The following is a 144,179-nucleotide window of genomic DNA, read 5'->3' on the forward strand; positions in this document are numbered from 1 at the left end:
AATCCTTTCAAGTTTCACATCTTTCCAATAGGAAGGAGACCAGAATTGCATGCAATATTCCAACAGTGGCCTAACAATGTCCTGTACAGCCGCAACATGACCTCCCAACTCCCTGTACACAATACTCTGACCAATAAAGGAAAGCATACCAAACGCTTTCTTCACTATCCTATCTACCTGCGACTCCACTTTCAAGGAGCTATGAACCTGCACTCCAAGGTCTCTTTGTTCAGCAACACTCCCTAGGACCTTACCATTAAGTGTATAAGTCCTGCTAAGATTTGCTTTCCTAAAATGCAGCACCTTGCATTTATCTGAATTGAACTCCATCTCCACTTCTCAGCCCATTGGCCCAGGTCCTGTTGTAATCTGAGGTAACCCTCTTCGCTGTCCACTACACCTCCAATTTTGGTGTCATCTGCAAACTTACTAACTGTACCTCTTATGCTCGCATCCAAATAATTTATGTAAATGACAAAAAATAGAGGGCCAGCACCAATCCTTGTGGCACTCCACGGGTCACAGGCCTCCAGTCTGAAAAACAACCCTTCACCACCACCCTCTGTCTTCTACCTTTGAGCCAGTTCTGTGTCCAAATGGCTAGTTCTCCCTGTATTCCATGAGATCTAACCTTGCTAATCTGTCTCCCATGGGGAACCTTGTCAAACGCCTTACTGAAGTCCATATAGATCACATCTACTGCTCTGCCCTCATCAATCATCTTTGTTACTTCATCAAAAAACTCACTCAAGTTTGTGAGACATGACTTCCCATGCACAAAGCCATGTTGACTACCCCGAATCAGTCCTTGCCTTTACAAATACATGTACATCCTGTCCCTCAGGATTCCCTCCAACAACGTGCCACCACCGAGGTCAGGCTCACTGGTCTATAGTTCCCTGGCTTGTCCTTACCACCCTTCTTAAACAGTGGCACCACATTTGCTAACTTCCAGTCTTCCGGCACCTCACCTGTGACTATCGATGATACAAATATCTCAGCAAGAGGCCCAGCAATCACTTCTCTAGCTTCCCAGAGTTCTCGGGTATACCTGATCAGGTCCTGGGGATTTATCCACCTTTAACCATTTCAAGACATCCAGCACTTCCTCCTATGTAATCTGGAAATTTTGCAAGATGTCACCATCTATTTCCCTACAGTCTATATCTTCCATATCCTTTTCCACAGTAAATACTGATGCAAAATATTCATTTAGTATCTCCCCCATTTTCTGTCGCTCCACGCAAAGGCCATCTCGCTGATTCTTGAGGGGCCCTATTCTCTCTCTAGTTACCCTTTTGTCCTTAATATATTTGTAAACCCCCTTTGGATTCTCCTTAATTCTATTTGCCAAAACTATCTCATGTCCCTGTTTTGCCCTCCTGATTTCCCGCTTAAGTATACTCCTACTTTCTTTATACTCTTCTAAGGATTCACTCGATCTATCCTGACTGTACCTGACTTATGCTTCCTTCTTTTTCTTAACCAAACCCTCAATTTCTTTAGTCATCCAGCATTCCCTATACCTACCAGCCTTCCCTTTCACCCTGACAGGAATATACTTTCTCTGGATTCTTGTTATCTCATTTCTGAAGGCTTTCCATTTTCCAGCCGTCCCTTTACCTGCAAACATCTGCCTCCAATCAGCTTTCGAATGTTCTTGCCTAATACTGTCAAAATTGGCCTTTCTTCAATTTAGAACTTCAACTTTTAGATCTGGTCTATCCTTTTCCATCACTATTTTAAAACGAATAGAATTATGGTCACTGGCCCCAAAGTGCTCCCCCACTGACATCTCAGTCACCTGCCCTACCTTATTTCCCAACAGTAAGTCAAGTTTTGCACCTTCTCTCGTAGGTACATCCACATACTGATTCAGAAAATTATCTTGTACACATTTAAGAAATTCCTCTCCATCTAAACCTTTAACACTATGGCAGTCCCAGTTGATATTTGGAAAGTTAAAATCCCCTACCATAACTACCCTATTATTCTTTCAGATAGCTGAGATCTCCTTACAAGTTTGTTTCTCAATTTCCCTCTGACTATTGGGGGGTTTATAATACAATCCCAATAAGGTGATCATCCCTTTCTTATTTCTCAGTTCCACCCAAATAACTTCCCTGGATGTATTTCCGGGAATATCCTCCCTTAGCACAGCTGTAATGCTATCCCTTATTAAAAATTACCACTCCCCCTCCTCTTTTGCCTCCCTTTCAATCCTTCCTGTAGCATTTGTATCCTGGAACATTCAGCTGCCAGTCCTGCCCATCCCTGAGCCATGTTTCCGTAATTGCTATGATATCCCAGTCCCATGTTCCTAACCATGCCCTGAGTTCATCTGCCTTCCCTGTTAGGCCCCTTGCATTGAAATAATGCAGTTTAATTTATTAGTCCTACCTTGTCCCTGCCTGTTTGATTCACTTCTGTTCTCAGCTGTACCCTTCTCAGATTGATCTCTTTCCTCACTGTCTCCCATCCCCCCCCTCCCCCCTTACTAGTTTAAATCCTCCCAAGCAGTTCTAGCAAATTTCCCTGCTAGTATATTAGTCCCCTTCCAATTTAGGTGCAATCCGTCCTTCTTGTACAGGTTACTTCTATCCAAAAAGAGATTCCAATGATCCAAAAATGTACACCAGCTCCTCAGCCATGCATTCATCTATCCTCCTACAGAGTCTCAACCTTTTCCCTTCCAATATTGTTGGTTCCAATGTGCAATGACCTCCTGCTGGCCCCTCTCCCCCGTGAGAACATTCTGCACCCTCTCGGAGACATCCTTGATCCTGGCACCAGGGAAACAACACACCATTCTGCTTTTTCTCTGCTGGTCACAGAAACGTCTGTCTGTACCTCGGACTACAGAATCCCCTAACACAATTGATCTCTTGGAAGCCAACGTACCCCTCGTTGCATGAGAGCCAGTCTCAAAACCAGAAACTTGGCTGTTTGTGCTACGCTCCCCTGAGAATCCATCATCCCCTACATTTTCCAAAACAGCATACCTGTTTGAAATGGGTATATCCACACAAGACTCCTGCTCTAGCTGCCTACCTCTCTTACCCTTCCTGGAGTTAACCCATCTATGTGACTGTATCTGAGACTTTCCCCCTTTCTATGACTGCCATCCATCACATACTGTTGCTGTTGCAAATTCCTCATCGCTTCTATTTGTCTTTCCAACCGATCCGCTCAATCTGATAAGATTTGCATCCAACAGCATTTATGGCAGATATAATCCGCAGTAACCCTTAAACTCTCTTTAAACTCCCACATCTGACAAAAAGTACATATCACTGCAAAGGCCATTTTTGCTCCTTCATAATCTACAGGCCCAGAAAATAACACCGTCTTATTCCTCTACAAACACTGCCCCAGGTTAAATTAATAGCTCTGGCTTATATTTTAAGTTTAATCAAGAGACTTATCTCCAAAAACATAAATCAAGAAAGAATCCACTGTACCCACTACTGCAGCCTTTCTATTGGACAGACTTAAAACAATTACCTTATCTGATTTTGTGCTGTGAACTTCTCCCAACAGTTCCTCCAAGATTAGTTGTGAATTTCACTCTTGTTAATTTTCCCAGATGCACTCAGATGTCCAGCAATACACGAATTCAAACAGCAAAGGCGGTAACTGTGCAGGTTTTCTGTCTCCTGCACTGTCCTCACCATGTGCTTCCTTTGTCTGCCCTTCTCCCTGTTAAACTGCTGTTGTTTTGACTTTTTTTTCCAAAGTTCCAAAACAATGCAACAGCATATAAAACAGTAATTGCTGCTCCTGGAATTCGAGGAAATCACCTCCAACACCCAAAATACCTCAAAAAAAAGGAGCAGCTCTTACAGCCAGAAATTTTACCCGTCCTCCATCTTGGATTACCAAGAATCCTATGTCTTCAAGTTTTAACAATGAGAAATTGCATATGGTCAGATAATTGATATATTCAGTATTACCGATTGAGACATCAGCCAGAATATCTGTAGCACTGTAGAACTTGAATAGTGCCTTGGAGATCTTTTGTGCGCAGTCAAGAGTGCAGGTTTGTCGGCTTGGCGTATGTGCTCACATCTCTGAAGTGAGTTTGAACTCTAAATCTATTGAATTGAGTAAGGACAGGCACAACTGAATTAAGATTGACATATGAATGCATAATCGAAATATATGTTTAACAAGTCACTAAATGTTTATTTGGTATTATATACCCTTTTAGCTGCTTAAAAAACAAGTTTTCTTTACATTGTTCTACTCAGGCTTGAATTTGTGTTTGTTTTAGTGACAAGCATTTTAAATCCAGTTTTGATTTTTGAACTGCAAGATAATCAGGAAGGGAATCGAGTTATTGGAAAAAGCAGGGAAGTGGAGTTGAGGATTATTACATCTCATTAAATGGTGGAGCAGACTTGATGGGCTGAATGATATGCTTCTGCTTCTATGCCTTATGGTCTTCTGAATGAAAATAGTTTTCATGCTGTTTTCAGATACAAATCTGTTGATTTATTTCAGGTGATATAAATCCAGTTTTGATAATGTTTAACAGCATGGTATGAAATTGAGCTGAAACTTTTAATTTGTAAACCAAGCAATTCCATTAAGAATGACAACAGTGCTAACTAGGTTTCAAATGATTTCACAAGTTCATTATAGTTTTTACTAATAGCAGCATTAGCACCATAAATGAAGGGAATTATGCACAAAACTTTTGATTCTCATTCTGTAGCACATGCAGTGAACTATCTGTTTTCAATTTGGTGTGTCGTGTGCAAAAAGTAGTAGTGCTGCAGCTGATTTGTTGAACAGAGAAAAGAGTGCAAAGTAGTTGTTAGCCAATGTTTAAGTGGGCGTGTGCAGATCTCAGTATTTGTTTAACCACTGAGAACTCAACCAGACTTCTGTTTACCTGGGTTTCAGTGTCATTCAACCTTGTCAAAAAGCATAGTGGTACTGAATATTTTATGTGCCAGGATATTTTTTGTTTTCCTGGACTAACTTACTATGACCTGATTTGAAAGAGAAACCTCATGGAATGAAGCTCAAGATAAAATGGATGCATACAAAGCAGAATCAGATCTGAATGGTGATGGTGTTTTATCTCTGTTTTCTGGAAAATCAAGTCACTCACTTGTCAGTGTGTGTGCTCCATGGACTGTCAGTAACAATACAAAGCATGAGAGCAATATGAACTTCCTTCAGTGCGAAGAAAGCAAAGTTTCACAGAAATGTAACTCTAGCAAGAAGGAAACAAAGGCAGATCAGGTTAGTACAAGAGAGAATTTCAGTTGGAATATTCACTTAATTAGAATTCACCCACATCAAAAAGTTCAGAAATTATAAATATCAGGGCAGTTCATCAATGTGATCTGAACTCAATATGCCTGAAATCATCTTCTGTCCAGCTCGATCTTTATACAGAAATAAAGAACAGAACAGTTCCATTTCCAATGAATGACAAGATTCTGCAATGGTAATGTGTTTCAGTTGATGGTACCCTAAAGAGTTGAAGCTTTAGTAGTAACATTGGATCTCCTAAACTTTATTGTAAAAAGAATCAGTAGGATTATTGTAGTAGTCTGTCAAATATGCTCAATACTAGGTAGATTCTTAAAATTTACTTTATTTCAAATGTGTTTTTATCAACCACATTTAAAACGTTTTAAGTCATCCTTTCAGTAAAGCAAAATATTCTGTGATAAATTTGCTGTTACTTATTAATATCATTGTTTCCTTTCCAAGGGGATGAAGTGGTCAAAGGTTCACTGATACCAACGTTAGTTAGTGAAGGTCAGAACAGTTGAGAATATAAATAACAATTCCCTCAGTTACTCTGTTGGGGTGAATGTTTGTGCCACTGCCCTCAAACCCAAATTAAAATGGTTAGTGGGAATGTTAGAGAACGGTGTCAGTTTGAAGGTCAGTATTCAGATATTGTTCCCTGCACTGGCCATTTTGCAGAAGGTGGATTCAAGATCTGGGAAGGCCATTTTTCCCCAGAGTGGCAGGCAAGCAATTAAACTAATCAAGAACCTTTCAAAAATTAGGTGATGGAGACTGATTTGAATTTTCCAGTCAGACTTCAATTCCTTAAGGAGATGGGCATTGGAGTTTTAGAGGCAGACAACCAGCAGGCTAAGGTGACACTTCCTGGCTGGACATGTTCTGGAAGACATGTTCTGTGAAAACAGCATCACAGAAAGATAGTGACATGATGTCAAGGAGGGAAACTAGAAGATAGCAAAATATGTAGAAAGGTTAATCCTGACATAAGATAGAAAGGGAATAAAATCTACTCAGTAGTTGAGCTAAATTATTTAATGTGACATTGAGTGAAGAGGATGAACAATTCATTCCTATGCCAGCTTTGCTCAGGGACAGAAGCCCACAGTGTGCCAGTCCATCTGGTTCAATCTGAGACTAATTAATACATTTATTAATTACTAATCTTGGAATTCCCTTCTTATGGCACTGTGTAGGTACATCTGCACCCCAGGATCACAGCAGTCCAAAAATGCTGATCACCACCTCCTTCTCAAGGATAATTAGAAATGGGAACAATATGCTGGCCTAGCCAGCAACATCCACATTCTCTGAATTAAAGTTTTAAAAAAGCATTCAGCCAGTCTCAGCCAAGTTTAAGCCTGGCTGATATCAATACCTTTTCCTCCAACTCCTGCAGCCTGAGTGAACACTGCCTTACCTGATTGTAGCACTGACTACTTGTTCAACAGGCCGCTTGTATATTTCCATCAAATTAATTCCACCAACTCAGAGCCAGGCTTTTCTCAGGTGGGGGAGTGGGTTCCTGGCATCGATAATGGTGGTGCCAAAGTGTATTAGCTACGGGCTGGTCCTGGCCATCATCATTGGGAGTTGGCATATTCACTTCATTACGTCACTTCTGTGAGATTGAGGTTGATTCCAGAAGATTGTGGTGCTGGAAAAGCACCACACTTTTCAATTCTGGTCTCCAGCATCTGCAGTCCTCACTTTCTCCTGATTCCAGAAGATGTCCAACTATTCTAGGAAGATTGACAACGCCCAGGCAGGCCCTTGGTCCTCTCTGTATGGTTAATACACATCAAAGACCAACCTGTAGCTGGTTTCTCCCCAATATTTTTGTATTTTATTTTTATTGTACTGGCTGAAAAGGCATCTATTTGTTGAGGAGCCCTCCTGGTTACTTACCTCATGGCTGGATGTTTTTCTGACCCTTCAGGCATTGGCAGCCCACTACTGCCCTCAACTGGGCAGGGAATCCATCTCCATGCTAACTAAGCACTCACCCATGGAGGCAGATTTTTGACCCAAAACAAACTCAGCCTTCAGGACTGAAAATTCAAGTATATGTTTTTGTGAACTCTTAATGTTGTCAGAAATGTAAAAAACATTCTCTTCCTTTAAGCACTAAATTATGACAGCAGCTTGTTAGGACCCATTATTTGGTAATTGGTGTTGAATACGTCAAAACCTAAATAGCATTGCTTCTTTGAAAGGATTACAGTGAAAATGTGATCAAAAGAAGACCTTTTAAAATTAAATCATAACAAGAATCATGTTCGCTTCATAATTGTTTTCATCTTCATTTGATTTCAAAGTAATGCTTGCTGATTCACAATTAGTGGTTGGCTTGCAACTGGATGCAGACTGAATTAAACTACATTATTCAACGTTTAAGCTAATGACAGCAATAAGTGAACTTGTGTTTCCCAAATTCCACTGTTTTTGTTTTGGTTTTGCACTCAATCTTTTACCTACAAACAAATTTTGCTACAGATTAAAATTACTTAAATAAATATGATCAGAACACATGAACATAAAAAAAGGAGTGCAGTAGGCCATTTGACCTTTCAAGCAGATTCCCCTATCCAACAAAATTGTGGCTGATTTCCTGTTTAAATCCCACACCATCCTTTACCTCTTAATTACTTTAGTATCAAAAAATCTGTCGATGTATGTCTTGAATATCCACAGTTTATTGGATTATAAAATTCCAAAGACCTTACAAGCCAATAAGTGAAAAAATTTCTCCCCATCTTAGTTTTAAATGGTTTTATTACAGTAATAGATTAAATTTGCAAATTATCAATAAATTAAACACAACCTTACAAAAAATTAAACTTTTTATTTGTGTGAGACCCTTTTATCTGTTTTCCCTTCTTCTGTACTTTTTACTTCTACATGGAATTTGCAAAATGGATATAGAATGTTTGACCCACTTCTTCCATTTTGACTATCCTCTCGAATTAATGGTCATAATCTCTAGTATGCACTCCTCTCCCACATCCCTTTCTCTCAAACACCAACCTAACCTTTCTAACATATTTTCTTCAAATGCTGACATGCTGATTTTCGAACAATGTATTTTTAGTTAATGTATTCCAAATTTCAGTACTTTGTTTGTTGAGAAAAGTCTATCAAATCATTTCTGCACACAGCAAACAGACACAGTCTCAGAACAGAACCATGGAGTACACTGACGTCAACATCTAACCATTTTGAAAAACTGGAGCATTACCCCACTTAATAATATTTCTTTTGTTTACCTTTGATTTTTGACTACATTTACTCTAACTTTCATTTTGTGTACATAAGTTCTTTTGGCACCACGTATTTCCAATCATATATCTTTTTATCAATTAATGAATTCTATTCTTTTTTCATTTTATAATGGCTCCAGACCCCAACCCCACTTTTAATGGGTAAGTAGATATCATAACTGAGCTGGATTAAATGCTTACAGGGAATCTAAACTATCCCGTTTCTATCCAAGAGTGATCATAGCCTACTGTAGCAGTCTTACTGTTGATCTGCTGAAATTTGCTAATACAATACCAGTTTAAATCGAAATATAAAATCTTTACCCAAAAATTCACTGAATGAATTTTACTGTTTTTCTAAATGATTACAGTATTATATTCTTCTGTCTTCCAGAATATAATCAAATATATCAACCATCAACAAGTCACACTGACAGCCAAACGTTTTTGAGGTCTGTCAAGGTGTTTACAAGTCAACTGAAAAGATTCAATCTGAGCTGTTTTGATTCATATCATCCCACAATATATTAAAAAATGATGTCAAGACAGGAGGTGAATTTTGAATAAGCTAACACTATGATATGATAATTGCTAAAACAACAAATTTAGATAAATTAAGTTGGAAAGGAAAAATACCAGCATTTAATAGGATACCTCCAAGTATCCTGAAGGCACACAAGGTGGAAATTGCTAAGGCTCCAGAATTTCAGGGCTTTATTGCGTGAGAACTGGAGAGCAGCTCATATAGTATTCAGTTTTGAAGAAAGGTGAGAGAGATCGTCTGGATTATTACAGATGACAATTTGTTCGCTCATGCAGGGAAAAATTTTAGTGCCACTGCTTAAGGATAAAATGACCTTTTATTTAGAAAACAGAAGCATCTAGACCATGTATTTCATGAATGACAGAGGTCAACAGTTTTTGAGGATATATTTCTAGATAAAGAGAAGTACTGTGGTGTCCACATTAAAGATTATTCTGGATGGGTGGTTGAAGACAAAATGTAATTCAGTGTGATTATGATTATTTGCTTGACGAAGGATAAATGCTGACACAAACAGCTTGGGCTAAATGACTCATTTCTGAATTGTGCTTCCATGAGTATTGAATATTTATCACACTCACATGAAAACCAATGAAGTTCCATGCTTTACGAATACCAGCAATTTAAGGATATGTGCAAAATACCACACATGCTCACAAAGACATTATCAGCCATTACATATTTGTGGAACACTATTGTTTTACACATGCAAATCAACAAAATTGTGCAGTTGAAAAATTAGCAAACATGAATCTTTTGTTGGCTCAGCAGCAACATGGTACTTGAAGATTTTAATCAAGAATTCAAGGTGAGTGGTAATTGCTTGTCTAACATAGTTAACAAATACACGTGTTGCCAAACCTTGTCAAAATGTCCTATAATGTAATGTGTGGATAAAGATGTTGCCAGAAACATCCTGTTTTCAGAAACCTCCGCCAGTTTCATTTGAACGTTTTTCCCACTTGGACCTATTGAAGAATTAGTATATTTTCATGGAACAATTTATCTGATTCTGACTCCGTAATTTTAGATAAAAAAGACTTCCCAAAGGAACAGATTTTTAAAACTCAGTTTCAGTATATTTAGTGCTGAAATGGACAAGTCAATAATCACAAGTTGAGTTAATGTTAAAATGCCATTTAGCAGTAAAGGTTAAGAAACACTCTTACGAAATGCAAGGGTGAAGTGATATATGGTGAGAATGAATTAGTTTAGAAACTCCCTTTAGAAATGTTTGAAAGACATTTAAAAAACAGTAGTGTAATTCTCATGCATTAGAAAAGTTTGTATATTCCTAGAATTCCATATTGAACGTATTCCAATAACTGCTAATTTTATTTTTTTCTCTTACAAATAGATGTCATCCATTCAAATGCTATTAAATTTAAATGTGAATACTGCACGCTTTTCAGTATACAATCAAGTTTAAGATCTTGTAATAGCAGTAGGTCATATTGAATAACATAAAATTAAAGTATTAAGTAGCTTTGCATGTTGAGATTTCATATTAGTCTCCTCAGTAATAAGCCTCATTGTTCTTCACACGATAAAATCTCAGGAAGGTGGTACCTCCAGTAGTCCATATTTTAAGCCAACTAGCTGTTCATGCAATCTTCACAGCTCACCCTTAATCTCTGTTGTTTGGTTTTGCTTTTTTCTTTTTGGCCCAGTGTCGATTCTATTTTTTTACTTTGCCACCATCGACCTTTCTTATGTCTCACTGTCATGACTCTATAGCAGCTCTCCATATGTTTAGACTGTAGGTACTTTGCTAAGCATACAGTAACTCAGCTATCCTGAGTAGCTTTAATCAGTATATCATGGTTGTGCTACCTGGGATTCCAGTATGCCCTGGAGCTAGACAAAGCCCAAACATATTTACATGAATATTTGGGAAATGTATACCTAATCAGAAAGAGTCTGCTGCATGTGGGAAGTTGTCTGTTCCCTTTCAATGTCATCCCTTATTTTTATTGTTAGCATGCTCAGAGATGGACTTGGAACAGGTTTTGGTATATAATTCAATAAACAGCGCTGGTTAAATTATATAGAAAGCAGAACAAGTCCTTCTGCAAATTTAAGTATTGAGGTGGAGGCAATGTCTAAATGATGTTATCACTAGACTAATACTCCAGAAAGCCCTCTAAATATTCTGGCGATCCTGATTTGACCCCAAGAATCTAATGATGATCATGAAGCCATTGCCGATTGTTGCTTCACTAATGTCCTGTGTGGAAGGAAATCTTCTGTCCTCATCTGGTCTGGCCTATATGTGACTCCAGAACGAAGGCAATGTGGTTGACTCTCATCTGCTCTCTGAAATGACCTAGTAAGCTACTCAGTTGCATCAATTGCTAGAAAGTCTCAACAAAGGAACCAAACCAGGTGGAACACTTGGCATTGACCTAGGCACCCAAAACAACAATGGCAAAAACAGCCATTTTGACCCTATAAAGTCCTCCTTACTAACATCTGGGGACTAGTGCAAAAATTGGGAGAGCTATCTCACAGACTAGTCAAGCAACCAGCTTATACATTCGTTGTCTGTAATGTATAATTCAATGTCCCAGTCGCCACCATTACCTATCCCTGGATATATCCTGTCCAACCCACCACAGATGGTGGCACAATGGTATACAGTTGGGAAGGAGTTGCCCCAGAGCCCTAAATAGTGACTCCAGACCCTATGATTTCTCATGGCATCAGGTCAAACATGGGCAAGGAAACCTCCTACTGGTTATCAGATACCGTCCTTCCTTGTCTGTTAAACAGTGCTCTTTTGTGTTGAACAATACTTGGAGGAAGCACTGAGGGCAGCAAGGTTGCAAAATGTTCACCATCAAGAGTAGGTTGGCAGAGTACTAGCAAATGAGTAGATCAGGGCCTGAAGGGCGCAGCTGTTAGACTGGTTCTTGGCATGTGTTGAGGGAACCAATAATAAGGAAAGACATAATTGACCTCATCTTTACCAATCTGCCTACTGCATTTGCATCCATCTATGACAGTAATGGTAAGAGTTTATGTGGAAATGAAGACCCAATTTCACATCCAGAATACCATCCATCACGTTGTGTGGCACCATCATTTACTTGTCCTTCATCCTCACTGTCAGCATATATACACCAACATTTTCCTAGCTACAATCAGTTCTGAAGAAGGGTCACTGGACCTGAAATGTTAACTGCTTTTTTGCTCCACTTATGCTGTTAGACTAGCTGAGTTTATCCAGCAATTTTTGTTTGTTTCTGACTTCCAGCGCCCACAGTTCTTTTTGGGGGGTGGGGTTCATGGAATTGAGCTTTTCTCTCCATACATGTGTTCCTCTAGCAACAGTGAAGGAATGATTTTATAGTTCCAACTCAGGATGGTGTGGGGCTTAAGGGAAATTGCAGGTGGCAGAGTTCCCATGCATCTGTTTTAATAACCTTCTAGGTGGTAGAAGTCACATATTTGAAAGGTGATTTCAAAGGAGTCTTGGTATGTTGAAGTGTATCTTGCAGATGGTATACACTGCGACCACCATACATAAGTGGTGGAGGGAGTGAATGTTTAAATTAGTAAACAGATTGCCAAACAAGTGGACTGCTTTGTCCTGGCCAGTATAGAGCTTGAGTGTTGTTGCAGCTGACTTATCCAGACAAGTGGATGAGTGAATGGTATTCCACAATTCAAGAGTTGTAGAGATGCACAGCATAGAAACAGACCCTTCAGTCCAACCTGTCCACGCAGACCTGTTATCCCAACCCAATCTAGTCCCACCTGCCAGCACCCGGCCCATATCCCTCCAAGCCCTTCCTATTCATATACCCATCCAAATGCCTCTTAAATGTTGCAATTGTACCAGCCTCCACCACTTTCTCTGGCAGCTCATTCCATACCCGTATCACCCTCTGCGCGAAAAAGTTGCCCCTTAGGTCTCTTTTATATCTTTCCCCTCTCACCCTAAACCTATGGGCTCTAGTTCTGGACTCCCCCACCCCAGAGAAAAAAAACTTTGTCTATTTACCCTATCCATGTCCCTCCATTTTGTAAACCTCTATAAGGTCACCCCTCAGCCTCCGACACTCCAGGGAAAACAGCCCCATCCTGTTCAGGTGAGTTATTCAGTTCTGGAATTTCCAGCCTCTGACCTGTTCTTTTGACTTTGTGGCTGGTCCAGTTCAGTTTCTGGTCAATGGTAACTGCCAAGATGTTAAGTGGGGGACTCAGCAAAGATAATGCCGTTGGACATTTAGGCAAGATGGTTAGATTCTCTGGTTGGAGATGTTCATTGCTTGACACTTATGTGGCATGAATGAGGGAGCTTACAGATGGTGTAGATATTACCATGTAGCTGATGCTCTTGACCTTGTAGATAGTAATAGTCATGGTTTGGAAGATGCTGTCTCAGAACCCTGGTGAATTTCTGCATTGCATTTTATAAATGATGTACCTTGCTACCATATGTCAGTGGTGGAGGGGGTGAATGTTTGTAAATATGATGCCAAAGAAGCAACTGTTTTCGTTTTGGATGGCATCAAGCTTTTAGTTGTGCTGCATCCATCCAGGCAATGGAGAGTAATCCATCACACTCCTGGCCAGGGGCAGATAGGTGGTGGACAGACCTTATGGAATCAGGAATGTAGTCACTTGCTGCAGGATTCCTAGTCTTTGATCTGCACTTGTAGTCACAATATTTATATGGCTAGTCCATTTTAGGGGTAACCCCCAGGATCATGATAGCAATGGCAATGCTATTAAATGTCACAGGGAGATTGGTTAAATTCTCTATGGTTGAGGATGCTCATTGCCTGGCACTTGTGTAACATGAATGTAAATTTAACATACTAACCCAAATCTGAATATTGTCCAGGTCTAAATATACAAACATGGCTATTCCTCTGAAATGATGAACAGTTTGCTATCATTAATAATTATGGATCAGGGCCTAGAAAGCTGAAGACAGAAGCACCAACAAACAATTAAAGTTGGATACTTAACAGGCCATAATTAGATTGGTACAAATATCTTGGAAGTTTGTGAAGCTGGATGTGATTACTGACATTGGCAGGAATGAGGTCATGTAAAGATAAGAAAACAGCATGAAAATTTTACCAAGATACTAATTAATCAAGACAATGTAGGTCAGTGAGCTTAGGTCAGGAATGACACCAATGCCTGGATGGTGTCAAGTATATGGAGGGTAGAATGTCAGTGCAGAGTTGAGTGATGTGGTGTAGAATTGGACTCATGCACATGTGAAACTATTGTTCATTTCTTTTAAGACAATGTTAGTTTCACTGACCAGATAAATATTTATTGCCTGTACCCAACCGGCCTGAAGATGGTAGTGGTGAGGTGCCTTCTTGAACCATTCCAATTGTTAGGGTGTAGGAACATCCACATTGCTTTTAGCAAGGGAGACCCAGGAACAGTGATGGAATAGCAATGTCGTTCCAAGTCAGGATGGTGTGTAGTTTGGAGGGTAACTTGTAGTGGTGGTGTTCCTATGCATCTATGCACAATGGGTTGTGTTGTGTGTTTTTGATTATGCTGCTAAGGGACATCATGCAGATTAGAAAAAGCTGATGGCCAAGTATAAAGCTTGGGGGGAACACGAGTAATAGTAGCAGAGCAGGAAGAGAAACCTTTGAGTAATATTCTCAGTTAACTAAATAGACGAGAATGGAACTAATTAAAGTGCTGCTGCAGGAGCAACCCAAACTGGACAACAAGCATCAGAGGCTCAACTGAGTCAAAGGCTGCAGGCAGGTTGAGGAAGGACAGTTTCTCTTTTTGTATTCAGAGTTGAGCTTGCACAGGTTTGACGCTCAGATTATCAGTCATAATACATCTGTTAAATTGTCAAGAACCAGATCCAAAAGGTAGGAATGCAGTAGATATCAATGATGACACCCAATTTGGCTCCAATTTACACTTGTGCAGTTTTAATCAGCATTGTTTAGTCACTGCAATGGTTTATGGACATGTTTTCTTCATGATAAGCAACCTTAAGAATGTACCTCATTGCTCATAATCACCAGCCCCTACAATTTTAAACCCAGTGCATCAACAATCACCAATTCCTCCTTCCCTACAATCTTTAACCATCATCCTGACCTTCAGTTCTCCATCTGCTTCTCAGCTGTTGGTCACTGGAAGTGGAAAAACAAGACAGCATGTCGTATTATATGTTTTACATTACAACAAAGACAAGATATACCCCATTGTACATACAAAACAATGCCCTTGTTATATGAATTAACTCTAACCTCAGCAGAACAAATTTAGTAATTTTATCAAATGAGGTTTACAACCAACAGCAATAATGCCACGATTTGTGATTTTCACTAGAAAATGAAAGTGTGGAAACTGTCCTGAAAATGCTGTTGAAAACTTTGAAATCTCAATAAAAATTGCACTTATGACAACCGAACAGAATCACTGAATGCAATACTTAAATATCCTGAAAGTCTTGTAATACTATACGATTCAAATTGAAGCTTTTAAAGTCACCATAAACCAGCTGTCCAGACATTCGATAATGTCATTGCACATGAAGCTTGGAAAAAAACAGCTTAATTGCTTTATGTAAAAAAACATGTAAAACAACAGAAGAATGCATATTGTTAGAGCAATTTTGGAAGCATTTGATAGATCTGAATGACAAATCACTTGGTACACTATAGTTTAGCTTTTGAATGTAAATTAAAGGCACAAACTCCAGGGGATTTGCCATTATTGAGAATGAGTAGATTCTAATCATATGCACAAAATTTAATGAATTAAATACTGATTTTCTCATCTACCTAGCATAACCATTCAAGAACTATTGTATTGCTTGCTTTCAGTAATAAATTAAAAAGCAAACAACTGTGATCTTTTTCATTCCATGATTTGAATATTAGGTATTTGTTGCTTAACTACAGGGAGAGGCTGAATAAGCTGGGGCTGTTTTCCCTGAAGTGTCGGAGGTTGATGGGTGACTTTATAGAGGTTCATATAATCATGAGGGGCATGGATAGGGTAAATAGACAAGGTCTTTTCCCAGGGGGAGTCTGAACTAGAGGACATAGGTTTATGGTGAGAGGGGACAGACTTAAAAGGGACCTAAAGGGCAACTTTTTCATGTAGAGGGTGGTGCATGTATGGAATGAGCTGCCAGAGGAAGTGGTGAAGGCTTTAACAATTACAACATTTAAAAGGCATCTGCATGGTTATATGAATAGGAAGGGTTTACAGGAATATGGGCCATGTGCTGGCAAGAGGGACTAGATTGGTTTAGTATATCTGGTTGGCATGGATGAGTTGGACCGAAGGGTCAATTTCTGTGCTTAACATCTCGATGACTCTATAACTCAAATTTACCTGCAAAGGTGCTTAGGTGTCTCTTTTCACCACTACACTATAGCATTTTGATTGCTTTGTTGGCCACTTCAGACAGAAGTTAAGAGTCAACCATATTAGTGGGAAACTGGAGTCAGATAAATACCACACTGGGTGAGGACAAGTTTCTTTCTCTAAAGGATACTGCGAAACAAATAATGTGACAACTTCATTTCACTTCGAGCAGAATGTTTTTAAAATTTCCAAGTTTTGTGCAGCTCCATTCAGCACTACAATGGTGAACATGTGAGCTCATGTTTTTTCGGTGTTACATTACTGGACCAACAATATAACAACACAATGTTGTGGTTACAGGAATTTAATCAAATCTGACTTATAATAGTCAGTTACCAAGTACTTATTTGTAGAAAATCACAGAGCGATTCATACGGATGCGGATGCAGTGAGTGACATCGGGTCTGAATGCAGCAGGTCTCATAAGGAGTTAAGAGGCCAATACTTTGTGTAACTATTGTCACTTATTACACTATAACTATTATTGCACTGTTATTGCTTGAATTGGACCATGTGAAGTGTGTATAGGAAAAACAAAAAAGTTAATTTATTTTTAAAAATGTCAATATTTCCGGAATAACAGTACAATCACGGCTCTTCTTAAGCTCTCTCGTTGTTTAATGTATCACGATGTGGCAGTAACAACACTGAGGAATTATTACATTGGAAGGAAAGTACAGTGGTAATTAAATAAACCAGAATATATCTATTATTCTACTACTAGTGTTAGTTTTTGAGTAGAAATCTGTTAGCGTTGAATCAGTAGGCCATGGGCCTACTAGGACGTGGGACACAAAAAAGGTCCACATGTCAGTGCAATGCATAGGTATTTAACTTTTTAAAAATGTTACTTGTAGACAAGGAGGAAGAGAAGTGTTATACTGTTCCTGCCAATCACAGATTTTCCACAATTCTCCCTTCAGTGCTGTGGGGGGTCATTTACACGCATCATTGACCTGACTGCAGCACCTATACCAGCAGTGATGTCATTACCATCTGCTATAGGCAGGAGTTAATCTCCTGGGATTGTCTTTCTCCAAAACAAGATGGTTCACCACCCCTTCTTCAATTTGAAAAAAAATTATTTTGAGATTATAAAAATAACCTTGAATCATTTTGTTTTCAGGTGCCTTTGGAGAAATATAATGGCACTCTGGTGTACAGTCCTGCTAACCGAAGCTCTGAATCTTCGCGATATGCTTTCGATAATGTTGGATTTGAAGCCAGCCTGAGTGAACTATTCCCTCTACCAGTTGATATCAGCACCTCACATACCAGCACTACCCATATCAGTATTGCGGGCATGACTTGCCAATCATGTGTACAGTCAATAGAGAGCCAAATTTCCAAAGAGAAAGGTGTTGTTAGCATTAAAGTGTCTCTTGAACATAAGAATGCAATGGTAAAGTACATTCCGACAATAATCAGCTCTCAGCAGATATGTGAGACAATTGATGACATGGGCTTTGAAGCAATTCTCACTAATCAAAATGGACCTTTACTTGAGAGGAAAATTCCCTTACCAGTTGAAGCTATGGTGAAGATGAAAGTGGAAGGCATGACATGTTATTCATGTGTTAGCACAATTGAAGGCAAAATGAGCAAATTGCAAGGTGTAAACCGAATTAAGGTCTCCCTTAACAAACAAGATGCCATTATTGTGTACCAGCCACATGTGATTCAAGCAGAACAGCTCAGAAACCAAATTAATGAGTTGGGTTTTCAAGCCAGAATCAAGGCCAGACCAGCTTCTCTAAAACTTGATATGATCAAATCTACAGATTCACAGGATAAGGAAAGTAAAAACGGGATATCCAATGACAAACTGCCAAGTGTTATCCATAACTTTGCGACTGTAGTTTTTCAGGTAGAAGAAATGCATTGCAAATCTTGTGTTGCAAATATTGAAGGAAATATCAGAGAACTCCCAGGTGTACAGAGCATCAAGGTATCCTTCGAGAAGAAAAATGCTATTGTGACGTATGATTCGATCTTGACTGATCCAGCATCATTAAAATTAGAGATTGAAGCTCTCCCACCAGGAAACTTTAAAGTTTATCTTCCAACTGACTTGGAAATAGAAAACGAAACTTTATTAATTCCAGTTACACACTTACCACATCAACCGAACTGTGATACTGAAAAGCACTTTGAAATCCCTGCCGGCATTACAGTGATTAGTATTGAAGGAATGACATGCCATTCTTGTGTACAGTCTATCGAGAAGACGATCTCTGAACGGAAAGGTGTAAAATTGATCAAAGTATCCTTAGCAAAAAAGAAGGGGACAATCTACTTCGATCCAACACTAACAAATTCTGAGGACTTGAGAGCTGCCATTGAGGAGATGGGATTTTTTGCCTCTGTATCTGGTAGGAGCATAACATTTTTTTTCCTTAACATTTGAACAGTCTTCTCATTGAGTAATAGAAATGTAAATCGGCCCATTGTGATTGCACTGACAAAAAAAAAGCTATCTAGTCTATTACCACCTTCCAACTCTTGTGGTTATTACCGTGTAGGTTACAGCATCTTGAGTGCATATCAAACTGCTTAATTTGAAATGTAATAAGGATTTCATCCTTTCTGACAGTAAATTATAGAGCCCACTATCTTTGAGTAAAAACAATAATCAATTCCCCTCTATCTTTCTACCAGTTACCTTAGATCTGTACTCCTTGGCTACTGATCTCTGCTAACAGAAATAGGTGACTTCTATCCATTGTGCAGTGGGAATAAGTTCTGTCCCCCAGTTTTCTGACCACTGGTGTAGACTCACTGGCCTGTAGTTCCCTGGTTTGCTTTTTGAATAATGGCACAGATAAACTGTTCAAAATTTGTGTGAAGATTTGTAGCTCGGGTGCTCGTTGCTGTGGTTCTGTTCGCCGAGCTGGAAGGTTTTGTTGCAAACGTTTCGTCCCCTGGCTAGGTGACATCATCAGTGCTTGGGAGCCTCCTGCGAAGCACTTCTTTGATGTTTCCTCCGGTGTTTATAGTGGTCTGTCCCTGCCGCTTCCGGTTGTCAGTTTCAGCTGTCCGCTGTAGTGGTTGGTATATTGGGTCCAGGTCGATGTGTTTGTTGATGGAGTTTGTGGATGAATGCCATGCCTCTAGGAATTCCCTGGCTGTTCTCTGTCTGGTTTGCCCTATGATAGTAGTGTTGTCCCAGGCGAATTCATGTTGCTTGTTGTCTGCGTGTGTGGCTACTAAGGATAACTGTCTCCCAATCCTATGGCAGCTTTCCTGCGCCCAGAGAGGATTTGAAAATTAATGTCAAGGCCCCTGCAATATCATCCCTTGCCTGTCTTGGCAGTCAAGGATACATCATGTTGGATTGGGGACTTATCCAAATTTAAGGCAGCTAAAACCAGTCTAACCACCTCTCTCTATGATAATTTATTTAAGTTTATCACAGGATCCACCACCTCCCCGATTTCTATACTTAGATCGTTCTTCTCTATTGTGAATACAGATACAAAGCAATCGTTTAACACGTCACGTCCATCTTTTGGCTCCACACATGTTGCTACTTTTGTCTCTAATGGGCCCTATTCTTTCCTTGGTTATCATCTTGTCTCTAATACATTTAGAAAATACCTTTCACCCACCAGTGTTTTCTCATGCCCCTCTTCACTCTCCTAATTTATTTTTATATGGCCCTTCTTTCCTGAGGCTTCTACCAACAGTTTCCCTTTTCTTCCGTATTGAATACTGAAATGTTAATAGACATTTAAGGTTCCCGGGCTTATTTTCTCCTCCTTATCGCCATTACAGAACATGTTGGCCCTGCGGTCTCAATTAGGAGAAAGTGAGGACTGCAGATGCTGGAATTAAGAGTTGAAAAATCTGATGCTGGAAAAACACAGCAGGCCAGGCAGCATCCGAGGAGCAGGAGAATCGACGTTTTGGGCGTAAGCCCTTCTTCAGGACTGCTGTGTTTTTCCAGCATCACATTTTTCAACCCTGCACTCTCAATTTCCAATTTAAGTAACACCCGTACCTCTTATGTTGCTCCAAGTCCATTTTGGCCAGATCCTGAATTTTTTTTAATTTATAGTTAGCTTTCACCCAATTCGGTCCAATGTTATCCTTTCCATAATAATTTTAAATCTTACTGAATTATTGTCACTTTCACAAAATACTCACCATTGACATTTCTACTTATTGCCCTATTATTTTTATACTTCTGAAATTTGACAGCATATCTGTCCTTCTGTACAAGACTATAACATACAGGAGCAGAATTAGGCCATTCGAACAGAGTCTGCTTCGCCATTCGACAGTAGCTAATATATCCCTGACTTGGGGTCTTTGGTATATTCTTCTTAGGTTCTCAATTGATATGGTCGCAATTGAAAAGTCTTTTAAAGTATCATACTTATTGCAGTAATTAGCGTCATCGACATACAGCATGGAAACAGACCCCTTGGTCCACTTTGGCCAAGTTTCCCCAAACTAAACAATACTATTTGCCTGCATTTGGCCCATATCCCTTTAAACCTTTTCTTTTCAAGTACCTGTCAAAATTTCTTAAATGTTGTAACTGTACCGACATCTACCACTTCTTCTGGCAATTAATTCCACATACCATTATGGACCAAGCCAGGCATCCTCAAGACATTTTAAGAACAAGTGGCCCAGACCCGAACTTTGCTAGTTGTTTTAAGCAGGTGTATAGTGGATATTCCAGGAGAGATGCTGGTGGTCAAACCACGTAGTTTTAAACTAAACAGAATTTATTCACAAGATTACTTAATCAAACACAAACAAAAGAGAACAGAATACAGAATAATTTATCCTATCCGAAAACCCAACAGACTATACCAATTTAATGATGCTGTTCCAAATACTTGCCACAATCCCTGTAAATACCACTTGGCACAAAAGGTAAAATCAAACACAGGGTTTTGCAAGAGGAAAGTCAGAAAGAGTGTACCAGCATGGACCTGCTTCTTTCGGTTCAGCAGCTTTAAAACACAGCTGCTTGCTAACCACCAATGCTTTCCACCACATCTCCTCCACTTCCCGCTCCTCCGCCCTTGAACCCCGCCCCTCCAATCGCCACCAGGACAGAACCCCATTGGTCCTCACCTAAAACCCCACCAACCTCCAGATACATCGTATCATCCCTCGTCATTTCCGCCACCTCCAAACAGACCTCACCACCAAGGATATATTTCCCCCCCCTCCCCTATCAGCGTTCCGGAAAGACCACTCCCTCCCCGACTCCCTCGTCAGGTCCATACCCCCCACCAACCCAACCTCCACTCCCGGCACCTTCCCTTGCAACCGCAAGAAATGCAAAACTTGCACCCATACCTCCCACCTCACTTCCCTCCAAGGCCCCAAGGAATCCTTCCATATCCGTCACAAGTTCACCTGCACCTCCACACACATCATTTACTGCAACCGCTGCACCCGATGTGGCCTCCTCTACATTGGGGAGACAGGACGCCTACTTGCGGAACGTTTCAGAGAACACGTCTGGGACACCCGCATCAACCAACCCAACCGCCCCGAGGCTGAACACTTTAACTCTCCCTCCCACTCCGCCAAGGACATGCAGGTCCTTGGCCGCCTCCATCGCCAGACAATGGCAACACGACGACTGGAAGAAGAGCGCCTCATCTTCCGCCTAGGAACCCTCCAACCACAAGGGATGAATGCAGATTTCTCCAGCTTCCTCATTTCCCCTCCCCCCACCTTATCTCAGTCCCAACCCTCAGACTCAGCACCACCTTCTTGACCTGCAATCTTCTTCCCGACCTCTCCGCCCCACCCCCTCTCCGGCCTATCACCCTCACCTTAACCTCCTTTCGCCTATCGCATTCCCAACACCCCTCTCCCAAGTCCCTCCTCCCTACCTTTTATCTTAGCCTGCTTGGCACACCTTTCTCATTCCTGAAGAAGAGCTTATGCCCAAAACGTCGATTCTCCTGCTCCTAGGATGCTGCCTGACCTGCTGCGCTTTTCCAGCAACACATTTTTCAGCTCTGATCTCCAGCATCTGCAGTCCTCACTTTCTCCTGCTTGCAAACCAGAGAAAGCAAAGCTGGGAGCACTGGTACTCTCCTTTCATTGTACAAGTGTTTTTTTTTAAACTTAAAAGCCTTTTGCCTGAGGCAGTATCTGTTAGCTATAGTGAAACTTGCCCTAAAGCTCTTCAAACTTAAATGTTGCGGAGTCATTGTCTTTTAAACCTTTAAAGGTCACCCCATAACCTCCTACACTCCAAAAAAAAATCCCAGACTATCCAGCGTCTTTATAAGTCAAACCCCCCAGTCCCAGTAACATCCTTGTAAATCTCTTCTGCACCCTTTCTATTTGGAGAATTTATGCTACTATGTCTAGCTCTTTTCAGGATAGCAATAATATCATATCCACATTTGTTAATCAGCACCCTCAACTCATCTTCCTTTGTTGCAAGATTTCCTGTGATAAAATAAATGCTATCAGGTCTTGCTATGTTCCCTTATGCCTTAAATTGACTGGATATGCACTGGCTTCCACACGGTTTCGATTTTTCTTCTACATTTCTGTGCAGCAGCCCTTACTTCACTCCACTCCATATTTCGCTTCCTTGCCAAATTAATTCCCCCACTAAAAGCACCAGCAAACCCTCTGCTGGTGTCATTGCAGTTTAGGTGTAACCTGGCTTGGACAGGTCCTACCATTCCCAGAAATGGAACCAGTGAACCAGGAATCTAAACCCTCCCTCATGGTACAACTCTTCAGCCACAAATTCATTTGCACTGTCTGTCTATTTCTATATTCACTAGCGGGACACCAGTAATACACCAGAGAATATAACTTTTGAGTTCTGCTTGCAACCTGCTACCTAAAGTTTGCTGCAGCATACTAACCCTTTTGTGCCAATATGAAGCACAACCTGACTATTTGCCCACCTCTTCAAAATGCCCTGTAGCCAATCAGTGACACCCTTGGCCTAGCCCCCAGAGAGTCAATTTACCATCCTGGAGTTGCATCTGCAGCTGCAAAAATGCCGCTCTGTACACTTCATTATTGAGTTTCCCACCACTATTGCTCTTTGTCTTTCACCTCCGCTTGTGCAAGCAGACTCTGGCTACAACCCCCAGAGGAACATCACCCTCAACATTTTTCAACACAGAAAAATTGGTTCTGAGTGAGATGTGCTCTTATAGGTTTTCTGGCTGTATGCCTACCTCCCTTCTTCTGACTGGTGGTCACTTATTCCTTCTCAAACTTCACATTCTTAAGCTACAAGGTATCTATGAGTAAATGTGTTCCTGTTCACATCGCCAAAAAGTAACAAAGAACTGTAGATGCTGGAAGTCAGAAACAAAATCAAAAATTGCTGGAAAAATTTTTGAAGAAGAGTCACTGGACCTGAAACGTTAATTCTGCTTTCTTTCCACAGATGCTACCTGACATGTTGAATTTTTACATCAATTTCTAATTTCCAGCATTTGCAGTTTTTTGCACTTCAACATAGCTTTCAGTTTCCAATGCTCAAACTCCAAAGCACAGCACTTAAGTCGATCATGTGAATGGCATTTTCTGCAGATATGGCCATGCTAAATTGCCCGTAGTGGTAGGTGGAGGGGTAAATGTAGGGGAATGGGTCTGGGTGGGTTGCGCTTCGGCGGGTCGGTGTGGACTTGTTGGGTCGAAGGGTGTTGTTTTCACACTGTAAGTAATCTAATCTAATCATATGGGTCATTCAGATTGCCACTAGTGGTCCAAGACCTCCTGCATACCACACAAAGCTGAACTTCTCTGCCATATCTTAAATTTAGAAGTCACACAACACCAGGTTATAGTCCGACAGGTTTACTTTGAAGTCCAAGCTTTCGGAGAACTGCTTCTTCATCAGGTAGCTAGCTGACAAAGGAGCAGCACTCCGAAAGCTTGTACTTCTAAATAAACTTGTTGGACTATAACCTAGTGGTGATGTGAGATTTTTAACTTTGTCCACCCCAGGCCAACACCATCATATCTTAAATTAACTTACTAATTCAAAATTAAAAGGGATCATTGATTACCTGTCCCAGATTTCATTAGGTTAACTCATTTGTGGCAGTTGTCTCAAACTGTTTTCTGTTGATTTGCAGTTTCAGCAGTGCATCCCTGAGGTGAATCAGTTTAACTCAGTTAGCTTGATTGTTGCTTTGCAGAGCAGTGTGATGCCAACAGCGTGAGTTCAATACCCATCACTGGTTTAAGATTACCATGAAGGACTCTCCTTCTCAAGCTCTTTCCTAGCCTGAGGACTGGTGGCCCTCAGGTTAAATCACCATCAGTCACTTCTCTCTAATGAGAAGGCAGCCCCTATGGTCTGGCAAGACTATGGCGACACAAGTGCATCCCTGCTCTTGTATTCTAGCCCTCTTAAAATGAATGCTAACATTGCAATTGCTTATGTTATTCTTAATAGAATCCTGAACTAGGACAACTAGGTTCCTTTGTGCTTCAGATTTCCAACGTCATTCCCCATTGAGAAAATATACCATCTGCTGCTTCTTTGCTCACTCAAACAGCCTGTTCAAGTCCTTCTACAGCATTCTTAGTTCCTGTCTCTTCATTATCTTTGTCATCTGCAAACTCAGCAACAATGCCCTAAATTCTTTCATTTATATCACTATATATAAGGTGAATAGTTGTGTTCCTAACACTGACCCCTGCAGAATTCCACTAGTCATTGGATGTCACCCTGAAAAATGCCCCTTTATCCCTACTCTCTGCCTATTGCCAGCCAGCCAATTCTTTATCCATGCCAGTGCCTTGCCCCTAATAGCACAGATTCTTTTCTTATTTAGCAGCCTCCTGTGTGGCATCTTGTCAAATGCCTTCTGGATATCTAAATAGATCACATCCCGTCTTTCTTTTGTCTAACTTGCTTGTTGCCTCCTCAAATAATTCTTAACAGATTTGTCAGGTATGATGTCCCCTTAACAAAGCCACGCTAATTCAGCGCTATTTAACCATGCACTCCCAAATAATCTCATCTTTAACAGACTGTAAAATCTTACCAAAGACTGAGGTCAAGCTAACCAGCCTATCATTTCTTGTCTTCTGCCTCCCTCCCTTCTTAAAAAAATTGACATTTTTCTGTCCTCCGAGAACCTGCCTGACTGTAGTCATTCCTGATAGATCACCACCAATGCCACTACAATCTCCTCAGCTATCTCAGTCAGAACTCTGAAGTGCAGTCCGTCGGATCTGGGCGATTTATCCACCAACAGACCTTTCAGCTTCGCCAGCACCATCTCCTTAGTGATGACCACTACACTCGCCTCTGCCCCTGAATCCTCTTGAAGTTCTGGTATGTTACAGGCATCTCCTACGGTGAAGAATAATGCAAAGTACCTACTCAGTTCCTTCACTACTACTTTGTTACATATTACAACTTCTTCATCCTCGTTTTCCAAAAGTCCAGCACTTTCTTTCTGTACTTATTTCACGTTTCCGTCATCCGCAGTACTTAGCTTTTATTTATTGCGCATTTTCCCGCTTCGCTTCTGTTCCCCCAAATACATTCACCTCGTACTTTCAAGTGTCTTTTTACCCAGTCCGTGGACAAAACGCCTTCCTTTCTTGCAGTTTCTACCTATGATAATGCGAACAGGACAAATCCATAATAAAAATTGGGAATCGACGATTGCTCCCAAAAGGCGGGATTTTAATTAAATTCGCGCAGGCGCATTCCGTGCTTGCTACAGAACGGTTGCGCAAGTACCTGCTTTTCCTCCCTCGAGAGAGGGGCTAAAGGGCGGGGCGGTGTTTGGATTGGTTAGAGCGGAGGGTGGGCTATTACGCATGTGCAGAAACGCTCGCTCGGGAAACGTCAGTTTGTGCCCGAAACGCGATGACGCGTGCAGGTGTGGGCACGTGGCGACGTGGCACGCGCGTTGTTAACAACTGGTCTTCGAGCAACTCGGAACATTCCAGAGAAAGGGCCTCACCGCATGGCGCAGGGAAAAGGAACCGAGGAAGAGGGACTGGGAAACTCAGGTTCGTACACACCTACAGTGGCGGGCCTTGATGGTGCGGCCCCCCTTCTTCCCTCTTCTCTACCACTCAATGACATCCCACCAACCACCTCACTCACACTCCCCAACCATTCATCATTGACCCCAAACGCTTACAGTCTTCCTCACCCTCTAATCTCCCCATCCCCACTCACTGAAATCCTTGCCTGTATTTTAATCCGTTTCCCACTCTTTCACTCACTGGCTGCCACTGACTGCTCACTGATACCCCCTTCTGCTCCCACTTGCCCTCTACTTACCCCCCCCCCCCCACCCCCACTTAATGATTTACCCCAGTCCTCACATCTGATTCCTAAGCTCATTGTGCCCCTTAACACATCCTACCCCAATCCCCACCCTGACCATTGACTTGCCCCCAGCTGCTTATTTCACCTTCCCATGTCACACTGTCCCCATCTCCCCACCGTCTGATTTCCTCCAATCTCCCCCAGCAACTGATTCCAACTTCCAACTGCTGACAGCCCTTTCATCCTTCTATCCCCTCCCCCATTTCTCACTGATTCTCTCTCCTTTTATTGATTCATCCCTAAGACTTTAGACCTGCTTTCACATTTATGAGTTGTATATAATTACTGTCTGTATCCCATCCCTTCACTCAGTCTGGCGTTTGGCAATTGCCCAGCTATGTCCAGTCCACAAAAAGTCCACAGTACATATCCATTTTATCCACATCCCTGATCAGTCTATTCTCTGCAAAGTGGTAAAAAGGTGTAATCATCAAATTGACCAAGAGGCAGAGCTCCTTTATGTTCAATTTGAGTTCTATCAGGATCTCTTACTCCAGATTTCATTACAGCCTTGGTTCAGACATGGATAAAAGAGTTGAATTCAAAAAGTGAAATGAGAATGGCTGATCTTTACCTCAAAGTAAGACTAAAAATAGCATCAAGAGACCTAGCATAATTGGGAGGGAGGGAGGTTGTACAGTGGTTGGACTTACACCAAATATAAAGGTAAAACAATGCAAATTCTGGAGATCTGAAAAAATGGAAAATTTTGAGGAGAGAATCAATGTTTTAGATTGTTTATCCTTCATCAGAACTAGTTCTGTTAAAATAAGCTAGTTGTGTTTGTTACAGTGAACAATCTCAGGCCTAGGACTATCACTGCACAGCTTCTTCAGGATAGCAGCTGCCCCCCAGCTACACCACAAGCGACCACCTTCCATCATAAGGATGGAGGTGTGAACACTGGAGAGCTTCATTTCAAGGAAAAACAAACATGGTACAGGGAGGATGAGGCAACCATGACTGACTAAGGAACCCAGGGATAGCATGGAAGCGTATAATGTGACAAAGGATAATGGGAAACCAGAGGATTGAAAAGCTTTCAAAGACCAACAGAGGGCAACAAAAAAAGAAATAAGGAGTGAGAAGATTAAATCTGAGGGTAAACTAGCCAGTAATGTGCAGGAAGATTGTAAGAGTTTTTTCGATACGTAAAGGGCAAAAGAGAGCCAAAAGCAGACATTAGGCCAATGAAAAATGATGTTGGAGAGATAGTAATGGGGAACAAAGAAATGGTTGAGGAACTGAACAATTGCTTCACATTAGTCTTCACATTGGAAGACATGAGTAATATCATAAACATCTCAGAGAGTGAGGGGGCAGAGATGAGTATGGTGGCCATCACCAAGGAGAGGATGCTAGAAAAACTGAATGGTCTGAAGGTGCATAAATGATCTGGACCAGATGGACTACATCTCCGAGTTCTAAGGGAGATAGCTGAAGAGAAACTGAAGGCATTAGTGGTGATCTTTCAGGAATTGCTAGAATCAGGGAGGGTCCCAAAGGACTGGGAAATTGCTAACATGACACCCCTGTTAAAAAAGGGAGTAAGGCAAAAGATGGAAAATTACAGACCGATTAGCCTAACTTTGGTCAAGGGTAAGATCCTTGAATCCATTGTGAGGGATGAGATTTCTGAATACTTGGAAGTATATGCTAAAAAAGGGCAAAACCAGCATAGTTTCATCAAAGGCAGGTCATGTCTGACAAATCTGCTAGAATTCTTTGAGGAAGTAATGAGCAGGTTAGACCAAGGAGAGCCAATCGATGTTATCTACCTAGATTTCAAGAAGGCCTTTGACAAGGTGCCACATAGGAGGCTACTGACTAAGATAAGGGCCCATAGTGTCAGGGGGAAGGTGCTAGCATGGATAGAAGCTTGGCTATCTGGCATAAAGCAGAAAGTGGGGACAAAAAGGTCTTTCTCAAGATGGCAGCCGGTGACAAATGGTGCTGCGCAAGCCGCAGTGTTGTGACCACATCTTTTCACTTTATACGTTAATGATCTAGATGAAGGAACTGATGGCATTCTGGCTAAGTTTCTGGCTAAGATACTGTTATGGACTAGGCCAGACCACTCAAAACATCTTTAAGCAGGCAGTCCAGACTGTAACTTTGTAATTCGTTTTGGTAAGTGTACAGTGAAAGTTACCCGGAGTAAGTTAGCTAGGTTCGCAACCAAGTTTTAAAACAGACAAAAATGTATTCACAAAATTATGGAATGAAACACAAAGAACAGAGTATATACTACCCACAGAAGTCTCTAGCCAAACTAGACTTTATTATGCTGTTCTAAAAAGTACGTGCAACTGTCCCAATAAACAAACCCCTTTAACCCAGTAAAATGAAACAGAGGCTTACAGGTCAAAGTTAGAAGGGCAGAAGGAGAGGGAGTCTAGCAGCCTGTTTCCACAAAGCCCACTGTTGAACTGACTCAAACAAGACTTCAGCTTTCCGGATTGACCATTTCCCCTTTCATTATACAGGTCACTTCTAAAACATAAAAGCTTTGGCCTAAAGTCTCATCTGTTTACATATAAACAAAAAGGCCTCCCAATACTGTTTTCATCTCTGTACCAAGTGAGTTGCTTTGGAGCCTGAACTTTTTGTGACCCCTCTCAAAAAAAAAGCCAAGGACACAGTATCCTTGAGAAATGGAACTGCTCTTAGAAAAAAGGACCAGCTTTGTGGACAGTACAAAGATAGGTAGATGGACAGGTAGCATTGAGGAGGCAGGGAGGCTGCAGAAGGATTTGGACAGGTTAGGAAAGTGGGCAAAGAAGTGGCAGATGGAGTACAACGTGGGAAAGTGTGAGGTCATGCATTTTGGTAGGAAGAGTAGAGACATGGACTGTTTTCAAAATGGGGAGAAAATTCAGAAGTCTGAAGTGCAGAGAGACTTGGGAGTTCTAGTCCAGGATTCTCTTAAGGTAAACTTGCAGGCTGAGTCAGTAGTTAGGAAGGCAAATGCAATTATGCCATTTATTTTGAGAGGATCTGAATATAAAAGCAGCATTGTACTTCTGAGGCTCTATAAGGTGCTGGTCAAATCACATTTGGAGTATTGTGTGCAGTTTGGGGTCCCATTTCTCAGGAAGGATGTATTGGCCCTGGCGTGTGTTCAGAGGAGGTTCATGAGAATGGTCCCAGGAATGAAAAGCTTAATATACGAGGAACGTTTGAGGACTCTAGGTTTATATTCGATGGAGTTTAGAAGGATGATGGGGGGATCTAATTGAAACATACAGAATGCTAAATGGCCTGGGCAGAGTAGAAGTTGGGAAGATGCTTCCATTGGTAGGAGAGTTTAGGACCTGAGGGCAGAGCCTTAGAGTAAAAGGAAGACCTTTTTATAATGGAGAAAAGGAGAAACATCTTCATCCAGAGAGTGGTGAATCTACGGGGTTCATTGCCACAACAGACTGTGGCGGCCAGGTCATTGAGTATATTTAAGACCATGTAGTTCCTTTCCTAGGTCTATGCTGTACTCATCTTCTAGAAGGGGTAACATAACTGAGTTTTCTAAGATCTCGCAGGTAGAGTAGTTGTAGGGGAGATACTGAACTTTCAAGAGTGACCCAGTTGCTGAAAGTGAAATTAATGTCAAGTATTCTAATTTCTATGCAAAGTCTTAAATCAGGTACTGCGTCTTCTTGGTAGCTATTCCTAATAAATTTCCTAACTTTAGTTGTATTTTGCATTCCACTTGCTTCGCAGATCCTAAGGCCACAGGTTGTTGCTTTTCAAAAACCTGTCTTATCTCATCCAAATGGGGTGTGTACAGTATGAATACTGCTAAATAAAGACACATATTGCTGAAGCTTTACAGCTTGCATTCAGGACAATGTGCAAGAAGTTGAGGGGAACCAACATTTGTGTTTCATGAGAGCAGAGTTGGCAAGTGTACTGAGATTGACAGAGGCATTGCCATGGAGAATGTACCAATTACTGATTATTGCCAATAACATCCAGAATTTGTTTAAATTCTAAACCAGGCAGGTTGACTTTGATTGGTCAAGGTATTCTTGTGAATAGTCCTGATGGGTGCAAGACAAAAAACTTTGACAAACTGTCTTGGCAATAAATGAATACAAACATTAGGTGGAGGTAAACTTCCTCCTCTAATCAAAACTAAAAAAAGGCTCTGTGTGCCAATTGGTAAGGTGATGGTACTGTTTTTTATTTAGTTTTTCAGTAGTTTTGTTGGGCATTTAGAATAGTGGGAATGGAGGTTAGGGCAGTTGAATGTTCCTCCTGCAGAATGTGGGAGATAAGGGTCATTAGTAGTGTCCCTGCTGACTATATCTGTGGGAAGTGCACCCAACTCCAGCTCCTTGAAAACCATGTTAGGGAGCTGGAGCTGGATGAACTTCGGATCGTTTGGGACGTGGAGGGCGTTATTGAGAGGAGTTACAAGGTGGTAATCACACCTCTGGTAAAAGAAGAAGGTAAATGGGTTACCGTCAGGGGACGGAAACTGAACCGACAGGCAGTGCAGGGACCTCCTGTGGCTGTTCCCCTCAACAAGTAATCTGTTTTGGATACTGTTGGGTGGGATAACTTACCAGGGGTAAGCAAATGGGGCACAGGTCTCTGGCACAGAGTATGTCTGTGTTGCTCAGAAGGGGCAGAGCATTAGTCATTGGGGACTCCGTAATTAGGGGGACAGACAGGAGGTTCTGTGGGAATGAGAGAGACTGACATTTGGTGTGTTGCCTCCCAGGTGCCAGGGTTCGTGCTGTCTCTGATCGTGTTTTTGGGATCTTTGAGAGGGTGGGGGGACAGCCCCAAGTAATGGTCCACATAGGCACCAAAGACGTAGATAGGAAGAGAGATGGGGATTTAAAGCAGAGATTCAGGGAGTTAGGGTGGATGCTTAGAGCTAGAACAGAGTTGTTGTCTCTGGTTTGTTGCCTGTGCCATGTGCTAGCAAAGTGAGGAATAGGGAGAGAGAGGAGTTGAACATGTGGCTACATGGATGATGCAGGAGGGAGGGTTTTGGATTCCTGGATAATTGGGGCTCTTTCTGGGGTAGGTTGGACCACTACAAACAGGATGGTCTTCACCTGAACCAAAGGGGTACCAATATCCTGAGGCGAGTATTTGCTAATGCTCTTTGGGTGGGTTTAAACTAATTCAGCAGGGGGTGGGAACCAAAGTTGTAGTTCGTGTATACGGGAGGATGAGAGGAGTGAAGTCAGAACTAAGATTTCAAAATTGCAAGAAGGTATCGGCAGGCAAGAAGTACGTCCACTTCAGTGCCAAGAGCATCAGGAATAAGGTGGGTGAACTTGCAGCATGGGTTGGTACCTAGGATTTCGATGTTGTGGCCATTTCAGCGACATGGGTAGAGCAGAGGCAGGAATAGTTATTGCAGGTTCCGGGATTTAGATGTTTCAGTAAGACCAAAGAAAATGGTAAAAAAAGGGTGGTGTGGCACTGTTAGTCAAGGACAGTGACTTTCCAAATATTGCCTGGGAATACTATAGTTCAAGTACTTTAGATGGGTCAGTTTTTGTCCAAGGTGTGCAGGAGGACAGGCCAGCAAGGGGCGAGGCCACATTAGATTTGGAACTGGGTAGGTATTAGATTTGGAAGTAGATGAGCACTTTGGTAGTGACCTAAATTCGGTTATGTTTACTGTAGTGATGGAAAGGGTAAGAGTTATAGCTGCGTGAAAGGCTATTATGATGCGATTTGACAAGATTGGGATGCATAGAATGGGGAAGGAAACTGCAGGGAATGGGCACAATTGAAATGAGGAGCTTGTCCTTAAGTGTGTACTGGTCAGGCAGAGAAGAAGTTGTCGAGCGTGGGAGCTGTGATTTACTAAGCAAGTTGAATCTCTTGTCAAAAGGAAGAAGATGTTAGGATGAGATGTGATGGCTCAGTTAGGGTGCTTGAGAGTTACAAGTTAGCCAGGAAAGACCTAAAGAGAGAGTTAAGAAACTGCAGCAGGGGACATCAGAAGTAATTGGTGGATAGGATCGAGGAAAACCCTTAGGCTTTCTATAGCTATATCAGCAATTAAAGAATGACTAGAGTAAGATTAGGGCCAATCAAGCATAGTGGTGGAATGATGTGCGTGGAGTTGGAGGATATGGGGAAACACTAAATGAATACTTTTTGTCAGCATTCACACTAGAAAGAGACAATGTGGTCGAGGAGAATACTGAGGTACAGGCAATGTTAGCAATTCTGTTAGCAATGGGGTTTATCCTAGGATTCTCTGGAAAGCCAGGGAGGAGATTGCAGAGTGTTTGGCTTTGATCTTTGTTGTCATTGTCGACAAGAATAGTGCCAGAAGAATGGAGGATAGCAAATGTTGTTCCCTTATTCAAGAAGGGTAGTAGAGACAACCCTGGAAATTATAGACCAGTGAGTCTTACTTTGGTTGTGGGTAAAATGTTGGAAAGGGTTATAAGAGATATGATTTATAATCATCTAGAGCTAAGTCAATTAGGGATAGTCAACACCATTTTGTGAAGGGTAGGTCATGCCTAACAAACCGTATTGAGTTCTTTGAGAAGGTGACCAAACAGATGGATGAGGGTAAAGCGGTTGATGTGTATATGGATTTCAGTTAGGCGTTTGATAAAGTTCCCCACGGTAGGCTATTGCATAAAATATGGAGGCATGGGATTGAGGTTGATTTAGCGGTTTGCATCAGAAGTTGGTTGGCTGAAAGAAGTCAGAGGGTGGTGGTTAATGGGAAGTATTCATCCTGGAATTCAGTTACTAGTGGGTACTACAAGGATCTGTTTTGGGTTCACTGTTGTTTGTAAATGACGTGGATGAGGGCATAAAAGGATGGGTCAGTGAATTTGTGGATGACACGAAGGTTGGTAGAGTTGTGGATAGTGATTAATGGATAAAGTAGGTTACAAAGAGACATAGGTAAGTTGCAGGGCTGGGCTGAGACGTGGCAAATGAAGTTTAATGCAGAAAAGTGTGAGGTGATTCACTTTGGAATGATAACAGGATTGCAGAGTACTGGGTTAATGGTAAGATGCTTGGTAGTGTAGATGAGCAGAGAGACCTCAGTGTCCAGGTACATAGTTCCTTGAAAGTAGCTACCCAGGTTGATAGGTTTGTTAAGAAGGCATACAGTGCGTTAGTTTTTATTGGTAGAGGAATTGAGTTTCAGAATTATGCTGCAGCTGTACAAAGCTCTGGGTGCGGCCACATTTGGAGTATTGCGTACAGTTCTGGTCACCGCATTAAAGGAAGGATGTGGAAGCTTTGGAAATAGTTTTTATTTAAGATTAGAATTCCCTGCAGTATGGAAACAGGCCGTTTGGCCCAACAAGTCCATACCGACCCTCCGAAGAGTAACTTTTCAGGACCCATTCCCCTACCCTATATTTACCCCTGGCTAATGCACCTAACACTATGGGCAATATAGCATGACCAGTTCACCTGACCTGCATATGTGTGTTCTGTGGGAGGAAACCCAGTCAGACACAGGAAGAATGTGCAAACTCCACACAGACCACCACCCCAGGCGGGAATCAAACCCAGGTCCCTGGTGCTATGAGGCTGCAGTGTTAACCACTGAGCCACCTTGCTGCCCAAGAGGGAAGAGATTTGCTTGGATGCTGCCTGGTATGGAGTGAAGGTTTTATGAGGAAAGGCTGAGGGACTTGTGGTTGCTTTCGTTAGAAAGAAGGTTGAGAGGCAACTTGAGACATATAAGATAATCAGAGGGTTAGATCAGTTGGACAGTGAGAGCCTTTTTCCACAGATAGCGATGGCAAGCACAAGTGGACATAGCTTTAAATTGAGGGGCAATAGATATAGGACAGATGTCAGACGTAGTTTCTTTACTCAAGTAGTAGGGCTGAATGGATGAGAATGGAATAGTGTGTTAGATGGGCTTCAGATTAGTTTCACAGGTCGGCACAACATCGAGGGCTGAAGGGGTTGTACTGTGCTGTAATGTTCTATGTAATTCAGCCCCTCAAGCCTGTCCTATCATAAGACATAGGAGTAGAATGAGGCCATTTGATCATGGTTGATCTGTTCTCAATGCCTTGATCCTACCTTGTAACCCTTGATCCTGTCGCTAATCAAGAACCTATCTATTTCTGTCTTAAATGCACTCCATGACTTGGCATCCCACAGTCCTCTGTGGCAGTGAGTTGTACAGATTAACCACCTTTTGACTGAAGAAATTCCTCTTCATCTCTGTTCGAAAGGGTTGAGGCTCTATCCTGGGTCCTCGTCTCTCCTACTCGTGGAAACATCTTCTCCATATGCACTGTCCAGGTCTGTCTGTATTCTGAGAGTTTCAATAAGATCCTCCCTCATGCTGAATTCCAATGAGTAGACTCAGAGTCCTCAATCCCTTATGATTAGCCCTTCATCCCCAAATCATTCTTGTAAACCTTATCTGGAGCCCATCAAACATTAACACACCCCTTCCTTAGATACAAGATCTAAAATTACTCTCAATATTCCAAATGCAGTCTGACCAGAGTCTTATGCAGTCTCAGCAGTATATCCTTGCTTTTGTATTCTAGCCCTTTTGAAACAAATGCTAACATTGCATTTGCCATTGAACCTGCATGTTAGCCTTAAGGGAATTCTGAACTAGGATTCCCAAGTCTCTTTATGCTTCAGATTTCTGAAGTCTTTTCCCATTTAGAAAATAATTATGCCTATATTCTTCCTTCAATCTGTATAAGCTCCTACTTTCCCACATTGTATTCCATCTCTACTAGCAATTCTTTCTGCAGCCTTCCCACTTCCCCAACACATCTGTTGCTTCATCTATATTTGTGACATCTGCAAACTTAGTAACAATGCTGTCAGTTCTTTCATCGAGATCATTCATGTCTAACATGAATAGTTTTGGTCCCAACACTGACCTCTGTGGAACTCTCCTAATCACTGGTTGCCATTCTGAAAAATACCCCTTTATTCCCCAATCCCTACCTTCTGCCAGTCAGTTAATCCCTTCTCCATGCTAGTGCATTTCCCTAACATCATAGGCTCATCTTCAGCAGCCTCCTGTGTGGCACTTCATCAGAGGCCTTCTGGAAATCCAAATAGATCACATTTGTTGGCTCTCCTTTGTGTAATTTGCTCATTACCTCCTCAAAGAACTCAAACAGATTTGTCAGGCCTGACCTTTTGTCCTATTCAATAAGTTTTTAACTGATGTGGTTGTGACCTCAACTCCACATTCCCACCTATCCCAAAACCATTGACTCTCATGTTAGTTAAGAATCTGTCTGCCTCTGCCATGAAAAATGTTCATTGGCAGTAAAATTGTTTTTGTTAACAAGTGTTGTAGAATAATAACTCCCTCCTAGAAATTATTTAAATGCACTGTTGATCTGGTAAAGGCAAGCTATCCACTATCTTTTTGTTCAAAAATTTTTGAAAGCATCTCCTGGGAGGGAAAGGGGAAATTCAGAAGAGGGGTGTTCAGAATTTTCCTCATGAGAAGTGTTTCTGTTGCTTGGCCCTATAAAGAAAAGTTATTTTGAGTTTTCTGGATGATCTCCTCATCTCTTCTACTGAGGAAAACCTAATTTAGCCTTTGGAAACCATCATTGGTTTATCACTAGGTATCAGTTAAAATACTCCTGGAGTCATCCAGGAGTACTATATCTGGAGGGTATAGTGATGGTATATTGTTATAGGATTCTGATTAGTATTTATGGATGAGGCTTGAGCACGAGACATCAGTTCCTCTATCAAAGTTGTGTCCTTATGAACAGAGATTGGCAGAAATGGAATAAAAATGTGACTATACACTTATTTCTAGACCGTAGTGTCTCTGCCTAGAATTCAAGGGTAAAATTCTATTTAAGATTATTTACTAAATTGCAGTGGCGTTTTCATGTTCCTGAAAGTTTGTATGAATTGTTTCTTGTAAAATGCTTTCAAGGGAGAGAAAAAAAATATTTGACTTGGAGCATTTATTTTCCCCCTATTTATAGATGTTGGTAGCATGAGTGATTCCATTTCAGTCATTTCAAATGCATCCTCAAGGAATTCCACAAATACCATAGAAGACGCACGTCCTGTAAGGAAGAAAAAAGTATTCCCTGCCACTGATCACGTTGTTGAGTTTCTACCTCCCGAACCCAACCCAAAAGACCAAAACAATGAAGCATCATCAGCAACAGGAAAGTGTTTCATACAAGTGACTGGTATGACATGTGCTTCTTGTGTTGCCAATATTGAACGTAACCTTCAAAGAGAAGAAGGTGAGTAATATTTTAATGATTCATACCAATCAGTTTGAAATAGCTATCACAACTTTTGCCGCTGAGGGGAAATGCTAGATTGAAAAAAAGAACACACTGTATGTTACATATTGTACTTTATACTCAGTATGGGGTGTGCTTGGCATCATTGGTTGCACTGTCACTTTGAATCAGTACTTCAGCACTCAAGTTCTGTATCAGCATGCAACTCAGTAATCTTGGGTAATAACTAGGAAGAAGCGTTTCATTGTCAGGTGTGGCATCTTTTGAATGACATATTAAATAGAGGATGTTTGCAGATTTAGGTCTGCACACAATGTCTTTTCATGTTATTCTGAGAAGAGCAGCAGTGTTCTCCAAACAATCTGATTAAAAATTCTCTCTCGAGCAACATCACCAAACTGGTTATCTGGTCCTATGTTTTATTGGTGTTTGCTAGATTTTGGGCAAATTAGCTGCTGCTGCATTTACTTCAAAGCAATTTAGGGTATAGTGATGGTATAGTGGTAGTGTCACTGGATTGGTATTGTCAAATTCAATCCAAAATCCAAGTCCCAGTGTGGCAGATTTGAACTCAGTTAATAAATCTAGAAGTAATAGCTGTTCAAAAGCACCATATTACCACTGTTGATTGTCTGAAACACTCACCTGGTTCACCAGTAGTCTTAAGGGAAGTAAATCTAGGGTAATGAAAATGGAGGATATAGTTCATGATCTTAAACTGTTGATTCCTGAAGGCTGTGATTTGCTGGTGCCTCGAGTTTGCTTTGGATTTTGTTGGAACACTGCAGGCCTAGAACAGAGACATTGGTATGGCAGCAAGGTGGTGTGTTGAAATGGTATATGATTGAAAGGTCAGGGTCTTGTCGACAAAGTGGAGCTGTTCCACAAAGATGTCAACATAATCTGTTTGACCTCGCTAATGTAGAGGAGACTACATTGTGAACGGCAAATTAAATGGACTTGATTGGAAGAAGTACATGTAAATCAGTGTTTCACCTGGAAGTTATGTTTGGCATCTTGGATGGTGGGGTAGGAAGAGATAAAGGTGCAAGTGTTAGATTGTTAGTCATTGCATGGGAAGTTGCCATGTGGCATGTTGGAAGTGATGGAGAAGTAGACATGGGTGTAATGGAATAAAGGGTCCCTACAGAATGCTGACAGAAGGGGAAGGGAAGGTATGTTTAGCTGTGGCATCCTGCTGAGGTCATATAAATATCAGAGGATCATTAATTGAATCTGGAAACTTGTGGGGTGGAAGGCAAGGACAAGAGGAAATCTGTTGTTGTTCTGGGAGATAGGAGGAGTGGTGAGGGTCAAATTGCAGGAAATAGATCAGACATAATTGGGGCATTGTCAACTGTGGTGGGGAAATTTATTTGTTAAGAGAAAACTAAGGCATGTTGAAAGAACCCTTGTGGAAGAGTTGGGTCATTGGAACAGATGACATAGAAAAACTGGGAGAATAGAATGGAGTCCTTGCAGGAAGCAGGATGTGAGAAAATGTTAGGCAAGGTAACTGTGGGAGTCATTGAGTTTGTAATGGATATTGGTGGACTGTCTATTCTGAGATTTGGAAACAGATGTCAAGGAAGGAAAGAGTCTGAGATAGATCAAGTGAAGGTGAGAAAAGGATGGAAACAGAAAGACTGATTTAAGTTTTCCAGTGCTGATCAGGAAGCATTAATGGTGCTGCTGATAATGTCATTGAAATATCAGAGAAAGTGATACGTGATGGGGCCCCAAGTAGAACTGGAACAGGGATTGTTCTACTCTTTGACCCACTATCTGGATTTTTCCATCAATGGTGAAGAAACAGTGCTTGTCAACCACCATGCTGACAATTGCTAGCAAAATCTTCATGGGATTTAGAGTGAAAATTTGCTGTATTCCATTTGTTTAATCCCTGTAGGAAATTTATTATGCCCAAGAGCAAAGCAAGAAGAGCAGTAAAAAGTCAACCAAGACAGAAGAATTCTTGCTGAGATAAATCAGGGTTAAAGTAGAAAATGTGTTAGATTTAAATCATTAAATAGAATAGGGGCTTGCAAACTGGACATGAGCCTAATGGTGCCACAGAGGTCACATTTGGGGTCCTGAGCTCCAGCTTCTCCAGAGGCCATGTGTATTGTGGAGCAGAAGCTGACATGCCTGGAAGCTCTGACAGGACATTTCCACCAAATGTCACTGGATGGAACGTGAGCCCAAAGTGCTATTTTACTTCAGAAAAGACTTTCAGCAACAGTTGTGATGTGAGCTTAGGATGTTTGTACACTGACTTGATGCTGGCAGAGACTGTGTCTGGAATGAAAGACAAACCAGGAGGTTGTGTAGCTGAGCTAAAAGATGAGTACTGTAGTGCTGTTAAGTCTTATGGATATCATTTGCTCCCAGATATTAGCAATAGAGTTTCTTTGTTTCTAATCCATGCAAGTTAGCAGACTGCCTTAGGCTGCTCTGCAGTTACACATAAAAAATGTCAGTGCTTGAAATCATAAAAAAAAATGACTTGGAGGTGCCGGTGTTGGACTGGGGTGGACAAAGTCATAAATCACACAACAACAGGTTATAGTCCAACAAGTTTAATTGGAAGCACTAGCTTTCGGAGCGCCACTCCTTCATCAGGTGGTTATGGAGAATAAGATCATAATCACAGAATTTATAGACAAAGGAGTCCAGTGTCATGGAGATATGATACATTAAACAATTTTAGATTAAATCAAATTGTTGGAAAATCTCGGCAAGTCTGGCAGCATCTGTGGAGAGAAATCAGATTTAACATTTTGGGTCCAGTGACGACTCTTCAGAATGCATAATCTGACTCTGCTGTTATGAATTGACCCTCTTAAACAGAAATTTGGTTCCTAGTTTATTAAGTTTTAGCTCTTCACCAACAAAACAGATGCCTTCAACATTTTCTTAAACTCTTTAAATCACTGAATCCCTCACCAACATTCTGTTGACCAGAATTTCAAGTAGGAACTAGAGTAGGTTGAGATATCTGATCAGCATGGGTGAGTTGGACCGAAGGGTCTGTTTCTATGCTGTAATTATTTATGACTATGACTGTAGTCCAGTTGAGACAATGGCCACAAGAGCAGGTCAGATGTTAAGAATACTGTGATGAGTAACTCATTTCTTGACTGCCTGTCCATATCTACAAGGCACAAGTCAGGAGTATGCTGGAGTATTCCCCACTTGCCCAGATAGATGCAGCTCCAAAGAACTCGAGAAGCTTGATATCATCCATGGCAAAGCAACCTACTTGATTGACACCATCCACAAACGTCCACTCCCTCCTCCAACGATGCTCAGTAGCAATAGTGTATGCCATTCATAAGGAGCACTGTAGAAATTCACCCAAGATCCTGAGACAGTACCTTCCAAAAAGATAACCACTTCCACCTAGAAGGAAAAGGGCAGCAGATACATGGGAACAGCACCACTTGCAAATTCCCCTCCAGGCAACTCACCATCCAGGCTTGGAAATATATCGCCATTCCTTCACTGTTGCTGGGTCAAAATTCTGGAATATTCTCTGTGATGGCATTGTAGGTCAATACATAGCAGGTGGACTGCAGCAGTTCAAGGACGCAACACACAGCTACCTTCTCAAGGCCAACTAGGGATGGGCAATAAATATTTATTGTCCAAATCTCGTAAATACTCATATCTTGTGATGTAAAAAAAAACTGTAGAGTAGTGACTCTCTGCTTCACAGACAGACATTAGCAAGTCAACCAAAAGACGAGAAGGGTTGGCTGGTTTGTGTGGGATAAAGAGATTTGAGAAGAATGGTTACTGAGTGAGTTTGGGGGGTGGAGTTTGGAAGAGGGACTGCTTTATTCAGATCATTTATCCTGAAGCTGCCAGACTGTGGAAATAATGTTAATTGTGGATCTTCCAATTCGCAAATTCCATACTTTGTACATATGTCTTGTATAAGTTTGATAGTAAATAATTTGGCAGACTTTATTTTAGCTTGTTTTATTCTTGAACTGCATTAATACAAAATTCACAATAATGTTTCCCATGTAAATTGTATCTTTTAGGTATATATTCAATCCTAGTAGCATTAATGGCAGGAAAAGCTGAAGTCAAGTATAATCCAAACATCATCCAGCCCACTGACATCGCAGACTTGATCAAAAATTTAGGTTTTGGAGCTACTGTTATAGAAGACAATGTTACTTCAGGTGGAAAGTTAGAACTTCTTGTAAGTCTTTTTTGTGTTTCGTAGCATGACAACATTTAATAATGTTGCTGAGTTCAGTAATTATTTTAAACTAGTTTGAGCAATGCTGTCAGCCTGCCATCTTTTAAGATGATAGTTTGTACTATGGTGGTTAAGTATTTAATGTGACTCAGGAGTCTCACAATGGCATGACAGTGCCTGCCATATTTTCTAAGAAGAATATGGTGGATTGCAAACATGCAGAATAATAATCCACAGCCTGATAATAGCAACACGGGCAAATATTTCTGTCCTGATGCTTAGCAAAGGGATTCTGCATTGATTTTAGTCGACTGCTGCTGTTCACCCTTGTCCTTCCACAGGATCATATTCTTGGCATCACATTTGGGGCGGCAAGGTGGCTCAGTGATTAACGCTGCTGCCTTACAGCACCAGGGTCCCAGGTTCGATTCTAGCTTCGGGAGACTGTCTGTGTGGAGTTTGCACATTCTCCCTTGTCTGTGTGGATTTCCTCCGGGTGCTCTGGTTTTCTCCCACAGTTCAAAGATGTGCAGGTCAGGTGAATTGGCCATGTTAAATTGCCCGTAGTGTTAGGTGCATTAGTCAGAGGGAAATGGGTTTGGGTGGGTTACTCTTCGGAGGGTCGGTGTGGACTTGTTGGGCCAAAAGGCCTGTTTCCACACTGTAGGGAATCTAATCTAATCTAATCTATGTATCTTGGGATACTGTTCCTTTCCCCTTGCAGAGATAGGAACATTTGTGCAGTTCTCCCATGCTTGATAATATCAGTTCCTGAAGCTTTGTCCCGGCAGGCATGTATTTTCAGAAACTGATATGTAAATTTTATGGGATGAAACACTGGGCTAGATTCCAACTTGCTTTTTGGTTTTAAAACCAATGTTGCAGTTGCTCGTCATTGTGATTAGTCATGGGATTTTATTGTCTTGTACAATTAAAGGGAGTCAGTTGGATTATTACTAAAATATTCATGATGTTTAACAGTTGAGATTAGTAACCCTAGTATGAAACAAAATGCTTTAGAAAAAACTCATGTATTTATATTGCTGCACCTTCTTTGTAATTAGTTTCAATTGATCATTTGAAGTGACTTAAAAGGTCTGCTGAAGCAGACCTTTTGAGTGAGATGCAAGAGAGCTCAAACTCTGTACAGGAGTAAAATTTCATCTGTAAATAATAATATAAATGACATTTGTTGATCTATATTAACTCTAAATAATGAAAATAAATAATGCATGTGCTGTCTGTCTTAATGAGGCCACAATAGTTTTTTTTAGTTATAGAGTTAGTATTGTCTTTCTCATACAAAGATGTTCTTTTTTGCAACATAATTCATTTTTTTTAGATTACAGGAATGACTTGTGCCTCTTGCGTTCACAATATTGAATCAAAATTAATGAGAATTAATGGCATTTTGTACGTGTCAGTGGCCCTTGCTACCAGCAAAGCCCACATTAAATTGGATCCAGAATTACTGGGCCCACGTGATGTCATCAGAATGATTGAGGTATGTTAAAAAACTAAACTCAGATACTGAAAATCTGAAATAAAAATAGAAAATTCTGAAAATACTCCATAATTCAGGCAGCATCTAGTTTTAAAACTGAATAAAGTCAGAAAATATAATGGCATTTAAAAAGTGTAGTTGCAGGGGAGGTGAGGAGGGTAGAATGAACTAGATGCGAGATAGGACAGATTAAATGACAGAAGGATGGTGCACAATACATTCATTCTTGGATGACTGAAAGTAATCGTGATTACCCTTCATGTTTGTTGTTTGCCTTTCTGAATCTATAAGGCTCATTATTTTTGTTTGTAAAGTATAAAGTAAAAAAATTCTTGGGAATGCACTGAGCTGCAAGTAACAATCATTGTAACAATTATTATCTGTTCTTATTCCCTCCTTTCTTTTCACAGTAATGACGAAGTCCCACTTAGCATTACTTTACTTTCCCCCCAGCTTAATTTTGGCATTTTGGATACACACTTTGACTTTCCACAATGTACACAGGGTGAAACTGGGCTGAAACTACAGAGGAAAACTGTAAAAGATACCACGTTCAGAATTCAATCTTAGACAGGTTCCTTGTCTGCTATAACAATTGCATGTAAAAGATCCTGAGGTACAATAGAATTCTTCTTGCTCACCTGACTGATATCTATCCTTGAGGCAGCATCACTAAAACAGAAGCTACTATCTAGCCACTATTCCATAGCTATTTATGCATGCTCTCTGTGCAACTTGACTGTTCCATTTCCTACAATAGTGACTACACTTCAGAAGTACAGCATTTGCTGTAAAGGGTAGGTGTCCTGAGTTGGTGAAGGGCAGTGTATAAACACAAGTCTGTGGACCCTTTTGTGGTGCAGTGATACTGTCTCTACCTCTGGAACAAGAGAATTGGTTTCAAGTCACTCTTGCTTCAGAGGTGTATAATAACATCTCTGAATGGATTGATTAGAAAAACAGGTTCAGTGTAATATTTTATAAATACAGGTCTTTTCACTAACTGCAGAAGATGCAACATTTCCCACACAATTATCCATGTGCAAACATTTTTGTTACCATTTGAAATGGCAATTTAGTACCTTGCATTCATTTGTACAAATGATTTGGATGAGAATATAGAAGGGATAGTTTGTAAGTTTGTGGATAACACCAAAATTGATGGCATAGCAGACAGGGAAGAAGGTTTTCTAAGATTACAAAGGGATCTTGATCAAATGGGTCAATGGGCAGATAAATAGCAGATTGAGTTCATTCTAGATAAATGCGGGATAGTGCATTTTGGTACAACAAATGGGGCAGGATTTATACAATTAATGGTAGGGCCTTGGGTGATGTTGTAGAACAGAGGGACCTTGGGGTTCAGATACATAATTCTTTGAAGTTTGTGTCACATGTAGACAGGTTGTTTGAAAAGGCGTTTCTTTCCCGCTTGCTTTCTTTCTCTGCAGCCCATCCTCCCTGCACTGATTTGTCATTTTTTTTTTGTAACTAACTGGTCTGAAATGTTCTTTTTATCCATCAAAGTATTTTTTAATCTCATTCTTAGCTATTTCAAGACTGATCACTTCTCTTTTTCTTATTTTTAAATAAATGTCTTTGTCATTTTTGCAGATACTTCTAAAAGTATCTGTTTCAGATAACCAATTTTATTCTCTCCAGAATCTCACTTCACCTTTTTTGCAGTCTATTTTTGCTCATATTTAGTAATATCTTTTGTTTGGTGTGTTTTTTTTAATTTTTGTTTTTTTTCACAAATATCCCTGTCAGACTTTCTCATTCCACTAATTCTTACTTTTTTTTCTTACTTATTTCATGTACCCTACTTCAATTTTAACTGTTTTCTCACCTCTTTCCTCATTAGTGGCATGCTAAAACCACAAATAACTCCTTTTCTAATGGAACATTCTCATTCTTTGTGAGGAACCACAAAGCCAAGCTAATATTTACCAGAGTAAGACATCATACGGTAAATTGTTCTATTCATGAATGGGAATCAGTTTAACTCTTGAGGATGTGATGTGTGTTAATGGATAAACATTTTCCATTCGGATTGTCTTTCACATTTTCATTTGCTGAATTTTATTTCCATGATAGGAACTTGGATTTGGTGCTTCTTTAGTCAAAAGAGATACAGCTATGCATAATCTGGATCATAAAGAGGAAATTAAACAGTAAGCCTATCAGCAATTCTCTAAATAGAAATAGAAACGTTTGGTTTATTATGAAAAATAATTATTTAACATTTTATATTTCTGTTAGGTGGAAGAGATCCTTCTTGTTTAGCCTTCTTTTTGGCATCCCTGTCTTTGGACTAATGATATACATGATAGTGATGGATAACAAGCACAATGGCTCTATGCCCCCTGAACAAAACATTATACCAGGTTTATCAATTCTTAATCTGGCATTTTTTGTTTTGTGTACACCTGTTCAGGTGAGTGTACAACAAAAGCTTTATTTAAAATGCAAAAATAGTATCAATTAAATTTGCTGTAGCATTACTGCAAAACTAATTTGTAATTTAGATATTATTGTTTGTGTACTCAGTACAAAAGAACAGAAGTGCAGTGAAAAGTGTATAATGTGCATAAGATGGCACCTTGTTTGGCAACAAGTGCCTAGATATTGAATCATAAGAATAAGGTAGAAAGAAAGAACAAAGTTAAAAGTTAACTATAACAGTAATTCTTAGTATTAAGTAGAAAAATAAAGAATTAAAGCCAAAAGTCAAACATGACAGTCCTTGGAAAGTGCTTAGCCATGCTGGGACTGCACTTTCTCCAGGTGCTCGATCTTCTTTTTTCCATGCTTTCCCTGCACAATCCATTCCAGGAATCTCTGCACCAGGCATACCACACTGCTGCCGAAGCAACCACCGCTCCTGTTAATCCACCAAGAGTATTGACTTGGGCCTACCACATTGCTGCAGCTGATCAATGCCAACTGCAGGTGCCACCTTCTCCGCCGACCATGGAGGCCATCCTTGCATTGACTTTCAATGCCGCTGCCACCAGCTCAAGTATTGTGCTGGGCACACCAACATCAAAGATGCTCCACTCTGGGGTGGCATCACTCACCGCTGAATCGTGAGCTCCCTAAAGGCTTGCTCTTTCCAAGGAGCCGACTTCTTCCACTGGTGAAACATGGTCAAAATGAATCCAAGTTAACATTATGTTTAGAATGTCAGTTTTGATTTGGTAGCACTCCCACTTCTGAGTCACAGGGGTCAAGTCCCACTTCAGGGCTTGAGCACAGAAATCAAAGCTGGCGCTCTGTACAGTACTGCGGAAGTACTTCCGTAAGAAGTCTAATTTTTCTGATGAAGTGTTAAACTGCCTGCTTGGATGAATGTAAAAGATCCCATTATACAGTTTTGAAGAGCAGGGGAATTATTCGTGGTGACTTTACAGTTATTTATCCCTTGCTTAGATTACTTGATCATTATTATTTTCCTCATTCTGGGAGAGTGCTTTGCATGAATTGGCTGCTGTGTCTCCTACACTCCCACTGCAAATATACTACAAAAGGACTTGTTTGGCTATAAGAAGCTATCAGATGTCTGGTGGTTGTAAAAAAAAAAAAAACGTGAATGCATTTGTTTTTTATTATTGCAAGGAGTAGGCTGGTGACCAATTGATAATTCAAAATAATCATAATTAGTTTGTCTGAGGAGAAAGTGAGGACTGCAGATGCTGGATGACTGTCTATTGAGGGCTCCTTTTGCCTGTTTCTCTCGGTGATGCTGACTCACTGTCTTGGGGACCTTCTCTTGCCTGCTTCTGAGGCATAGAGTTCCAGAATTTCAAATCCATTAAAAGAAAACATTTCTCCTCGTCTGTCTTAAAAAGGCATAATTTTAAAACCGTACCTCCTAGTTCTGAGCTCAAATATGTGATGAAACATCCTTTCCATGTCTACTTTGTGAAGACCATTCAGGATCATATACATTGCAGTTGTCACCTCTCACACTTAGAACATCCAAAAGAAACAAGCCCAACTTGTCCATTCTATCCTCCCTTAAGACAATCCACTCAAGTATCAATGGAGTAAACCTTCTTTGAGCAACCTTTAGTCCATTTGCATCTTATCCTTTTACTTTAATTCACTCGTGGAGTATTGGCATTGCTGTCAGGGTCAGCATTTATTGCCATCCCTAATCGTCCTTGAGAAGGAGGTAGTGAACAACCTTCTGAAATCGAAACATGTTATTCGATTTAGATGCACCCATAATGTTGTTTTGAAAATAATTCCAGGATTTTGTCTTGAGGCACTGAAGGAATGTCAATATATTTCCAAGTCAAAAGGGTGATTGACTTAGAGGAGAGCTTGCCAGTGTTCCCTATTATTTGGTGCCCTTGTACTTTTAGATATGGTGGTCGTGGGTTTAGAATGTGCTTTCTAAGGAGCCTTAGTGCAATGTATGTTCTAGATTACCCATTGCTGCTACTGAGATTTGGTGGATAGACTGCATGTTTGTGGGTGTGGTGCCAATCAAATGGGCTGTTTTGTCCTGCATGGTTGCAATTGTCTTGAATGCTGTTGGAGTTGCACACATTCAGGCAAGTGGGAAATATTCATTCACAGTCCATACTTGTGCATTGTTGATGGATAGGCTTTGGGGAGTCAGGAGGTGAGTTACTCACTGTAGAATTCCTAGCCTCTGACTTTTTTTGTGTATCTGCTATACTCCTAGAATACAGGGCAAAGGCTGAATGATTTTCTGCATGGTTGCATAAATCCCAGTGTTGTAGCTCTACTGGAACAGCTTGGCCAGGGGTATGGTATATTTTGGAACACCATTGCTGGAATGTTGTCAAGGCCCAAGGCCTTCGCAGCATGCAGTACCTTCAACCTTTTGTTGATATGAAGGAATGAATTGAAATGGCTGAAGACTGACGACATCTGTGAAGCTGCAGACCTCTGACTAGTCCACTTCAGATTTTGGTAAATGGTAAGTTCTGGGATATTGCTAGTGATGATGATACCAGTAAGGTCAAATTACAATCTCAGGTTCTGTCTTGTTAATAATGGTCATTGCCTGTCACTTGGATTTTACTTGACAGTTGTCAACCAAGACCTTCATATTATCCAGGTCTTTGTGCATTTGGACATTGACAGCTTCAGTATCTGAGGAGTCACGAATGGTGCTGAACATTGGGCAGTTATGAGCAATGTCCCTTCTTTTGAACTTTATGATGGAAGAAAGGTCATTGATAAAGAGGCTGAAGATGATTGGGGTTAAGATGCTACCTTGAGGAACTCCTGTAGAGATATCCTGAAGCTGGGTTGACTGAACTCCAACTACCTTTCTTTTGTACTAGGTATGACTCCAACTAGTAGAAAGTCAACAATCCCCCCCCCCCCTACAATTCCCATTAATTTCAGCTTCATTAGAGCTCCTTGATACCACATTCGGTGACCTACTATCTTGACGTCACTCCAGTCACTCTCATCTCTGGAATTCAGCTCTTTTTTTTTCCCATGTTTGAACCAAGGCTGCAATCAGGTCAGGAATTGTGTGGCCCTGGCGGAACCTGAACTAAATGTCATTGAGCAAGAGCTGCTTGGTAGCATTATTGATAACACTTTCCATCAGTTCATGGAATAATGAGAATAGACTGGAGCAGTAATTGGCTGAGTTTGTACTTCTGGAGTATGAGAAACCTGGGTAATTTTCCATTTGATTGTTTAAGTGCGGGGTTGCTGCACTCTTAGCCAAAGTGTTCTAGTACAGCGACAAGTTCTGGAGCACAGGACTTTGGTACAAATTACCTTTGCAGCATCCAGTGCCTCTGACTGACTGTTTCTTGATATCCCATGGAGTGAATCAAATTGGCTGAAGACTGCCATTCGTGATGTGGACTTCTAGAGGATTGAGATGGATTATCCGCTTAACACTTTTGGCAGAAGTTTGTTGCGAATGCTTCAGTCTTTTTTGTTTTGATGCGTTCAATTTCCCCATTATTGCGGATAGGCACATTTGTAGTGTTTCTTGCTCCACTGGGTTTTTTGATTGTCCATCTCCATTCATGACTGGATGTGGCAAGACCACAGAGCTTAGAGCTGATCTATTGGTCGTGGAAGTAATCCTATTTTGTAGCTTCACCAGCTTGAAACCTCACCTTTATGTATGCCTGGTGCTTTTCCTGGCATACCCTCCTGCATTTTTCATTGAACTAACATCCCATGCTGAAGTTCCCTCACAACAGCTTGGAGGCCGGAGAAACTACTTTCAAGGAGTTTGAACTGACCATCAACATCAGAAAGACCTATGTTATGAGCCAAGGGATAGAGACTCCATCCTCCATCAACATTGATAACATTCTGATGTGCATTGGTATCTTCTCATACCTTGGATCTACAATTACCAGCAACCTTCGCTGAAATCAGAACCAAGACTGCCAAAATACGTTGTCTCAAAGTGGAGAAGTTAGTGTGGACCAACTGCAGAGTGACTAATAATACATTTGTATTAGGCTTGTGTTTTCAGTACTGTCTTACAGTAGCAAGGTGTGGACTGCCTGTGCAAGCTAAGAAAGGTAGATAAGCAGGAGGCTAGAAGAATACAGCAAGCCAAGCAGCATTAGGAGATGGAGAAGTCAACATTTCACATGTAACCCTTTTTGTCTGAAGCTAAGGAAGTGGCTGACCCATTTCCACTTCCATTGCCTAAGAACAAAATTGGGCCTCTCTGGCAAGACAGACCCAAATATGGAGGTACATTAATGTGCAGTAATGCTTATTCTGTGTGCTTTCTTGGGTCAGTAATACCTTGGTTGGGTTATGTGAATGATACGGGTTATGGCCAGCTCCCCAATGATGTGCTTTGTGGTAAGTTTGCTATCAGCATGAGAACAATAGGTTACCCATTTCTGCTGTCCATGAATGTTTGCTATCCAGACCCCAAGGTGACTGGGACCTGAGATAATACATGAAAATGCATTACTGCTGACTGGAATACCTGGAGTCAAGCAATCAGGAATAGTGTGAAAAAGGAGATGCTAAAAGTGACCATACGGCAGGAAAGAAATCTCCTGCCCCCACCCCCAGGAAAGAAACATTATTTAAGCTTGGACCAACAGTATTCACCTGTGCCAGCTTCAGAAGAGACTGCCACTCATGAATTGGCCTCTACAGCCATATCATAGAATTGACACACTCCCTGGACAGAGATTATCTTCTCCTAAAAAGAATGAATGCCACCATCAACAATATAGTACAATACAGATACGTAATATTTTCTGGACCGAAGAACTTATTTTATTTAGTTTCTCTGAAGCACATCTGGCATTTTCTTCATAAAATCTACAGCAAAGTGTAATATAGTGGGCTTAAAAAAATGTGCTAATTCCCAGTGGTTGAGAAATCCAAGTTTGTGAAGCACCATGGTTAGTAAAGTATTTGATTGACGTAGTATTCGAACAATCAATGTGAGACTGGACTTTGCTCAGTCACTAGTCAAGTGGTTGATTTACAATGTTTGCCATTTTCTTCTGACTCAAATAAATTGTATGAATATTGGACTCGCTTAGAATTTATTCAATTCCAAATTACATAGTGCTTTAAAAAAATCTAGAAAAGGAATCTTCCTGCCTAAAGAAATATCTGTCCTTGAGAGATTTTTTTCATTCTGAAAATGTAATTTTTGCAGCAGAAAATACTAATACATCAGTGAGAATTGAATGTCTGATAAGTGGTGAATGAGAATAAAATAGTATATACAACTGATTACAGATATTGTCTGTACTGTATTGCACATATTTAATTGAATGTTGCTTTGTTTAATTGACATAGAGTTGCTAATTAATGTGTGTCTTTAAGTTTCTTGGAGGTTGGTACTTTTACGTTCAAGCCTACAAATCTCTTAAGCACAAAACCGCCAATATGGATGTACTCATCGTTCTGGCTACTACCATTGCTTACTTATATTCCTGTTTGATACTGATTGTGGCCATTGCTGAAAAGGCGGAACAAAGCCCAGTGACGTTTTTCGATACTCCACCAATGCTGTTTGTCTTCATTGCCTTGGGGAGATGGCTGGAACATGTAGCAAAGGTAATAATGTACACACACTGTTTTATCTAGTAAAGCTATTTTCTGATGGATTATCTTTTCACAATTTTTTGTGAATATTTATGGCAGATCCTCTCATTACCTGGACAGTAATAGTTCTTAATTGTGGTAAAAACAATGACTGCAGATGCTGGAAACCAGATTCTGGAATAGTGCTGCTGGAAAAGCACAGCAGTTCAGGCAGCATCCGAGGAGCAGGAAAATCGACGTTTCGGGCAAAAGCCCTTCATTAGGAATACAGGCAGAGTGCTGGAGGGTGGAGAGATAAATGAGAGAAGAGTGGGGGTGAGGAGAAAGTCTCATAGAGTACAATAGGTGAGTGGGGGTGGGGATGAAGGTGATGGGTCAGGGAGGAGGGTGGGGGAAGGTAGCAAAGAGCACAGTGGGTGAATGGGGGTGGAATGAAGATGATAGGTCAGAGAGGAGGGTGGAGTGGATAGGTGGAAAGGAAGATAGGCAGGTAGGACAAGTCATGGGGACAGTGCTGTGCTGGAAGTTTGGAACTGGGGTGAGGTGGGGAAGGGGAAATGAGGAAACTGGTGAAGTCCACATTGATGCCCTGGGGTTGAAGTGTTCCGAGGCGGAAGATGAGGTGTTCTTCCTCCAGGTGTCAGATGGTGAGGGAGCAGCGGTGAAGGATGCCCAAGACCTGCATGTCCTCGGCTGAGTGGGAGGAGGACTCCCACTAACAATTTGTTTTATTGATAACATATTGGAAAAAGTACAATTAGAAATTGCATTGTTTTTGTTGTAGAGTAAGACTTCTGAAGCACTGGCTAAACTGTTATCCCTCCAGGCTACAGAGGCTGTAGTAGTAACACTAGGACCACACAACACAATACTGAGGTAACTTTTCACATTGATTTTAAACATGAACTGTAAACCTGTTGAATGAAATGTTAATTTAGATACCAATTTAGTACATTTGTATTCTTAGTTAAGTTTTGTTCTGTTGATTTACACATACCTTGTTTGAGAAATAAATTCTGTCTCATTTGTACAAAGTCACTCCGTACGTGGACTGAAGGAATAGCAGAAAAATACTGCAGGTTGACCTCTACTGATATTATGTGAAGGTTATATCTCTCCCCCAACACCCACCACCACCCCCCCCACCCTGTCCCCCAGGGGAATATGTTTGGAGTCTCTGCCTTCTATTAATTGTTTCAATGCCCACCATCATTCATGATTGGATGTGATAGGATTGCAGAGCTTAAATCTGATCCATTGATTGTAGGCTCGCTTAACTCTGCATTTTGCATGCTGCTTCTGCTATTTGACATAAGTGGCCTTGTGTTGTTACTTCACCAGAACAACACCTCAATTTTAGATAAGTATGGTGCATCTCTTGGCATATTCTCCTTCACTTTTCTTTAAATCAGTAAGAGGAAAACTAACAAAGACCTTTCTATTAAAGATATAGCATGTACCAATGTTCAAACTAAAGGAAAAAGACCATACCTGTCACCACTGTGACGAAATAGCAGCAGTGAGTGCATCGTGTCGATAATACAGTAGATATTCATCAAAACTCCTTAGACTCAGAAAACCATTGTCACCTAGAAGGACAAGGGCATTTTATTTCAGGGAACAGATGTGTTGAGCCGAAGGGCCTTTCTCTGTGCTGTAAGTCGGTATGACTGGAGTTATAAATAAAAGAATGCGTTGATGAAGTATTGAAAGGGTGAAAAATTATTTTTAAACTGCATTTAAGTAAATCAATTTTAAAATTGAACATTCAATTTTTATTCTCTCATTAGTCTTCTCCAATTTTTTTTTAAAGTAAATTTGTTTATTTTCCCACGGGATGTGGATATCACTAAAAGGCCAGCTAATGTTGTCCATCCGTAAATGCTGTTGCTTGCTTACCCAGTTCAGACTCCACCATATTAGTGCAGATTTGGAGTGACATATTAGATTAAATTCCCTAGATTAGATTAGATTCCCTACAGTGTGGAAATAGGCCATTTGGGCAACAAGTCCACACCGACCTTCTGAAGAGTAACCCATTCCCCTACATTTACCCCTGATTACTGCCCCTAACACTATAGGCAATTTAGCATGGCCAATTCCCCTGCCCTGCACAACTTTGTCTTGTGGGAGGAAACCAGAGCACCTGGAGGAAACCCACACAGACACAGGGAGAATGTGCAAACTCCACACATACAGTCACCCAAGGCTGGAATCGAACCTGAGTCCCTGGCACTGTGAGGCAGCAGTGCAAACCACTGAACCACTGTGCCGCCCCCATCCTGAATAGGTCACGACAAAAGATATCCTTCCCTAAAGGAAAGTAATGAACCATATTTTTTAAGATTGTTTCACGTTCATCGTTGGAGCAGAGACACCATTCAGTTCTAGATTTTATTAATTTTTAATTGAATTATTTTAATTCCATCTATTGCTTGTGGCAGGATTTGAACCTGCAACCTCGAGGCATTGTACTAGTCCAGAGGCCAGTGCTAGTGACTTACTGTTATTCCATCATCTCCCTCTAATCCTTCCTTCCTGCCTTCCTTCCTTCCTTCCTGCCTTCCTGCCTTCCTTTTTTTCCTTCCTTCCTTCTTTCCTTTTTTCTTTCCTTCCTTTTTTCCTTCCTTTCTTTTTTCCTTTCTTTTTTCCTTCCTTTTTTCTTTCCTTTTTTTCCTTCCTTCCTTCCTGCCTGCCTGCCTCCCTACTTTCCTGCCTGCCTCCCTACTTTCCTGCCTGCCTCCCTACTTTCCTGCCTCCCTACTTTCCTGCCTCCCTACTTTCCTGCCTCCCTACTTTCCTGCCTCCCTTTTTTTCCTGCCTCCCTTTTTTTCCTGCCTCCCTTTTTTTCCTGCCTCCCTTTTTCCTGTCTTCCTTTTTCCTTCCTTCCTGCCTTCCTTTTTTCCTTCCTACCTGCCTTCCTTTTTTCCTGCCTTGCATTTTTCCTGCCTTCCTTTTTTCTTTCCTTTTTTTCCTGCTTTCCTTTTTTCCTGCCTTCCTTTTTCCTGTCTTCCTTTTTCCTTCCTTCCTGCCTTCCTTTTTTCCTGCCTTCCTTCCTTTTTTCCTGCTTTCCTTTTTTCCTGCCTTTTTTTTCTTCCTTTTTTCCTATCTTCCTTTTTCCTTCCTTCCTGCCTTCCTTCCTTTTTTCCTGCCTTCCTTTTTTCCTTCCTTTTTTCCTGCTTTCCTTTTTTCCTGCCTTCCTTTTTTTTCTTCCTTCCTTTTTTCCTGTCTTCCTTTTTCCTTCCTTTTTTCCTGCCTTCCTTCCTTTTTTCCTGTGTTCCTTTTTCCTTCCTTCCTGCCTTCCTTTTTTCCTACCTTTTTTCCTGCCTTCCTTTTTTCCTTCCTTCCTTCCAGGCTTTTTTCCTTCCTTCCTTTTTTCCTTCCTTCCTGCCTTCTTTTCCTTCCTTCCTGCCTTCTTTTCCTTTTTTTCCTTCCTTTTTTCCTTCCTTCCTTCCTTCCTTTCAGCCTTTTTTCCTTCCTTCCTTCCTTTTTCCTTCCTTCCTGCCTTCTTTTCCTTTTTTTCCTTCTTTTTTCCTTCCTTTTTTCCTTCCTTTTTTTTCCTGCCTTCCTTTTTTCTTTCCTTCCTGCCTTCCTTTTTTTTCTTTTTTCCTTTTTTTTCCTTCCTGCCTTATTTTTTCCTGCCTTCCTTTTTTCCCTGTTTTTCTTTCCTTTTTTCCTTCATTCCTGCCTTCCTTTTCCCTTTTTCCTTCCTTTTTTCCTGCCATCCTTCCTTTTTTCCTTCCCTTTTTTCCATCTTTTTCCTTCCTTTTTTCCTGCCTTCCTTTTTTCCTGCCTTCCTTCTTCCTTCCTTCCTGCCTTCCTTTTTTCCTTCCGTTTTCCTGCCTTCCTTTTTTCCTTCCTTTTTTCCTTCCTTTCAGCCTTTTTTCCTTCCTTCCTTTTTTCTTCCTTCCTTTTTTTCTTCCTTCCTGCCTTTTTTCCTTCTTTCCTGCCTTTTTTCTTCCTTCTTTCCTTTTTTCCTTGCTTCCTGCCTTTTTTCCTGCCTTTTTTCCTTTATTTTCCGTTCCTGCCTGCCTTCTTTTTTCCTGCCTTCTTTTTTCCTGCCTTCTTTTTTCCTGCCTTCTTTTTTCCTGCCTTCTTTTTTCCTGCCTTCCTTTTTTCCTTTTATTTCCTTCCTTTTTTTCTTTCCTTCCTTTTTTCCTTCCTTTTATTTCCTTTTTTTCTTTCCTTCCTTTTTTCCTGCCTTCCTTCCTGCCTTTTTTCCTTTTTTCCTTCCTTTTTTTTCCTTCCTTCCTTTTTATCTTCCTGCCTTCCTTTTTTCCTGCCTTCCTTTTTTCCTTCCTGCCTTCTTTTTCCTGCCATCTTTTTTCCTTTTTTACTTCCTTCCTTCCTTTTTTCCCTTCCTTTTTCCTTCCTTTTTTTCCATCTTTTTCCTTCCTTTTTATCCTTCCTTCCTTTTTTCCTTTTTTTTTCCTTCCTGCCTTCTTTTTTTTCCTTTTTCCTTCCTTTTTTTCCTTCCTTTTTTTCCTTCCTTCCTTCCTGCCTTCCTTTTTTCCTGCCTTCTTTTTTCCTTTTTTACTTCCTTCCTTTTTTCCCTTCCTTTTTCCTTCCTTTTTTTCCATCTTTTTCCTTCCTTTTTTCCTTCCTTCCTTCCTTTTTTCCTTTTTTTTTCCTTCCTGCCTTCCTTTTTTCCTTCCTTTTTTCCTTCCTTTTTTTCCTTCCTTCCTTTTTTCCTTCCATTTTTCCTTCCTTTTTTTCCTTCTTTTCCTTTTTTCCTTCCTTCCTTCCTTTTTTCCTTCCTTCCTTCCTTTTTTTCCTTCCTTCCTGCCTTCTTTTCCTTTTTTTCCTTTTTTTTCCTTCCTTTTTTCTTTCCTTTTTTTTCCTTCCTTTTTTTCCTTCCTGCCTGCCTTCTTTTTTCCTGCCTTCTTTTTTCCTTTTTTACTTCCTTCCTTCCTTTTTTCCCTTCCTTTTTCCTTCCTTTTTTTCCATCTTTTTCCTTCCTTTTTTCCTTCCTTCCTGCCTTCTTTTCCTTTTTTCCTTCCTTTTTTCCTTCCTTTTTTCCTTCCTTTTTTCCTTTATTTTCCCTTCCTTCCTGCCTTTTTTCCTGCCTTCTTTTTTCCTGCCTTCTTTTTTCCTGCCTTCTTTTTTCCTGCCTTCCTTTTTTCCTTTTATTTCCTTCCTTTTTTTCTTTCCTTCCTTTTTTCCTTTTTTTCCTTCCTTCCTTTTTTCCTTCCTTCCTTCCTTCCTGCCTTCCTTTTTTCCTTTTTTCCTTCCTGCCCTTTTTTCCTGCCTTCTTTTTTCCTTTTTTACTTCCTTCCTTTTTTCCCTTCCTTTTTCCTTTCTTTTTTCCATCTTTTTCCTTCCTTTTTTTCCTTCCTTCCTTTTTTTCCTTCCTTCCTTTTTTCCTTCCTTCCTTTTTTTCCTTCCTTCCTTTTTTTTCCTTCCTTCCTTTTTTCCTGCCTTCCTTTTTTCCTTCCTGCCTTCCTTTTTTTCATTTTTTCCTTCCTTTTTTTCATTTTTTCCTTTTTTTTCCTTCCTTTTTTCTTTCCTTTTTTCCTGCCTTCCTTCCTTTTTTTCCTTCATTCCTTTTTTTCCTTCCTTCCTTTCCCTTCCCTGTAATCTGAAGGCTACTGAAAAAGCAAAACTAGTACAACTGCACTGAATATTTAGAGTATTAAATATAATTTTCTTTGAATGCTGATAATATTCACAACAAAATTAACAATTTAATGGTTCAAATACAAGTTAATGAGTATGATCTTAAAGCTATTACAGAGTCGTGGTTACAACAAGATTAGAGCTGGGAGCTAAATATTCAGGGCATAAGACTTTTCAAAAGGAAAGAATCGTGGAATAACATTGTTCACATGGATGGGATAAATACAATAGCACGAAATGAACTTGGATCTGAAAATGTAGAATCCATGTGGGTGGAGGTAAGAAATAATAAAGGGAGAAAAAACATTGGTAGGAGTATTCAGCAGGACCCATAACAGTATACAGTGGGACACAGTGTAATTCAGGGGATAATGAGGATATGTAACAAAGGCAGTAAATTAATCAGGGATGTCTTTGGCTTTCACTTGATCACAATCATCAGTTTGGCAGAGGTAGCCATGACAAAAAATTTTTAGAATGAGATGAGACCGGTTCCTTGAACAGGATGTTATGGATCCAAGAAGGATCAGACAAGTTTAGATCTGATAGTGTGCAATGAGGCAGATTCAATACATAATGTCAGGATAAAACAGTGACCACAATTTAGTGGAATTTAGCGTTCAATTTGAGAGGGTGGAACTTGGGTCAGAAACAACTGCACTCAGCTTAAATAACCAGAAAATGAGGGCAGAGCTGGCAGGAGTGAGCTGGGGAAGGGGTTTTGTGACAAAGGCAGCTGAGGAGCAATGGCATACATTTTAAAAATAGTTCATGGCTTGCAACAAAGATATATCCCATTGAGGAAAAATGAGAATAGGAAAGAGATAAGCCAACCATTGGTAACCAGGGAAATTACAGATAACATCAACTTGAAAGAAAAAAAACATTAATCTTTGCCACATTGTAAGATAGAGGATTAATAAGAATTTAAAAACCAACAAAAGACTACCAAAAAAAAGGGAAAAGATGAATTGAGCTGGACTTATTGTCACGTGTACTTAGGCACAGTGAAAAGTTTTGTCTTGCGAACAATACAGGCAGATCACATAGTTATGGAGCATAGATTGTAAATAGGTAAACAGTGGCAAAAACAAAAACACAGGTACAGGCGAATGTTAAGAGTTTGTGAGTCCATTCAGTATTGTAACAACTGTAGGGTAGAAACTGTTGTGAAACCGGCTGGCGTGTGTGTTCAGGCTTCTGTACCTTCTCCCCGATGGTAGAGATTGTAGAAAAACATTGCCAGGGTGGGATGAATCTTTAAGAATGCTGGTGACCTTTCCTTGACAGCGGGCCTGGTAGATGGATTCTGTAGATGGGAGGTTGGCCTTTGTGATTGTCTCTGTAACTGTCTCCGTTGAGAGCTAGGTCGTTCTCAATACATCATTTTTCCAGGTCTTCCACCTCCTGTCTGTAGTCTGTTTCATCACCATTGGAGATTCGACCGACTATGGTGGTGTCATCAGCGAACTTGTAAATGGCATTAGTCTGGTACCTGCCGACACAGTCATGGGTATACAGTGAGTACAATATTGGGCTGAGTATGCACCCCTGGAGGGCTCCAGTGTTGAGTGTCCCCAGTCTTCACTGATTGTGACCTGTGGGTCAGGAAGCTGAGGATCCAGTTGCAGAGGGTGGGGCTTAGTCCAAGATCACTAAGCTTAATCATCAGTCTCGAGGGATGATAGTGTTGAAAGCTGAACTGTAGTCAATGAGTAGGATTCTTACGTAGCTGTTCTTGGTGTTAGGATGTTCTAGGGAGGAGTGAAGGGCAAGTGATATGGTATCTGATGTGGCTCTGTTGGTCCAATAGGCAAATTGGAGTGGGTCAATAGTGGGGAGGTCAAAGTTGATTAATGCCATGAGTAATCTTTCAAAGCACTTCATGACCACCGGTTAGGGCCACTGGGCGGTAGTAATTGAGACATGCTGCGTGAGTCGTCTTAAGCACAGGGATGATGTTGGCCCTCTTGAAACAGACAGGGATAGTGGCCTGCTGCAGGGAAAGGTTGAAGATGTCCAAGAAGATAAACTTTGAGCGTAAATTTGTAAGTAATATCAAGATGGGAGAGCAAGATCTTGTTTAAATTGATCAAAAAGAGAGAAGCCAAAGTTAACATAGGCCCATTAGACAAACACAGGGATGAAATTCAGCAGGACTGGCAGCATCGGTGGACAGAGCGTTCTGAAGAAGACTCATTATTGGACTTGAAACACCACTCTGTTTCTCTTTCCACAAATGCTGCCAGTCCTGCTGAGTTTCACTAGCATTTTCTGTTTTTCCGTCAGATTTCCAATATTTGCAGTATTTTGCTTTTGTTTTTATGTTGAAAACAAATCTTGGAAAATCTTGTCAGTGTTAACACCAAATTTAAATCAAATTTACAACCGGAAGCCAAGCCTTTTGACCTAATTGATTTATATGCCACATGGACTTCAATGGACAATAGAATTAGTCAGGATCTAAAGCCTAGATTTGACCTGAATCTATCCTGTCGCTGTCAAATGGATTAAGTTAAAAGTATTGCATTTATTTTATTCTTCCCCATTTCGTGCACCAGTGTCACCATATCCAGTTTGAGGAGTTGTATAACCTGTGGTGATTGTAGTCCTTATTTGTATTTGCTTTGGGAGACTGTTTTGCCATTGTTTACATCATAAAAACGGAATGGTTAACATTAAGGCAGAGACTAAGTGTTCGGAATGTTTTATTTTACATGGGATTTGGGCACCACTGTCTAAGCATGCATTTGTTGCCCATCCCTAATTGCCCTTGTGAAGGTAGTGGTGAAGAACTATCCTTGCCACTCTCAAGATTCTGAGCACAGCAGTCGCAGCATTGACTTATGATTTTGAAAATCAGTGCTGCGCATGTGATTAGAGGCCCATATAGCTGGAAAGAAAATTAGAAGGAGCGATGATGGTGAACTGTTTTCTTGAGCACTGAATCTATGTGGAGTAGGTGAATCAACAACGCTGTGAAGTTATGCTAATTGGTGTTACATTGAATAAGGATCGAGCCAAAGGTGATGTCCACTAAAAGATCGTTAAAGCTTTTTTTTATTAACCTGTTTTCTGATAGATTCATAGAGTTGTGGAAACAGATCATTCAGTCCAACTTGTCCATGCCAACTAGATATCCTAACTCAAATTAGTCCCATTCACCAGCATTTGGCCCATAGCCTTCTAAACCCTTCATATTCATATAGCCATCCAGATACCTTTCAAATGTTGTAATTATACCAGCTTCCACCACTTCCTCTGGTAGCTCGTTCCAAACATGCACTACCCTCTGCATGAAAAAGTTGCTCCTTAGGTCCCTTTTAAATCTTTCTCCTCTCACCTTAAATCTATGCCCTCTAGGTTTGAACTCCTCCACCATGGGGAAAAATCCTTGTCTGTTTACCCTATCCATGTCCCTCATGATTTTATAAACCTCTGAGGTCACCCCTCAGCCTCGGAATCCTCAGGGAAAATAGCCCCAGCATATTCACTCTCCCAGTAGCACAAACCCTTCAACTCTGGTAACATTCTTGTAAAGATCTTTCCTGAACCCTTTCAAGTTTTACAGAATCCTTCCTATAGCAGGCAGACCATAATTGCACACAGTACTCCAAAAATGCCCTAACCAATGTCCTGAACACCCACAACATCACCTCCCGACTCCTATACTTAACGCACTGACCAATAAAGGCAAGCATACCAAATGCCGCCTTCACTATCATGTCTACCTGGGACTCCACTCAAGGAACCATGAACCTGCACTCCAAGCTCTGTTTGTTCAGCAGGACCTTACCTTTAAATACAGAAGTTCTGCCCTGATTTGTCTTTCCAGCACCTCACATTTATCTAGATTAAACTCCATCTGCCACTCCGTGGCCCATTGGCCCATCTGATCAAGATTTTTATTCTGACATGATTCAATAAATCTCGCATGTCAGTTTTTGGAATTGAGGAAGCCTTTCTGATACTTTGTGACTTCTGAAACCAGCAGGAAGTTTTCTCTGTAATGATAGGTTACATTGGTTACCTGACCAGTCAGTGCAAAGTCTCTATATTACTAACAAGTTTAATGGGTGTGGAGGATGGGGGAGTTTATACCAGAAATTAAAAAAACTTCTGAAATGCCGTTTGAAATACTCCAATATAAATATTTTCTGTCATTTTCCTTCTCTTCAGTGAGGAACAGATAGCTGTAGATCTTGTCCAAAGAGGTGACATTATTAAGGTGGTTCCTGGTGGCAAGTTTCCTGTGGATGGAAAAGTAATAGAAGGATGTTCTATGGCAGATGAATCTCTCATTACAGGTATGTTTTGATTGTCTATGTTTCAAGTGTAACAGGCTTATTGTGCGCTTTCCAATGTTTCTTTTTTACTATGCCAAATCATTATACATTTTCCCAAACAAGTAGACCAAAGAACAGCAGATGCTGGAAATCAGAAACAAAACATTTTCCTTAGGATTTTTGCTACCTAAAATATCCAAAAGGTAATCAGGATGAGGTCTTGACCTGCAAACCGGTTTACCTGCCTTTAGCACAAGACATTAGTTTGGGTGAGGCGTTGAAACAGATGCTAAACTTGGCCATTTGGAAGAATCATTAAAGATTTAATTGACAAATTGCCTGCTGGCACCTATTAAAGAAGGTCTGATGCTTCTCCAATAAATGTGGCATTGCAGGGTATGGAGTGCTTTATCTCCCCTGTAACTCCATTTTGATTTACTCTCCTCCATTCTCTTCCTAACTTTGCTTTTATCTTTGGTGGTATTGCATTGCCTTGTTGGGCTTTGCATACATATTGATTAATTAGAAATGTTGTGATGGATAATAGATTAAAAGTACCATGTGTGATTTGGTGGTGGGGAAAAATGCTATTCAGTTGTGGTAAGATCAGTTCTTAATTTTAAAAAAAAGCAAAATGGAACATTTTTTGATGGATAATGCTTCATTTAACAATCTTTCCTAACAATAAACTGAGTAAGAATAAGGAAATTATTATTGAGGATTTGAAATGTTACACAAACTTTACTCAACTTTCATTTTGTAATTCACTTTTCAGTTATCCAGCAGGTCATCCACTTTAGTAGGAAGATTGCAATGACAGAATGTTAATTCAATGGCAATAGTTTGAGGATCTGATTAATTGAAAGAAAGCATGCAGGTGTAGCAAGCAGTTAGGAAGGCAAATGATATGTTGGTCTGTTTATGATATTATTTGTTGTAAAGATTTCAGTACAGGAGCAAAGATGTCTTTCTGCACCTGTACTGGACTATGGTGAGATCACACCTGAAGTATTTTGTGCGGGTTTGATCTCCTTACTTGCCAGAGAGAACAGAACTTCACCAGACTGATTCCTGTACTATGGGAGATTTTTGAGGAGAGTTTGGGTTGACTAGACCTGTATTTGTTGGAGTTTAGAAGAATGATAGAGGACCTTGTTGAAGTGAATAATAGTCTGACAAGGTCAGACAAACTGGATGCAGGGATGATGGAGGGCCTAGATCTAGGTCTCATGGTCTAAGGATGGTGTAGGCATTGGAAAGGACTGATGACTGCTTAGCTTATTCTGTATTGTCATCTTGATTTGATATTGCCCTGAAACGGGGTGTAAAATGTGATGATGGACTATGGAGTTAAGACTACAGATTCTAATAGTACACAATTAACTTACTTCTTTTGTTTTTACAGGAGAGCCTATGCCAGTTGTTAAAAGAGTAGGGAATGCAGTGATTGCTGGTTCCATTAATGCACAGGGTTCTCTGCTTATTCAGGCTACCCATGTTGGTTCAGAAACAACATTGTCGCAAATTGTTAAGCTGGTAGAAGAAGCACAGATATCAAAGGTAGGCATGTAATTCTTGCATAGCACAATTAAGTAGACTTTTGCATATGTCAAAAGCATCTTTAGGATTGCTGTCAATTTATTATAGCATTGTGGAATTATAATGTTAGAAAAAGGCATGTTTCACATGTATTTTTCTGACTGCTGCTTTGCAAAATCATTTTTTATAAATGGAGTAAAGAATGACAAAACTGAATGAACTCATTGGAGATAAATTTTCCACACTATATGAAAGGGGTGCATGCAATCTAGAGTCAGACATCATAACATCCTGGCAAATCCCCTCAGTACCCTTTCTAATGCCTTTGCACCTTTTCTGAAATGTAGTGCCCAAAGTTGTCCATCGAGGCCTAACTAGTGAACTATTAAGTTCCAGCATGATTTTATTGTTTTTATAAATTAAAGTAGCTCATATGTTTTTATTACCACCTTTTGAATTGGCCCTGTCAACTTTAAACTATCTGAATATCATGCTGATTTATAACTTTGAAAAGTGAACATATGTTTCCATATTAATCTTTCCTAACTGAATTGCATCACACTTTTCACCAGCAGGTCATCCTGAAGCCTAAAGCTATCCTCCTCATGATCTATTATTTTACATTATCTGCAAACTTTATAACACTATTGTCTACATCTGTGTCTAGGTAATTTAGAAAAATGCAAAAGAGTAATAGTATAACCTTCAGGGAACACCTCAGCAAGCCATTTCCCAATAGAAAAATGTACATCCTGCACTATTGATCCCTCCAAATTTTGTTTGATGTACACAACCTAGAGCTGACAAGCAACCTGTACAGTACTTCCACAGTTCACAATTCTCACGACTGTGCATAAAGTCAGCTGAGAAGGAATACTGTCCACACTTATCCCTCACTTCTGTCACTGAGCCCTGCAGGATGGGAAATTGTAAGCTTGTTTTGCGAGTTGTGGCATATCAGATGCATAGAGAAAGGCAATCAGAGATGAGTGGGATGAGGTTTGGAGTTCAGTGGTTGGAGTGGAGTTTGCATGCACAGGAGAAGGGTATTCTCAATTACAACTAGGCCAGCATTGCTGGATCCAAGAAGTATAAAGGCATTAGTGTTGTAAAGAATAAACGTAGTTGTTCAGTTGTTGGGTATCTTGAGGCTCAGAAAATTTGGCAAGAATTTGAAGTGTGAATCAGCCTCTTTTGAGCAGGTTAATCATCTGTCCACCTTTCCTCCTCAAAAGCCAAAGTGGTGGATTAGGGGTAGTTTGAGTTGAGATTCTGATGTTTAAAGCATTATCTGTCCACCCAACCCAAACCCACACCCAAACTTTTCTGCCTAACATTCACTCTGTATTTTAAATTATAGGCCATCATTTATATTTTTAACTCTATCACAAGACATTTCTATGAAATTAAAACAATGCAAAAAAAAATGTAAAGGTCCCTTCTGACCTGCATGTGTCACAAAAGATGAAGTAATGTTTGGAAATAGCAGAAAGAAAGCTATCTTCTTCTAACTTTGGAATTGTTTAAAACAATAAAAAACAGATAGCTTTGAAAAATTGGACCACGGCTGCAGTGAAAACGTTTTGTTCTAGTATTGCATCAATAATTTGAAACCTCATCTTTGAGCATTATAAATTGCTGAGGGTGAAGAAGAAGAGGTAAAACAAAGGGGGTGAAATCTGCTTTCTGTAGAAATCTGGGTTAATATTTTAAGAGTGATCATTTAATTTTTAATTTGCTATTCACTTTTTGAATCTAAATAAAGTATATTTTGACTTTTCCAGGCCCCAATTCAACAGTTTGCAGACAAACTGAGTGGATATTTTGTTCCATTTATCGTTGGTATTTCTGTGGTTACACTGACTGTCTGGATCAGTATTGGCTTAGCAGACTTTGAAGCCATCAAAATTTATTTGTCAGTAAGTAGCAATGACATTCCTGTAATCATTGCAGTCTGAATTAGGCCTGAGACATTGAAGAATTTCTATTATGTTTGGGTAAGCAAATGTAACCTTGTATGTGTTGCACACAATGCGTGTTTTTAATGGTCCTTTTTAAATCAAACATGAGAATTGAAACTAGTAAGGAAGTTAGCTGCAGGTAGATACTTGGCCAAGAAACAATTTATTTTAAACAGCTGTTTGTACCACTGAATTATATATACTTAGTATCCAACTAATTCAGGTAGATAGCTGAGTGAATGAATTTCTACTTCTTCCATTCGAAAGAAGACTCCTACTGGACTAAAATTATTAATGTTGTTTCTCTTGTCACAGATACTGCCAGATCTCTGAGTTTCTCTAGAATTCTTTGCGTGTCTTTCAGATTTCCAGTATTTGCAATATTTTGCCTTTATGCTTGCTCTTTAGCATTAAATAATTTACCTGAAAAGAGACCTTGAAGTTTTCGGGCCTATTGCAGTCAAACCCCTTTTATACAAAAGGGGAAGTGGGGAAGTTTTTAGAGGCCTGTCCCTAACGTTTTGCATTGCCAATAATTGTGCTGCAGTGTTCCCCCTATTAATGGTTGCAGTTGTCAATGATCCACCCCTTATGCATGTCCTTCAATGCAGTGTTGTCTCTTCCTTTATTTATTGAGGTGCCTTCCTTCATATTTATTGTGCCCACAGCATTACAGCATGCTGCCTTCAATCCCCATGGTCCTTCATTATTAAAGTAGTGGCCCAATAAATCCTTTGCTTTTCATTGAACAGCCCCTCAGGCCTGATTGTGACCAAACATTAATAGATAACTATGACTGATGATTGACCAGGGGTCGGACTGATCTCCATTTAGTCCCATGAGTTACTTATCATGAATTCCCGGACTGATTATATTCGACCTGCAGGACTGACTATGGCCCATTCCTGTACTGCAATGATATAGAATCCTGCCCCTGACCACCTCAAGCATTTCCGCGCACCTGGTCTGAGATCAGATGCTGCTATTCACCAACTGTGATGGAGCCCCTGAGTGACAAAGGCCCTTGAAACTTGACCCCTTAGACATTGAGACATGGCCATTTGGCTGGAGTACTTATGTAGTGCATTTGCTGCCTGCATACATACACTGCTGGAACATGGTATAGGTTTGGCGCAGTGCCATATAGCAATATATCTTTTTTTTTAGGATTACTGCTGACAACCATGGTCACCTGCTAGGTTTTCTCTACACTAAACAGCATGGTAACATGGAAATGGTGTGAGCCTTAAAGTTTAGATTACTTACAGTGTGGAAACAGGCCCTTCGGCCCAACAAGTCCACACCGCCCCGCCAAAGCGCATCCCACCCATACCCCTACATTTACCGCTTACCTAACACTACGGGCAATTTAGCATGGCCAATTCACCTGACCTGCACATCTTTGGACTGTGGGAGGAAACCGGAGCACCCGGAGGAAACCCACGCAGACACGGGGAGAACATGCAAACTCCACACAGTCAGTCACCTGAGGTGGGAATTGAACCCGGGTCTCTGGCACTGTGAGGCAGCAATGCTAACTGCTGTGCCACCGTGCCACCCACAGTGAAGTTCTGAGTGACGCAACCAAGCACAAATGGCAAGATGTCAGAGCTGCTGTGACGAGCACTGATTAGACATAGCCAGCATGGCGTTCTGAATGGGATCCAGGGGAGCTAACCAATTGGATACAAAATTGGCTTGAAGGTAGGAGACAGTGGGTGGTGGTAGAGGGATGTTCTTTGGACGGGAGGCCTGTGACCAGTGATATGCCACAAGGATCGTTTATTGGGTCCCTTGCTTTTTGTCATTTAATATAAATGATTTGAATGTGAATATAGCAAATGTAGTTAGTAAGTTTGCAGATGAGACCAAAATAGGTGGTGTAGTGGACAATGAAGAAAACTGTCTCCGGTTACAACAGGACCTTGATCAGATGGGCAAGTGGGCCAAGGAATGGCAACTGAAGTTTGAATGTAGGATGCTGTATTTTGGTAAGGCAAATCAGGGCATAAGAATAAATGGTAAGGCCCTGCGGAGAGTTGCCAAACAAGAGACCTGGGGTGCTGGTGCATATTTCCTTAAAAGTGGAGTTACAGGTAAACAATTATGACAAAGGCACATGGCACGCTTGCCTTCATTGGTCATAACCTTGAGTATAGGAGTTGGGATCGAGAGTGTGCTCTGGAAAAGCACAGCAGGTCAGGCAGCATCTGATGAGCAGGAGAATTGATGTATCAGGTATAAACTCTTCTTCAGGAATTTTCTCTCTCTGTATAGGAGTTGGGATGTTCCTGAAGAAGCATCTGTTCCTTAGATGCTGCCTGACCTGCTGCGCTTTTCCAGCAACACATTTTCAGCTCTGATCTCCAGCATCTGCAGCCCTTACTTTCTCTCTAGGAGTTGGGATGCCATGTTGCAGCTGTACAGGACATTTTTGGAATACTGTGTACAATTCTGGTCCCCTTTTATGGGATGGATATTGTTAAACTTGAGAGGGTGCGGAGAAGATTTACAAGGAAGTTGCTGGGACTGGGTGCTTTGAGTTATAGGGAGAGACTGAATAGGCTGGAGCTTTTTTAACCTGGAGTGTTGGAGGCTAAGGGGTTACCTTATAGAGGTTTATAAAATCATGAGGGGCATGGATAGAATGAATAACCAAGGTTTTTTTCCCTAGAGTTGGGGATCCCAAAATAAGATTATAGAGGTCTAAGGTGAGAAGAGAAAGGTTTAAAAAAAGACTTTTTCACGTAGAGGATGGTGTGTGTCTGGACCAAGCTGTCAGAGGAATTAATAGAGGCGAGTACAATTATAACATTTTGCAAGGTGTCAAGACGGCTATGTGGATGAAACATTTAGAGGAATATGGGCCAAATACTGGCAAATGGGAGTAGGTCAGATTAGGATGATTGCTCAGCACGTATGAGTTGGACCAAAGAGTCTCTTTCTTTCTGTATGACTCTCTGGCTCCAGGTACAAAGTGAGTGAGTGCTAAGACAGTTAAGCAGAGGTTCCTGAGATGGACCCTTCTCCAATCCATGAGATTGGTGGTTGTCCCTGTGCTCAAGTGACATAGCAACAACATTATTATGAAAGGTGTCAGTGCACTGTGAAGTTCAGTATTGAAGTGAAGAACTTTGAAAGTTCTTGCCTAATTCCATCAAAAGCTGATTTGGGGGCAGATGTTCGCAGATAAAGGGATGGCTAGAAAATGCAAAGCCTTCAAAAATGAGATAACGAGAGTCCAGAGACAGTATATTCCTGTTAGGGTGAAAGGAAAGGCTATTTGGTGTAGAGAATGCTGGATGATTCGCGAAATTGAGGTTTTGTTTAAGAAAAAGAAGAAAGCACATGCCAGGAATAGATAGGAGAGATCGAGTGAATCCTTAGACAAGTATAATGGCAGTTGGAGTAGACTTAAGAGGGAAATCAGGAGGGCAAAAAGAGGACATGAGATAGCTTTGGCAAATAGGCTTAAGGAGAATCCAAAGGGTTTTCATAAATACATTAAGGGTAACTAGGGAGAGAATGGAGCCCCTCAAAGACAGCAAGCAGCCTGTCTGTGGAGCCACAGGAGATGGGGGAGATACTAAATGAGTATTTTGCATTAGTGTTTACTGTGGAGAAGGACTTGGAAGATATAGAATGTAGGGGAGTAGATGGTGACGTCTTGAAAGATGTCCATATCACAGAGGAGAAGCTGCTGGATGTCTTGAAATGCATAAGTGGATAAATGCCCAGGACCTGACCAGGTATACCCTAGAACTCTGTGGGAAGCTAGTGAAATAATTGCTGGGTCCCTTGCTGAGATATTTGTACCATCAATTGTCACAGTTGAGATGCCAGAAAACTGGAGGTTGGCTAACGTAGTGCCACTATTTAAGAAAGGTAGTAAGGAAAAGTCAAGGAACTATAGACTTGAGCCTGACATCGGTGGTGGGCAAATTGTTGGAGGAAGTACTGAGGGACATGCATTTACATGCATTTGGAAAGGCAAGGACTGATCAGGGATAGTCAGCATGGCATTGTGTCTGGGAAACCATGTCTCACGAACTTGATTGAGTTATTTGAAGAAGTAACAAAGAGGATTGATGAGCGCAGAGCAGTAGACATGATCTATATAGACTTCAGTAAGGCGTTCGACAAGTTTCGTCTTGGGAGACTGGTTAGCAAGGCTAGATTACCTGGAAGGAAAACTAGCCATTTGGACATAGAACTAGCTCGAAGGAAGAAGACAGAGTGTGGTGGGAGAGGGTTGTTTTTCAGACTGGAGGCCTGTGACCAGTGGTGTGCCACAAGGGTTGGTGCTGGGTCCTCTCCTTTTCGTCATTTATATAAATGATTTGGATATGAACATAGGAGGTATAGTTAATAAGTTTGCAGATACCTCCAATTTTGATGTTGTAGTGAACAGCGAAGAAGGTTCCCTCAGAGTACAATGGCATCTTGGATCAGATGGGCCAATGGGCTGAGGAGTGGCTGATAAATGCGAGGTGCTGCAATTTGGAAAAGCAAATCCGAGCAGGACTTATACACTTAATGGTAAAGTCCTAGGGAGTGTTGCTAAACAAGGAGACCTTGGAGACCAGATTCATAGTTCCTTGAAAGTAGAGTCGCAGGTAGATAAGATAGCGAAGAGGGCATTTGATATGCTTTCCTTTATTGATTAGAGCATTTGAGTATAGGAGTTGGGAGGTCATGTTGCAGCTGTACATTTTGGAATATTGCGTGCAGTTCTGGTTTCCTTCCTATGGATGTTATGAAACTTGAAAGGGTTCAGAAAAGATTTACAAAGATGTTTAAAAATGTGTTGCTGGAAAAGCGCAGCAGGTCAGGCAGCATCAAAGGAGAAGGAGAATCGACGTTTCGGGCATAAGCCCTTCTTCAGGCCTTCCGTGCTGTATATCTCTATGACTCTAGGTTAATCAGAAATGTATTATGAGGTTATGGTGAGGCTGATGCTTGTCAACTATCAACATTAGTGGACAGTATGTGCAGGCAAATGTTGGCCAAGGAGAGTTCTGTGAGATATTGGGGACTAATATCTAAGGTGGAGGCCCAGAGAATCAGGTGGTGAGCTGGAGTCACCAGATCCCCAATATGACTTTCATGGCAGAACTTGTAGCCATCTATCATCTTTCCAGTTCATGAAAGAATAGGAAACTGTACATAATTGAGGTGGGTTAGTTACCATTCAGATATTAATGCCTACAGATCAGCTTTTCACTGCTCATCAGCGAGATTGTTAACCCATCATTTTTCTGATTTCACTATTTTCCTAAATGATTAACCATTGCCCACTTTGTTCGGGGCAGGGAAAATCCAGACCATGAGATGTATAGCACAGAAACAGACCCTTCAGTCCAACTCATCCATGCTGACTGATATCCTAACCTAATCTAGTCCCATTTGCCAGCACTTGGCCCATATCCCTCTAAACCCATCCTATTCATATACCCAATCAGATGCCTTTTAAATGTTGTAATTGTACCAGCCTCTACCACTTTCTCTGGCAGCTCATTCCATATACGCACCACCTTCTGTGTGAAAAAATTGCCCCTTAGATCCCTTTTATATCTTTCCTGTCTCACCCTAAGCCTATGCCCTGTATTTCTGGATTCCCGCACCCCAGGGAAAAGACTTTGTCTATTTAACCTCTCCATGCCCTGACAATTTTATAAACCTCTAAGGTCACCCCTCAGTTTCTGATGCTCCAGGAAAAACAGCCCCAGGTTATTCAGCCTCTCCCTCTAGCTCAAATCCTCCAACCCTGCCAACATCCTTGTTACCGTTTCTAAACCCTTCCAAGTTTCACAACATCCTTCCGATAGGAGGGAGACCAGAATTACACACACTGTTCCAGAAATGGCCTAAACAATGTCCTGTACAGCCACAGCATGACTTCCCAGCTCCTGTACTCAATGCTTGACCAATAAAGCAAAGCATACCAAATGCCGTCTTCACTATCTTATCTACCTGCGACTCTACTTTCAAGGAACTATAAACCTGCCTTCCAAGGTCTCTTTATTCAGCAACACTCCTTTACCATTAAGTGTATAAGTCCTGCTCTGATTTGCCTTTCCAAAATGCAGCATCTCACATGTCGCTAAATTAAGCTCCTTCTGCCACTCTTCAGCACATTGGCACATCTGATCACACTCTGAGGTGACCTTCTTTGCTGTCCACTACACCTCCAACTTTGGTGTCATCTGCAAACTTACCAACCACATCCAAATCATTTGTATAAATGACAAAAAGCAGTGGACCCAGCATTGATCCTTGTGGCATACCATTGATCACAGGTCTCCAATCTGAAAGGCAACCCTCCACCACCACCTTCTACCTTTGAGCCAGTTCTGTATCCAAATGGCTAGTTTTCCTGTATTCCATGAGATCTAACTTTACTAAACAGTCTTCCATGAGGAACCTTGTTGAATGTCTTACTGAAGTCCACATAGATCATGTCCATCGCTCTGCCTTCTTCAGGAAACTCAATCAGGTTCATGTCTGTTTCTGTTCACACATTGTGCCTTAATCCTAAGTTGCTAACAGATCCGAAGAACTTACAAGATTCTTGGCTTCTGATTTTATAAATTATTAGTTCAAACCTTGCAATACTAAAATAAATTCTGATCTAATAAAACTGTTCAGATCCTAGCGGTAAGTTAGTTCAGTTGGCTGGATGACAGATTTGTAATGCAGAGTAACGCCAATACTGCAGGTTCAACATCCTTAGGAGCTGAGGTTACCATGAAGGTCCCACCTCTCAATCTTGCCTCTCATCTGGGTTGTGACAACCTTCAGGTTAAACCACCACCAACCATCTCTTTCCAATGACCCTGTGGTCCTCTGGCACTGTGGCAACTTTACCTTTCTTTCTTTCTTTATTCAGATACTCCAAGGTAAAATCAATACTGTATAATTAAAAAATAAATTAAGCACTTTTCAAGATATGTGATACCTCTCTTTTCTCATTGCCCTTGTTCGTGCTATGACTCTTGGTGACTCTTGGTGAAGAGGGAAGTGATTTACATAAATAACAAATAACTGAGACAAAAATCAGTCTTTGAAGGTGGAGTAGTGGAACATGTTGAATCTACCACATGGAACTTAATTGATCCTATTATCTTTTAGGGACTACCATGAAATTTGATAGCAGTAATGGAAGATTAATTAATCTCTAATTCCTATGGTTTAGCTCTCTTGATTTCAAGCCGGTAACATAATTAATGTGATGTAACGGCTATTGTTAAAAGAGCTGAATAGATGTAAACTAGCAAGATGGTACTGCAAATCAGATTAAACGTTACATTGATAAGATTAAAGTATTTGTAAATTCGTTATAAATGAGCTGGTTGCTCAGAAAACCAGAAGTTGGCAAAAATGGGATTATTGACTCATTAGTTATGTGAGGATGGGGGGTGGTGCCAGTGTAGCTGCGGAAGATGGACTGTTCCACATATCCTATGAAGAGGCAGGCATAGCTGGGGCCCATGCGGGTGCCCATGGCTACTCCTTTGGTTTGGAGGAAGTGGGGGGATTGGAAAGAGAAGTTGTTCAGAGTGAGGACCAGTTCAGTCAGTTGAAGGAGGGGGTCGGCAGGAAAGGAAGAAGCGGAGGGCTTTGAGGCCTTCGTGATGGGAGATGGATGTGTATAGGGACTGGATGTCCATGGTGAAGATAAGGTATTGGGGGCCAGGGAAGTGAAAATCATGGAGGTGGAGGGCGTGGGTGGTGTCCCAAACGTAGGTAGGGAGTTCTTGGACTAAGGGGGACAGGACCGTGTCAAGGTATGCAGAGATGAGTTCGGTGGGGCAGGAGCAGGCTGAGACAATGGGTCGGCCGGGGCAGTCAGGTTGTGGGAAGATGAGGTTGGAGGCGGTGGACGGGAGATCCCCTGAGGTGATGAGCTTATGGATGGTCTGGGAGATGATGGTTTGGTAGTGGGAGTTGGGGTCATGGCAAAGGGGTAGTAGGAGGAGGTGTCCGCGAGCTGGCATTTAGCCTCAGCAATGTAAAGATCGGTGCACCAAACTACCACCGCACCTCCCTTGTCTGCTGGTTTGATAGTGAGGTTGGGTTTGGAGCGGAGGGAGTGGACGTTGCGAGGGTGAGAGGTTGGAGTGGGTAAGAGGGGTGGACAGGTTGAGGCGGTTAATGTTGCGGCGGCAGTTGGTTATGAAGAGATCGAGGGCGGGTAAGAGGCAAGTACGGGGTGTCCAGGTGGATGGGGTGTGTTGGATGAAGGAGAAGGGGTCATTAGAGGGTGGGCGACAATCCTGATTGAAGAAGTAGGCACGGAGGCGAAGGCGGCGGAAGAATTGTTCGATGTCTCGCCGCGTGTTGAACTCGTTAATCCGGGAGCATAGGGGGATGAAGGCCTCTGCTGAGGACTGATCTTTCCCCCTCAGAGAAGGGGAGGTCTGGAGGGATGATGAAAATACGGCAGGGCTGGGAGCTTGGACCTGGTGTGGTGATGGAGATCGGCGCAGGGGCGGAGACATGTGACATGGTCGTTGTGCAGGTGAATGACATCACTGGGGGCGGAAGTGGATGTGGCGACAGCAACTCCAGGGGCGGAAGAGGCTGCGGCGATGACAGAAACGGTGTTCTTCCCAGTGGCTGTGGAGTCCGCAAATCTGTCGGCAATGGTCTTCCGGGCAATCGTGGAGGCGGTTGTCTGGGCAGCGATCGCGGAGGCTGCATGGTCGGTGGGGCGGAAGTGATGTCATGGTTCACGGCTGCGACGGTTGCTGCAGTGGCCGTGTGGTTAATGGCTTCCTCATTTCCCCACCCCCTACCTTATCTCAGTCCCAACCCTCGGACTCAGCATCGCCTTCTTGACCTGCAATCATCTTCCCGACCTCTCCGCCCCCACCCCCTCTCCGGCCTATCACCCTCACCTTAACCTCCTTCCACCTATCGCATTCCCAACACCCCTCCCCCAAGTCCCTCCTCCCTACCTTTTATCTTAGCCTGCTTGGCACATCCTCCTCATTCCTGAAGAATGGCTTATGCCCAAAATGTCGATTCTCCTGCTTCTTGGATGCTGCCTGACCTGCTGCGCTTTTCCAGCAACACATTTTTCAGCTTTGATCTCCAGCATCTGCTGTCCTCACTTTCTCCTAGTTAAGTGCAGTAGTGAGGAAGAGCTCCACTATTAAAGCTATAATCTGCAGATGAGACATTAAATCGAGGTCCTTATCTGTCTTCTCAGGTGGATGTAAAAGACACTATGGCATTATTCAAAGAGCAGTTTTTTCCAGTTTACAGATCAATTTTTGCACTGCAACCAACACCTTAAAAAACAGCCTGGTTGTTTATCTGATTCTGTTATGAGAACTTACTTTGTTCGAATTGGCTTTTTCTACGTTACAACAATGTCTGTACCTCTGAAGGACTTCACTATCTATTAACTATTTGGAATATCCTGAGGTTATTAAAATTGCAATATAACTGCAAGTTTTCTTTCTGATGGTGCTGCAAGTGGTGAAGAGAGCAGATGATATGTTGGTCATCATAGAGAGAGAATTCAAGTACAGGAACAGGGATGTCTTGCTGTACATGTACAAGGCATCGGTGAGACCATACTTGGAATATTGTGTGCGGTTTTGGTCGTCTTGTTGGAGGAAGGATATTCTAGCTACAGAGTGAGTGTAACAAAGATTTACCAGACTGATTCTCGGGTGGAATGACTGTGTATGGAAAGAGATTGGATTGGTTAGGGCTATATTGAAATTTTTAAGAATGAAAGGGAATCTTCTAGAAACCTTAAAACACTTAACAAGGGTAGACAGGTTAAACTCAGGAAGCATGTCCCTGATGCCTGGGAAGTCTAGAACTAGGGTCACAGTCTAGGGATATGAGATCAGCCATTTAGGGCTCAGATGAGAAATTTCTTCACTCAGTGGTGAGCCTATGGAATTCTGATGTACAGAAAGCAGTTGAGACCAAAACATTGGAAGTTTTCAAGAAGAAGTTAGATATAGTTCGTAAGACTAAAGAGATCAAAGGGTATGGGGTAAAGCAGGAATGAGGTACAGAGTTGGATGATTAGCTTTGATCATGTTGAATGCTAAGGCAAACTTGAACAGCTGAATGGCCTATTCCTGTTCCTATTTTCCCATTGCCAATTTTTGCGGTAGGACTCATTTTCAAAACTGTAGGGCTGTATTTTGATTAGATTAGATTAGATTACTTACAGTGTGGAAACAGGCCCTTCGGCCCAACAAGTCCACACCGACCCGCCGAAGCGCAACCCACCCATACCCCTACATTTACCCCTTTAACCTAACACTACGGGCAATTTAGCATGGCCAATTCACCTGACCCGCATATTTTTGGATTGTGGGAGGAAACCGGAGCACCCGGAGGAAACCCACGCAGACACGGGGAGAACGTGCAAACTCCACACAGTCAGTCGCCTGAGTCGGGAATTGAACCCGGGTCTCTGGCGCTGTGAGGCAGCAGTGCTAACCACTGTGCCACCGTGCCCCCCTCTACCAGTATGTTTGAAAGTAAAAGACTTGTGAAAAAAACAACACATGTCTTCTCACCACAACCTAACTAACCACCCAACTTGCTGAATTTATTTGGTAAACATTGGAGGCATTTGGCAGTCGGCTCACCTTTGGACTTCCAAGGCCTTTTAAGTAACCAATGAATGGCCACTTAGGGGCTTCATCTGACTGGCACCACTGTTTTACTCATAGGCAAAGCTGGTGATGAGTCTTGTGCCTATCAGAGGTTCCCCAAGATAAAACTATCCATCCCCAGACCCATCTGTTTCCATTCCAGCCCCCAACAGCCTCACAAATGTCGTGACCCTGGTGAAATCTTCCTGACTTACCTTTCTGTGTGGTTCAAATAATAATCTCCAATTTGAGACAGTCTGTAGTCTCAGCAGTGGCAGTAACTACCTGATGTTGCTAGAACTACAGAGCTATTGGCCATCCTGGCTGTGAAGGGTGGAAATCCCAGCTCTAGCCTAATATCAGCATGTTAGCCATTAAGTGACAGCAGAGCAGCCATTCGTCCTCTGGGCATGCATCCTGCTGTCATTTTAGTCAAATGGGCAGGACCACGTGGCACCCTGTAAAGTTTGATCCTTAAATTTAATTAGCAGGAAATTGGCTTTAAAGGACCATTTTCTTAAGATGATTAAATGATTGCTATGCAAAGAGTGATGTGATCTCTTCAGTGTTAGTTTTTGTCATCCACAGAATGCCAATTGAGCATCTTTCTGTGTGACTGCTAGCAACTATGTAGGAACAAGAAGCAATAGTAGGTAATTTGGCTGTTGGAGCCTCCTCAGCCATCGAATCACATCATGGCTAATCCTTTATCTCAGTGCCAAATTCCCACCTTCCCCACATACTCCTTGATATTTGTAAAATGTTGAAATTTATCTCTCTTTCATGAATATATTCAGTGGTTTGGGCTCCACAGCCATCTGTAATCGAGAATTTCACAGGTTCACCATCTTTGATTGAAGAAACGTTTCCTCATCTTAGTCCTAAATGGTCCACCATGCATCCTGAGTCTGTACCCCTGGTTCTAGACCCTCTAACTAGGAACAATATCCTCCCTGCATCTCGTCTCCCCAGCCCTGTTCGAAATTTAAAAATTTCAATTAGATCCTCTCTTGTCCTTCTAAACTCCAGTGAATACAGACCCAGTGGAACCAATCTCTCCCCATAGGACAATTCTGCCATCCCTGATATCAGCCTCGTGAACATTTGCTGTACTCCCTCGCTAGCAAGCATATCCTTTTTAAGTAAGGAGACCAGAACTGCACACAGTACACTAGTTGTAGTCTCACCGATGCCCTATATAATTGCAATAAGACACCTCTACTTCTGAACTCAAATCCCCTTACCATGAAGGTCATTATACCATATGCCTTCATAATTGCTTGCTGCACCTGACTGTCCACTTTCATTGACTGATGTACAAGGACATCAGATTCCTTTGTACATCCAGACTTCCCAATATATATATCATTTAATAATACAATTCCTTTCTGTTTTTCACATTAAAGTGTATAACTTCACATTTTGCCACATTGTACTGCATCACACACGTGTTTTCCCACTTAATTTATCTAAAACATCTTGAAATGTCATTGCATCCTCCGCAATTCTCATTCCTGCCCACTTTAGTCTTATCATCAAACTTGGAAATACTGCATTTGGTTCCCTCATCAAGGTAACTTATGCTTATTGTGAATAGCTGGGGCTCAAGCACAGATTCTTGTGGTACCCTACTATTCACTCCCTACCACTTGGAAAAAAGACTCATTTATTCCCACTCCCTGTTCCCTGTCTGTCAGCCAATTATTGATCCATTCTAACATACTAACCTCTATCCCATGTGCTTAACATTGCTCACAAAACTCTTACTTGGGACCTTATCAAAAGCCTTCATTAAATGCAAATACACCACATTCACTAGTTCTCCCTTATCTTGTCTACTTATGGTATTCAGTTGCAATACCATAATATTTTATATTTAATATTACAATTGCATAAGTGGTGTTATATTTGAAATATTTTCCAAGCAAGTTTACTTCTTAGAATAATTGTACATGTTACCATGAGGTCCAGAATTGGTTAGCATTTCATGTTAACTTACAATTTATTTTTCGTTTTTAGGGTTACAGCAAGCATATTCCTAAAGTTGAGGTGGTTGTCAGGTTTGCGTTTCAGACTTCGATCACCGTGTTGTCTATTGCATGTCCCTGTTCCCTGGGATTGGCTACTCCTACAGCTGTGATGGTGGGTACAGGGATTGGTGCCCAAAATGGCATTCTGATCAAGGGAGGTGAACCACTTGAGTTGGCACACAAGGTTAGTGGCGATGAAGAGATTTAGTAAGGAAAGCTGCATCATAACAAGTAACATGTTTATCAATACGATCTGATCACATTGGTTACAGTGGATTAGAATATTGCCACAGCCAATCCAAAGATCATTCATTGTATTGAAGGGTTTGAGGGTGGGGAGGGTGGTAATGTTCTGGGCAATAGACAAAGAGAAACAGAGTAAGATTAATTGGACAGCTTTTTTACAGAGTTAGCTTAGCCTTTTCTGTATTACTGTAGGATTCTACATTATTTTTAATTAAATTTTCTTTCTCTAGGAAAGTAAAAGCAACTATATGTTTTCTAAAAGTAAATGGATGAGGGTAGCCCTTTTCTAATAATCTATTGATTTGTATGAGTCAAGGCAAATTTTTCAGTTATTGGAGGCAGTAAGCTCTGGAAGCTCTGTGTGCTTGCAGCAAATTACACCAGAATGTGATCACTAAAACTGACTTATTTTTCTTTTTCGTAGCACTGAGGTTTTACTTAACACCAACCTCTTAACCATCTTAGCTTGCGAACCCAACACGAGTATTTTAGTAATTAACCAAAAGTTTAATTCATAGAGTATTTTCACCAAAATAAAAATATGTGTAAATTTGTTATCTTTTTTAGCAGCTCTCATATTTTTGGTGTTTTCAGTAGCCATAAGAGCAATTGATTCAGCATTTGTAGTTGATTGGGCTATTTGTGTTTACAAAGTAAAATACATATTTCAGTATCTAATCTGCTTAAGTTAAAACCAAAAGAACTGGGGATGCTATAAATCAGAAAGAAAATCAGAAATTGCTGGAAAAGCTCAGCAGCTCTGACAGCATCTGTGAAGAGAAATCAGAGTTAATGTTTCGGGTCCAGCAACCCTTCCTTAGACCTGAGCTTTACTGGCCACTTCTGTTTTTGTTTCTACTTAAGTTAAACTTTGCTACACTTTGACAATTGATGTTTTTTTTTCTTAAAAGAATGGTAACCTTTATTTGATTACTTTGATTATTTCATTGTAGTAATAAATGTTTTTGTGTACGTAAGTTAGCTCGCTGAGCTTGAAGATTTATTTTTCAGATGTTTTGTCACCATACTAGGTAACATCATCAGTGAGAGTCTCTGGTGAAGCACTGGTGGTATGTCCCAGCTCTCTATTTATAGGTCTTGGTTTCTTCAGGTGGGTGATGTCATTTCTGGTTCTTGTTTTCAAGGGAAGGTAGATAGGGTCTTAAATCAATGTGTTTATTGATGGAGTTCTGCTTAGGATGCCATGCCTCTAAGAATTCTCGTGTCTGTCTTTGTTTCACTTGTCCTAAGATATGTGTGTTGTCCTAATCAAAGTGGTGTTCTCCTTTGTCTGTATGTATGGAAACTAGTGATAGTGGGTTGGGTCTTTTGGTGGCCAGTTGGTGTTCATGTATCCTGATCGCAAGTTTTCTGCTAGTTTGTCTGTTGTAGTGTTTTTTTATATAGTTCTTGCATGGTATCTTGTAAATGATGTTAGTTTTGCTCGTAGTATCTAATGGATCCTTTAGGTTCATTAGTCGCTGTTTAAGTGTGTTAGTAGTTTTGTGGGCAACTATGATGCCAAGGGATCTGAATAGTCTGGCAGTCATTTCTGTTATGTCTTTGTAAGGTAATGTGGCTAAAGCTTTGGTTGCAGTGTATCTGCTTGTTTGGGTTTGTTTCTGAGGAATTGGTGGTTTGTTTATTGGGTACCCGTTTTTCTTAAATGTTGTATAGATTTTTTTCTTCTGCTTTTGTAGTTCTTGGGTGCTGAAGTGTGATGTAGCTCGTTGAAATAATGTCTTAATGCAGCTCTGTTTGTGGGTGTTGGGATGATTACTTCTGAAGTTAAGTATTTGGTCCATGTGTGTTTTTCTTTTGTTTGAAGCTCTCTGTTAACTGTATGTCCAATTGTCACGTCTAGGAATGGGACTCTGTTGTCATTCTCCTCCTCTTTTGAAATGTTATGCTGTTGACACAACACAACTAAAAACATTAGCCACATTACCTTATAGAAAAGACATATCAGAAATGACTTCCAGAATACTTCGACCCCTTGGCATCATGGTTGCCCACAAACCTACCAACACACTTAAACAGTGACTAATGAATCTAAAGGATCCATTAGATATCACCAGCAAGATTAACATCATTTACAAGATACCATGCAAGAACTGTAAAAAAAATACATCAGACAAACTAGCAGGAAACTTGCCACCAGAATACGTGAACACCAAAAGACTCAACCCACTATCACTAGTTTCCATACATACAGTCAAAGAAGACACGCGCATCCTAAGACAGGTGAAACAAAGACAGACACGAGAATTCTTAGAGGCATGGCACTCTTAGCAGAACTCCATCAATAAACACATTGATTTAGACCCTATCTATCTTTCCTTGAAGAAAAGAACCAGAAATTACATCACTCACCTTAAGAAACCAAGACCTATAAATAGAGAGGCGGGACATTTCACCAGAGACTCTCACTGATGATGTTGCTAGGGTCGGAGGATCTGAGCTAGAGGGAAAGGCCGAACAGACTGAGGCTGTTTTCCCTGGATCGTCGGAGGCTGAGGGGTGACCTTATAGAGATTTACAAAATTGAGGGGCTTGGATAGGATAAATAGGCAAAGTCTTTTCCCTAGGGTCAGGGAGTCCAGAACTAGAAGGCATAGGTTTAGGGTGAGAGGGGAAAGATATAAAAGAGACCTTAAGGGCAACTTTTTCACACAGAGGGTTGGCATAGACGGGTTGGACTGAAGGGTCTCTTTCCATGCTGTATGACTCTATGGCTCTGTTACCTCGTATGGTGTCGAAACATCTTAAAAACAAACATTCAAGCTCAGCAAGCTAACTTACATACTTATCATCAACCTGAGCTACACATCTTCTCAAATATCACAATTACTTTTGTGTCTCTAGATCAAAGTTGTTATGTTTGACAAGACTGGAACGATTACACATGGCGTTCCAAAGGTAATGAGAGTTCTAATCCTGGTAGATGTAGCTGTATTGCCGTTGAAGAAATTGCTTGCAATTGTTGGCACTGCAGAAGCTAGCAGTGAGCATCCCCTTGGAAATGCTGTGGCCAAATACTGCAAAGAAGTAAGTCATTGATATTTTTCCATTATTACTTCTCTTGATTTATGTGTCCAGTCTTTATTCATGCTCAGCTCCTGTGTATTATGTAATAGTACGCCAAAGTTCTGGATTTTTCATTAGCAGTAATGATGAAGCTGGTGTGACTATTATTATGGAATAAAGCAGGCAGCACCTTCTAAGTAAAAACAATGACTGCAGATGTTGGAAACCGGATTCTGGATTAGTGGTGCTGGAAAAGCACAGCAGTTCAGGCAGCATCCGAGGAGCAGTAAAATCGACGTTCGGGCAAAAGCCCTTTATCGGTTTTTGCCTGAAACGTCGATTTTACTGCTCCTTGGTTGCTGCCTGAACTACTGTGCTTTTCCAGCACCTCCCAGTCCCTGCATGTGCATAGCTAAATGCATTTAAAAAATTACAACTGGTACATTCAAGAATGAGTTTAAGGATATAGTAAAAGATAAATAACTGGATGTAAGTTTGCTCGCTGAGCTGGAAGGTTTGCTTTCAGATATTTCATCACTTTAGTAGGTAACATCAATGAGCCTCCAGTGAAGCACTGGTGGTATGTCCCGCTTTCTATTTGTGTTTACGTTTCTTTGGGTGGGCGATATCATTTTTCTCAGAGGATAGTAGATGGGGTCTAAATTGATGTGTTTATTGATCGAGTTCTGGTTGGAATGCAATGCTTCAAGGAATTCTTGTACATGTCTCTGTTTGGATTGTCCTAGGATGGATGTGTTGTCCTTTGTCATCTGTATGTAAGGATACTAGTGATGGTGGGTCATGTATTTTTGTGGCTAGTTGATGTTCATGTTGCCTTATTGCAGGAGACACATCTGGATGATAGGGGGCATTCAAAACTGCAGCAGAGTGGGTTTGATTGGGTTTATTTCTCATCTTTTAATACTAGGAGTAGAGGAGAGGCTCTACTTGTTAGGAGGAATCTCCCATTCAGTGCTTCAGTGCTGAACTTTATGCTCACGCAAACAGCTAAGAAGGAGTTCATTTTTGCAAAATAAAGGTTGTTTGAGCACGGTGATAAACTGGGCAAGTACTTATGATATATCGCCAGGACAAAGATTGTCCCTCAAGCCATCACCTTGATCAGGAAGGTGCTGGAAACCTAACCTGTGATTCTAAAAGGATTCATGTGGCATTTCGGAGATTTTACTCCGAATTATATCGTCTGAAAGTTGGAGGATGGGTGGGTTAGGATGGTGTCTTTCTTCCAAGAATCTGGATCTTCCATGTGTAATCCCCGAACAAGAGTCTTTCCTTCATGCCCCATTATCAGTGCAAGAGGTGCAGGAGGCTGTGAAGCAGCTTCAGAACGGAACGGTGCCTAGTCCTGACGGACTTCCCATTATATTTTATAAAGAATTTATAAACATACTGTTAGGACTGATGCTGAGCATGTTCTGTGATTCGCACAGTCATGACCAGCTCCCACCATCCTTAAGCGGGGCCAATATCCCTCTTATTCCTAAGAAAGGGATGCCCTGTAGGTCTAAGTTTCCTATAGGCCCATCTCACTTTTGAATGTTAATTTCAAAATCCTGCTGAAGACTCTTGCACTAAGGCTAGAAACTGTGTTGCCTTCCATTATTAAAGAGGACCAGACAGGCTTTATAAAAGGCTACAGATCATCCAGTATGTTAGGAGGTAACTTAATGTGTCAACAACAATCTGTATAGGGATTAGTGATCGCTCTAGATGCAGAGAAGGTATTTGATTGGGTTGAGTTGCCTTACCTTTCTTATACTCTCTAGAGTGGTTTGACTTGGGTGAAGCCTTTATCAGATGGGTAAAGGTTCTTTATTGTGACCCTCTTGCCTTGGTTCTCACCAATGGTGTGTGATTAAGCAATTTCAGTATCCTCCGAGGCAATCAATAGGGCTGTCCCCTCTTGCCATTGCTTTTTACATTGGTGATTGAGCTGCTTGCAGAGGCCATTCATAGGGACCCCAACATATCAGCTTCAGAAGTGGGGTCAAAGTCACACAAGATTACATTGTATGCGATGATGTCCTTATCTTTTTGTCGAACCCAGCAATTTCGGTACCTCATCTGATACAATGTATCAACTCGTTTGGCACCTTTTCAGGTTACAAAATCAATCTTACAAAACCGGAGGCCATGCCTCTGAGTGGCCTCCCGAAAATACCCGGTTTCGAGGATGAATCTTGATTTTTCTTGAAGTGGTCAAAGGAAGGTCTTCTTTATTTATGTATATTCATTTCTCCTGTTTTTGATCGGCTGTTTAAAGTTAATTTTGTCCATTTACCTGACAAAACCAAACAAGACCTTTGAAGATGGGAGGTGCTTCTGATTTCCTGGTTAGGTTGGATAGCCATCGTTAAAATGGATATTCTCCCTTGACTATTGTACCCTATGAGAATGCTCCCTTTGATTGCCATTCGACAAACATTCAGGAGACTGAACAGTTGGTTCATGCTTTCATCTGGCATTGTAAGCGGCCCCTTATTAAATTAAGTAAATTACAACTGCCCCATAGACTGGGGGTGTGGACCTCCCAGATATCAATTAAGCTGGTTTTTATCTTATGTGAGTGACTCGGCCTGTGGGGACCCTCTTTCAATATGGTTAATATCAAAACTTCCCCTTTACTAGTTTGCTGTTCCTGAACAAAATTAGGACGGTTAAGGAATATTGCCATAACCCAATAGTTATCAATACTGTTAAAACATGGAGGGCAATGCAGCAGAGTGAAGACAATCATTTCTTACACCTATAATTGGCAAGCCGAGTTTTCAACTGGGAGTGATGGACTCTGGGTTTAAATTCTGGACAGCTAGTCTTGCCTGGGTTACTTATTTGAGGGGGACACCATGACATCTTTCGACCTGTTAGCTCAGAAATATGAGTTACCTAGCAGGGACCTCTTCCATTTTTTCCAAATCAGGGATGTCATTCAAAAAACAACTACACTTATAACCGACTCCTACAGATTTGACATAGAGAAAAGGGTGCTTAGTGCTAACAACACACTTTCTGTCAGCAGTCTTTATCACCTGTTGGGGGCGGCTCCTCGGATAAGACTGAGCCATTTTGTAAAGTGAGAGAGAGAGACAGCTGGGTATTGAGATCTCCTCTGAGATGTGGGAGGATATTTGGGAAAACAGAACGAACATCTTGATTTGCAAAAGGACCCATGCCTTGCAGTTGAAGATTCTCCACAGGGTCCACTTAGCTCCAGATCGTGTCTCCAAATCTAAAATGGAGATGTCCCAAGTACAAAACGATTACGGGCACTACCACTCATTGTCTCTGGTTCTGCCACAGGCTCTGGACATATTGAAGTGTAGTATGTGCAATAGAGTGTATCTTGGGGACAGCAGTAGAGATGGAACTGGTCTCTCCTCTTCTTGGCCTGGCTAGTGAACTTGCTCTAGATGCGCATAAACAAAATTTACAATATCCTTACTTGTTGCGCAAGCGAAAGTATTCTGCTAGGTTGGGTGTCTGAAAATCTCCCGGGATTGTCAGGCTGGTATAAGCTAATCATGGAGCATATCCCTTTGGATTTCCTTACAAGTTTGGTGCACCTTAAAACTGACCCTTTTTTGGATTACCTGGACACAGATTTGTCTGCTATATTAATAAGGGCTCTTATATAGCCATAATGATTGTGTTTAATGAACCTTAACACCCAGAGAGGAAGAATTATGAACAATATGTATAACACATTCAGTGGTCGAGAGCTATTGTTTTGTCTCGCTGAGCTGTATAATTATTGTTAGTTATTACTTATTTTTGTAGTTAGTTGATCATTTTGTTTCTTATTTTCATAATATATGTGTACATACTTGTACATGAGTGTAGTTTTGTTCTTTGTATTTTTTATATATATAAATATATGTAAAAAAGAACTGCAGATGCGGTAAATCAAAAACAATAACAAGTTGCTGGAAAAGCTCAGCAGGTCTGGCAACATCTGTGAAGAGAATTAAAAGTTAAGGTTTCAAGTCTAGCAACTCTTTCTCAGAACTGCTATTCCTTAACATTTGTTTCTCCTAATGAAAACCTTTGGGATTTTTCCACCTAAAATGTATATCCTAAATGTTACTTCTCGTGGTTGAAAAAAGTTCGTGTTTGAAATGTTGAGAATTATCTGAAGAAGTTTTTCTGTTTGTTCCAGGAACTTGGCACAGATGTTTTGGGATACTGTACTGATTTTCAATCTGTGCCAGGTTGCGGCATCAGCTGCAAAGTTACTAATGTTGAAGCAATTATGTTGAAAAGTAAAAAGAGTCTGAACAAACAAGAACAAAGCACACACTTACTGAAGATTAGTGATTCTCATGATGTTAATACAGTACAGTCACAAACCACTTCAGAAGGTAAATAGCTTGTTTCAGAATTTTATTGTTTATTTGAATAAAGTTAATTTGCAATCATTTGATTATATGACTAATAAATCTATCTCATTGTAGTGAGATTTTTTCCAAATATATTGAATTTTAATAATGTTTATTGATATTTAGAAAACACAAAGCCATTAAACATCATAATGCATGAAATAACTGATAGTTAAGTATTAAAATTCATGCATTTGCTGATATTTCTCTCAAATTGTACAAGACCGTTATAGAGAGAAATAAACACTACAAGCCTTCCAGGCATTGATGACTTTATCAGACTTTGTAATATTAATATTACCTTTCTGTCACATTTTGAAATAGTTGATTTTGGGGACAATGTTTTATTTTTGTTCATTCATGAGATGTGGGCATACCTGGTTGGGATAGCATTTATTGCCTATCCCTAGTTTCCCTAGGTGACCAGCTTTCTCAACATGCCGCAATCTACTTGCTGTAGGCAGACTGATGGTGATGTTAGGGAGCATGTTTCAGCACTAAAGGAACAATAATGTATTTCTGAGTCAGAATGGTGAGTGACTTGGAGGGGATCATGCAGGTGATGATGTTTCCATGTCTCCCCGATAAGTACATTGGAACAGGAGTAGGCCATTCAATCCCTTGAGAAAGTGAGGACTGCAGATTCTGGAGATCAGAGTAGAGAGTATGGTGCTGTAGCAAAGCAAGGAAGAAGGACAGGTCCTTCCTTCCCATCTATCCGCTCCACCCTCCCCTCTGACCTATCACCATTACCCCCACCTTCATCCATTTATTGTACTCTCAGCTACCTTCCCCCAGCCCCACCTCTCTCCCTTTTTTATCTCTATATCCCCTTGGCTCACAAGCCTCATCCCTGATGAAGGGCTTTTGCCCGAAATGTTGATTCTCCCGCTCCTCGGATGCGGCCTGACCTGTTATGCTTTTCCAGACCACACTCTCGGCATTCAATCCCTTGAGCCTGTTCCTGTTGATAGTAGTAGTCATGAGTTTGGAAGATGTTGTTTAAGGATTGTTGGTGAATTTCAGCAGTAGATGGTACGTAATTGCTACTGAGCATCAGTGGTGCAGGGATCAAATGGGGAAAGATTTCAGAAATCTGAAGCACAAAACAACTTAGGAGGTCTAGTTCAGGATTCTCTTAAAGTTACATGCAGGTTCATTTAGAAATAAGGAAGGTCAATGCAGTGTTAGCATTCATTTCAAGAGGGCCAGAATACAAGAGCAGAGATGTAACTGCTGAGGCTGTATAACGCCCTGGTCAGACCAAATTTGGAATAGTATGAGCAGTTTTGGGCCTCATATCTAAGGAAGGATGTGCTGACTTGGATATCAAGTGAAGATCCAGAGGAGGTTCACAAGAATAATCCCAGGAATGAAGGGCTTGTCTTATGAGGTGAGGTTGAGGAAACTGGGTTTGTACTCCATGGAATTTAGAAAGATGAGGAGGGATCTCATTGAAACTTACAGAATAATGAGATGTCTGAAAAGAGTAGATATGGAGGAGATGTCCTTGTAGGAGACAGTGGGACTAGAGGGACCAGCCTCAGAGTGAAGGGGTAACCCTTCAGAACAGAGATTAGGAGGAATTTCCTCAGCCAGAAAGTGGTGAATCCGTGGAACTCATTGCCACAGAAGGCTCTGGTGGCCAAGGTTCCTAATTCGTAATGGGATCAAGGGTTATGGGGAGAAGGCAGGAGAATGGGGATGAGAAACATACCAGCTGCGATCGAATGGTAAAGCAGCCTTGATGGGTTGAATGGCCTAATTCTGCTCCTGTATCTTATGGTCTTATGATATAACGCCAATTAATCGGGCAGCTTTGTCCTGGATAGTGACAAGCTTCTTGAGTGTTGTTTGGAGCTGCACTCATCCAGTCAGGTGAGAATATTCCATTGCACTGCTGACCAGTGCCTTGTTCATGTGAACACGCTTTGGGAAGTCAGGAGGTAAATTACTTGCTGCAGGATTCTAGCCTCTAATCTATTTATGTAGCCACAATATTTATACACAGTTATTCCAGATCAATTTCTGTTTAGTAGTAACTCTAGGACCATTGGTTGACAGTGAGGGAATTAGTGATAGCTAAATACCATTGAATGTTGAGGGGCGATGGTTAGATTCTGTCTTGATGGGGATTGCCTGGCATTTGTTAGGAGCACATACTACTTGCACTAGTCAGTCCAACCTAGATTTTGTCCAGATCTTGCTGCATTTTAGCATCTTCCTTTCTGCCACGTATGACTCCAGCCAGCAGACAGTTTTTTCCCACAATTCCCATTGAATCAGATTTTGCTAAAGCTCCTTTGTGCCACATTGGGTCAAATGTGATCTTGATGTCACAAGTAATAACTATCATCTCAATGAAATTATTTATAGACTTGTACATCAAGTAACAGCATTTTTAAAACTACTTTTAGGTATAGTAGCTTCTCAGGTCTACTCGGTGTTAATTGGAAACAGAGAGTGGATCACACGCAATGGTTTACGTGTTGGCAATGATGTCGATGAGGCTATGACCAATCATGAAATGAAAGGTCAAACAGCAGTGTTGGTGGCTATTGATGGTAAGATAAACATAATGAAAGTTTCTTAATTGAATTTTCATAATGTATTTAGATGTTACTCATTAGCAGTGCTCCATTTATAAATACTGGTCTTAATCTCTTAGAATAAATGACCACTGCAAAATTAGAGAAATAGGAAAGAATGGCAAAGCAAAAGTATAGGAGGTGTGTGCATGCTAACCAGCGGATACAGCTGCTACAGGCTCAGCTAAATGATTCAAAAATACAGATCGGATTAAAACTGCAATTTTGCCATATACAGCCATGAATGCGGGTGGACATTTAAACAGCTCGCTTGTGGAAGGAGGAGATTCCATTAATAGTCCTATCCTTAATTATGGAATTGAGCCTATTGGTGTAAATGATAATGCTAAAGTGTTTGTAATAATCTTCAGCCAGAAGTCTCACGTGGATTATCCATCTCAGTCTCCTTCGAAGGCCTCCAGCATCTGAGGAGTTGCAAATGATGCATCAGAAATGCCAATATTCAATCGATTTCAAGTCACTTCAAGTGATATCAAGAGTATCCAGTCTGAAAGTACTGGGTACTCCAAGGCTATAAGTACTGATAATTTGGAGATGCCGGTGTTGGACTGGGCTGTACAAAGTTAAAAGTCACATGACACCAGGTTATAGTTCAACAGGTTTAATTGAAAGCACTAGCGTTCAGAGCACTGCTCCTTCATCAGGTGGTGGGCCAGTGCCAGTGCCATTCAGTTTGGGCTTAGCCACTCAGCTCCTGACTTCATTGCAGCCTTGGTTCGTATAAACACAGAGGTCTGAATCCTACATGGTGAGGTGAGACCAGCTGCCTTTGGCAACATTTGAACAATTGTGGCATCAAGGAACACTAGCAAAACTAAACCTACTGGAAATCGGGGAGAAAATAGCTCAATTGGTTGGAGTCATAATTAGCACAAAAGAATTGTGGTTAGTGGACATCAGCATCACAGTTTCAGGACATCAGTGCAGGAGTTCCTCAGAATAATGTTCCAGGTCCAACAATCTTCAGTGCTTCATCTGTGATGTTCTTTCCATCATAAGGTCCAAGTAGGAATGTTTGCTGATGATTGCAGAGTGTTCAGCATCGTTTGCTAAGATACTGAATCAATCTGTGTCCAAATGCAACAGCTCCTCTACAATCCAGGCTTGGACTGACAAGTAGCAAATAACGTTTGTGCTGTACAGGTACCAGGCTTGATTAGGACCACATCCACAAATATCACCAGCTCCATCACTGACTCACAGTAGCAATAGTACCTGCCATTTACAAGATGTTCTGCAGAAATTCCTGTTGGCTTCTTCGCACCATCCAAACCAAGACTACCTATCATCTGCAAGATGAGGGCAACAGATACTTGGGAACACAACCACCTGCCAGTTTCTCTCAACTCCTTCTCCACTGTTCCTTCAGTGTCACTGGATCAACATCTTGGAACTCCATCCCTAAGAGCACTATGAATGTACATTCAACAAATGGATTTTCTGTGGTTTAAGAAGGCAGCTGACCACCACCATCTCAACGCCATCTAGAAATGGGCAACAAATGTCAGTCAGCCAGCAAAGCCCATATCCCCTGAATGTAGGAATAAAATAGATGCCAGGATATAGCCATTTTGATTCAATACACATGACACCAAGGCGGCATGGTGGCACAGTGGTTTGCATTGCTGTCTCACAGTGCCAGAGATCCGGGTTCGATTCCCGCCTCAGGTGAATCTCTGTGTGGAGTTTGCACATTCTCCCCGTGTCTGCGTGGGTTTCCTCCGGGTGCTCCGGTTTCCTCCCACAGTCCAAAGATTTGTGGGTCAGGTGAATTGGCCATCGTAAATTGCCCATAGTGTTAGGTGCGTTAGTTAGGGGGAATGGGTCTGGGTGGGTTACTCTTCAGTCAGCCAGCAAAGCCCATATCCCCTGAATGTAGGAATAAAATAAATGTAGGAATAAAATATCTACCTTCCTTCCCATAACATTCAACAATATTTCAATAGACAATAGGTGCTGGAGTAGGCCATTCTGCCCTTTGAGCCTGCACCGCCATTCAATATGATCATGTCTGATCATTCCTAATCAGTATCCTCTTCCTGCCTTATCTCCATAACCCTTGATTCCACTATCTTTGAGAGCTCTATCCAACTCTTTCTTAAATGAATCCAGAGACTGGGCCTCCACTGCCCTCTGGGGCAGAGCATTCCACACAACCACCACTCTCTGGGTGAAGAAGTTTCTCCTCATCTCTGTCCTAAATGGTCTACCCCGTATTTTTAAGCTGTGTTCTCTGGTTCGGCACTCACCCATCAGCGGAAACATGTTTCCTGCTGCCAGAGTGTCCAATCCTTTCATAATTTTCTATGTCTCAATCAGATCCCCTCTCAGCCTTCGAAACTCAAGCCCAGTCGCTTCAGTCTTTCCGTGTAAGGTAATCCCGCCATTCCAGGAATTGACCTCGTGAAGCTACGCTGCACTCCCTCAATAGCTAGAATGTCTTTCCTCAAATTTGGAGACCAGAACTGCACACAGTACTCCAGGTGTGGTCTCACCAGGGCCCTGTACAGCTGCAGAAACACCTCTTTGCTTCTATACTCAATTCCTCTTGTTATGAAGGCCAACATGCTATTAGCCTTCTTCACTACCTGCTGTACCTGCATGCTTGCCTTCATTGACTGGTGTCCAAGAACACCTAGATCTCTCTGTACTGCCCCTTTACCTAAATTGATTCCATTGAGGTAGTAATCTGCCTTCCTGTTCTTGCCACCAAAGTGGATAACCATACATTTATCCACATTAAACTGCATCTGCCATGCATCTGCCCACTCACCTAACTTGTCCAGGTCACCCTGTAATCTCCTAACATCCTCATCACATTTCACCCTGCCACCCAGCTTTGTATCATCAGCAAATTTGCTAATGTTATTGCTGATACCATCTTCTATATCATTAACATATATTGTAAAAAGCTGCGGTCCTAGCATGGATCCCTGCGGTACCCCACTGGTCACTGCCTGCCATTCCGAAATGGAGCCGTTTGTCACTACCCTTTGTTTCCTATCAGCCAACCAATTTTCAATCCAATCTAGTACTTTGCCCCCAATACCATGTGCCCTAATTTTGCTCACTAACCTCCAATGTGGGATTTTATCAAAAGCTTTCTGAAAGTCCAGGTACACTACATCTACTGGATCTCCCTCGTCCATCTTCAGAGTTACATCCTCAAAAAATTCCAGAAGATTAGTGAAGCATGATTTCCCCTTCATAAATCCATGCTGACTCTGTCCTATCCTACTACTATCCAGATGTGCAGTAATTTCATCCTTTATAATAGACTCCAGCATCTTTCCCACCACTGAGGTCAGAATAACTGGTCTATAATTTCCTGCTTTCTCTCTCCCACCTTTCTTAAAAAGTGGTACAACATTAGCCACCCTCCAATCCTCAGGAACCGACCCCGAATCTATCGAACTCTGGAAAATAATCACCAACGCATCCACGATTTCCCGAGCCACCTCCTTCAGTACCCTGGGATGTAGACCATCAGGCCCCGGAGACTTATCAACCTTCAGACCTAACAGTCTCTCCAACACCAAATCCTGGCAAATATAAATTCCCTTAAGTTCAGCCACTGTTACCTCAGGGAGATTGCTTATGTCTTCCCCAGAGAACACAGATCTGAAGTACCCATTTAATTCTTCTGCCATTTCTTTGTTCCCCGTAATATATTCCCCTGTTTCTGTCTTAAAGGGCCCAATTTTAGTCCTAACCATTTTTTTGCCTTGCACATACCTAAAAAAGCTTTTACTATCCTCCTTTATATTATTGGCCAGTTTACCTTCGTACCTCATTTTTCCTCTGCGTATTTCCTTCTTAGTAATCCTCTGTTGCTCTTTAAAAGTTTCCCAGTCCTCAGTTTTCCCACTTATCTTTGCTATGTTATACTTTTTCTCTTTTAACTTTATATGTTTCTTAACTTCCCTCGTCAGCCACAGCCGCCCATGCCTCCTCCTGGGATCTTTCTTCCTTTTAGGAATGAACTGATCCTGCAACTTCTGCATTATACACAGAAATATCCGCTATTGTTCCTCCACGGTCATCCCTGCTAAAGTATTGCACCATTGAACTTTGGCCAGCTCCTCCCTCATAGCTCTATAGTTCCCTTTATTCAACAGAAGTACTGTCACTTCCGACTGTACCCTCTCCCCCTCAAATTGCAGATTGAAGCTGAATGTATTATGGTCACAACTTCCCAATGGCTCTTTCACTTCGAGGTCTCTGACCAATTCTGGTTCGTTACACAATACCAGATCCAGAATTGCCTTCTCCCTGGTCGGCTCCAGCACCAGCTGCTCTAGGAATCCATCTCTGAGGCACTCCACAAAGTCTCTTTCTTGAGGTCCAATACCATCCTGATTCTCCCAGTCTACCTGCATGTTAAAATCCCCCATAACAACTGTAGTAACATCTTTGCGACAGGCCAATTTCAGCTCCTAATTCAACTTGCATCCGACATCCAGCCTACTGTTTGGGGGCCTGTAGATGACTCCCAAGAGGGTCTTTTTACCCTTAGTATTTCGCAGCTCTATCCACACTGACTCTACATCCCCTGACTCTAGGTCCCCCCGCGCAAGGGACTGAATACCCTCCCTTACCAACAAGGCCACGCCACCCTACCCCCTCTGCCCGTCAGTCTGTCCTTACGATAGCACGTGTAGCCTTGAATATTCATTTCCCAGGCCCTGTCCACTTGAAGCCACGTCTCAGTTATCCCCACAATATCATATCTGCCAATTTCCAAAAGAGCCTCAAGCTCATCCATCTTATGTCTAATGCTTCATGCATTCATGTATAGTATTTTTAATTTGTTACTGCTCTCACCCTTCCCATCAACCCCTATTTCACTCAACCTTACAGCATGATCCCTTTCTGAGTTTTCTGCCTCATTGATATAGTTGTCTTTCTTGACGTCTCTTGTTCTAACTTTCCCTTCAATTTTTAAACATCCAGTTTGTCCCCTCCCTCCCGATACTTAGTTTAAATGTAACGGTGTTGCAGTAGAAAACCTGCCTGCCAGAATGCTGGTCCCTAACCTATTAAGGTGCAAACCGTCTCTCTTGTAGAATTTATGCTTACCACAAAATATACCCCAGTGATCCAAGAACTTAAATCCTTGCTTCCTGCACCAGTTCCCCAACCACACGTTCAAGTCCATTATCTCCCTGTTTCTGGCCACACCTGCCCGAGGAACTGGAAGCAAACTGGAGATAACCACCTTGGACGTTCTGCTTTTCAGCCTTCTTCCTAGTTCTCCAAAGTCCCGCTGTAGTATGTTCCTCCTCTTCTTCCCGACATCATTTGTGCCGACATGTACCACCATCTCTGGCTCTTCACCCTCGTCCTTGAGGATTTCCTGCATTCTGTCCGCGATGTCTTTCACCCTGGCACCAGGAAGGCAACACACCATCCTTAAATCCCATCTGCTGCCACAAAAACCCCGGTCAGTTCCTCTCACGATGGAGTCCCCTGTTACCACGGCTCTGTGCGATGTCTGACTCTTCCGCTCTGCCTCTGCGCCAACTTTTGATTGACAGACCTGGCCGCCTTGCGAACTGGCAGTGTCATCTGTCTCTACTGTTTCCAAATGATTCAACTTGTTCCTGACAGGTACTTCTCCCGGGGTCTCTCGCACCTGTCTCCTCTCTGCCTTCCTCATCGTCTGCTCTCTTCTGGCATGATTGGTGTAATAACCTCGCTGAAGGTCTTGTCCAGAAAGATCTTGTTCTCTCGGATGAGCCTAAGGTCCTCGAGTTCTTTCATCAATATGCTCGGTCAATAGCTGAATGTGCACACACTTTCCACACATATACGAGCCAGACCTCCCACACCAAGCACGTAGCACACTGAACCAGCTGGGCAGTCATGTCTTCACCCTCTTCAGCTGTGGCGTAATCACTTCACTCAATCTCCTTGTCCAAGACTCCTGAGCTGAAGCCTGACTCTTCGATCCAAACTTCCTTAGACCCTCTTTTTGTGGCAAGTCTGTGGACTCTTAATTTAGGTTAGAGGAGGAGGGAGGGAGGGAGACCCTACTTTGTAGGACCTGGGGTTTAGAACACACCCCCTCTAATAGCAATCACTTACCTTCCCGACCGGCTTTGCGCTCCGCCTGAACTTCCACCCAGCTCCCGCCGCTCTCTGCCGCAATAAGACCGTTGGTGTTGAGGTAAGTTCTTTATATAGCAATCACTTACCTTCCCGACCGGCTTTGCGCTCCGCCTGAACTTCCGCCCAGCTCCCGCCGCTCTCTGCTGCGAAAAGATTGTGTGTTCCATTGATAAATTCTCTATCCATAGAATCCTGAGATTCAACATTAACTGACAGAAGCTTAACTGGGCCAGTCCCATAAATATGATGCCAAAGTAGACAAGCAGGGGCTGGAGAACATAGTAGGCTAGGCAGCATCAGGAGGTGGAGAAGTCAACGTTTTGGGTAGTCACATATAAATATATGACTACTGGCACATGTCAGAGGAAGGCATTATGCAGTAGAGAACTACTTCCTGGCTCCCCAAAAGTTTTCCACCATCAGCATGTTACAAGTCAGGTGGAACATCCCTGCTTGAATGGAAGAATGCAGCTCCAACAATCTCAAGAAACTCAACACCAATCAGGTTAAAGTTACCTGTCTAATTGATACCTTATTGTGCAACTTCAGTGATACATAATAGCAGTGTCTACAAGATGTGCTATCGCAAAGTGTGAAGACTGTTTCAAAAGCACCTTGCTAACCTGCAACTCTGCCACCTAAAGAGAACAGTTTTCCAGGCATGAGGAATCATCACAACCTGTAGGATCCCACGTAAACCAAGCTCTTGGAAATATCACCATTCCATTACTGTCACTGGGCCAAAATGCTGGTACTTGCTTCCTAAAAGCACTGCGGGTGTACCTGCAGAGTATATACTTCAGCAATTCAGGAAGACCGCTTACTAGCATCTTCTCATGTGATCGGGATGACAGTAAATTTTGACTGCAAAATATGCTGCAGATTCTCCCACACCCAACCCCAGTCCTGAAGAAGGGCTATACCCAAAACGTTGACTTCTCCACCTCCTGATGCTGCCTAGCCTACTATGTTCTCCAGCCCCTGCTTGTCTACTTTGGCATCCAAAGATTCCAGCATCTGCAGATGTTTTGTCTCTAAAATAAAACACAGTAAACAGCAGGTAACAGTAGAGTCCTAAGATCACTCTCACTCTCTTGCATGAAATAGTTATTGAATAGTTGCTTAAAATAAGAATAGTTTAATAGCACTCCAAATTGCTGAAAGCAATGCAACACTCAACTCATTAAAATGATATGGAAATAGCTAAAAGCGTGAAAATCCATGGGAATCAAACTGAACAAAGTTAGGAAATAGAAGAAAGAAGATAAAATAATGAAAATTTTCAACAGAAGATGCTAGAACTTTGATATGACTTTGGACTAGGAGGGATGAAGGACTTAAATGGTAATACTGCAATAAATTTGCATAAAACAAATATATACAGTGTTACCCGAAATAGAAATGGGAAACATAAGAAATGATTAATGTTGAGCAACATACTGATCAGTGCTAAATTTCTGAGCACAAATGCAAGTGATGTAAATATCATTTGCAGATTTCAGTAAAAATGATCGCTATGGTATTTCCTAAGATTGAGTGAGTGATATATTTTATTCTTCAAAGGTACACTATGTGGAATGTTAGCAATTGCAGATACAGTCAAACCTGAAGCTGCACTCGCCGTGTACACCTTGACTAATATGGGAGTGGATGTGGTGCTATTAACAGGTGACAACCGCAAAACAGCAAGAGCCATTGCTAGCCAGGTAGATATAAGTAAAGTTTTGATTGATCCTTGTGAAGATACTCATTGCGTTTGATGAAATAATTTTTAAAATAGATTTTGCATATGTCTGAGACAGTGGACAGACATCTGAAAATTAGACTTCAGTGACAGACTGGAATTTTAACCTAAATATTTATGTTCCACTCTGTAGAATGGAACCTGAACCCATAATGCACTAACTCACAAGCAAGAATGCTATCAACTGAACCCACAGGATCAAGGGTATCCAGTCCTCTGAGATAAGATCTAGAAGCTGACCACGATTGGTCCTTTTGTAAATAGGCTTTTTTTAAACAAATAATCATAATCCCAGTCCCTGGGTTGACTTTCATTGAAATTACTGCATACTTGTTGATTTCTTAGAATCCAGTCTCCTCACTACCTTAATACAGTCCAGTTGTGAAAACCATAAAGTATGTATGTTCATTAGAACACCTTATGCATTGCCGTCTCCTCAGAGGTGAAAAGTCAGCATTCGTATTTTAAGTTCTTCAGCTTTCAAGAGTAATACTTTTAAAAGACTGTTTCAGGATGTGTAAACAGTGTATATGTAATTAAATATTTGATCTATTTACTATGCCTAATTGCAGTCAACAGAAATTAAAAATACTTCGGCATTTTACTTTAGTGCAAATATATGCAATAAACTGTCTAATTGTTTATGTTTGTGTTTCCACTTTTTAAGGTTGGTATTAAGAAGGTGTTTGCAGAAGTTCTTCCCTCACATAAAGTAGCTAAAGTGCAGGAACTTCAGGATCAGGGGAAAACTGTAGCAATGGTAGGAGATGGTGTAAATGATTCTCCAGCCCTGGCGAAAGCTGATGTGGGAATTGCCATTGGAACTGGCACTGATGTGGCTATTGAAGCAGCAGATGTCGTGCTTATTAGAGTGAGCCAATGTTTATGTTCATATATTTATTCAGCTCTTAACTTGTGTTCTTAGCTTATGTAAAGATAGATCAGGATAAAATTTGCTATTTGTTGATATTTTGTGCTATCATGCATTCTTTGTTTTACCCTCAGAATGATCTGCTAGACGTTGTAGCTAGTATTGATTTGTCCAAGCAGACTGTTCGTCGAATTCGGATCAATTTTATTTTTGCTTTAATTTATAACCTGATAGGAATCCCTATTGCTGCTGGTGAGTTTCTCTTCTGTATTTGCTGCAATATCATGTTACGTGGTACTATTTAATTTTATTCTGGTGTTGCATGCTTATTGCCATTCTACAACCAAACTAATTATAAATTCTGTAAAAACTGTGCCAATACTATTGAAATTTCCAAACTTGAGATTATGCAGCTACCTTCAAATTAAAACTTCCAGCAGTCACTAAGGACCTGTGTTTAGGAAGACATTTCTATGTGTCTTCTGGGGAACAGACCTTATTGGACCCAAACAGGATTATTTGCCTTGAAGCTGGTTGCTAGAAAACCTTTTGGTTGGGAACTGAAAGGTACTCACCCATTTGAAAACACCTAGAAATTGCTTTACAGTTCCACTATAGTTTCGGCAGGAATGGAAATATCTATCGAGTGTTATAACATTATGACAAAAACATTAGTCACTTTGTGCACATACTGTGCTAATCAAGATGGTGTCATAGCACATCACTTATTGTAAACTATCTTTATCGCTATACGAATTACATAACAAACAAGGGAGACATTGTATTGCATTTGCAATGTGAATGTTAAATTTAGACCTCAGTCACTCTCAAGGATAATTACATGAGAAGGATATATAAAAAACAGATTGATATCTTGCATCTAGTGAAATAATTCTGCATTCACTGAAATTGTAACAAAATCGTGCTTCTCATTTCATTGTGAGAACAACAAAGGCTTGAGGCCAAACAAGCAGTATAGAGTTTTTAGCACTGCTGCTTCACAGTACCAGCAATCTTGGGTAACTGTCTGTGTGGAGTTATGATGTGGAGGTGCTGGTGTTGGACTACGGTGACCAAATTAAAAATCTCACAACACCAGGTTATAGTCCAACAGGTTTATTTGGAAATACAAGCTTTCAGAGCGCTGCTCCTTTGTCAGGTAGCTAGTGGGGCAGAACCATACAACACAGAATCGATAGCAAAAGATCAAAGTGTCATACAGCTGATGCAATGTATTGAACAAACCTAAGTTGCTATTAAGTCTTTAATCACTTCGAACGGGTTGCAGGTTTTGAGTCATTGATATGTAAATTCCAGAATTTCTTTCAAGTCACATTCCTGCTATAACTTAAGTTTTATAAAAGAAAAGAGTCATCTCAGCTCAGATAATGCATTAAAGGTGTGAAGTTAGAGTCTGTCTGTATTCTAACCCTGCGTCGGACCAGTTCTATTCCAAGTAGGAATTTATAAAATATCACATGGACTGACTGCCTACCGATTGTGTGCTTTTTGAATAAAATCAAATGTATCTGCGAATGCAAATTCGCCCCATAGATTTGTGTACGTGCTTGCATGTGAGGGAGTGAGAGAGAATGTGTGTGCACGCGTGAGTGTGACAGAGTCTTACTCACTCTCCCTCATTTTCTCTCTCTCACACTCTCTCACTCATTCACACACATGCCTGAGGTGAATCTGTATTTGCAGATACATGCTATTTTGTTCAAAAAGCACACAATCTGTGGGCAAAGTTAACAATCCCACAGCAGCAGTTTATAGTCCACAGGTTTATTTGGGAGCACTAGCTTTCGGAGCACTGCCCCTTCATTAGGTAATCGTGGAGCAGGACCATAAAACACAGACTTTATAGCAAAAGATCACAGTGTTGTGCAACTGGAATAATATATTGAACAAATATAGTGTTCTTAAGTCTTTCATCTTTTAGAATAGGTTGCAGGTTTCAGTTCATTAACATGTAAATCCCAGAACTACTTTTAAGTCACATTCTCAAGATAACTTAAGGTTTATATTTTTTAAAAAATGACATCTCAGCTCAGACAATGCATTAAAGGTGTGAGGTTAGAATATGCCTGGATCCCAGTCTTGAGTCAGACTGGTTCTGTTTCCAAAGTGGAATACCACAAACCCATGGATAACCTCACAATGCTACACTTCTCTAGCTTCCACCTTAAACATATTAAAACAGCCATCCCCTCGGACAATCCCTACGCATACACAGGATCTGTTCAGGTGAGGAGGAATATGACGGACACCTGAAGGTGCTCAAGGGTGCCATCATAATAATGGGGCATGATGCTCAACTCACGGGTCACCAGTTCCGACGTGCCACAGCAAGAAACTCTAATGACCTTGGGAGACAGACAGGGGTTGCACCCAATAGGGTATCCTTCATTGTCCAGTACTTCCCAGGAGCTGAAAAACTATGCCATGTTCTTTATAACCGCAACACATTATTGATGAGGATGAGCACCTCGCCAAGACCTTCCTTTCGCCTCCATTTCTTGCCTTTTAAACAACCACCAAACCTTTAGACCATTGTTTGCAGCAAACTGCCCAGCCTTCAGGGCAGCATCAACCACAACACCATATGGCGGCACAGTGGTTAGCACTGCTGCCTCATAGCGCCAGAGACCCGGGTCCAATTCCTGCCTCAGGCAACTGTCTGTGTGGAGTTTGCACATTCTCCCCGTGTCTGCATGGGTTTCCTCTGGGTGCTCCGGTTTCCTCCCACAGCCCAAAAATGTGCAGGTTAGGTGAATTGGTCATGCTAAATTGCCCGTAGTGTTAGGTGAAGGGGTAGATGTAGGGGAATGGTTCTGGGTGGGCTGCTCTTCGGAGGGTCAGTGTGGACTTGTTGGGCCGAAGGGCCTGTTTCCACACTGTAAGTAATCTAATCTCATCTCATCGCCCTGTCATGGCAACCATTGCAAGACGTGTCAGAGTGTTGGCATGGATGCAAGTATTACATGTGGGGACACCGCACGGCATTTACACGGCAGGTACTCGTGTGACTTTGCCAATGTTGTCTATTTCATACGCTGCAGGCAAGGATGCCTGAGGCAAGGTACATTGCTGCGCGACGTCCATTCATCCATTGTCGTAGTGTCTGGTTGGTCTCGCCAATCACCAGACAGGGGTGTACCTCTCACCCCACCAACCCTCTGCTCCAGTCAGGGAACACTTCAGCTGTCAGGGATATTTGGCCTCGGGTCTTCGGGTGACCACCTTCCAAGGTTGACTTCTGGATAGGCAACAATGCAAAGTGGCCGAGCAGAGGCTGATAGCCAAGTTCGATTCCCATGAGGATGGCTTCAGCCAGGACCTTGGGTTCGTGTCACACTACAGGTGACCCCACTACACTTTTTTTTCTTACTCACTCACTCACTCTCTCATTCACACCTCCCACACTCATATCCACGCCTATGCCCTTTCACAAACTTATACACCATTATATTCTCCAGGCACACACTTTACCAAGCTTGCACACATGCAAACACTTGTGCACACACCCTCACCCCGCTCCCCTCATGCACGTGCATACATACAAGTCTAGGAGTTAATTTGTATTTGCAGAATTATAATTGCAGATAATTCTATTTGCTCAAAAATGCATAATCTGGAGGCAGTCAATCCATGTAATATTTTTTAAATTCCACTTTGGGAATAGAACTAGTCTGACTCAAGATTGGGATACAGACAGACTCAACCTCACACCTTTAATGCATTGTCTGAGCTGAGATCTCACCTCTTTTGAGATAACCTTAAGTTATAAGACCATAAGACATAGGAGCGGAAGTAAGGCCATTCGGCCCATCGAGTCCACTCCGCCATTCAATCATGGCTGATGGGCATTTCAACTCCACTTACCTCGAGAATGTGACTTAAAAGAAGTTCTGGGATTTGCACATAGAACATAGAAGAAGAATACAGCGCAGTACAGGTCCTTTGGCCCTCGATGTTGCGCCGATCCAAGCCCACCCAACCTACACCAACCCACTATCCTCCATATACCTATCCAATGCCTGCTTAAATGCCCATAAAGAGGGAGAGTCCACCACTGCTACTGGCAGGGCATTCCATGAACTTGCGACTCGCTGAGTGAAGAACCTACCCCTAACTTCAGTCCTATATCTACCCCCCCTTAATTTAAAGCTATGCCCCCTTGTAATACCCGACTCCATTCCCGGGAAAAGGTTCACACTGTCAACCCTATCTAACCCCCTAATCATCTTGTACACCTCAATCAAGTCACCCCTAAACCTTCTTTTCTCTAATGAAAACAGCCCCAAGTGTCTCAGTCTTTCCTCATACGATCTTCCTTCCATACCAGGCAACATCCTGGTAAACCTCCTCTGCATCCGTTCCAGTGCCTCCACATCCTTCCTATAGTATGGCGACCAAAACTGCACACAATATTCCAGATGCGGCCGCACCAGAGTCTTATACAACTGCATCATGACCTCAGGACTCCGGAACTCAATTCCTCTACCAATAAAAGCCAGTACGTCATATGCCTTCCTCACCGCACTATTTACCTGGGTGGCAACTTTCAGAGATCTGTGTACATGGACACCAAGATCCCTCTGCTCATCCACACTACCAAGTATCCGACCATTAGCCCAGTACCCCATCTTTTTGTTATTCTTCCCAAAGTGAATCACCTCACACTTAGCTACATTGAATTCCATTTGCCACCTTTCTGCCCAGCTCTGCAGCTTCTCTATATCCTGCTGTAACCTGCCACATCCTTCCTCACTGTCAACAACTCCTCCGACTTTCGTATCATCCGCAAACTTGCTCACCCAACCTTCTAACCCCTCTTCCAGGTCATTTATAAAAATGACAAACAGCAATGGTCCCAAAACAGATCCTTGCGGAACACCGCTAGTGACGGCACTCCATGAAGAAACTTTGCCATCAACTACTACCCTCTGTCTTCTTCCATCCAGCCAATTCCTAATCCAAACCTCCAACTCACCCTCAATGCCATATCTCCGTATTTTCTGCAGTAGCCTACCATGGGGAACCTTATCAAACGCCTTACTAAAATCCATATATACCACATCTACCGCTTTCCCCTCATCAACCTCCTTCGTCACCTTTTCAAAGAATTCAATAAGGTTTGTGAGGCACGACCTGCCCTTCACAAAACCATGCTGACTATCCTTGATCACATTATTCCTATCCAGATGTGCATAAATCCTATCCCTTACAATTCTCTCTAAGACTTTGCCCACAACAGAAGTGAGACTCACCGGCCTATAGTTACTAGGGTTATCCCTACTCCCCTTTTTGAACAAGGACTCCCCTTTTTGAACAAGGGAACCACATTTGCTATCCTCCAGTCTTCTGGCACTACTCCTGTAGACAAAGAGGACATAAAAATCAAGGCCAATGGCTCTGCAATCTCCTCCCTTGCTTCCCAGAGAATCCTAGGATAAATGCCATCAGGCCCAGGGGACTTATCTATTTTCACCTTTTCCAGGATTTCCAACACCTCTTCTCTACATACCTCAAAGCCATCCATTCTACTTATTTGTGACTCAGTATTCACATCGACGACAATGCCCTGTTCCTGAGTAAATACTGAAGAAAATTATTCATTCAGTGTCTCCCCAATCTCGTCCGCCTCCACACGCAACTTCCCACTACTATCCTTGACTGGACCTATTCCTACCCTAGTCATTCTTTTATTCCTAACATACCTATAGAAAGCCTTAGGGTTTTCCCTAATCCTACCGACTAAGGACCTTTCATGTCCCCTCCTTGCTGCTCTTAGCTCTCTCTTCAGGTCCTTCCTGGCTACCCTATAACTCTCAATCGCCCCAATTGAACCTTCACGTCTCATCTTGAGATAGGCCGCCCTCTTCCATTTAACAAGGGATTCCAATTCCTTATTAAACCACGGCTCCCTCGCACGACCCTTTCCTCCCTGCCTGACTGGTACATAATTATCAAGGACACTCAATAGTTGCTCCTTGAACAAGCTCCACATATCATTTACACTCTTGCCTTGGAGTCTACTTTTCCAAGCCACACATCCTAAGTCATGCCTCACCGCATCATAATTTCCCTGACCCCAGCTATAACTCTTGCCCTGTAGTACACACTTATCCCTCTCCATCACGAGAGTAAAAATCACCGAATTATGGTCACTATCCCCAAAGTGCTCACCTACCTCTAATTCCAACACCTGGCCTGGTTCGTTACCCAGAACCAAATCCAGTATGGCCTCACCTCTTGTTGGCCTGTCTACATATTGTGTCAGGAAGCTCTCCTGCACACATTGAACAAACACTGACCCATCTAACGAACTTGAGCTATAGCTTTCCCAATCAATATCAGGAAAGTTAAAGTCCCCCATAACAACCACCCTATTACTGTCACTCATCTCCTGAATCACCTTCCCTATCCTTTCTTCAATGATTCTAGGACTATTAGGAGGCCTGTAAAAGACTCCTAACAGGGTGACCTCACCTTTCCTATTCCTAACCTCAGCCCAAACTACCTCAGATGGCAAGTCCTCATCCATCGTCCTTTCCACCACTGTAATACTATCTTTGACAAGCAGTGCCACACCTCCCCCTCTTTTACCCCCACCTCTGACCCTACTAAAACATTTAAATCCTGGAACCTGCAACAGCCAACCCTGTCCCTGTTCTAGCCATGTCTCCGTAATAGCCACAACATCGAAGTCCCAGGTACCAACCCACGCTGCAAGTTCACCTACCTTATTTCGTATACTTCTTGCATTGAAGTATACACACTTCAAGCCACTTTCCTGTTTACAGGCACCCTCCTTTGAAATTGATGCCATGTTCCTAACCTCAAATGAACTTAATGAACTAAAACCTGCAACCCATTCTAAAAGATGAAAGACTTGACAACAGTCTAAGTTCGTTCAATATATCATTTCAGTTGCATGACACATCTTTTGCTATAAATTCTGTGTTTTATGGTCCTGCTCCACGATTACCTAATGAAGGGGCAGCGTTTTGAAAGCTACTGCTTCCAAATAAACCTGTTGGACTATAAACTGGTGTTGTGAATTTTAACATTTGTCCACCCCAGTCCAACACTAGCTCCTCCACATTCTCACACCTTTAATGCATTGTCTGAGCTGAGATGTAACCTTTTTTTTAAATACAACCTTAAGTTATCGTGAGCATGTGACTTAAAGGAAGTTTCGGGATTTGCATATTAATGAATCAAAGCCTGCAACCTATTCTAAGTGATTAAAGACTGAACAGCTACATTGTATCAGTTGTATGACACTTTGATCTTTTCACTATACATTCTGTGTCCTAAGATCCTGCCCCACTAAGTACCTGATGAAGCTTGTGCTTCCAAATAAACCTGTTGGACTATAACGTGATGTTGTATGATTTTTAACTCTGGTGTTAGTACGTTCTCTGTGACTGTGTGCCCGGTGCTCCAGTTTCCTCTCTCAGTGCAAAGATGGAAAGTTTAGGGTGGGTTGGCTCTACTAAATTGACCTGTAAAGTCCAGGGATGTGCAGGTTAGGTGGATTAGCCATGGTAATTTGGCGTTACGGGAATAGGGTGGGATGTTTTTGAAAGGGGGTGCAGACTTGATGGGTCAAATGACCTCTTTCCGCACTGTAGGGATTTTTTGATTTTATCTTAAAGGATTCACCTACCTCTGCTCGTGTGCTCCCAGTGGCATCTGGCAGTTGGTCGGGTGCACAGCATTTAACTGTCTGGCATTAAATCATTGAGAGAACCAGGAGGTTGGATTTAATGTTCTGTAGTTTGTTTGTTTTCTATCATAGTCTTACTTCAGGAGTTCAATAAATTACTATGTGGCCTGTAAACTACTTAGTTCAACTTCATCATTTTTGTTTTAAGACTGACCTGGTATTTATCAACCAGTTTTTCGTCTGTTCTCCATTTCAAAGAATTTTGGAAATCTTCTGCATATTTCATTCAAGATTCTTGGATGCAAGCTTCAGCTGATTGGTTTCAACTAAGTTAGCATATTTTAAACTTAAAAAGTTACTCTATGTGCTTCCAAATTTCTAGGAGTTTTTTTGCCAATCGGCCTAGTTTTACAGCCGTGGATGGGATCTGCAGCAATGGCTGCTTCCTCTGTTTCTGTAGTGGTTTCATCACTAATGCTGAAACTGTAAGTGACTGAATTTAACATTTTCTCCATGTGACATTTCTGAACAGTAGGGACTAATGTTTAATGTTTTAGAAACAAGTTGACTATTCAAATTATGAAACATCAGTTTGTATTTTTTATTATTTGAATGAGGGGGTAGTGGAAAATAATCTCCACAGAATAGATGAAGCTACTTAATCCTTTAATAAGAAATAGCTATAAAATAGGATTGGCACCTAAGCACAAAAATGATCCTCATCAAAGCTACAAGTGAAATTGAATCGAGAATGCTTACATCAAAGAGCTATCCAGGTGCACTTTGATGTCTCCAATTATGTTTAACTCCACCACATGCTCTATTAACGCATGCCAGATTCTAACACTTATTAAAAGACATCTCATGTCACAGTTAGCCCTTTCACCAAACACTCTTAAGTTGGTGTTCTTTGGTCCTGGACCTTTTGCTACAATGGGAAAGGTTTCTCCCTATCTACCTAGACCCCTCAAAGCTTTGAACACCTCCATCAAATCTCCTCTTAAGATTATCCTGTCTAAGGAGATCCCAACTTCTTCAGTCTATTCACAACTGATGTTCCTTATCCCCGAAACATTCTCAAAAGCTTTCATATCCTTCTTAAATTATAGTAATCATAGTTAGACATGTTTAGTTCAGTTCAGACCAAGCCAGAACTTTACACAGCTTCAACACAGCTTCCTTGTTTCTGTACTCTGTCGTGGTTTATAAAGCCTAGTACCCACATGGCTTTTTAACCAGGTTTTCAAATTGTCCCACCGTCACATATGTTGCATATACTCTTGACCTCAGTTCCTATACCCCTTTTACAATATATCTTTCATTTTCTATTGCCTCACTTCATTATTTCTGCCAAAATGTACCATTTCAAAATTTTCTAAATTAAATTTCATCTGACAATTGTCTGCCTGTTCGAATCAGCCTATCTATATGCTCTTTAAATCAATCGCTATTCCCTACATGGTTTGTAGTACTTCCAAGTCATCCATCCTTTGTGACTGTGATGCACTATCTCAGCACCTGATGACCTTACTATTCTCCAGACATAGATTTGACTCCCTTTAAGATAATCATGCAGCTTCCATTTGTGTTTCTCTCAGCATCCTCCAAAAGCTTACCAGCATATTTGTTGCTGTCTCCTGATGAGCAACAACTCTTCACACATCTTCATCTCAATCTGAGAGTTTTCAGTCCCTACCAAAAACTGTGTTCCTTATTTAGCTACTTTAACTTTCTTGTTGGTTACTGGCTGAGGCTGAATTGGACTGCTTACCATCTTGGAAATCTTATTGACCTGATATGTGCTTCCAGCAATATAATGCGCCATTTCTAAGTCACTTTATTTCCACTCTCTCAATATTATGTGATAATCCGTGTCTCAGCAACCCCAGCCCTGTTCTCAAATGACTACCATTTCCTCTTGTTCTCCCAATCCTACAAATTTCAAATGCTTATGTTTTTGTGAGACTCGCTTTATGTCTCCCAGACTTTACTCATTCCTCTATCTATAAACTTCTAGAATCTTACAACCCTGCAAGGACTTGCACTGCTGCAATGGTGATTGGGATAAATAATCAAATAAATAATATAAAAATACATGATATATAATAGTATAAATAATTGTACAAATAATAATATGATGAAAAACTAGAGCAAGTTTTTTGATCTGCCAGTATATTTGAATCAGACAATTTATGATCATTACTTATATTCTTTTAGAATCGAAGAGCAAGTTCAGTGTTTTACTGATGTACAGAAATAATTGTATCTGCTTAATGTTTAAAATGGTTTGTATGCATCTCTAGAACTGAGTATAATTAATCGTCTATCTTGCCGATCTCCATTTCAGCTACAAGAAGCCAGATATAGAAAAGCTTGAATCTCAAGCAGAGGGCCACATGAAACAATATACACCATCACAAATTAGTATCCGTATTGGAATAGATGACAGACGAGATTTTCCAAGGTCCAGGATCTGGGATCAAACAAGACGCCCTAGTCAATTATCTCTTAATTCCTTGACTTCTGACAAATGATCAAATCAATCTATGCATGAGAAACAGAAAAAGATTTTCTCTGCTGGTTGGAGAGCAAAGTGAAGATTATGGTATCTAAAGTACTTACTTTGAATTCAGAGAGTACAGATTTACTTTTTAAAAATGTGACCAAATAGTACCCATCTAACTGAAAGCTTATTAAATGCCTAGTAGAAACAAAATGGGACTCTTACTTAGTGTGCTCAACATATTAGTGAAGGCCAAACAGCTTCATTCATATTTACTGTTTTTGAATAAAAGGCCCATAGTCTTTTTATTCATTTGAAGTGCATATTTGAATGTCCTCAAAAATCTCAACAGTACTTATGAATTTTTGAGCCTACCATCTTTTTGCAGTTGCCAAAGCCAAGCCAGATAACTCTCAGTTGTTAACACATGAACTGCTGCGCCATGTTTAGATCTGAGTCAAGCTGTAAATAAAAATTTTAAAAAAGATTTTGAATCTGTTTTACACCATTTGGATACATCTTTTATTGGTTAAATTCAAGATTCATGATCAACAAAGTATGTGATTGTTTTTCTCCTATTGTCAGCTTTCATGAGGTAAATAAAAGTACAAAATTAATTACTTTTGGGTAATTTAGAATGAAGAAATAATGTGTTTCTGAATATGACATTGAAGACTTTTTTTGATTTCATTATAAACATTTAATATCAGCTGGGTATGCATGTTATATTACAATCCTTAACCCAGGCGAAGGAATATTGTTACAAGTGTTAACAGTGCAGTTAAAGTATTTGTATTGCCACATATACAGACATCTTCCAAATTATTTGAATTTGAGCTTTAGAATAGATAGCATTTAGGAGAAAGTGAGGACTGCAGATGCTGGAGATCAGAGCTGAAAAATGTGTTGCTGGAAAAGCGCGGCAGGTCAGGCAGCATCCTAGGAGCAGAAGAATCGACGTTTCGGGCATAAGCCCATCTTCAGGCCTGAAGAAGGGCTTATGCTCAAAACGTCGATTCTCCTGCTCCTTGGATGCTGTTTGAACTACTGCACTTTTCCAGCAACACATTTTTCAGCAATAGATAGCATTTCAAAGTCATAATGAACAAAAGGCAACAGAATTAGGAGTCTTACAACATGATGTTTTAAGTACATATTATAAGTGGTATGTTGTATTGTCTTATGTCCATTAAATATTTTTCTTTCCAGCAGTATTATAGATGCAGTATTATAATCACTTTTGTTATTCAAGGTCATTGCATTCTATACAATGTATAAAATGAGGTTCAGATCCAATGAATGAAGTAATAATTTACTGTAAAATTTATCAGTCACAAATATTGATTTTCCAGTGTAAGTTAATTAAAGGCATTTATTGATAGAGCTTGAATTCCTTTGATTAAAAAAGTCCAGTTTTGTACATGCTGCATTTTTCTGGTGTGGTTGGCATTTTGTTCCATTTTTGTTATCAGGGAGGTTCATTTAAAGAAGCAATTTATATTGAGTTTTACAGATGCATCAAGAACAATGTAGATGGTGTTTAAGACCAAGCATTTAGTTTAGGATTGATTTGATATATTAGTATTGTAAAAAGTTTAAGTTAGAGTAATCCATTCTTTCTCGAGGGGGAAATTATTGTGAAAATGTTTTTGTTACTCAGTAGTAATGTTTAGGCTGATTTAATTAAAAAAAATCTTTTAATGGGAAGAGAGGAATAACATTTCTGAAATAATGTTAAACAGCTGTTAAGAAAATTAAGGATCATGTAAAATCTGACAAAATTTCAACTCTGTATGAAATACACAGCGTTTTACCTGTTACAATTTTAGTTTAGAATCAATCATGGCAGTGTCAGAGTCATAGCTATATATATTATATGGAAAAGATAAAATGTGTAACTGCAAACCACGATAGTAAGTTTATATTGAATAGAAACAACAACTTATATTGTGCATGTAACTTAGTAAAATGTCCCAAACACTTCACAGGACCATTACAAACATGTGAGAAGATAGCAGGGTTAGTGAGCAAAAGCTTGATCAAAGAGATCTGTTTTAAAGAGGAAAGAAGTGGAGCGATTTAGGAATGGAAATAAGTTGATTAGGACCAAGGCAGTTGAAGTCATAGCCACCAAAGTCAGAGATGCTCAAGAGGCCAAAACTATAAGAATGCAAATATTTTTGAGGGTTGTGGTGTTGGCAAAACATAGAGTTAGGCTGCAGTAAAACCAAGGTAGGATTTGAAAACCAGAATGAGCTTTTTTTTTTAAAAAAGTCGAATTGTTGCTTAATCTCAAACCAGCATAAATTAGAATATACAGGTATGGTTTGTGAGGCAGTGGAGTCTTATATAACCTCAAGGTGAAATTAGAAGGTTGGACCACTCTCTGTAGGAAGCTCACGTTCAGGTGTAAAAAGGCAAGGAAATGGTATTTGAAAACTGTTTGCTGTCTTTATCCCTAATACAAAGGAAACGCTTTCTTAAAGTCAGAATTTTAGACCCTTTCGTATTAAGCATGGATTGACATTTTGCTGATCAATGCCATTAAATGTTTCTTTTCATTTAATTGTATGCACCTGTAATGTGTAAGTATAGTCAGTTAATTATAACAGTAACAAATAAACTATTGATTTCTTTTGTTTTATTCTGGGTGGCTTTATTTCAATAGTAGCTAACAAATCCATTCACAGCTTTGTGTTTCCATTACATTTTTATAGCTGTTACATCAGTATCCCTACATCAGTAACTTGAAGCCATGATTTTCAGTGTATCTGAAGTGAATTATTTTAGTATTATGGGTGGAACGTATAAGGGTCTGCATAGGCTATGGTGAGATAGAAACAAGGAGCAGGATGAAGATGGCTAATCGTCTATCTTCATGACCGTCTTTTGACTTTCTTCCCATACTTCTTGATGCCTTCAAAATCACAAAACTATCTCTTTCTTAAATACATTTATTGCCTGAAGCAGCATAGTGTGCCCAGTGTTGCATCATTATTCAGGACTGATTTTGCGTCCCCCCCAGTCCTGGCACTGACTTGGAAAAGCAGCCTATACCGCTGAATGACCACACCCCTGACATTCCACTAACCCCCTGTCTGGTTGCATGCTCATTGTTCTATTACCGTTGATACTTTCAACTTCCAATGCCGGTACCCTTGAGTGACAACAATCCCTCTAGAATTGACTGAGGACTGTGCCCCTTAAGCCATTTGGTGTAAGCATATTCACTGTTTACCATGTAAGCTGCTGGCACATACTGCAGGTGTGACATTGACAATAGCATGGTGTCATATAGCATACAGTCATAGAACTTTTATAGATTAGGAAGAGGACTTTTGGCCTGTTATGCCTGTGCTCTCCCACCCAGTATGTGCACACTGACGTCCCTCTGATCCTTCATATATCATAGGATCATACCATTCAACATGTACTGCCGCATTGGTCTTTCCAAAATGCGTCATCCCACACTTTTTATGATTTAAGGCCATTCGCTACTGTTAATTCATCTGACCAATTCATTTATATTGTCTTATAGTTTAAGGCTTTCCTCTTTGGTAATTACCACTGCCAATTTTTGTCATCTATAAATTTAACTGATCATATGTCCTATATATATATCAGGATCAGTAATGCACACAAACAAATATCAAGGCACTAGCACTAAGCACTTTGTTATGCCAATGGACAGAGGTTTCCAGTCACCCTTTGCTTCCTGTCACTAAGCTGCTTTTGGATTTAATTTGCCAAAATGTGACAGATCCCATGGACCGTTAGCTTCTTATCCAGTCTATAATGCAAAAAATTTGTCAAAAGCCATCCTGAAGTCAATGTAGGTTACATCAAATGTGCTACCTGCATCTGTACACCTGGTCACCTCTGAAAATTTATTGGACATGATTCCCCCCACCCCCTGCCAACTTTACAAAACTATATTGACAAACCTTGATTAACCCTTGCTTCTCCATGTGGAGATAAATTCCATCCCTTAGAATATGTTATTTATAAATAATTTTATTGAAAACCTTTTAAAATATTTACAAAACATTTATATACAAAAAAAAGGCAGTACAACAAAGCCGTAACACAGTACTACTGTTAATGAATGACCTAATATTCTACCAGAACAAACATATCTACTTAAACTAAACTACAAATATATTAAATAAATACTAAACTTAAACTAAATTCAAATAACTTAAATAATATCTCATTATTCTATCTCACTCATCACACTCCACTGAGGCTCCTATCCCTATGATCACCACCTATCCTACCCGTATTCTTTCCCCCCCAGTCTCCTCCTCTTGGGGCCCCACAGGCACCCACACTGATTCCCACGGCTATACCATGACCCTAATTAATATTGCTGATAAGTCAGCGTCAATATAATTTAGAAAGGACAGCTGTAAAACTGTTCCGTTCTGTGGTGCACCATATTTGTGAGGTAGTCTTGGGGGAGATGTTCCATCATCAGTCTGCGCCACCCCATAAGACCTGGTGGTTTTTCTGACGTCCAATTCAGTAGAATGTTCTTCCTCGCACAATGGGTAAGCATGTTACACAATGTGTTCCTGTGTTCCCCCAGAGAGGGCAAATTTGGCAACCCCAAAAGAAGAGTTACCGGATCCACATTAATTTCAATCTCCTGGATGTCCTTTGGCTCTTTTACTATAGCACTCCAGAATCTCTGGATCTTTCACAAATTGCAATTGGTCATGTTGTGAGTGCCTATACTAATCTTACATTTGGGACATCCTGATGACTCTCCTCTCTTGAACTTAGCTAGTCTCTCTGGCGTCATATGAGCCCTGTGTAAGATCATCAATTGCATGACGTGTGCTCTGTTGCATACTGAGATTTTCCTCACATTCCCCCAGATGTCTTCCCATATCTCTGATGAAATATCCTGTCCTAACTCTCGATTCCACGTCCTACAGAGACCTTCCATGTGCCCCAGGGCGCGACCTTTCTGTAAATAATATAAAGTACCGAGTAAAAGAGCACCTGTACATCGGAGTACTCTTCTTCATGTCTAATTTTCAACACTGGACCAGAAGCGTGGTCTTCCTCTATATACAGTCCCTTCTCTGGAAGTATCGGAAAATCCATATTTCTGACTAAATGACATCAGGACCTCTCCCTTGAATAAATCTCCCAGACAGAAGATTCCCTTATTCTCCCAGGCCTTAAAGCCAGAGTCCATTGCCCCAGGTTTAAATCCTTGGGTAAATGGCAAAGTCTTAGACCAATTGTCCTTGTTTTGCCTCATTATCCTCCAGGCTTTCACCATATTTAAAATAATTGGACTTTTACACTGCTGGATCACGGATTTCATCTTATCCATGAATAATAAATTAATTAAAGGATATTTTGTCACTCTGGAGATGCCTTATTGCTTCCTGCACTTCCTGTACCGTTATAGACGCGTTCAAAAGGGAAGCCTGTTCTGTATTTATATTGGGGAGGTCCAGATTTTCAAAAAAAGACTGCGTTCCCATTGTACTGTGATCGCCCCCCCCCTTCAACCAATGTAGCTCTGCAAAGTATTCCCTAAACCTAACATTCATCTTCTTCAATTCCTAGTAATCGTACCAGCCTTCTCCCTAACAGATGTAATAGATTTGGAAGCTTTTTTTTCCACCAAGTCAAACAAGCCAGATAGCTACCAGGCTTATCTTCAAATTCAAACCATCTTTGTTTGGCAAAGGAGACCTTTTTTTTTAAGCTACTAGTGTGTGCAGTGAGTCGAGAGCAGCCCGGAGAGCTGTGACCCACTGCAGCTTAATCAATGACAGTTTATTATAATATGTTTTCTCAGCTACCTTCAGCTGGGTTTCCAGCATCTGTTGCTGCTCCTCCCTCTGCCTCCTTCTAGTCATTGAGTATGAAATAATCAGGCCTTGTAAATATGCCTTAGTGGCATCCCGAAGTATCGCCGGATCACTGGCCATACCCGAGTTGATATCCCAAAAGGCCCTGAACTCTCTTGTATTATACTCAACAAATTTGCTATCCCCTAACAAGAATGGATCCATGCGCCAGTGATGTGCATCCATTCCACTACCCTTGATTTTAACATCTAAATACATTGGTGCATGATCCGAAACAGCTATATTCCCAATTTTGCACACCATTGTTCTGTCCAAACAGTTAGTTGGTATAAAAAACATGTCAATTCGCATATGGCACTTATGTGGGTTATAAAAACTCTGAGATCTACAAACTACTATAAAAGCAACTACAATTTAAAAAAGAACACTACACACAATTCACAAATGAGGAAAGCCTGTAATTCGCATTCTGTAATCCAACAATGGATGCCCATCCCCTCTCACTCATCTTAACCACAGATATAGCCACCCCCAATACAAAATCAAAAGGACAGCAGTTTAAAAAAGTAGCTCTAGATAATACCCAATTGGCCGATATCCAAAATAATTCCAATTTTACAAAACTGTACATATAAAACCAATAACCACAAAAAGAAAGCGGGAGAGGGAAATAAAAAAGGAGTAATAAAAAAAACCATACCATTGTCCGCAATTATGCCCTCCCCCTCCCACCCCGACTCAGCTCCTTCAATTCAAAGACTTCACAAAGTCCTTCGCTTTTTCTGTGGAGTCAAAGTTATATATCATTCCCCCCCCATGGGTGAAACACAACACGGCCGTGTACCTCAAGGAGTGTGAAATGTTCAGGTCCCTTAATTCTTTCTTGACATCATCAAATGTCCTTCTCTTCTTAATTAGGGCTCCTGAAAAGTCCTGAAAAAATATTACCTTTGAGCCTTTGTACAGTAAAGCTTATGAAATCCTTCCCAGTCTTCATGCTGTTTTTCTTTATAAAGAGCTGAACTAGGACCGCGCAGTGGCGTGGGTCTGGCCCAGACCTGCGCATTGTGATCCAGTGGGCCCGTTCTACGCTTACCAGGCCTGACTCCAACTCCGGCCCCAGGAGCTTTGGGAGTCATCCCTGCAAAATGCCAACGAGGTCCTCGCGTTCCGGGAGACCAGCGATCTGTTAAGCTTTTCCTTTTAATTTTATTTTCCAGGTCATCGACATGATCCTGAAGAACCTGAACCTGTTCTTCCAGCATTTGGATTCTTCCTCCCGAGACCTCTGCTACGGTCTCCGATGCCGCAGTCCTCTCCCCCACTGCCTCCATTCTTCGATCCAGCAGCTGGATTTCCTGCTCATGCTTTTTCAGCATGGCAGATAGTGGCTCAACTGCTGCTTGAGTCCACTGTCGGAGTTTGGAAACCTCCGAGAGTAAATGCTGCTGTCCTGCTCGATCCAAAGGGGCCGCTTTGGGAGTTTGAACACTGGCTGCAGGCACCCCTGATGTAGTAGGGGAGTGACCTGTCTGCTGTACTCCTTTAGGCCCCTTTCCTTTATTCGACTTCATCCTGGCCTTAAAGCTGTCTCACACGATTTCAGCAGCTCCAAATAGCAAGTTGAAATTAATACTTTTTTTTCCTAAGGGTGGTTGTTAAGGATGGAGCAAAGGTCCATCTTGCCCGGGGGTATGGCACAGAGCCCAGCACAGCAGACCACTCAGACTGCCGCCATCTTGGATCTCACCCTCAGAATTATATTGGATAATATTCTTACCACAAACATTAGACTCACTGGCTTGTAGTTTCTTGACTTTCCCCCAGCTCTTCTTGAATAATTGTGTCAAGTTAGCTATCCTCCAACTCTTTGGCTCGCCTATGACCAGAGAGGATTTGAAAATTAATTTCAGAATCCTTGAAATCTCATCCTTTGCTTTTCATAGCTGAAATATATTTCATCGGTGTGGGGATTTATCCAGTTTAAGCCGACTGAAACCATTCATCTATGCACTCAATGCTAATTTTTTCAAGTTTATCACAGTCCCACTCTCTGATTTTTAGACCTATATTGTCATTCTTTACAGTGAATACAGATGAAAATTACATATTTAAAGCATCAGCTATTCTGGCTCCATACACACATTACCACGTTGGTCACACCACATTCCCAAGTTATGCTCTTGCTCCTAACATAGTTGTTTCTTATTCACTCATGGGTCATTGGCATTGCCAGTATTTATTGTCTGTCCCGAACTGCCCTTGAGAAAGTGATGGTGAGCTATCTTCTTGAATTGCTAAAGTTCATGTCCACAATGACCTTAGGGAGGGAATTCCAGGATTTTGACCCAGTGTCAGTGAAGGAAAAGTGGTTTGGAGGGGAACTTGCCGGTAGTAGAGTTCCCATGTTTCTGGTATCCTGGGCGTTCTGGATGGAAGTGGTTGGAATATGCTGTCTAAGGATCTTTGTCAAATATCTGCAGTGCATCTTGTAGATAGTACACACTGCTGCTACTGAGTGTTTGTAGTGGAGTGAGTGGATGCTTAGTCATAGATGGTGTCAAGCTACTTCAGTTGCTGGAGCTGCATTCATCCAGGCAAATGGAGAGTATTCCATTAGACTCCTGACTTGTGCCTTGTAGATGATGGACAGGCTTTGGGGTATCAGCAGGTTATTTACCACAATATTCCTAACTTTGGACCTGTTCTTGTAGCCACTGTGTTTATATGGTGAGTCCAGTTCAGTTTCTCGTCAATGGTACCCTCAAGGGTGTTGATAGTGGGGGATTCAATGATGGTTACACCATTGAATGTCAAGGAGCGGTAGTTAGATGGTCTCTTATTAGAGATGGTCATTGCCTGACATTTGTGTGGAGCACATGCTTCTTGCTACTTACCAATCCAAGCCTGGATATTATCCAGTTGTTGCATTTAAACATTCATTTCTGAGCAGTGAGAGTCATACAGTACAGAAACATACCTTTCAGTCCAACTCATCTGCACTGACCAGACATCTCAATTTGAGCTAGTCCTATTTACCAGCATTTTGCCCATATCCCTCTAAACCCTTTCTATTCATATGCCTATCCAAATGCCTTTTAAATCCGCTTCCACCACGACTTCTGGCAGCTCATTCCTCTGCATTTAAAAGTTGCCCTCAAGTCCTTTTTAAATCTTTCACCTTTAAACTATGCACTCTGGTCTTGGACTCACCCATCCCAGGGAAAAATAAATCTGTCAAATGTAGTCTTGATGTCAAAGATTTTCATTCTCACCTCACCTCTGGAATTCAGCTCTTTGGTCCATGTTTAAATCAAGGCTATAATGAGGTGTGGAGCTGATGGCCCTGGAGGAAACCAAACTGGGCATCAGTGAGGTGGTTGTTGCTGAGTAGGTGGTGCTTGATAGCACTGTTAATGACACCATTATTTTATTGATGGATTGAGAGCAGAGTGACAGGACAGTAATTGGCCGGATTGGATTTGTACTGCTGTTTGCAGAACATACCTGGCCAATTTTCCAACTTGCGTAGATGCCATTGTTGTAGGAGTACTGGAAGAGTGTGGCTAGGGCAGCAGGAAGCTCTGGAGCGTAAGTCATCAGTACTACTGCTGAAATGTTGGCTAGCCCCAAACAGTATCGAGTGCCTCCAGCACATGGAGTGAATCAAATTGGTTGAAGGCTAGCATCTGTATAATAAAACTTAGTTGGATTGTCCTCATTGTTACCCGCCAGCATTTTTGTTTCATGTCTCCTCTTCGTTCTCCTAATTATATTTGTAAGCAACCCCCTTTAATATCTCAATAAATATCTTTTTTTCTGTAGTGTATTCAATCCTGTAATGTACACCTATTGATATCCATGTTCTTTGGACTTGTTGGTCCCATCCTTCACTTTTATAGGATCGTTGCGGTTGCAGGGGAAGGTGCCGGGAGTGGAGGTTGGGTTGGTGGGGGGTGTGGACCTGACTATGGAGTCACGGAGGGAGTGGTCTTTTCGGAACACTGATAGGGGAGGAGAGGGAAATATATCCCTGGTGGTGGGGTCTGTTTTCCCCCCAGACGTGATCGATGATGCCCTCCACCGCATCTCCTTCACTTCCCGCTCCTCCGCCCTTGAGCCCCGCCCCTCCAACTGCCACCAGGACAGAACCCCACTGGTCCTCACCTACCACTCCACCAACCTCTATATGCAGCGTATCATCCGCCGTCATTTCCGCCACCTCCAAACGGACCCCACCACCAGGGATATATTTCCCTCCCCTCCCCTATCAGTGTTCCGAAAAGACCATTCCCTCCGTGACTCCCTCGTCAGGTCCACACCTCCCACCAACCCAACCTCCACTCCCGGCACCTTCCCCTGCAACCGCAAGAAATGCAAAACATGTGCCCACACCTCCCCCCCTTACTTCCCTCCAAGGCCCCAAGGGATCCTTCCATATCCGCCACAAATTCACCTGCACCACCATACACATCATTTATTGCATCCACTGTACCCGATGTGGCCTCCTCTATATTGGGGAGACAGGCCGCCTACTTGCGGAACGTTTCAGAGAACACCTCTGGGACACCCGGACCAACCAACTCAACCACCCCGTGGCTCAACACTTCAACTCCCCCTCCCACTCCACCAAGGACATGCAGGTCCTTGGACTCCTCCATCGCCAGACCATAGCAACACAACGGTTGGAGGAAGAGTGCCTCATCTTCCGCCCAGGAACCCTCCAACCACAAGGGATGAACTCAGATTTCTCCAGTTTCCTCATTTCCCCTCCCCCCACCTTGTCTCAGTCAAATCCCTCAAACTCAGCACTGCCTTCCTAACCTGCAATCTTCTTCCTGACCTCTCTGCCCCCACCCCACTCCGGCCTATCACTCTCACCTTGACCTCCTTCCACCTATCGCATTTCCAACGCCCCTCCCCCAAGTCCCTCCTCCCTACCTTTTATCTTATCCTGCTGGACACACTTTCCTCATTCCTGAAGAAGGGCTTATGCCCGAAACGTCGATTCTCCTGCTCCTTGGATGCTGCCTGACCTGCTGTGCTTTTCCAGCAACATATTTTCAGCTGCTATGTTTTATAAAATAATTCCGTTTTTTGGTGCACCATATTCGTGACCAAGTCAAGGGGGATATATTCCATGCTTATCCTGTGCCAGTTTGAAAGTCCTGGGGGGCCTTCAGATATCCAATTCACTAAAATACCTTTCCTCACACAAAAGGAGAGGATAGTACATAATTTCCTCCTGTATACATCCAGGGAGGGAAAATTTGGAGAGCCCAAAGGTAGGGACATTGGATCCGATCTAATCTCCGTTCCCAAAATCTCTGTCAAGGCATTCACTACTCTATCCCAATACCAACGGATCTTATGGCATATCCATAGACAATGCGTGAGAGTGCCAACTTCTATTTTACATTTAGGACACATTGAGGATGCTCCTGTCTTGAATTTTGCGAGTCTTGCAGGTGTCATATGAGCCCTGCGAAGTATCTTTAATTGAGTAGCCTGAATTCTGTTACAGATAGAGATCTTCGTGGCATTTTCCCAGATGTCCTCCCATATTTCTAAAGAGATTTCCAACCCAAATTCTTGATTCCAGGTTTTATATAGTCGTTCCATGTCTTTCGAGACCTTATTGTATAGTGAATGATAAAGAGTACTGACCGAGGGCGGTCCCATCGGCCATAGCACTCTTCTTTCCCTATCTGATTTGTAAGGATTGACTATCAGTGTGGTCTTCTTTTGTGTAAAATCTCATATTTGAAAGTACCATAAGAGGTCCTTGTTAGGCAGTCCAAACTTCTGGTGCAGCTGCTCAAAGGACATCACAACCTCCCCATCAAACAGGTCTCCCAAGCAGGAGATACCTCTGGACTCCCAAGTTTTAAATGTAACATCTGTCAATCCTGGCTGAAATCCCAATGCTCCCACTATAGGAGTATAAGGGGAGGTTATTTACCGGTTACCCTCATCTTGTCGCATTGTCCTCCAGACTTTAATTGTATTTAGTACAATAGGGTTTTTATAATAGTCCGTAATAACTCTCATCTTGTCCATTAATAATAGTTTGATGAGGGGACATTGTGCTTGGGGGTCTCAATATCTAACCAGATTGACTGTGGGTCACAAGATAATAAGGAACTCAATTGGTACCTCCTGAAATCTAGAAAATCCTGTCGTCCCTTTGCTTGTGGGAGCTGCAGCTTTTCAAATTTGATAAGGGGCTGTCTATGATTCCAAATAAAGGAGCCGAGCCAGCTGTAAAGCTTACGCAACGCCTGTCTCGGCAACATCAAGGGGAGCATTCTCATAGGGTATAGAAGACGAGGTAAGATAATCATCTTAACTAAGGCCACTCTGCCTAGCCAGGATATTGGGAAATCTCTCCGGCATTGAAGGTCCTGCCTTATTTTCTCTAATAACTGTGCGTAATTGGCTTTATACAGCTGACCAAATATTGGAGTGATAAAAATACCTAAGTACAGAAAACCTTCTAGTGACCATCTAAAGGGAAAGCAAGATCTGTCCGGTAAATTGGATACACTGGCAAGGCCTCCCACTGGCATGGCCTCCGATATCATAAAATTGATTTTGTAACCTGAGAACATACCAAATAAATTGACCACTTGACTTAAGCAGGGCACGGATATCAGAGGATCACTTAGGAAAAGGAGGACATCATCTGCATAGAGAGTAATTTTATGCTTGCCCGATCCAACCCTCAAAGCCATTATATTAGTGTGAGTTCGTATAGCTTCTGCTAGTGGTTCAATCACTAGCGTAAATAATAATGGTGAGAGAGGACATCCCTGGCAACAGCCCCTGCCAATGCTAAAGCTATCTGAACTTAAACACTGGTGATCACCACTGCTTTGGGCTCATTATATAATACTGAGACCCATTTAGCAAAGACCTCTCCAACACTGAACATTTCCAACGTATCAAAACGATATGTCCATTCTACCTGATCAAATGCTTTCTCTGCATCTCGGGAGGCAACTAAACCTGGTTCCCTGTTGACAGGCTTGCATCATATTTAAGACCCTTCTAGTATTATTAGTTGACCTGTGACCTTTTATAAACCCCGTCTGGTCCTCTTTTATAATGAATTGTAAAACTCTCTCCAGTCTTAATGCTAACATTTTTGAAAGAATTTTAAAATCCACATTTAACAAGAATATGGGTCTATATGAAGAGCAATCTTCTGGGGCCCTTCCCTTAAGAATGAGAGAAACATTTGCTTCTCTCAACGAAGGCGGGAGGCAGCCCTGACTGTGTGAGTAATTGTACATATTTATGAATAGCCCAGCCAGTTCCCCTATAAATTCTTTATAGAACTCAACCTAGAATCTGTCTGGCCCAGGTGCTTTGCCACTCTGAAGCTGCCTAACTGCGTCATGTACTTCCTGGGTTGTCAAGGAGGCATTCAAGATCGACACCAGCTCCGAGGTTAGGCCCAGAAGGGCCACATCTTTTAAAGAAGGCGTCCATCTTCCCAGTTCTATTTCACGGTCCTGCAACTTATACAATTCAGAATAGAACTTTCTAAAGGCTGTATTGATCTTTTTATGATCACAGGTCAGGGTACCAGCACTTTCTCTAATGGATGTAATGGCTTGGGAAGCCTTTTTCTTTTTGGCAAGGTACACTGGATATCTGCCAGGCTTGCCGAAATATTCAAATAATCTCTGCTTTGCGAATAATATTTCCCTCTTTGCTGTTTGGGTAATGCAGTATTCAAGGCTGCCCTAGGGGCTGTGATCTTTTGTAGCTTAGTAATGGAAGGCCTATCAACATACACTGTCTCAGCTGCCTTCAAGCGAGTCTCGAGCAGGTGCTGTTGCTCTCCCTTTTATCTTTTCCGGGTCGCAGAATATGAGATAAGCAAGCCTCGCACATATGCCTTAGTAGTCTCCCACATCATCGATGAGTTACTAGCTGTACCTGAATTAATATCCGAGAAGGTTTTGAATTCCTGCAAAAAAAACTTCATAAATTTGCTATCCTTGAAGAAGAAAGGATCCATATGCCAATGTCAGGGGTCTATCCCATCATCCCTAGTCTTAACTTCCATATATACTGTGGCATGATCAAAAATAGTTATATTACCTATTTTACAAGACGGTATTGAATTCAAAAGGGTTGAGGGGGCAAAAAACATTTCAATTCTGGTATGGCACTTGTGTGGATTAGAGTAGAAAGTAAAGTCTCTACCCTGGGGACGAAGATACCTCCACACATCAACTAGTCCTAGCTCCTTGTTCAGATCCACCAGTTGTCTAGATCTCAAAGATATACCCGTAGTGCTCCTAGGTATCCTATCTGTCTCTGGGTCAATAATACAGTTAAAATCTCTCCTTATAATTGTATGGCGGACCCTGAAAGCCATTAACTTAGAGAACGCTTCAGTTACAAATTTTAAAGTATGTGCCAGGGGACAATAAAGATTCAAAATCCCGTATTCCTCTCCGCGTATTAGGGCTTTGATCAATATATACCGTCCAGACTCATCTTTTATCTGGCTTAACATTTGGAAAGGAAGATTCTTCCGAATAAGAATGGCTACTCCCCTACTTTTTGAGCTGAAAGATGAAAAGAACGCCTGACCCAAACCCATCCGGTTGTAGCTTTGAGTGTTCTTTATCAAGTATATGTGCCTCCTGTAAGAGAGCTACATCCACCCTTTCTTTTTTACGACTTGATAATATCTTTTTCCTTTTGATTGGTGAATTTACATTCCAGGTGCACCACCTAAATGAATGGCTAGCCATGATCGTCCAGGCAAGCCCGAGACCCCTCAGGAGAAAGGACCCCACCCAAAAGACATTGAGTAAAGACCATAGAAAATTCACAAATAAAAAAAACTCTTTAAAACATTTAAATCAACACAATTAAAAACTACTCCTAAATAAAGATAACGCAAAACGTATTTGAAAGGAGACTTTCCCCCTTGCTCCCAGGGGGCATAACTACCTATCGATAACAAAGAAATGGCAGAGGAATTAAATGGGTACTTCAGATCTGTGTTCACTGGGGAAGACACAAGCAATCTCCCTGAGGTAACAGTGGCTGAAGGACCTGAACTTAAGGGAATTTATATTTGCCAGGATTTGGTGTTGGAGAGACTGTTAGGTCTGAAGGTTGATAAGTCTCCGGGGCCTGATGGTCTGCATCCCAGGGTACTGAAGGAGGTGGCTCGGGAAATCATGGATGCATTGGTGATTATTTTCCAGAGTTCAATAGATTCGGGGTCGGTTCCTGAGGATTGGAGGGTGGCTAATGTTATACCACTTTTTAAGAAAGGTGGGCGAGAGAAAGCAGGAAATTATAGACCAGTTAGTCTGACCTCGTGGTGGGAAAGATGCTGGAGTCTATTATAAAGGATGAAATTACTGCACATCTGGATAGTAGTAACAGGATAGGACAGAGTCAGCATGGATTTATGAAGGAGAAATCATGCTTGACTAATCTTCTGGAATTTTTTGAGGATGTAACTATGAAGTTGGACGAGGGAAATCCAGTAGATGTAGTGTACCTGGACTTTCAGAAAGCTTTTGATAAAGTCCCACATTGGAGGTTAGTGAGCAAAATTAGGGCACATGGTATTGGGGGCAAAGTACTAGATTGGATTGAAAATTGGTTGGCTAATAGGAAACAAAGGGTAGTGATAAACGGCTCCAATTCGGATCCGTGCTGGGACCGCAGCTTTTTACAATATATGTTAATGATATAGAAGATGGTATCAGCAATAACATTAGCAAATTTGCTGATGATACAAATCTGGGTGGCAGGGTGAAATGTGATGAGGATGTTAGGAGATTACAGGGTGACCTGGATAAGTTAGGTGAGTGGGCAGATGTGTGGCAGATGCAGTTTAATGTGGATAAATGTATGGTTATCCACTTTGGTAGCAAGAACAGGAAGGCAGACTATTACTTCAATGGAATCAATTTATGTAAAGGGGCAGTACAGAGAGATCTGGGTGTTCTTGTACACCAGTCAATGAAGGCAAGCATGCAGGTACAGCAAGTAGTGAAGAAGGCTAATAGCATGTTGGCCTTCATACCAAGAGGAATTGAGTATAGAAGCAAAGATGTGCTTCTGCAGTTGTACAGGGCCCTGGTGAGACCACACCTGGAGTACTGTGTGCAGTTCTGGTCTCCAAATTTGAGAAAAGACATTCTGGCTATTGAGGGAGTGCAGCGTAGATTCACGAGGTCAATTCCTGGAATGGCAGGATTACCTTACACTGAAAGACTGAAGCGACTGGGCTTGTCTACCCTTGAGTTTCAAAGACTGAGAGGGGATCTGATTGAGACGTATAAGATTATGAAAGGATTGGACACTCTGGCAGTAGGAAACATATTTCCATTGATGGGTGAGTGCCGAACCAGAGGACACAGCTTAAAAATACGGGGTAGACCATTTAGGACAGAGATGAGGAGAAACTTCTTCACCCAGAGAGTGGTGATTGTGTGGAATGCTCTGCCCCAGAGGGCAGTGGAGGCCCACTCTCTGGAGTCATTTAAGAAAGAGTTGGATAGAGCTCTCAAAGATAGTGGAATCAAGGGTTATGGAGATAAGGCAGGAAGAGGATACTGATTAGGAATGATCAGCCATGATTATATTGAATGGCGGTGCAGGCTCGAAGGGCTGAATGGCCTACTCCTGCACCTATTGTCTATTGTCTATTGATAAACCTCTCCCAACTAGGGCCCTGCCCTTGGCCCAGACATTACAAAATGGAGTGAATAAATTCAAGTGTCTTATAAAACAGGAGTTAAAAATGAGTGACCTACCCCTCACCCCACGCCAACTCTTGAGTTTGATTAATAAAACAATACAAAATAGAAATATATAAAATTACAAAATTACAATCCCAGTAAGTATTATGCAACTAAATAAGAAGAAGAAAAGAAAACCCCGCTCTAGAAATACCCTCCCCCACAAATCAAATAAGCCACACCAGCTATGAAAAAGGAGACCAAAGAAAGAGTAAAGAATAAGCCCCCCACCCCACTCCCACCCCCAGGGAAAGATGAGTAAAAGAAAGATAGAGAAAGAAAGAAGGGTAAACAAAGGGGGGGGGGGGCAAAATAAATTCATTATCCATACAGTTCAAGTCCCACAATCCATTTGAGAGAGTCCAAGAATTGTTTTACTTTCTCCGGTGATCCAAAGTTATATACAGATCCTCCATGGCTGAAGCGCAGCATTGTCGGATATTGCATGGAGTATTGAATATTGCATGGAGTATTGAATATTGAATGGAGTATTGAATGCCTTCCTCTTGCGGACCATGACTGGAGAGAAATCCTGAAATAGCATTATCTTGGAGCCCTTGCACATCATGGCCTGGGGATCCTTCTCCAGGACTCTGGAGGCCTCCAGGAGCATTTGTTTTTTTCTTTATAACATTGAAGTCAGACTAGAACTGGGCAGGGGCGCTGGTCTGACCCGGGCCTGCACACAGCAACCCGGTGGGCCCGCTCCACCCGCCCTCGGCTCAGCTCCGACTCCAACTTCAATAATTGTGGGAGCCATCGCTCCAACAAATCTACAAACTGGCCTTCTTCTTCCCGTTCAGGAAGGCCCAAGAACTGAATATTTTTCTGATGACTCAGCAGCAGTCTCCAAGGCCACGGCTCGTTGCTCCACTCCTCCGATGCGCTGCTCGAGTTTTTCGATCTCTTGGTCATGCTTCTGCTGCTGCAGGAGGGGGTGGGGTGGGGTCTCTGCCTTCTACGAGCTGCGGAAGTTTTGCTCTTAGTCGTTTTTTAAAAAGCATCAAACTGTTAAAATTTGATGTGAAATGACTAAGCATTTAATATTGAATAGTTGAAATTCCCAACTATTATTACCCTAACATTTTTACACTTCTCTCAAAATTTGCTACATATCTACTATTCTATCTCTCTCTGACTGTTTGGGGGTTGCTGGTGAAGTGCTTATGCCCGAAATGTTGACTTTCCTGCTGCTCGGACGCTGCCTGACCTGCTGTGCTTTTCCAGCGCACACACCTTTTAAGACCATAAGACCATAAGACATAGGAGTGGAAGTAAGGCCATTCGGCCCATCAAGTCCACTCCGCCATTCAATCATGGCTGATGCGCATTTCAGCTCCACTTACCAGCGTTCTCCCCGTAGCCCTTAATTCCTCGAGACAACAAGAATCTATCAATCTCGGCCTTGAAGACATTTAGCGTCCCGGCTTCCACTGCACTCCGTGGCAATGAATTCCACAGGCCCACCACTCTCTGGCTGAAGAAATGCCTCCGCATTTCTGTTCTGAAATGACCCCCTCTAATTCTAAGGCTGTGTCCACGGGTCCTAGTCTCCTCGTTTAACTGAAACAATTTCCTAGCATCCACCTTTTCCAAGCCATGTATTATTTTGTACGTCTCTATTAAGTCTCCCCTTAATCTTCTAAACTCCAACGAATACAATCCCAGTATCCTCAGCCGTTCCTCATATGTTAGACCTGTCATTCCAGGGATCATCCGTGTGAATCTCCGCTGGACACGTTCCAGTGCCAGTATGTCCTTCCTGAGGTGTGGGGACCAAAACTGGACACAGTACTCCAAATGGGGCCTAACCAGAGCTTTATAAAGTCTTAGTAGTACATCTCTGCTTTTATATTCCAACCCTCTTGAGATAAGAGACAACACTGCATTCGCTTTCTTAATCACGGACTCAACCTGCATGTTTACCTTTAGAGAATCCTGGACTAGCACTCCCAGATCCCTTTGTGCTTTGGCTTTATTAATTTTCTCACCATTTAGAAAGTAGTCTATGCTTTTATTCTTTTTGCCAAAGTGCAAGACCTCGCACTTGCTCACGTTAAATTCCATCAGCCATTTCCTGGACCACTCTCCCAACCTGTCAAGATCCTTCTGCAGCCTCCCCACTTCCTCAGTACTACCTGCCTGTCCACCTAACTTCGTATCATCGGCAAACTTCGCTAGAATGCCCCCGGTTCCCTCATCCAAATCGTTAATATATAATGCGAACATCTGTGGCCCCAGCACCGAACCCTGCGGGACACCGCTCGTCACCGGCTGCCATTCTGAAAAAGAACCTTTTATCCCAACTCTCTGCCTTCTGTTAGACTGCCAATCCTCAATCCATCCCAGCAGCTCACCTCGAACACCATGGGCCCTCACCTTGCTCAGCAGCCTCCCGTGTGGCACCTTATCAAAGGCCTTTTGAAAGTCTAGATAGACCACATCCACTGGGTTTCCCTGGTCTAACCTACTTGTTACCTCTTCAAAAAATTCCAACAGGTTTGTCAGGCATGACCTCCCTTTACTAAATCCATGTTGACTTGTTCTAATCAGACTCTGCTCTTCCAAGAATTTAGAAACCTCATCCTTAATGATGGATTCTAGAATTTTACCAACAACCGAGGTTAAGCTGATTGGCCTATAATTTTCCATCTTTTGCCTTGATCCTTTCTTGAACAAGGGGGTTACAACAGCCATCTTCCAATCATCCGGGACCTTTCCTGACTCCAGTGACTCTTGAAAGATCTCAACCAATGCCTCTGCTATTTCCTCAGCCACCTCTCTCAGAACTCTAGGGTGTATCCCATTGGGGCCAGGAGATTTATCAATTTTAAGACTTTTTAACTTTTCTAGCACTATCTCTTTCGTAATGGCAACCATACTCAACTCAGCCCCGTGACACCCTTTAATTTTTGGGATATTACTCATGTCTTCCACTGTGAAGACTGACGCAAAGTACTTGTTAAGTTCTCCTGCTATTTCCTTATCTCCCATCACTAGGCTTCCTGCATCAGTTTGAAGTGGCCCAATGTCTACTTTTGCCTGACTCTCCAGCATCTGCTGTCCTCACTTTCTGTCTGTTTATAGAAGCCCCCAGTAAATTGGCCCCCATTTGTTTTTAGATTCTCATTCCACAGCTTCATTTGAAGAACCTTCGCATATGATATCGTTTCTTTTTGAGGTAATAGACTCACCTTGATCAAAGTTGCATTACCACCTCCTCTTTTAATACAGAGATTATGACAAGGTCCTGTATTTTTATTGCTACTGAGCTCCCTAAATTCTCTATACAGGACCTCATCTCTCTTATTACTTACATCACTGGCCCCAATGAGAACCATGATCTGACTGTTCACCTTCTCCTTTCAGAATGTCCTACATCTGTTCAGTGACATCCTTGATCTTGGCCCAAGGGAGGCAACATACCATTTTGGAGTTACATCTGCACAATTCAGATTACAATCACCATTAAATCTTCCACACTGTTTTTCTCTATGCTTCCCCGCTTTGTGTAGTTTTACTCTCACTGCACTCCTCACAAGAACTGTCTTCTCACCATTTTCCAAAAGAGAACGCTGCTTTTGAGTATGATGTATTCTGAGCTTTCCAAATAACTGCTCTTCTTTGGGCTGATGACCCCCATTTCTTCCCTAACGGCATTTTCTTAAGATGTGAGTGATGACATCTAAAGACGTGATATCCTGAAACCCCCTCTCTTAACAGTATTGTGGGCACACATGACTTGGACTCCATGGGTTCAAGAAGGTAGCTACCAATTCAAAGATGATTAGAAATGAACAATAAATGCTGGCTTTGCCAGTGATGTCCACAAGTAATAAAAAAACCGAAAGTGCTTTCCCAGAAAGAACTCCTCACCGCAACCCAACCCCCCACCCTTTACCGTCACCTTAGTTAACCCAAGTATGAAAACGGAGATATCGTTCTTACAAACAATGTTGTGGTAATTCCTTTCGACCGACGTTAAGCATCATTATTTATTTATTATTAATAATTGGATCAGGTGCTGCCACCTGACCCACTTCACAGGTAGCTCACCTCGATTTAAAACTTCTAAAAGGTTTTATTGAAGATCCACAATTTTAAAATGTTCTGAGAGATTGTGACTCAGCCTTTGTAAAATAATATTTCTGGAGTTCAGAAGGTTGTTCAATGGTAACAATGGCTTAAGATGCTATTAAAAGCTCAGAAATCCCTAATTCAAGTTAAACATTGTTCATTCTTGCAATTACTGTTGAAATGATACGGGGAAATAATAGAAGTGCATGTCAAATCAGTGATTTCTATATAATTCCAGCTTCAAAACTTTAATGCTGTGTATTGTATTAGAGCCATATATCATGGACAATACTCTGAAGTTTGGCTGAGTTTGTACAGGCATCATAAGTTGCTATCAGATTTGTATATTTCTAATTGTAAGCACTGACAGCTTAACCATTAGGATTCCTGCAAATTTCTTCATGACAGAAAAGGTAGTATGACTGAAATGTTCAAATAATTTTCCTTGAATATTCTAATGGCCTGCTGCCTGATCAGTGGTTATGACTGAAATTCCAAATTAAAATAAAATTACCATTTATTGCAATGCTACCTTCAATACTCTGTAATGGCCTGTGCCTCTCAGTTACAAAGCTGTAATAGTGATGATGTTTTAAACTATGAGGTTTAAGATTCTATGATGTCTATGATTAAATTAGAACCTTAACTTCACTGTCACTACCTAACTGTTAATAATTGTACTAGAAATAAAGATCACCACCCAAATAATCATCAAATTAAACCTAAAAATTGTGAAAAATTGGTTTTACACAAATGGGATGTTGAGTTCTCAACACCCAGGTGGACCTGACTAAATGCCTCCAGTACTTTAAATATCATGATTTTCTTATGAAAAGCTAGAATTGGATACAATATTTCAGTTAAGAGCAAGCCACTGGGGATCCAAGATGGCGGCGACCCAGTAAGACTGAGTCTATAGTGCTCCTCCCAAGACTTGGGCACAGTGGGTCACCTACCCCCTACCAAGCTCACCAAATCATTTATAAATTATTTATAATAGTTTAGTAACTCAATTAGTTGTGTAATATTACATTTAAGCAACTTAATCCTAAGTTAAAATGACTAAAGGGAAGGGAGCCCGCAGCTCTCAGCAAGCAGGAACCCCTCCCCCACACTCTCCAGCTGCAGCAGAGGCGTCCACAGCCGCCCCGGGGGACTTACCAACAGTAGCAAGTCTTGCAGAAATGCTTTCCAAGCTTGACTCGAAGATCGATGCCTTTATCGTCGAATCCAGAAATCGTTGGGAGTCGCTGTCGGCCGCGCTGCAGAAGCACAACCGTGAAATTGAAGAAATTCAACGCCGAGTCGGAGGGGTGGAGCTAAAGGCCGCGACCTCCAAGACAACCGCTCAATCGGCCGTGGATCAGGTCCGGACTCTCGAGCAGCGAGTCCGGACCTTGGAAAATCATATTGACGACCTCGATAATCGAGGTCGTCGAAAAAATATTCGTTTGCTGGGCCTTCCCGAACAGGAAGAGGAAGGCCAGCTTACAGCATTCCTGGAGCAGTGGCTGCCACAACTTTTAAATCTGCAAGCTGGATCAGGCCAGGTAAGGGTGGAATGGGCCTACCGGGTAGCAATACGCGGGCCCGGCTCGAACCAGCGCCCACGCCCGGTCCTGTTCCGGCTGCAGAGCTACAGGGAGAGGCAGATACTCCTAGAAGCCTCTAGAAATCTCGGAAAAGACCCCCAAGCTATGATCTACAAAGGATCCAAGATCATGCTATTTCAGGACTTTTCCCCGGCTCTGGTTCGAAAGAGGAAGGCATTCGACGAGGCGAAGAAGCGTTTAAGGGACTTAAATGTTCAGTACTCCTTACGCTACCCAGCGATGTTACACTTTAACCATGAAGGATCTGTATATAATTTTGGATCATCAGAAAAGGCTAAGGAATTCTTGGACTCTCAGATAAACTGTAGGACATAATGGATGTTGGTCTGCCTTTTCCCCCCCCCACCGCTTTGGTTTATATCCCCTCCCTTTTTTTTCTTACCTTACTGCTTAATATTATTATGGGGGGTGGGGAGAGGGATTTGATTTTCTCCCCCCCCCCCCCCCCTTGGAGTTGTTTTCTGTTATTATTTTATGTATATATGAGGGATGTATATATATGTGTGTGTGTGTGTGTATATATATATATATATGTGTGTATGTGTATGTATATATATGTATATATAAGCTGGGGGAATTGGTTAATGTTGGTGGGGGGAGGTGGTTACCTTATTCGATTTTACCTCTGTCTTTAGGAGCGGGGTTGTTTTTCCCTTCGTTATTTTGTATTATCATATTTAATTATTATTTGTTGAACTGGTAATTTTATAGTTATATGTTTATATATGGTATTAACATTACCAAATATACCCAGGTGTTGGTAGGGGTGGGGGAGGGGTGCTCACTGTTAACTCTAGCTTTGTATTATATTTGAATTTTCCTCATTTTATTGAGGAGTGCCTGGGTCAAGGATGGGGCATTGGTTGGGAGAGGATATGAGGGATTTTTGGAGAGGAAGTGACACCCCCTGGGAACAAGGGGGAAAGTCTCCACTTAGATACGTTTTATATTTTTTTTATTTAGAAATAGTTTTTTACTGTATTGTTGTGTGTGTATTAAAGAGGCTTTATTTTTGTAAATTTTACATGTTCCATGCTCGGGATGTTATGGATAGGGTTCCCCCTCCCGAGGGGTCTCGGATTGGCCCAGAGGATTATGGTTGATCAGTCGGTTAAGTGGTGCACCTGGAATGTCAAGGGGAGTAATTCGCCACTTAAAAGGAAGAAAATATTATCAAATCTTAAGAAGGAAAGAGTTGATATAGCTCTCCTACAGGAGACACACCTGTCAGATAAAGAACACTTGAAATTACGACAGGGCGGATTTGATCAGGCCTTTTTTTCTTCTTTTAGCTCAAAAAGCAGGGGAGTTGTTATTCTTGTTCGGAAGAATTTCCCTTTCAAAATCCTAAAGCAGATAAAAGACGAATCTGGACGATATATCTTGATTAAAGCCCTCATAAATGGAGAGGAATATGGCATTTTAAATTTGTACTGCCCCCCGGCACACCCCTTTAAATTTATAACGGAAGCCTTTTCAAAATTGATGGCTTTTGATGCCCGTCATATAATTATAGGGGGAGACTTTAATTGTATTATGGATCCGGAAATAGACAGGATTCCCAAGAGTACTGCAGGAGTATCTCCCAGATCTAGACAATTGATGGATCTGAACAAAGAATTAGGATTAGTAGATGTATGGAGATGTCTTCATCCACAGGGTAGAGATTTTTCTTTCTACTCTAATCCACATAAATGTCATACCAGAATTGATATGTTTTTTGCCCCCTCGATTTTTTTAAATTCCATATCATCCTGTAAAATAGGTAATATAGCAATTTCTGACCACGCTGCTGTATATATGGAAACTAAGGCGAGGAACAGTGGGACATCCCCTCGGCATTGGCCTATGGACCCCTTCTTAATGAAAGATAGTAAATTTGTAAAGTACTTCTCTCAAGAATTTAAAACTTTTTTAGAAATTAATTCAGGTACAGCTAGCAACCCGTCAATGATGTGGGAGACCATCAAAGCTTACACGCGAGGCTTGATCATCTCCTACTCAGCGACCCAGAAGAAATTAAAGGGAGAACAACAGCGTCTGCTTGAAGCCCGCTTAAAAGCGGCTGAAACAGCATACACTGATAGACCTTCTATTATTAAATTGCAAAGGATTACAGCTCTTAGGACAGCTCTAAATACTACACTTACTCAAACGGCTAAGAGGGAAATATTATTTGCAAAGCAAAGGTTATATGAATATGGCGACAAACCGGGTAGATACTTAGCATTTCTTGCAAAGAAAAAAAAGGCCCCTCAGACTATTATGTCTATCAAGGAAAGTACGGGTATTTTGACTCATGATCATAAAAAGATTAATGCGACCTTTAGAAAATTCTATTCTGAGTTATATAAATCACAGGATTGTGAAGATAGGGCGAAGAGGATGCAGTCATTTTTTAAAAATTTGACTTTTCCAGACCTAACTCCGGAACAAGTATCGGTCCTAAATGCTCCTCTTACACCCCAAGAAATAGTTGATGCAATTAGGCACCTTCAAAATGGTAAGGCGCCGGGCCCAGATGGCTTTCAAGCTGAATTCTATAAAGAATTTACAGAAATACTGGTTGGTCCACTTATGGACATGTATAACTATGTATATAGTCAGGGCTGTCTCCCGCCTTCGCTGAAAGAGGCAAATATCTCTCTTATCCTTAAAAAAGGAAAGGACCCAGAAGATTGTACATCATACAGACCAATATCCTTGCTAAATGTAGATTTTAAAATCCTCTCTAAAACGTTAGCACTGAGATTAGAAAGGATACTGCCACATATTATAAAGGAGGATCAGACGGGGTTTATTAAGGGCCGTAGATCATCCAATAATGTTAGAAGGGCTCTGAATATGATTCAAGCTTGTCATCAGGGAAAGATACCAGGAGTAGTGGTTTCATTAGACGCGGAAAAGGCATTTGATAGGGTCGAATGGTCATATTTGTTTTACACATTGGAGAGGTTTGGTGTTGGACAGGTGTTTACCAAATGGATCTCAACATTGTATAGTGATCCCAAAGCAGTTGTGGTTACCAATGGATTAGGCTCGGATAGCTTCAGTGTGGGTAGGGGCTGCCGTCAGGGATGTCCCCTCTCGCCATTGTTATTCATGCTAATAATTGAACCACTAGCAGAAGCTATACGAGCTGATCCTAATATAGTGGCCCCAAGGATTGGTACAGGTAAACATAAAATTACCCTTTATGCAGATGATGTTCTTCTATTCCTCAGTAACCCTTTGATGTCCATACCTCGCTTAATCCAAGTTATTAATACATTTAGTGCATTCTCAGGCTATAAAATTAATTTTTCAAAATCGGAGGCTATGCCAATGGGTGGCCTTGCTGTGATACCCCGCTTAGCAGACGGTTCCCTTTTTCCCTTTCGTTGGTCCCTGGAGGGTTTCTTATATTTAGGCATTTTTATTACTCCAGTATTTGGTCAGTTGTATAAGGCTAATTTTGTGTATTTATTGGAAAGGATAAGGCAGGACCTCCAGCGATGGGGAGACCTGCCAATTTCCTGGTTGGGTAGAATAGCATTAATCAAAATGAATATCCTGCCCCGTCTCCTATATCCTATGAGAATGCTTCCGGTGATGCTGCCGAGGACAGCTTTATGTAAATTATACGGCTGGCTGAGTTCCTTTATCTGGAATCATAGGCGGCCCCTCATTAAGCTGAAGAAGCTACAGCTTCCACAGGCAAGGGGTGGATTGGACTTCCCAGATTTTAGGAAATATCAATTAAGTTTCCTATTAAGTTACATAGCTGATTGGGTCTTGTCTGATCCACAATCAATCTGGTTGGACATCGAGGCTTCTCAAGTAAAATACCCACTTATTAACCTTTTATTCTCAGACAAGAGGAAAATCATTACAGATCACTGTAAAAACCCTATAATACTGAATACAATCAAGGCTTGGAATATAATGCGGCAAAATGAGGGTAATTCACATAAAACATCTCCCTATGCACCGATAGTGGGAGCATGGGGATTCCAACCGGGGTTAACAGATGCCACTTTTAAACTCTGGAGATCCAGGGGTATCTCATGTCTCGGGGATTTATTTAAAGATGGGGTCCTGATGTCTTTCGGACAGCTGCGTCAGAAATTCGGATTACCCAATGGAGACCTCTTTCGATACTTCCAAATTCGAGATTTTATACAGAAGAAGACTACGTTATTAGATAGTCTTTATAAATCCGATAGAGAATGTAGTGTCCTACAACCAGTGGGGGTATCTTCCGTCAGTAATATTTATCATTTGCTACATGATGAAGTATCGGGAGATATGGATAATCTGCTTAAAACATGGGATCAGGATCTGGGACTAGAAATCTCCACAGAAACGTGGAATGATATCTGGGAAAATGCTAGAAGAATTACTATTTGTAACAGAACCCAGGCTATCCAGCTGAAGATACTTCATAGGGCCCATATAGCACCGGTTCGATTGGCAAAATTTAAGGCAGGAGCATCTCCAATGTGTCCTAAATGCAAAATAGAGGTGGGCACTCTTGTACATTGCTTATGGACCTGTCATAAGATCCGTAAATATTGGACTAAAGTAGCAAGTACCCTGACAGAAATTTTAGGAACGGAAATAAAAGTGGACCCCGTATCTCTCCTCTTGGGCTTTTCGAACTTTCCCTCCCTGGACACGTACGGGAAGAGACTATTTTCTATTCTTTCTTTCTGTGCAAGGAAAAATATTTTGATGAACTGGGTGGCGGAGGGCCCCCCTGGACTTTCAAATTGGCACAGACTAATTATGGAATGTATTCCCTTTGACTTCCTTACAAATATGGTGCACTGAAAGACCGAATTATTTTATAAAATATGGCAGCCCTTTTTGAACTACATAAATACAGATATTTCGGCTATCCTAACAAGGGCTTTTATTTAATTGAGATTACAAACCTGGCTGGTCCGCGGCCCCTCGGGGGAGGAATCCCGCACGAATACGGGTTTTATCATATCTGATGCTAACACATCCCGAGCATGTAAGAGACTTAAATATACACCCTGGTTAGTTGTAGGTTAGATTAGTAGATAGTTGAGTTTTGTTTGTTTGTTTGTTTTTTTTTCTTTTCGGGTTTTTTTTTGTTGTTTTGTTTTTTTTTGTCAAATTTTGGCTATTGTATATTTGAGCTAATTGTATATTAATGTTTATACCTGAGAGTTTTGTTTATTTTTGTAAACTTGTAAAAATGTTAAATTTCTAATAAAAATATCTATAAAAAAAAGAAAAAAAAAAGAGCAAGCCACTGTTTTAGAAATGTTCACCATAATTTCCATGCTTCTTGTACTTCTCCATACATTATGCCTCTGCATAAATCCCAGGATTGTACAATTTTCTTTTAACTATTTTCACAATCTGCCTGCTACTTTCCAATAAATAATGCACACATGACACCAGCTTTTTATTTCTCTGTCCTCCTTAGTATTCACTTCTTTGCCAATGTGTCAATCTAAGAATGTGGTGCTGGAAAAGCACAGTAGATCAGGCAGCATCAGAGAAGCAAGAAAATCGATGTTTCGGGCAAAAGCCCGTCACCAGGAATGAGACTGGGAGCCTTGTGGATGGAGAGATAAATGGGAGGGGGGAGGCGCAGCTGGGGGGAAGATAGTTGAGAGTGCAATAGGTGGATGGGGGGGGGGAATGGGTAAAGGGTAAAGGACTTGGCCTCCAATGCCTCATCTTCACCATGGATATCCAGTCCCTATACACCCGCATCTGCCATGACCAGGGCCTCAAAGTCCACTGTTTCTTCCTCTCCCGACGCCCCACCAGCACCTTTCCACTAGCACTCTTATTCGTTTAGCTGAACTGGTCCTCACACTTCTCCTTCGAATCGTCCCATTTCCTCCAGACAAGAGGAGTAGCCATGGGCACCCGCATGGGCCCCAGCTATGCCTGTCTCTTTGTCAGCTACGTAGAACAGTCTATCTTTCACGGTTGCACTGGCACCACTCCCCACCTCTTCCTCCGCTACATTGATGGCTGCATCGGCGCCACCTCATGCTCCCAGGAGGACGTTGAACAGTTCATCAACTTCACCAACACATTCCATCCCGACCTTAAATTCACCTGGACCATCTCTGACACCTCTCTCCCCTTCCTGGATCACTCCATCTCCATCAATGGTGACTGACTCAACACTAACATTTTCTACAATCCGACCAACTCCCCCCCACATCCTGCAAAAATGCTATCCCTTATTCCCAATTCGTCCGCCTCTGCCACATCTGCTCCCAGGAGGACCAGTTCCACCACAGAACAAACCAGATGGCCTCCTTTAAAGACCACAGTTTTCCCTCCCACATGGTCGATGATGCCCTCCAGCATATCTCATCCACGTCCTGCATCTCTGCCCTCAAACCCCACTTCTTCAACTGCAACAAGGAGAGAACCCCCCCCCCCCCCACCTCGGTCCTTACCTTCCACCCCCACTAACCTCTGTATACATCGCATCATCCTCTGCCATTTCCACCACCTATAAATGGACCCAACCACTACAAATATATTTCCCTCCCCACCTCTATCCGCTTTCCATAAAGACTGTTGCCTCCGTGACTACCTCGTCAGGTCCACGCCACCCCCCACCCTTCTCTCCCGGCACCTTACCCTAACACCGCAGGAATTACAAAACCTGCGCCCATAGCTCCCCCCCACCTCACCTCCGTCCAAGGCCCCAAAGGAGCCTTTCACATCCAGCAGAGTTTCACCTGCATTTCTACACATGTCATTTATTGTATCCGCTGCTCCCGATGCAGTCTCCTCTACAGTGGGGAAACAGAACGCCTACTTGCTGGAGCGCTTTAGGGAACATCTCTGGGACACCCCCACCAACCAACCCCACCACCCTGTGGCAGAACACTTCAACTCCCCCTCCCACTCTACCGAGGATATGCAGGTACTGGGCCTCCTCCATCGCTATTCCCTCACCACCTGACGCCTGGAGGAAAAATGCCTCATCTTCCACCTCAGAATGCCTCCAACCCTAGGGCACCAATGTGGATTTCACCAGTTTCCTCATTTCCCTTCCCCCAGTCTTACCCGAGTTCCAACCTCCCAGCTCAGCACCGTCCTCATGACGTGCCCCATCTGTCCATCTTCATTCCCACCTAATCGCTCCACCTCCTCTCCGACCTATCACCTTTACCCCCACCTCCATCCACCTATTGCACTCTCAACCACCTTCCCCCCAGCTCCACCCCCCCTCATTTATCTCTCCACTCCCGAGGCTCCCAGCCTCATTCCTGATGAAGGGCTTTACCTGAAACTTCGATTTTCCTGCTTCTTTGACACTGATCTCCAGCATCTGCAGTACTCACTTGAGCCTAATTTACCAGCATGTCTGTGTCCCTGTATCCTCTTGAAGTTTATCAGTCTTACTTACAATAAGCAATGCTTGCAAATTTTGTACCTTGTGTAAATTGTGCCCAAGGAGAAAGTGAGGTCTGCAGATGCTGGAGATCAAAGTTGAAACTTTATTGCTGGAACAGCACAGCAGGTCAGGCAGCATCCAGGGAACAGGAGATTCGACGTTTCGGGCACAGGCCCTTCTTCAGGAAATTGTGCCCAAGCCAAGTCCATTAATGTAGATCATGAAAAGTGTGGTTGCAATACTGACCCCTGGGGAGTTCCTTCTTCCTGTCTGAGAAACAGCCACCTATACTTCTCTCTGATTCTTGCCAACTTGATATCTGTGGCATTAGCTGTGCCTGTAATTGCATTGCCCTCAAAGTTCCTGATGAGCTTTTTATTATAGCACTTTATAATTCTGATTCATCTAGAAACATAGGGCAATGGTGGCGTAGTCGTTAAGTCATTGGGCTCATAATCAAGGACTCTCATCACTTCCATATCCAAGGATATGAGTTCAAATCCCATTATAGTTGATGAATTTGAAGCCAGTAAAAAGCTATCAAATGGTAACCATTGTTGATTTATAATGCCTTGAGGCAAGGACATTTTCTGCCTTTACCCAGTCTGGCTAAAATGTGACTCCGGTCCCACAGCAACATGGTTGAACGTTAACTGCCCCTATGGATAATAAGTGCTGGTCCAACCAATAATATTGCGAGAGAGTTGTTTTTTTTTTAAGTTCTGTGATAGTGTTCTCTAATGAAAAGTCATCAACTAGAGAAGTTAACTCTATTGTTACCAGATGTGTTGGGCATTTCTCACATGTTTCTATTATTATTTCAGATATCTAGTATCCTAAGTGGTTTGCCTTTGTCTGTGTAAATTATTATTGCAAAGCATTATCAGATCAAAAAGTGGTATTCAGTGTGCTGAAATGGTCAGAGCTGTTCTGACTCATTCTCTACCTTTCTCATCAAGGTGTGTCCTTTTAGTTACAAACTACAGCATCTGTATTTAAAGTATATATTGATGCTGTGAGTGAGTTCCTGCCCCTGTCATTGTCAATTGTAAAGGTTCATGGACTGTAGCACTTTCATGAAAGAAATTAGTGCTGGTGATAGACTGACTTTTCTCTAAATCACGTTTAATTAACTTTCTGCTGTCATTTTTTAAAAAAGACACTTGAATATATCTGAATTACTGTAATCACGCATCATGCTTATCAAGCAGTTTCATTGCCAGAGATGATCCTTCTGTTCTTTCTATGTGCTAATGAAATAAGAATAGATATGACTGGTATTGAAAGCAAGATCATTGCTGTCACAGTTGACATTTTAATACATTATAAAGTGCCACTCAATTTATGTCCTTACCCATATTATTTGTCCAAAATAGGAATAAACATATTAGAATATCTTTGCAGTAAATAAATTTGATATGTCTTATGATTGCCATTAGTTCAAAACAATTACACTTCTCTCAGAAAATTGAGAGATATGCAGAGCAGGTAGGGCTGTACAATTACAGTTCAAGGATAGCCATGATCATATTGAATAGCGGACCAGGCTCGATTGGCTGTATGGCCCACTCCTGTTTCTGTTTCTTATATTCTTAGGGTGATCCTGAATCCTGAGTCAAAACACCAAGAGCACTCGCTTTAAATAGAACTTAAAGAAATAAAGAATGACAGCGCTGAGTTCAGGCAGCAGTTACTGAAATGCAGATGTAGCTTCACTAACATTGACCCAGCAGCACGTCTTCTGCAGTTCCTTGTGGCAATTCTGCAGTAAGCACTTCTGTGCCACATTGTTCTACGTGCCCGTGTGTTATTTGTGGGTAAATTAAATCTTTCACCATTCCTATTTCCTTAACTGGGTCTAAAGGCCAATTACATTTACAATGATAGAGGAGCAACTGGGTGGCATATCTTAACAAGAAGACTCTTTTAACAAGGTGTCGTTTACAGTATGACAGATATTGGGTAATAGTTACTTTAGCTAGTTGGACATTATTATTGAGACAATTAAGAGAGGTCAATGACATATCCGTCCTCTCGGAGATACACAGCTTTTCTTTCAATTTTGTCACCCAATACTGACATCATCAAGTTCCATGGAGCTTAATCTAGTCGCTAGCATTAACCCTTTCAGAACCATTATCTTATACAATATCTGTATTCCACCAAATTACTAGCTTCTTTTAGTGACTCCTCTGCTTGACATTCTCTATGCCCTCTTTTCAACACTCATGCAGTTTGTCAGTGGTCACCAGTAAATTATCCTCTGATTGTGATATAATGTTAACCTGATACCGTGGTTCATAAGTTTGCTGTCTTGAACTCAGCACTGTATTCGTTCCTTTCTCAAGGGTGCTAGAATTGTGTCCTGCTGTTCCCTTCAACAATGCAGCACCGCAGTGAGGATTATAACTGGTGCATCTTAGAAGGTGCAATATATAGCAGCCGTAGAAGGAACTGAAGTGCCATTTGTGCCTGTAGCATTATATCTGGGTGGCAGAAAAATACCCACATTCAGTCACACTTCACTTAAAATCTGTGTACTTTCCTTTCACTGCCACTTATGCTCATTAGACTTGTGCTACCTCTGTTGCTAGCTTTTTGAAAAATGCCATTCCAGTCTTCCTCTCTATTGTGGTCCTGAGGGCAAACACCTAAGACTGTATCACTGGAAGATGTACGAGCAGAAGTAGCTCATTCAACCCATTGAGTCTCTTTCACCATTCAATGAGACCATTCCTGATCCATAGTCTAACTCCATATACTTGCCTTTGGCCCACATCTCTTAATACCTTTGCTTAATAAAGAAAATCTATCTCTGATGTAAACTTAATATCTAATCCTGCATCCACTGCTGTTTGTGGAAGATTTGCCATCCTTTGTGTTGTAGAAATGCTTCTTGATGTATCCTCTGAACAATCCAGCCCTAATTCTCTGATTATGCCCCCTAGTTCTAGAATTTCTAACCAGTGGAAATATCTTTATCCACCCCTTCTTTTCCTTTAAATGAATCTGTAAACACAAATCCTTCTTGTTCTTTCTAATGACTTAAGAAGCACCAAAAATAGGAGCAGGGTTAGGCCATTTGGCCCTTTGAGCCTGATCAATATGGTAGATGGCTGATCATCCAACTCAATATGCTGGTCCCACTTTTTCTGAATACCCTTTGATGTCTTTAGCCTCAAGAATCAATAACTAATTATTTCTTGAAAACATTTAATGTTTTTGTCTCAACTGTTTTCTATATGGCAGGGAATTCAATAGGCTCACAACCTTCCAAGTGAAGAACTTTCTTCTCCTCTCAATTCTAAATGGCCTATCCCATATCTTTATGATCCCTGGTTCTTGTCTCCCTTGTAACTTAAAGCATCAACCCTGCATTTACTGAGTTGGTCCTGTCAGAATTTTCTAAGTTTCTTAATAAGCCTGAGTGAATATAGTCTTAACTGATCCTGCCTAGTTTCATATATCAGTTCTGCCATCCCAGAAATCAGTCTGGTAAACCTTTGTTGCATTCCCTCCATAGCTGGAAAATCCTTCCTCAGATAAGGGAGTGAAACTGTTCATAATATTCCAAGTTTTACCATGACCCTGCATGTTGCAGAAAGACATCCCTACTCCTGTACTTGAATCTTCTCACTGCACCTCCACCTTCCCCAATCTATTGCCATCCAGATAACAATCAGCCTTCCTTTTTTTGCTATCCTACTGTGTAACTTCACATTTATCCACATTATACTGCATTTGCCCACTCACTCAACTTCTCCAAATCACATTGAAACATTTCTGCATCCACCTCACAGCTTATTTTCCTAGCCAGCTTTAAGCCATCTGCAAATTTGAAAATATTACATCTAGTTTCTGCATCTAAATCATTAATATACAGAGGACATGGGTGGAGAGTACTTTGTTCGGTTAATCAAATGCCGAATAACAGTTTAGCCAAGCATTGGGACCTGTGCTCTTGCCAGATAAACTTGAAATTAGGATAATCAAATGCCAGATAATCGAGGTTCCTCTGTATCTTGTGAATATTTGGGATCCAAGCACTGAAGCAGCAGTACTCCACTGATCATTGCCTGCCACTCAGTAAAAGACCTGTTTATTCCTGCTCTTCATTTCCTGTCTGCCACCCAGTTCTCTATCCATGTTAATACACTGCCCCCATTTCCAACTGCTTTATTTTTATACGCTAGGTCCTTATTTGGGAACTTAGCAAAATCCTTCTGAAAATCCAAGTGAATCATGTCCACCGACTCTCTTTATCAACTTTACGAAATGCATTCTCAAAAAACTCCATTAGATTCGTCATACATGACTTCCCTTTTGTTAGTCTATGCCGACTCTGTCCAATCCCATCATTGTTTTGCTAGGAATACAAATGTATTCATGGAGTAATAATTTCAAAAAGTTCTTTCAGCTACTGTGAGGATTATCATAGCAACCTTGAACAATCACTGCTGGTAACCATGGCATTATCATCTTTGCAACAGATCATAGGTTTCACATCCAGCTGGCTACAATATAATTATGTAACAAGACTCAAAACCGTGTACCATTAACTGGCTGATTGTCAATGTACAAATAAATCCTTTTCTATCATGCTATTGTATATGATTCCTTAAAAGGTAGCTTTTATTTGTCAAGCTTAGTTGCAATAAATATATTAGCACACTCTTACATTCCCATCATTACCTTCTTTGAAGATTTAACTACTTTGCCATTTGGCTGCAATAATCTGTGCTTGTGATAGTTATTTGTCCATTTAGTTCAAATGTTGCTTTTAAATCCATTTTCAATTGGGAACTTTGCTGCATTCCACACCACTGAGAAGAATGAGTTGAACAGTTTGTGTGAGCATTCATTACAGTCAATTAGAACCAGATTGTGCTGATTTGCCTGTGGCAATTTGCGCAGAACTGTTCAGTAGCTTTTGCTAGGTGATCAGACTTTCAGGATTTCAGTATAAAAGTTAATAATCTCAGGAACATTTTTAGTCAACATATGTAACTATCCAGGAGAGAGCTTCACAGATCAATTATTAAAGCTAAGTTAACAAACTGTACTTGTATGTTAAGTTTCTGCTCTAGGGACAGAACTTTAAGCATACAATTTCAATATAGTTGTAAAGTTATTCACACTTCACTGAGGATTTAATAATCTCTAGTTCCTGACAGATTGTAGAGCCAGTGCCATGATATTGGTTACTGAGGAATGTTTCTGCTGTGGCAAGTCTCACCTTTACAGAAGGCTGCACAGCTCCTGAGGTGAAGCAGTTTTCTGGCTGTTTCCTTATGTTCAATCCAGAAGCAAATGGTGACATGGCTATGGCAGATTTTTGTGCATTGACAACAGTCTGAGGTGGCAGGCCATTCAGCAATGGAGGGCATTGTAGCTGATCCTAAACCCGGCCTTTCCAAACAGTGAGACCAGTTGGAATGCTCGCTACTGCAACCCTAGCTAAGATCCACTAGCATGGCACAGAGCAACAATTGAGCTTAGAGTCCTCCTGAGCTGTGGGACCCATGACCACACCAGGATATGCCATTATGGAGACATCTTGGGTAAGGCTCAGAATCAAACAATTTGTTGGGTTGGATATAATTGATAAATAATTTGCAGCATCCAATATTTGCAGTACTTTTCCAGTGTGTATTCTGTAGCTTGTCAGGGGAGGCAGAGGAGCTTGTTTGGCTGTCAGCAGAAATAATGCTGCTGCAAACGAGAACAGTAGCTGCCATCTTCCTTTTCCTTCAGCAAGACTGGGAGATGGAACAGAGGCACCACCAGTCGGGAAGTAGGAAGGAGGAAATGCAGAGGAAGGAGGAAATGAGTTCTCATCACACACCAAGGATCCTCAAGGAGCTCTACTCCTATTTTCATCTCAGTTAGAAGCAGTATCTGAGGTATCTTTGTTTCACCAAGAAGGGGGTATTTGACTGTGAGGTTCTCTACAACCTGACGTGGATTCAGGGCAGGCTTGAATGGTGCTGCCAGTGATTGTCAAGATTGTTGTTGCCCTAAGCTTCTAAGTCATCACTAGAGGTGGTAACAATCAACACATCACCATTTGCTGTATTCACACCTTCATTACCTCCACATATATCACATGGCCCACATTCCTCCCTCCAAACTTGAGGTCACCAACACCCTGCTGCCTGTATACTGCCCACAGCAATTTCTGTTCACAAATAGGTTTTTATTATTCAGTCATTTGACATGGCCTTCGCTGGCTGGCCAGCATTTATTGCTCATCCCTAGTTGCCCTTGAGGAAGAGGTGGTGAGCTGCCTTCTTGAACTGCTGTTGTCCACGTGCTGTAGGTTACCCACAATACCTTTAGGGAGGGAAGTCCAGGATTTTGACCTGTGCTCTAAGACCTGCAATGGCTTTTGGTTTGTAGCGCATCAAGTTTAAAATTCTCATCCTGGTTTTGATTCTCAGTGATTTTACCTTTCCCCCTCTCTTTAATCTCTTCCAGTGTTACAACCTCTTTAAAAAACCTGATCCTATCTATTTCTGGCCTCTTGATCATTATGAATGTTAATTGTACCTAATTGGTGACTGTATCTTCTGCTGCCTGGGCCTCACACACTAGAATTCCATCTTTAAATAAGTAAACCTCTTGACATCAGCTTTTTCCTTTAAAATGCTCCTCAAGATCAGCTTCTTTGAACAGGCCTTTATTTATCTGCCATGATCGTAGAATCCTTATGGTGCAGAGAGAGGCCATTCAGCCAAATGGGTCTGCACTGACCCTCTAAAGAGCATTCCACGCCATCTCCATAGCCCTGCATGGCATTTTTACCATGGCTAATTCACCTAACCTGCACATCCCGGGACACCATGGGGCAAATCTAAGCATGGTCAATCCGCCTAACCTTTATATCTTTGGACTGTGGGAGAAAACTGGAGCACCTGGCAGAAACCCATACAGTCACAGGGAGAGCATCAAACTCAACGCAGACAGTTGCCAAGGCTGCAATTGAAGCCGGGTTCCTGATGCTGTGATACAGCAGTGCTAACCACTGAGCCACCCCAATGGTGGTGGAAGTCTGAGGCTACATGGTAGTAAGTCAGGCTTTGAATGGTATGAAGTTGGACTTGAATGGCAACAAGTATGGATCTCACAGATTTTGAGGTTCTCATGGATTCTGCTCGTGCTGCAATGTTCTACACCAGACTGCACACGGAAATCATTTATGTAAGGCGAATTGATCAAAGTTTGTGTGCTGCCTACCTCAGTGGAATTGGGTGTGTAAGGTAGTTCATCATGATCCTCAAACCGACACCACAGACCCTATCAATTTTTTGGCTGTCTGTTCAAAAACATGTCATAATGCGCATAACATATCACAATACTTGCCTAAGTTTCTCTTTTATCTTTTAAAAAAACATCAACAAAATCGAAGGCAGCACGGTTTACACTTGACACCATTACATTGCGAAAGTTCAAGCACCTAGATTGTGAATATAATAGAGTATGATTTCAAGCTAATACTAATAACTATTTAGAAATAACAGTTACAAGGCAGCTGCAGGAGTAAATGATTTTAACCATCGGTGCAAAGCTCTAACAACTTCTTAGTTTTTAAAAAATTACTCCAACATTTTCAAAACTGTCTTGAAGGTACTGACATGAGACAAGATTAATTGTAACCTATGTAGGTCTTATGTTCACTAGTGTTTTGAGCTCGTACTTAATGCAGATTTTAGAACAAGCGAGCCAAAAGAGGGACATTTTACTAAGCTGGTAAAAGTCATCTTTAAATCATATTGTTTTGTATGTGGCAGGCATTTGTCATGCCCAGTGTTTCTTTTATGTTTTTCTTATTTCTTATTCACTTCTCCTACACTTGCTGACTTGTCTTGAGATGCCTTCCCTTAGCTAACCACAGTTCTCCATTACCCATTAATATGTTAGCTTTGTAAAACAAATCTAATGGTCTTAACTGGCAACTAAACATACAATTTTCAATGAGAATTATATGGAACCTCAGGCTAAATCTTAAACTTGGGCTAGCTGTTGGCAATTGTTGTATTCTAAATATGTCATGAGCTAGGTTACTTATGTGCCCCTAAGTTGTCACTTCTTGATTTGTGTTACATGCATTATAAAAACACCAAGGCTGAATTATGTTACTACAATTAATTCCATCTAGGCATGTCCTATTTAATCCAATACAGTGGGACTCATAAAGCATCAAGATAAAATATAGTCAGACTATAACTAATCAAATCCAATTGTATTTTGCTTCCTGTCAACACAAGTGACACACTTTTCTACAGTAAAATTAATGGACTCTCATAGCACCAACAAAATATCCAATGTTTAATAAAAGGAAACTACGGCAAAATTATAGAACAGAATATTTTAAATACACAAAGTGATGTTAAAATAAAAATAACAAAAATTTATTTACACTTGTAGTTTCAATATAACAGCATTCTGAGCAATGACCAATGTTTTGTGATAA

The 144,179-nt window shown here is 41.4% G+C and overlaps 1 protein-coding gene across 2 annotated transcripts; it reads left to right on the top strand.

Moving 5' to 3' along the window:
• The first annotated feature begins 4,881 nt into the window (after positions 1-4,881).
• Positions 4,882-106,961, top strand: atp7b (ATPase copper transporting beta). Of its 2 annotated transcripts, none has more exons than XM_043692153.2 (21): positions 4,882-5,253; positions 17,582-18,827; positions 36,724-36,993; positions 41,046-41,209; positions 42,552-42,713; positions 44,811-44,887; positions 44,976-45,150; positions 50,538-50,771; positions 51,544-51,635; positions 60,555-60,682; positions 62,067-62,221; positions 63,985-64,119; positions 76,812-77,006; positions 79,934-80,116; positions 84,273-84,474; positions 86,910-87,056; positions 94,776-94,918; positions 95,624-95,827; positions 95,962-96,079; positions 103,888-103,990; positions 105,853-106,961. In XM_043692153.2, exons 1-21 carry the CDS (start codon positions 5,041-5,043, stop codon positions 106,037-106,039), a joined length of 4,533 nt encoding a protein of 1,510 aa, XP_043548088.2. In that variant the 5' UTR covers positions 4,882-5,040; the 3' UTR covers positions 106,040-106,961. The 2 variants fall into 2 exon arrangements, with proteins under 2 accessions (XP_043548088.2, XP_087844427.1); XM_087988301.1 differs by having other exon boundaries at positions 95,962-96,083; positions 103,891-103,990; positions 105,853-106,028.
• Positions 106,962-144,179: the final 37,218 nt, after the last annotated feature.

Source organism: Chiloscyllium plagiosum, unplaced genomic scaffold, assembly GCF_037043375.1.
Source record: "Chiloscyllium plagiosum isolate Xiang-an unplaced genomic scaffold, Cpla_swu_hap1 HiC_scaffold_6, whole genome shotgun sequence".
In the NCBI taxonomy this organism is placed as follows: Eukaryota; Metazoa; Chordata; class Chondrichthyes; order Orectolobiformes; family Hemiscylliidae; genus Chiloscyllium; species Chiloscyllium plagiosum.

Excerpts from the sequence above, each read along its gene's own strand:
- atp7b (XM_043692153.2), top strand. The coding sequence starts at position 5,041 with ATGGATGCATACAAAGCAGAATCAGATCTGAATGGTGATGGTGTTTTA. Across the intron at positions 36,994-41,045 it reads TAACCTTCAAAGAGAAGAAG|GTATATATTCAATCCTAGTA; the intron begins GTGAGTAATATT and ends TGTATCTTTTAG. Across the intron at positions 96,080-103,887 it reads AGGAATCCCTATTGCTGCTG|GAGTTTTTTTGCCAATCGGC; the intron begins GTGAGTTTCTCT and ends CCAAATTTCTAG.